Below are 104,775 nucleotides of genomic sequence, written 5' to 3'. Positions count from 1 at the left end.
GTATCTGTAGACCAAAACATTGTGTAGACTGGGCTAGTGTTACTACTGCAGCTAGCTGCCATTTCCCTCTGGAATTTTTAAAATGTTGATGTCAGAGGTAAATAGCGGCCTTCTGCTTTATTCAGTGTTTATGAAATGAGTTTTTATGGTAAATTGACAACTCTGATGTTGGCACAAGGTGGAATGGGCTGCAGGAGTTTGAGCGATGAGACCACAGTAACAAGGCAAGTTACTGACAGAGCTGCTGACAGAGCCGTGAGACTGAGAGAAGGACTGCTGTCGTCCTGTCACTTTCTGGGAGGTTTATACACGCGCACAGACACACACACACACACACACACACACACGCACACAGAAGCAGGTTCAGGCAGGCACAGATGTACACACAGCTGCAGACATACTGACTCATACTCATACTCACTCTTGTACTATGCAGAAATGCGCAGACACCTGTACACACACGCACGCGCACACACACACGCACACGCACGCACGCACGCACACACACACACACACGCACGCACACACGCACACACGCACACACACACACTTGAGACTGTCACGTCGCCTGGATGAGTCTGACAGTCACCAGGGCCACAGGATCACACTCTCATGCTTCTGTGGTGCTCTGACAGCCACTACCAGCCACGGTGTGTGCGTGTGTTCATGTGTGTGTGTATTGCAGTGGAATTACTCAGAGACATGCCTCACTGTCTGTCTATCTGTATAATATCTGTATAATATTTGTCATGTAAATATGCGTCATGTGGAGTGTAATGTTGTTGTCAGAGCGTCGTCACAGTTACTTGGATTCCCGCTCTAAGAAAACTGTGACTGTTTGTTTGAAGGAGCAATTTGTCGCTCACTCATGAGGAACTCCTCTGCTGCCGTAAGTAGGCTGAAGGAATAACACAGCCTAAACAACTATCATCTGACTGTGCAGAGCATGAACTGCCCTCACCTGTCAAATCTACGTTTTCAGACTCTAAACATGGTGATAGTTTTCTCCTTCAGAAATATGACACCTTTGTTTACAGAGGAATTTGGTAAACACGTACTGGTCTATGGAAATGAGTGCAGTGTGAAAAATTCCTGTGTCAAGCTGATGCAAAGCCTGCAGTGTCTTATTTGCAAACTGTGGGTCACAGCAAGTGTGTGATTGCAACCTGTGAGACCATATTTGTTTTGGTGACAGAGCCTCACAGTGTGGTGAAGAGAAAACACATCACACAGGCAGACGGGGAGACTCAGTCTGGCCTTATCTGCCAGGGAAGACAAATAAAACCAAGCAGAGGAGCGTGTGTTCAAAAGTTTGTTTTTAATATTAACTAGAAAAAACAACATATTTGCCCACTTCCTTCACCCGAGTCTACACAAAAATAATTTTACTGTCACCGAATGAGAGGAGGTCTCCCAATGCAGAAAAGTAGTTCACTAGCAAACACGCTCTCTCTAGTCACAGTCTGTGCTGGTAAACAATATTAAAAATGCAGCTGTTAAAAATCAATCACAAGTATAGTAGTCATCAGTGAATGTACAGTAAAATTATACATTTTTGTTTAAAGGCATCATAAAGACGTAGCTACCACATCTGAATACATAAAACAGCAGTGTAGAGATCAAAACACATTATATAAAACTAACAAAACAGCAGCTGAAATCACATAACAGACACACTGTGAGCTAATGTTAGCTTCCCATTACGGTCAGTTCATTTACTGAATTTCAGTGTCATTTTCCACTCAACACGCACTCAACTCTCAATGACACACACAAGGGCAGAACTCACGCTTCATATCAATATTATAAAATTTCCCTCTCCAGACACTGATATAAATAGGACACACAAGGAGATCACACTGCCACCTCATATTAATAGCCTTTACCCTTTACCCAGCAGAGCAAGTCGCCTGTTGGATTTTTTTCTTTTTCCACCATTGTTGATTGAACTCGCAGTGTGAATCAAGCTGTTTTCTCACAGTCTCAGTTTCTTTATTCGTGACCTTTTAAAACTTGTCAGCCGCCGAGAGTGACTTGCGCTTGAATTTCTGGTGTTGATTTCAATGAAGTGTATTAACTGTGTATCGAGCAAGCAGGAATATTGAACAGAGACAGTTGAAGATATTGGTGTAGGGTCAATGAAGATTTTTGTACCGTTAGAAAGATGCTGTTGTTGATAAACATATTTAGTCATAGTCCGTTAATTTGTTAATGAAATTAATACTAGTGTTTCAACGGGAGCGTACAGTGGGCAGCTGCTTGTAACATGTGGAAATGACACTAATGAGATTAGAGATAATGAACCAGAACATTAAAGTTGCTGGACAGAAAACCAAATACAATGAGCTGAAATACATTTTAAAGCTACATCGAGCTGAGAGGAACTGCAGAGTTGGGTGATAATTCTCTGTGGCTTTGTGACTATGAGCAACCCGTTTCACATACAAGTAACGTAATGCATTTCATGTCCGAAACTTTCCCCTCCTGACAGTAAAACAGAGACTTAGGGACTGTTAATTGATATGATGGTCAGGACTTTGCCCTTTTAATCTGCATCCATTAAAGTCTTTCTTAAACCCTGTGGAGAAACAGAAAAGCACCAGTGCAGCAGGTTGTGAATCCAGAGCAGAAGGATCCCCTAATCACCAACCTACCAAAACATCATATTTTCCTCCTCAGTGCTCAGCTGCTTCACTGTACAGTTTAATTGGTGTTTGGCTAAGAAAATGCTAATTCATCAGTCGGGGGGATTAATTAAAAAAAGGAAGAAACTATGCAAAACTATGAAAATCAATTTGTTGAAGTGTTTGCTCTCGACAACTATATGAACTTTGCTCCACGTCACATCCGCTGTGATTCTGTCTGTTTCTTATGACTCACTGTTTATACTGGCTGTGGAGCTATTTTCATATCCACCCTAGTGTTGCGTTCTTCTCTTTTTGAACACAAAGTCTGTCGACTGTCCACATGTAACACAGGAAGTTGTGCTGTAAACTATTTAACAGAAAGATCAAGAATTTGAGTGTGTGTGAACTTTTGCAGTCAAGGTGAAAAACAAAGGCTGGAGGTGAATGTAAAGATGGTGCATGTGGTAGCTGCACAGTCTATCTATATGATAATTGATAGAGACAGTGCAAAACAGATGTGTTGAACATAGATAATATGTAAGAAATATTGCCAGTGTGAGATAACTGTAATCAATAGGGATTTTCACACGCTGACAGGAGCACAGTGTTTGCGAAACACTTGAAGACTCTGTGGTGACATTAATCACAGAGAAAATCACACAGAATCCCCCTGGTTCAGGATGTCTAATAATAAAGAGTGCAGTAGTTTGGAAGTCATGTGTTGCCTTTTACCAAACAAAATGGACACATTTTGTGTTTTTACAATTTGTGTTGGAGTGTGTGCAAGCATGTACTACACCTGTATATAACTGGTAGACTCAAATAAAGCCCTTAAAATGTGTGCGACATAAGTAGTGTGCCCATGCGTGGCCACATCTCCACTTGTAAAAGTCATTACTCTGTTAATGGAAGCAAAGCACTTCATAGCGTCCCAACAAGTCCTCCAACCTGAAAAACCACACAGGTCGTTTTTTTCAACCCTTCGATACGACCCCGAGGAGTGTCTCCTGAAATAACGTACCAGACCTAGGTTGTCATGGTTACAACAATAAATACGCGGACTGCAGCAGTGAGCGGTGTACCTACCTCTGTCGCCATGGTTACTGCAATAACGGGCATGGCTTGGTTAGGCTTAGGCACAAAAATTACTCGGTTAGGTTTAGGAAATGATCGTGATTTGGGTTAAATTAAGTACCTCCTCAACATTAGATAATCTTTGTTGTTATGGTTACAACAATAACAACATGGTTAACTTTGTCCAACAGTCACGGATAATCGAAACAACATAAACTGCTACTTTCATATCAATCGAACACCACTCCTCTGTATCATAGTCCTGTGTTATGTTGACCCACCCACCTACCCCATCCTCCCCCTGACACGACCTTTGTCACTTTATATGCTACACACTTCTCCCTTTGCTCCTGTCATAATTACTACGGACACTGGATGTCACCCAACAACAAAACATAACTATGGGTCATAATCACCTGCTGCACAAAGTATGGGCTTGTTTTTTACAGGAGGACAGTCTCTAGCATCCCTGCCCCTGCTCCAGTTTTGGATCAGTTCAGTCACTGCACTACCCAAACACTCCATCTTAAAAAAAAAAAAAAAAAAATCTAAATCAAAATGGAGAAAAAGCTGCTGGCTGAGAGGAATGAGGGTGATTACTGCTTCCTGGCTCGCTGATCAAAAGTCACGCAGTCTTGTTGTGTCTCCCAATAGAGTCCCCTCTTAACGCTTTGATGTTTTCTACTTGAGAGTAAGACGAGAGAGTGTGGTAGTGATGGTGGCAGAGGAGAGAGAGTACAACCTTGTCCCTTCTTTCTCCACCTGCTTCATCATTAAGACCTGATGAGTGAGAGGAGTACGAGGAGGAGGAGGAGGAGGAGGAAGAGGATGTGGATCTGATTGTCCCGGCTTTAGAAAGAATCCTAAGAAGTGACATCCTGGCCTTCATCAGAGCCTTCACTCATACAAGTTAATAGTGCAGACAGAGACGAAAAACCAAGATGGAGTAAAAGTTCAGATGACTCCATAATCCCTGAGAGACTTGAGCAGCACTGTGTCCTTGACGTCGCTGAAGACCCTGCGGATGTTGCTGGTGTCTGTAGCACAGGTGAAGTGTGGGTAAAGTGTCTTCCACTCGTCCCTCCTGTCACGGTTGATGGCCTGCTGCTCGTACAACTTGCGGATGTAGTTCTTGGCGTCCTCAGGGTCATGCCTCTTGCCTGTTACAGAGGTGAGAAGGAGACGAGGGATGGAAGTGGACAACAAAAAGGCAAAATATGAATTTAGGTCAGCAACTATTTTGAGAAGTAAGTAACTGTTTACATCATTTTCATACAGAATATGGCATGATTCCTCATTCCAGTTTTTTCTTTGTCTTATGTGATAGTAAATCAAAATGTCATTAGATCAGATTAGCAATACTCTGTGAAGGAATTAAGGCACAATAACAATAAAATACAGTCAACATTCAGAAAATGTGTGCATCTCTTACTACACTAATCTTGTGTGATAGTGGCAAGATTATTATCAGTCAAAATCACAAGTAGGAAACTTTTGGAACAGTCACTTTTTGTAAATTTGTTGATTTACTTTGATGCACTGTAAAAGTCTCATTCTGTATTCACGCAGCAAGAGGTAGATCGATTATTCTCAAAAGACAGATCAGAAAAATGCTAAGCTACTAAACAATCTCAGCATCTGAGGTCGTTTCATTAGATAATCAGAAATTACTGTGCATCTTACGAGTGCTAATTGAATGAAAAAGCGATTACAACCAGTTCTCATTAAGTTGGGGCTGGTAATTTTAGTGAGTTTTCCTATTTATTTTCAATTAATACGACCTACTTATTCCTTGGTCCTGATGACCTGTCATGTCATCAGAATGTTATGAAAGCCAAAGCTGAGAAACACTGAAATAATAGTCTGCTTCATCTGGAAGCAGATGGACAACAACATTATGCAAAGGTAATGGGAGACAGAACAGTTTGTCCAATTTATTAGTGCTGCAACTAATAATTATTTACACAATCTTTTATTTTATTTTGTCCATTCTTCTTTTAAATCTATGTAATGCAAAAAATTAAAAAGTCCAAAACCAAAAGATATTTAATGTACAATGAGATTTAACCAGAGCTGCAACCATTAATCGATGAGTGAAGATTATCTTCTGGCTGTGGGAAATCTTAAAGACAAAATAATCTGCAGGTGAATCTAATAGAATAATTGTAAATTAATCTGAAAAAGGCAGCAAATCCTACATTTGAAAAACCAGACGCAGTGATTATTTCCTCAGAAAATTAGTTTTGTATCAATGCACTAATCATTTATTTCACTAATCCCTTCAGCGCTAGTCCAATTTGACAAGTCTAACACTATGTCAATATGGGCTACTTAACATGAGTAGACTTCAAGTGCAGTTACAGCAGCAGTAAGAAGGGCCACACAGTCTCCACACAGGAACACAACAAGCCAGTGGTAGCAGCTGCCCAGAGTTGGCATTAAGGTTAAATTGACATCAAGGAGCTTGACCCTGTATGAGTCATTATTTTACCCTGCTAATACTGATGGTAAAACATGGTAGGTACATTGCAGATGCACGCGCACACACACACACACAAATAATCACTTGCAGTCACTAATTTCTATGCTGCACACACACACACATACACACACTACACATGTGCACCCGGGGGTTTGTGGGGGTTGCAGGGCTTGCGGGAAGCACAGTATCTGTCTGTAGTTGCCATGGGTAACAGAGGGAGAGAGGGTGGAGATGGAGGGTGGTGGGGACTGTTAGGGCGACGCTCAGCCTTTCACACCAGAGAAGCTACAGGCTGCAGCCACATCATTAAGCACACCAAGTACCTGGAAGTGACTCATTTGCAACTCTTTCTGTGCATGTGTGTGTGTGTGTGAGAGTGTGTGAGACAGAGGGGGAGGGGAAGAGAGTAAGAAAGAAAGAGGCAAACTAGAAACAAATAACACAAAAAAACTATAACTATTGCGGACTTTGCAGCAACAGGGGGAACCTTTCTCATTTAGATTCAGGAGATGCTCCATGGCAGAAACCACTTTGCAAATAATTTTTTTGCAATGATATATTATTTCCACCAGGTGTGGTAGGATGTGATGACATAGCTGCATGCTCAAAGCAAATTGGCCAGAGGAATCACAACCCTTTTTGGTCTCTGAAATGATTCTGGACATGTTCTGATGAGAAAACACACCTGCAGACAACTAGCTGCAATTGTGCTTGTTGACAATGGTGAAATCTGCTGCTGACCAGGCTCCGCCCCCAGGCTTACCATTCAATAAATTCAAGCCCTCTCTTTGAGATTTGCCCAAGAGGCATATGAATGTGTGTACTGAATTTCATGGCAACCTATCCAATATTTCTCAAGATATTTCATTGAAAAAACACAATAAGTCACACTCATGGTGGCACTAGAGGAAAAAGTCAAGGGATCACTAAAATCTTTCGGATTCGTCCTCTGGGAACCACGAATATCTAAAGAAAAGTTCATGACAATCAGTCTATAATTTGTTGAGATATTTCAGTCTGAACCAAAGCGATGGATCAGCCCACCAACATTCCCATCCCTAGAGCCATGTTGCTAGCATTGCTAAAATAAAACTGACTTAATGTCAAACGTAATTTCCCAGAGCCCAGAGCGGTGAAATCTTTAAATTGCTTGTTTATTGTGATCAATAATCCAAAACCCAAATGTCTTCAGTTCACAATGAAAGCAGAAAAACATTTGAGAAGCTGGATCCAGAGAATTAATCATTTTTGACAACTAAATCAGAATCAGAAATTTGGGCCTAATCATTACTTAATCAACTGGTTCACTACTAATCTGGTTAATCCAACAAGTATTGATATGTCAGTATAACCTCATTATAAATGAAAACAAACATATGCACGTGTATTCACAGCTTACCTGTGAAGCTGGGGAAGTATCTCTGAAGGTCAGAGGTCTGGATTTTGTCAGCCAGGATGTCAGTTTTGTTGAGGAAGAGGATGATGGAGGTGTTGAGGAACCAAGGGGAATGGATGGTGGTATAGAACAGAGCCAGACTCTCATGCATTCGGTTCTGAGGAACGGAGAGAGGGAGAGAGAGACACAGATATCATACTGCTCTTAGGTTTTGTGTTGTGGTCAATATAGAGGGAGATTTTGTTGTGGGTGAAAGACAGTTTTTAAAGAGATTGACTTTAAGTTGAAGGGAGAAAAGCATGAGATCTCTGTGAAGGCTGGGTGGATTCAGATGGCTGAGGATGATGGCTGAGGAAGCTGTCCTTTCAAAGAGGAGGGGGCAGTTTATGGGAGGTCTGGAGCATGCGGGCTACTGTGGAGGTTAATGAATGTGTTGGCAGACTTAAAAGTGGCTGCAAGAGATAAACGGCTTAGTGACGAGATGGGAGCGAGGAACTGGACAGAAGGCCACAGAGGGCTGTAGAGGCTGAGAGGAGAGAGGGGGGGAGAGGTTTTCTTGAGCAAGAGTGAGACCTGCTGGTGGACGGATGAAATCACCGTAGTTAGGATGAGACACACAAGAGAGAGTGGATGGATGGATAGATACTTTTACTGTTGAGTATTTGTACACTGCAGTATTGGCAGATAAGTAAAGGTCCGATAGATACTAAATCCTCTTCACTTTTAGAAAGAACTTTTCTGTGCGGTTCCATCAACCCATTAGCCATACCGCTGAGCCTCTGAGGGTCGTGGGGGGCTGGAGCCAGTTCCAGCTGACAGTGAGCGAGGGCGGGGTACACCCTGGGCAGTTTCCCCGTCTATCACAGGCATATGGAAACAAACAACCATTCGTGCTCACATTCACACCGATGGGCAATTTACAGCAATTTACAGTCTTTGGACTGTGGGAGAAAGCTGGACTTCCTAGAGAAGACCCACACAGATAGGAGGAGAACATGCAAACTCCACACAGAAAGGCCCCAGCCAAACCGGGGTTCGAAACCAGAACCTTCTTGCTGTAAAGGAAACACTGCAGCACAGTGCCACCCTTTTATGAGATTGTTTGCATTATTTCGTCCACATTCTGCAGTGGTGGACTAAGTGAGGGCAACATTAAAAAAAAAAGCACGTATGTAAACACACACACACACACAAGGCGCTTACTATGCTCTCTCTCTCCTCCAGCATCTGGTCATACTCGCTGAGGGAGGCCAGAAAGATGAGGGAGGTGACGTTTTCAAAGCAGTGAATCCACTTCCGACGCTCTGACTTCTGACCGCCCACGTCCACAATCCTGTCAGAGACCCCAGCAGAGAAAGAAGGAAAATGTCTTTATACTTATTCATTAAGGTAATTGGGTTTTTTTTTCACTATTCAGCTTTGACCTGGAACAATTAAACGTTGACTGCCTTTCTAAACAGTCTCTTAGTATGATTGGATGAGAGGGAAAACATGCTCGCCTCCCTCAAGGATTCAAACGGGCAACCAATCAGGATCGTGGTTCCCATTATACTGTTGAATAATGTATACTGTTCAAATTAATATACATAAAGTATATACAGAGCAGTAGCTAAGTATTTAGACCAACACATTTTCTATTGCTTTAATGCTGTACTTCAGATTTGAAATGAAGCCATGACACGCTATGATTACGACTCTTTTTTTCATGCACAAAACACACTCAAATGAAAGTTGAGGGTCAGAGCTTTAACCTCAAAGTCACCGTTAATGTCTCCACAAAACCATGAAATAGTCTGGTGTGTAAAAAAAAATTGTTAAGTTTAAAATTTAAGTTTGCTACCTTTGTCTCAAAAGCCAGGAGAAGTGCACTACTTAATTAGTATTTACTTGGATTTTTTCAGTAGTAGAAAATGGTTCTCAGTGATTTATGAATTTTGTGGAGAATGAAGGTATGGAAATGTGTTTGTGCAAATTATTCAATTTAGTTTGCATTACCTTTTTGGTGGTAGTGTTTGAAATGCCCACACAGGTTGGAAAGAGTTGTACGCATGACCCAATAATAAAAACGTCTTTGATTGATTGATACACTCATTGATTCGTCTCATCCAGTGTGCTGGGGCACACAACTTAGACAAAGGTCCGGGTGCTAGTGGTCTAGTGCGACATCTAGTGGCAGTGACAATAACTTATAGAGCCTTTAAATTGAGTTTGCAACTCAAGAAAGGTGCAGCATAAATCCATAATGCATGTATAATAAATTGAAAATGTGCCTTCACAGGCTGGTTAAAACAGATCATTGTAACTGACAAACAATAAATACAATAATAAATCAGCACTACATGCAAAGTACGGACAATAATAAACGGACATCATTCCACTGTGAATGATATTTACAAGTTCACCAAAGTTACTGCATTTGGTAATAGCCAAAGGATCTTCTGTAAACATTCCTTGTTGCTGTTGGAACTCTATAGCATCTTCATGAAACTCATCCATTGTCAGTACAGCTCACCTAAAACTGTTTTTGTGAGACATTTTGGGATTGTTAGGGGAACAAAAGAGGGGATGCTTCACTGCTATTGGGCTGTGCTTGAAGTATCTGTTCTCATCCTTTTAGTAACTGTTAGGAAAGAATTGTACAGCCCCAAAAATCACCACAACTAAGCTCCTTTCTCACCTGGCTGTGCTGTGTGATGTCACTGTTAATACAGTTCGTCTCCATAATTCAAGGTAACTTTCCTGATTGGTTGGTAAATTTTAAAGCAATCTTAGTAGATAATTGTATACATGTCCACATGTGGCAAATATCACATATATGAAGAGTGACTGAGGAGTGATGTTATTGAAGCTGAATGCTCATGTGTAAGCTAACATTAACCTGTACAATCAGGTAAAACATATTCTAAAATTGTGTTTTAAATTGGTTCTGCAGAACATGAACACACTTCTGAAGCACTTCTCCCCCAAACTGTTAGCTGGTTTTATATAAATTGTCTCACACACAACAACTCATGATGAATAATGGCTCCTGGACTTTTTGCACCATACCTCTATTACTTGTGGACTGCTGCAATTGCTTTTTCATCCATGCATTACAGTCAACCTACAGACTGCAATATGTGAAGTCAACATCGGCCTTTACTCATACAAACTACTGAACCAAGCATTATAAGCTATCAAGTAATATTTCTCTACTGTGGTTTCTCATGTCTAACATTTCCACCGTAATTTATACTGTTGCTAAAAACTATGTTGCACAAGAGACTCAACAACCTCTTTCTATGCCGTGGCTACAAACTGACCAATCAGAATAAGGGTACAAATCAACAATTCAGAGGGTTCCTACAAATTGACCAATGAGAACATGGCTACAAATCAACCAATAATAATAAGGGTTTTTACAACATGGCTACAGAGCATCTAAAGAAGTTCATTCTTGTGAATATGACATCTCAGTAACACCTTTTACACCTTGAGGGAATTTCTTCAAATTTAGCACTAACATTAACTTGGACTCAAGGATGAACTGATTGGATTTTGTTAAAAGGTCAAGGTCATGGTGACCTCATAAAACCATTTTTTTGGAGGTGGCCTGTAGCAGCCCTCAGTGGTACTGCACTTTAAGACACTTCTGCATTGGCTTCACATTTCAGACATGGAGTCTACATCAGTTTTTACAGTCTATAATCCAGGTGCTTCCACACCCTTACCCTCTCACGCAGCTGCTAATAAGCCTGTTTGTGAAGTAGAGGTGTACCCAGCGCTAATAGCATGTTGCTTTGGTGTGACATGCTTTCACACAGGTAGAAAAACTTTCTTAGTACTGTTTGACCATTTTCCACAGCTCATTGGGAATTCAGAAAAATGTGACAAGCTTGCTCATGACAGGACTGTTTGTGAAATAAAACTAAATATTTCATACATTTGGAGTAGGTATTATACCAATAAATCCTTATGCTATATTTTATTTTGTAATCAAAACATCAAGCTAAATCCTTTTTCTCAGTTTAGTTTGTTTTATTCTGAGCTCTACCTCATGATTTAAGAGTAGGTGTCATTTCATTCGGGAACACAGCGTCCCTTATAAGTGAACTTTGGTCTTTGTCTAAATGGCTCTGTTAGAGCCCCTTCTGGTCTCAGAGAGAAACAATATCAACATGCTCCCTATTGCAGACAAAGCCTTTGCAAGAGTCAATAGCACCTTTTTCACAGTGCAGAGAACAGTGTCACATTAGAGGTTAGTAATCTGAGGATTGGCCACCTTAGTGTGATGGTCCTGATGGTGAAGGAATAGTCGTGTATGCCCGTGGTGGGGAATCGAACTCGCAGCACATCCTGTTCTGTGGGGATGTAGTCTGGGCTGGAGATGCGCTCCAAATTACTCATGTAGCTGCAAGAGTGAAGGGAAGGAGGGAAGAAAAAGAGAGAGTTTTACAGCAGTGCTGAAAAGTGTTTCTTACACTAGATGAGACATCTGGCAAAACATATTGCTTGTATTTACATCACATCCAGCCTTGACCATGTAAAACAAACTGAAGTGACACAAGAAGTATGATGAATTAGTGATGATAAATAAAAACAGTGTTTAAATTACAAGAAGGGAGTGGAACGAGTCCATATCACCCTGTGTATAGACGACGGCTTTATGGCTTGTGTTGATACAAGCTGTCATTAGCTAACGTTGACAGCCCGTCTCTTATCGTGCACACACCATGATGATTGAGCTGCTGGGCAAACACAGAACAGCAATAGAAAAGAGAGAAAACAGAGGAAGGCTGAGCCCAGGCTTTGTTCTCTGACACATCAGATACTCTGACGCTCACACCCACTCTGTGTTAAATCTTTTCATGCTGGTTAAAGAGACCCAGTCTGAGGGTAACTCTGTGGTATTTAATAAGGTTTTCATTATCAGTTTAAAAGATGATTAATGTAGCCAGTCTCACAAGACAGTTCGTCTGTTTTCCTTATACTCTTAGATCAACTGGTGGTTTCTACATGGCTTAGAAATGAGTAATTACTGTGAGGAACTAGCCCCCTCCAGTGGTCTGAGCACAAAACACCAAGCTTAAGTGTTAGGGTAAGACACAACGATGTGGGGTTTGAGCGAGGACAATGAAATGCATTAAAATGTGAGGGGTTGCAAAACCAGTTATTTTCATTATAATTTTATCTGTGGATTCTTTTCTTGAAAAATTGTTTGATCCATAAAATGTCAGAAAATGGTGGAAATGACCATCACACTTTCCCAGAGCCCATGGTGGTGTCTTCAAAACATTTATTTAATCTGACCAACTGTCCTAAATCCTAAATCCAGAGTTCAGTGAAAACCAGCAAATATTCACATTGGGAGAGCTGAAGTTTTTGGCATTTTAACTTAAAAAAAAAGATAATTCGATTATCAAAATAGTTGACAACTGATTCTCTGTCAATCGACTAATCAATGAATCATCTAATGTTTCAGCTCTATGCTGATTTATCTCTAAAATGAGAACCAGTAAGACGATCACAAGCTCAACATCTCGTCTAAACAGATTTTTCCACTTGTGAGTTTTAGTACAAAGGTCAGTTGTGCTTTAGACAAACAATACAACAATATGTCGCCAACTTGTTTGCTTGTGATACATTAGCTGGTAACAAAATTAATACACTTGTGCCAAGCAATATTTTTTAGCTAACTGAAAATTGTGTCCTGATTTTATTATGGATATTTAACTTCTGGAACTATTCAGCAGTTCAACCTTTTTCTCATGTTCAGATTTTTTTTCATGCCTACTGATATGACAGAGGAATGATGACATGTGGTTTTATCCCTTGTGTTATCTAGCCATGCAGATAGCTTTTAAGTAAACAAGCCACGTATCTGTTTTGGAGATTACTGACACCATCCCAATAAAATAATGATTAATAAGACTTTTGTGGTTTGTGGTTCACAAAGGGTTTAGACACCACATTTAAAATTTCGACATCAATACATCTGTCCAGAAACCCTTTCTCTGGATAAATCACAAACTCCACATCAACAACAACTTTTTACCAATGAAATAGTTCCTTTAGAAACAGTTTTCCACAGTAACAGGGACACTTTTACTGGAAAAGAGATGTTTTTTTAGAGGTAAAATAACAAATATTTGCTCTTTCCAACTTCTCCAGTGTAAGGATTTGCTGCTCTTCTTTTGCTTTTCTTTATCTTATATCATTGTAAAGGAAATATCTCTGGGTTTTTACCTTTTGGTTGGAAAAAACAACCAATCTAAAGACATCATCTGGGATCTGGGAAATCTTTTTTTTTAAATAATATTCTGACATTTCATAAACGATTAGTCTATGAATTAATTATGAAAAAATAATTGGGCAGACTGATTGATTAGGAAAGTAAATGTTAGTTGCAACAGTAATACAACTAGAGGTGTAAGTGAGAAAATACAGTATGTATACTATATTCTCTATCTGTCTTGCAAAATATTGTCTCCTTCCTATCACAGATTCCTGTATTGTGATATCATCTTTGGTAACTTGCTCTGAAACCGTTTCATCACAAGATACTCTCAGATTTCCAACCCTAACTCAGAGTGTGTTACAGCGTTTAGATCTTGGACCTCCACTACAACACAGCTACTCACTATTCTGTGGAGTCCAGGAGTTGGTACTCGCAGCGGCGGCTATAACAGACCCGAATGCCTGGGTCTGCCCAGAGGCGGCGAATTGCGTCAACGTAGCCCCGCTCCAGCTGGGTGATTTGCACTGTGTTTATATCCTGCAGCCATTTAGCAAAAATCTGAAAGACAGTGAGAGACCAAGGAGATTAGAAGATTTTATGATATACTGAAACTCAGGTGTGTGTAAAGTTCAACAACATCTCCCGTGCTCAACAACATGCTGTGCGTGTGTGTTTCTGTGCCATTGTGCTTGATTCCTCTTGTTTAACGTGGGTATTAAACTCGATTAATTTACCCTGATGCCTGCACGCCTGTCCTGACATCTGTATTTGTGAGTGAGAGTTTGTGTTCATGTGTAACTAGGCGTGTCCATGTGTGTTTCTGCCGGTGGAGGGTTGTGTGCTCTATGTGCAAGTCTACCTCGTTCTCTTGGTTGGAGTAGGGGATTCTGAGCATTGTCATGGCTCCGGTCATAGCCTTGATGGCCGTGAAGATGTTCTGGTAGATACATTTGGCAAAGGCTTTCCTCTCTTCTTCTGAGAAGCCTCGACCGTGGATGATCCTCATCTGTCGGATGAAGGTGGTTTTTCCACTCTCCCCGGTTCCTGCACCGACAAATGGGGAAAATATGAATTACCAAAAATATTTATTAGTGGTGCCCTTCTATCAATAAGGCAGCTCAGAGGTTAGCAGTACGACATTAAGGTCCTAGTTTGAACCCACATGTTGACTGGGGCCTTTTTACTATTCATATTCTATGTGTGCCTGCAAGGTCTTCCAGGTTCCTCCCTCAGTCTAAAGACATGCAGAGGAGGTGAACTGAAAATGAAAATACATGTAGGCGCATGCCTGTTTATCTTGCCTCCTAGGACACTGGATTGGATATGTGATATATAAGAGATTTATGAATAATCACTGAAAAATATACTGAAACGCTGGAAGTTTTTCCATTGTAGACTCTCTGGAAATTTCACCACAGTTTAGATTCAGAATTTTTCTGGGGCTAAATTGTCTTACATACTACCTACATATCCATATTTAAATGTGCTCTAAAAACTGATCATAAAAAAATCTACTACTAGATTTTACTACTAATTTACTACTCAACTGTTCAGTTGCCCTCAGCTCTACAAAGAATTTTAGTAACTTTCAGCTCATTGTTTTGGTTGTATGTGCAGCCACTTTAATATTTTGTCTCAGCACTCCAATCACCTGTTTTCCGCTGCAGCAGGCAGCTGTTTTACAACATAAAACCTCTGATAAACAGACTGTACGCTAACTGTCCAGCTCTAAACAGCAGACAAACAAAGTTAGCGACTACATTGTGAACATAGTGGAGTATCTAGAAGCTAAAGAGCCAGATGTTTTTGTGTAAGTTGGTGGAGACCAAAACAGTTAAAAGGAGAGTGACTATTGGACGTAAGCCTGTTAAGCCTTACCTTTTTGACAAGCTCATCATACCAACTTTAACTAAAGTGATAATATGTTAATGTCTTCCTCAGTTCCTGCTGCCTTCTTCTTGAATTCTCAGTCACAAAGAAGAGATTTTAAACCAAAAAAAAAAAAAATGTAGGACTGATGTTTCAGAAAATACGTCTAAAACACTGCCACCACTGCTGGTGGTAGAACCCAAGTTGCTAAAAGCAGAATTTCATCAAGACAACACTGAGAGTTATTACACCATCTGTTGCTGCAGTTAAGTGATGAAAAACTAAAAGTCAGTGAAGAAAAACCAGCAAATTACAGAGTAACAAAGGGACTGACAGGACTGACAGATGCTGCATTACTCAAACACATCTTCCATTCGCTGTTCATTTTCAGCCTCAGAGATAAAAGTCGGAGTCGAAGGAAGTGCGTGGTTTGGCCTCATTTCCTTTATTCTATCTATATTTCTTTATGTCATAACAAGATAACTGGTTCTATACTGCTCTTCACACACGTCCTTCAACAACAGGCTGCAGAACCTACAGCACCTCCAGTTGTGATTTGGTTGTTTAAGAGAACTGCCGGTTTTCTGGCTGTGAATCATTCATTCAATTGAAATCTTTTAGGAAACTAAATCTTTGCTTGTTATTCTGCCAAACGCTTTCCTGTAATTTCTCGACACAGCTTTCAAGGAATAGTAACATCTAATCCTCACACCAAAATGTGTTGGAAGGAAATGCTGTATATGTTTTATTGACAGTCCTCTTTCCCGTACACAAACATTTGTTTTCAGTAATCTGACACAGTCATAGAGGAAATAAGACTGGGCAATATTTAAATATTATTGTTTACTGTGTCTCCATAGCATTGAAGGGTGGTAAGCTTCCAGGATCCTGTTGCATTTTGCCTTGTTATTCATTAGTTTTCAGATAACAGACTAAACAAAAAACACACTCATTAATCGTGTGTGCCATTTATCATGTGAAATAGTGCCCCTGCTCTTTTTCAATGAATGTTCCATTTCAAGAAAGTGTATACTTTCCCAAAATGGTCTTTATTTCAGGCGAGGTTGCCCACTTTGTCGATTAAACACTAAAACACTGCAGGAAACCAGGTATACACTGTCATATCAAGACATTGTGGTTCACTGTGCTGTTGAAAAACATAGTTAATTAACCAATTAGTCAATTTAAATAAATCAAATTTGGATAACTGATCAATCAGCATTTATCAGTAAAAATGCCAAATGTTCACTGGTTGCAGCTTTTAAAATTTGCTACTCTTCTTTTTTCTGTTTCATTGTAAATTCTTTGACTTTTGCACTCTTGCTTGGACAAAACAACTTATCAAATTGTGAAAATATTTACAATTTCATCAAACTTGAATATAATAATTTGTTAGCAGCCCAAATTCACAGTTGTAGTCAAAGAGAAACATGGGATCTCCATCTATTATAATCCTAAAAAAAAACAAACAAACAATTTAATTAATTGCATGAACATTAATTTAACCTTTAACCATGTGATTTGAACACTGATAATTGTTAGGATATACATGTTTTTACTTAAAATAGGACTACATGGATATCTTTCCTTTACAATCTCAGCCATGTGAAAAATGCACCCTCTGAGTTAATGACATAAAACTAAAAACAAAAGCAAGTTTTCTCTCTTAAGCTAGACTGAAACTATCAGTTATTTTCCTTATCAGTTAATCTGGTCTTTATTTTCTGAATTAATCATTATTTATTTGGTCTTTAGCGAGTCATAAAATAGTAAATTCTTTATAGATTGTGTAAAATGGCAATAGATTTTCATGATTATTCAACTACTATTACCAGCCATTAATATCCTTGGTATATAAAGTTATTAAACCAGCTGTAAAGTAGGCCTGTTTCTTTGCTGTCCATCTCCACATTGTGTGCCTGTGGTTTTCAGGTATAACCAATCCCAATCTAGACCATACTTTACATACTCACTTGGTGACACATACTTTACATAGTTTTCTCATTTGGCTGCGGGCTACCAAACAGGCCAAGCAATTTTAATTTGTATGAAGGGTGTTCCTTCTTCTCAGATTTCCCTGACATCCAATGTCAATTTGACTTCTTCGATTTGCTTAATCAATGTATAGAGTATTGTTGATTGTCTGTGCTCATGTAGGCCTTATACTGTATGTTGTCATAGATGAGCAAACAGCTGTGTGTGTGTGTGTGTGTGTGTGTGTGTGTGTGTGTGTGTGTGTGTGTGTGTGTGTGTGTGTGTGTGTGATCACTGACCCAGCAGGAGGACTTTAATTTCCCTTCTCTCCTTCTTCTTCTGCTGCTTGAGGATCCTCTGGATCTCTTTGTCCACAGCGATGGTCCTCTTCTCCTCCTCAGACAGACAGCACACACAGGTGCGGTGGCACCACTGCCAGCAGCCGGCCATGGCCAAAACCACTGAATTTAAACCGTGAATGAATAATCAGCTTTAATAAGCCAATAAGGACTGACAATAAATTCGTTGTCAAGCTGCCATGCAGTGTCCATTTGATGCCCATTAGATTTTAGTCGTGATTTATTCTGACACACCGCTTAACCCCCGGAAACTTTTCTCTGTGGCTAAAAACATAATCACCGCCTGTGTCAGTACTTCAGCGTTTAGCTTTAAATGCCGCTCTGCAGTTTTAGAGAGAAGCAGGAGCCCACAGCCCTCAGTATCTTTGAAGCAATCACCTGGTTGAGTGATTTTTTTAATCAGCTCCTGCGGTTGTGCCAACAGACGTTTGTTGGAGAGGAGTTTGAGAGTTACGCCGAGATCTCAGCAGAGCACCTTACCTCCAGTCAGTCTGTCACACTCCCTGAAAACCAGCAGGCACAGACTCTGATTTCCCTCCGCGGTCCATTTCTCACCGTGCGCCCTGTTTACAGCAACTGCGGCCGGAGCGCTGAGACGGCGTCATTAGTCCGCAGCTGAAACACGTCTTTATATAAATGTTTCTTTCAGCAAACAACCAGTGGTTCGGGAGCGTCCACCGCGCCTACAGAGGAATGTGCAGCCTCCGCGGTCCGCTGAAAACACTGTGAGCGGAATGCGCTCCGAGCGACGCCGCGGCAAGAGAGCGGCAAACTGCTGCGGCGGCGCCGGAAGTTAGGTGTGTGTGCGCCTACAAAATAAGAGCATGTTGTTGCTCTTTGACATGGTGCAAATAAAAGTAGGATTTAGATAAAGAAGCGGAGTAAATCGCTGGGTTTGACTAATAATTTTTTTTTAATAAAACCAGTGATATAATGTTGCCTTCTTAATTATATTCACTCATGTAGTGCTCCTAACAATTTTATGATAGCCTTACCTGTACTTAATCGCAAGGCCTATAATACCTGCTAATATGACACCCATTTTCTGCATAATGAGTACTTAATCTTTTTGATAGTTTATGTACATTTTGAATACAACATATACTTTTATGTAAGTAATATTCAAAATGAATTACTTTCTTGTAACAGGGCTTTTTACATTGTGTTAATACTACTTAGGACCCAAGGACTTCCGCTGCAAGATTACTTGTTGAAAAGGAATATACACATGATTTATAGTACAGCTATTTTATTTCATGTCTATCATCCACTGCTATTTTCATAACAAACCAACACTAAAATGTTGGCTAATTGCCCTTTGTACTGTGCAGTATGCCCTTATTTGTTCTATCTAAGATAGATTACAGCTGTGAGCTGCTCATAAAGCTTTTACAAACAATTTTAGACTTTTGTGTTGAATCAAGTGTAGTAAATCTTCCTATCAACACCTGCTGCTTTTGTGACATCACTGACTGTGTTGTGATCAAAGGTGCAACATGTTTAACATGTGCCACAGTATTGTTTTGTCCTATGTTATTTTGTCTTGTATATGATTCATTGTTGATACTGACCACTGGTCAAGTATATTGTTTAAAAGTCAACAAGTTAGTCATGAGTTGTAGCTAATGCTGGTTTCATGCATGATATGAATACACAAGTGCACCTAAACTGAACTGTTGACTGATTGTTGTCAGTTAGTTGCACCATCTGAGACCTGATTTATGTCGTTTTTAATGTTTGACACTTTGTACATGAAAAGTACTGCTTGTTTTTTATAATAACGATATTGGAAATTTGAAAAGTACAATTTCATTATATTTATTGTTGCTGTAACCTTTTAATTGTATTTTTGCACATGTTATTATGTTTTTATCAGTTAGTGCGTCCGTGTATGTGTGCCTGTGTGTATGTAAATACTTATTTTTTTAATGTAAATATTAAAAATAAAGATGGGGAAAAAATACACATACCTGAAAACATGCCACACATTTTTGACTAAGAATGGATACAGTGCTTATGAACTGAATGGAATAGCCAACAACTCATTAAAAGGTCTTAATGTAGCCTACTTATAATTCCTAAAATATATTTATACATTTCTTGGTTAAAACAGAGATTATCTCTCCGAAATAGTCTGGCTTTCATGTAATTTAATTTACTTAATTACTTTCTGTACATGATCAGAAAACAGCATTATTTTGAAAGCCCAATACCGGAAATTGACTTAATATGATGCAGTTTGGTTTCAGTAGAATGAATGAGTGCGCTGCGCTCTGGATAAAGTTTCGGCCGCTGTAGAGGCTCCAGCTTCATGTTTCAGCTGAGCTCAAGCGAAATCACGGACACACAGAAGTTTAACCGGATTATCAGCCTATTTATTAATAGTGAAAAAGACTGTGTTGTGTCCTTAGCCTATATCTGGAATCTTTATTGGTCGATATCAATTCAAAATATTTAACTTTTATCAGGTCATGAAAAATACAACAATAGGCTACTCGAAAAAAATGCGAGCACCGAGTATGAATTACTAAATGTGGTGATAGAAATAGAGATTTTTCAAAGTGCAGTAGGTTACCTGGTGTTGGAGTGTACGACAGGTATTTTTGACACTCCTTCTCCTCGGCTGCTGTTTGGATGTCAGTCTTTTGTCTCAGCCAGCAGAACCGGTTTGTTCAGACTTTCATGGTCTCAGATATTGCGATCACCTGAGCTCTGCATTGCCACAGGAACAAGGTGAGGTGAAAGAGGTGTGTATGTGTGGAGGGGTCTTCTTAGTTACATAGTGCACAAAAGAAGGATAAGTATAAAGGTATAATACAAACCTGTCTGCACTGTGTCATTCCTGCATTTCACATGAAATTTATTTTACAGAGATGATCCTGTAAATTGTCCTGTAAAGTTTTGTTTTTTTTTATATATGAATTTGTGTTTTCTATTGTGTGTGAGCCATACGCACATGTATTCTAAATGCATGCATGCTATATAATGCATAAAAACTTATCATAACAGTAGGCTATTAGTTAGTTGTAGACTTGTTTTTTTTCAGTAACTTGATCACAATACATCCCTTTTGTTCTGTGAAACCAGCATTGCTCTAGAATTGTCTTTAATGAAACTGGTGAAACTGGTTTATAGAAAAAAAAGAAATTCAGAGTGGAAGGGGGGGCACAAGAAAAGTAAAGGAAGAAAGAAACAAGACAAGGTTAAAACACAGACAGAAAGCTGAGTGGGGAATCCTGTATAGTAAATGGGCGTGGACTGACTGTAACAGAAAATCACCTTGCCATATCCTTCCAGTTACAGGGCGTCAGATGTCTGCAGTGTTTGCCCGCTGGCAGAGGTGAAGCCGAATTATTTCAAGATGAATCCTCACAGGCAGCCACAGCGACAGAGAGACCAGCTGGAAAAGGACCGTGAGGAGACTTTGTCCCCTATCGCTGGCTGCTGTGGGAAACAGAGGATGATCAATAATTAATCTGACATCAGCACTCAGACATTGAGACACTGGAGACAATGCAGCGCCGCAGGCTGCTTCCTTTCATGTTAACAAGACTTCAGACAACAAATTAACACACGGTTAATGTAAAAATGTTGTTCTGTTGGAAATAGTTTTGAGTACTATTGTTTGGAGAATGCATGAAGAACCCTAAAATGTCAAGCAGAAAATATAATTAGAAATTTCAAGGGGCAGTTGTAAATTAGTAAATTAGTACATTTTCATTTGAAATCAGACAGTCAGCTTTGGGTCTGCTGAACATGACTTTGTAGAGATGATCATTTTTGATTTTATTATTTAACACTGTATTTAAAAAGTATGTTTTTCTTTGTTAACTGACATGACAGATAGTTGTGACTGAACAGAGCTGTTAGTCACTTCTGTGGGTGGAGGCTTGTGGCACGAGTTTCAGCCCAGGGAGATGTGGGCAGGCAGGTCAGGCTGTAATCTCATGTGTCATGTCTGAAGATTTTCCTGATGATACCAAACATACCAACTATGCCATTGCTGGCATCTGAAGCACTTTGTCCTTTCAGGTTACATTATGTGTATTCGCCATTTCAGCTTCAGGAGATCGAACTTGAACACTACGAGAAACTAACAGCCACTGTAGCCAACTTTAAATTTGAATCTATTTTTTTCTTAAGTCTAATCTTTGACGTGCTGAAGGGGACTTGTGTGCTCTAGATATTTAAATAAGTATATACGGATGGCGATTTGAATGTGGTTTAAGCCTCAAGGCATTCATTTGAATTAAATGACTGATATTTAGTTAAGGAATGTCCTTTTGAAAATAGAAAGAAGCCAAACACAGAGAGCACTTCTTTCAGTAAAAGGCATAAAAACTATCAACACGTCTCCAAAATGGTGTTTTTTTTTTAACCTCACTCTTGCAACTACATCCCATGTCCACAAGATGTCACTTGGCTCAACAACAGTCCCTGCCGGCTCGTTCACGTCGCACACAGTGACAGAGTTGTGATTGTGTTGTGACAACTGAGATGATGAGGGCAGTGAACGCTTGAGAAATTATTTGCCTTTTGCTTTTATCATCATCATCATCATCGTCATCAACCTCCTCCTCATTCTCAGTGCAAAAGCAAAGTGGGGAAACCACTGGTCTCAGCCGATTGAAATATTCATTCACTGCTTGAGCTGTGGGAAGTAAATAAGTGCACAATTTTGCAGTACTCGATTATTTCCATTTTCTGCTACCTCACACTTCTACTTTGCTGCATTTCTTAGGGAAATACTGTATATTTTTCTCTGCTACATTCATTTGCCATCTGTCAGCAGTGGAAGATTATGATTTTATACACAAAATATAATGCAACCTTACAGATTCAACTTCTCAACAGTATATAATATGATCAAATTTAGCTTCATCTTCACCAGCTACAACATTAATATGCTGCTTTATATCAACGCATCAATAGGCCAAATGATAATCCAGGATATTTGAAAAAGGGTGGGGAATGTTGTATTATGAAGTTGCAAACTTTTTTTTATTTTTTGCATCTATTTACTTAGTAAGAAAGCCAAAGTTCCAGCCACCAAGGGAGGCCAGACATTTTGGGATGGAACTGTAACCCCTGGCCATGGGATTGGTTCAATGTAATATGTGATTTAATATAATGTATATAATGACTTTTATACTTACTTTTGCTGCTTAATGCGTATTTTACTGATAATCCTTCTGTACTTTAATTTAAGTAAGGCCTAACATTTTGAATGCAGGAACTTTTTAAGAGTAGTTTTAGATTGTGGTATTTTTTTACTTAAGTAAAGGCTCTGAATCCTTCTTCCACTCTTCTGCTGTATGTGAGTGAAAGCACGGTTGAATCTTATTTTACAAATGTAACAGTTACAGATAACAGTATTTTTTACTTGAATAAAAGATGAATGTATGAGTTACTTTACTCATTTTTAAAAATGGTATTTCCACTTTTTTAATTGAAAAACTTAACATAACGTGTAAGAGACATGTGTATACTCACAAACAGTATGATCAAAACCAGACAAAAGTTGTATGTCCAGCTGATCTTAACTGAGGTTACACAGCTACAGTGCCCAGGTGCTACATGAACAAGGGTCATGACCATCTGTGAAAAAGGGAAACAACTGTTAAATATGTACCATAATGGGTACAAGGTTTATTTGACTTGTTTCTGCATATGTCATGTTTCAAAGTAAATATGAGACTTTCAGTTTTTTTTTTATACCAGCTGTAAAACACACGACACTTTACTTATCCTATCACCCATAGCAAGCAGACACTCCTTGGGTATGTATTGCTAATTTTTTGACAAGAAATGTGTAAAGCTTTGTGTTTTAAGACAGAAATACTCAGTTCTATTACTTGAGTAAAAGTACCAATACTACAATATAAAAATGCTCAATTACAAGTGAATGTCCTTTATTCAAAGTCCTGGAAGTTTTATTAGCTAAAGGCATCTACCCATCCCATGGAAAAATGTTGCTTGTGAGTGATACATATTATTTCTTGATGCAAAAATGTGCAAGTAGCATTTTATTGTATAGTCAGTAAAGGTGGCTGGTTTTAATTACTACTTTATACAGGGTTTGGTATTTAAGTCTATATGTTCCCTCCATATGGTCACGAGATGAATCCGAGGGGTGATGACTGAGGCAGGAATGAATAAGAACTGATTTCTAAGACACAAATTTGTTTTCATTTTGAGGACTTCTCTCTAACCTTTTCTGTTTTTGTGAAATAATACATACAACACTGTGTTGTATTTTATAAGATTATCACACTTTCATTTAAATTAAATATTAATCTGAAAAGTCACCAGTACATCCAGGGGGTCCACTAGGACACAGCTGTCTGAGACGTCAGAGAGGAGCAAGCTTGGGACAGAAAGGTCTCCGGTTTGAATCCCTGCACCAGCAAGAAGAAATGTGGTTGGGGGGGAGTGAATGAACAGCGCTTTCCCCTCCCTCACCATCCATGGCGGAAGTGCCCACTAGCAGGGCACCTAACCATCCAACTGTTACCCACGCCAGTGTGTGTGTCCACTACTCATTGACGTGTTAAATGCAGAGGTCAAAATTCCTGTATCTGTAAACATACTTGAACAAATAAAGAATTGACTAGCTTATTAACTAACTTAATCCTATCAGACAAGTGTAAAAAGTACAATACTTCCCTCTTAAATGTAGTGCATTAGAAGTATAAAGCAACACAAAAAAATGGAAATACTAAAGTAAAGCATAAGTAGCCTACCTCAAAATTGACACAGCCTTTTTTATAAGGACTCACAAGCCAAACAGGTTGGAAACCACCAGTATAAACTTTAACAAGGCTTTTTATCTTATAAGCTTATAATCATCATTTTAATGTAAAAACTTAATCTGAAAAGTAGGGTAACTATTGTAGGCCTTACTAGAACTGTTAGATTTATATGTAGCAGAGTAACAAGCAGGCTGACTACATTTCCTTCTGAAATGTTGTGGTGTAGTAATATAAAGTATCATAAAATGTTAATAACCAAGTACAGGAGGCCACTTTAGCAAAGTGCTTGAGAAAATACACTTAGTTTCTCTCCACTATTCCTTGTTTGCCTAGTTTCATAGTTTGCTAGAGAGCCCCACTGTTGCTGATCAATTGCACCAATCACCAGAAAAAATTCCTTGTATGTGAAAGCATACTTGGCAATAAAACTGATTCTGATTCTGATTCTGATTCTGATTCAGATGTGAGCTGGAGGAAGTCTTGCAGGCAGCAGCACAGACGCAGAGAAACAAGCAGCTGTGGAGACAGTCAGGATGGGCGCACAGTGCGTGGATGTGCGGGTCTTTGACAGGAGATGGGCGTTGCCCGTCCAGTCAAATGTCAGCAGCTTTCGCCGACACGCCTCCAAAATGAAGAATTCCGCTCAAGCAAACTTGGGAGGTTAACCATCCAGGAAAAGTCCCGCCCCAAACGCCCACAAGCTCTGTCTTCATTGGCTCAGCCTCCGTCAATCAACTATATTCCAAGGGACGTCAGCAGTAGCAGCGCCACACCGGGGCTGAGGAGTGGGTGACGAGGAGCGGTCACCACCACCAGGAAAAAATACCAGCAGCCATAAAATGTACGGACTACAAGAGTCCATTTGACTGGTAGTAAAACGTCTTCGTACTTTGAGGGTTTGTTGCCGGCGGGCTCTTTTGGAGAAGTCTAGTTTAATACGATGGAGGTCCTCTGTCAGGCCGAGCTTTCTGGTTTTTAGCCAGTCGGCTGCAAATCCAGGGATGCCTAGTTGAGCTAACCTAGCCAGCTAACAATTAGCCTGTCCATTTAGCTATCCTGGTCACTGGAGCCTCGGTCTGCGAGAGGATACCTGCTCCGAGGACAGTTGTGAAGCGGTAGTTTCAGAGGGGCTGTTACCAGGCTCGCTGTCCGTCGAGGGCTGCAGGCTCCGGGAAAGGCTGCCGGTCAGTGGATGGACAGTTTGACGGGCGCTCGGTGTCACTGCGCGGGCGTACGGTTTTGGTTTCGGGGCGGCTAGGCTTGCGCTCGGCCGGGCAACCAGCGGAGGGATTGTACAAATGTGGCAGTGGCAGCCAGTTGTGTCCCACTGTGTCTGGGACCAAAGTTGGTAGCTTAAAATAAAAAAAAAAACAAACAAAACCGCATTTTCGGTGAGTGTTATTCTCACGCAAGTGTCTAGCTACGCGGGAAAGGGATTGAAAAGTGTTGAAAAATTCACCAATTTGTCACATTAGCTTGGTTGAAACATTAGCTGCGTTTAGCTTATAAACTAATATTAGCTTTCTTGAGAGAACATCAAATAAAATGGTTATTTGCACCTTCGCTAGACATCTAAGATGTTTGCAGACGCGTTGAATTGCAAATTTTCTGTGATCAGCTGTCAGTCCCTGTAGCCCGAGGATTTACACAAGACTTTGACTAAGCTGTCAAATATTTGACACTTGACAGCAGTTTTACCAACAAGAAGGAAGGCCAGATTCTGCAGCAAGCCTATCAAGCTTGGTTATCAGTCTCTGCAAATAACTTGATGTAAAACGGACTGTTGCTCAGTTAGTTTTATTTATTTGATACTTTGTGTGAGGTGTAGCCCGGCGCCCCTTGTCAGACGGGCTTTTCGGCTCATGCGGTGATGACTTTAGACTCCATGATGGCTTGTTGCCTGAGTGAGGAGGCGAAGGAGTCCAAACGAATCAACGCTGAGATCGAGAAACAACTCCGGCGAGACAAGAGAGATGCAAGGAGGGAGCTGAAGCTTCTTCTGCTCGGTAAGCCTGCATGGTTTGTACAGGTCTCACATACTGTTTCAGACTGGCATGACTGGAGACTAGCATCTCATCTGTACCTCTGACACACACACACACACACACACACACACACACAGCAGATAGCGCAAAAGCCAACTTTGATTGTGCTGTATAACCTTCACATGCAAAACCCTGCACCCACAACAGCACAGGACCCATTACTATGATCGCCACAGGATTTGCCTGTGATATGATAAGGTTAAAGATGTGGTTCAGATGATATTTCCAGCCCAAAGGGAGCAAGTAGCGGGCGAGTTAAGAGCAGCCATTGACCCAGGAATTTAAGCAAGCTCTATCTATCTATCTATCTATCTATCTATCTATCTATCTATCTATCTATCTATATCGATATCTATATCTATATATATATATATATATATATATATATATATATGACACACACACACACACACACACACACACACACACACACACTTTCCCATTAAAGTGAATGGGAAAGAGTGTCCAGGCTTTTGACTGATAGTGTATGTGCTGGGTTCCTTCAAAGCTAGCAGAGCTGTCCGTCTTTGGCCACAGAACTTAACAATAGACACTTCTCAAGTAATAATTAGATCACAGTTTGTGTCACTGTTTCAGATGTCCTCTTTTTTCCTCTTTATATCTAATTATAGTTTAAAAGCCCTTTTACATTGACTGTGAGGTTGATGACGAGCTTTGAAATAACTTTGATGATCAGTTATATCATTGGAGATAACAGAGACAGGAGACTGGCTTCACTACCTGTTGACTCTCATTTACTTGCCTATATTTGTGTTGCTTTCATGGTTGTAGGGATTTGACTTATATCAGCCTAGTTTAGTGATAGTTATCCAGCCATCATTTTGCCTTTGCTACAACTCACAATACACAAATAGAAAGTGTTTTTTTATAGATAAGAGAAACATGAATAGACTCTTGCTGCAAATGAAGACTTTTGTTAAAGGTCACAGAAATCTGTGTTGGATCCTCTGAATTTAAAAATGTTATTTGTTGTGAGTAAAAACCATCAGTTTATTCTGAAATATGTAAATTATTAAGTGTGACTTTGGTTAAAAAATGCTTTTTACAACCAGCTGTCAGCAGTTTTCTAAATCGCCTTTCCTTTAGTAGTCTTCCACATAGCTGTAGTTTTATCTGCCTATAAAACATGGCTTAAATGATGAACAAGAGTAGGTTTTTAATTAAGTCTACTACAAGCGAGACAGTGCTCTCTAGGTGTCTGGTATAGAAAAGGCCTCCACTGAGGTGGCCTACTCTGGGAAATAACTTTTCTCCACAGAATAGGCCATGCCATCCACAGTCTAATTTTCATATTTAAGATAGAGAAGCAGAGCCATTGAGCGTTTTGTAAATTTAATATTATAACGACAGAAAATGCTGTTCTTTTGTTTATTGCACAATACTGAGCTCGACTACTTGGTTTAACCACGGGAGAACTGGCAGGGATTCAACATCATGCTATAGGACACTTCAACAACTCTGTGGTTTGTTGTCACAGGTGACTGAATTCACTTCCTGGTTTTAAGCGTGCTCTCACCTCGAGCTGCATCAACCTCCAACACTGTAAGAAGTTGCAGCTTACAAGAAGTAACTTTTCTTGTCTCTGTCTCTAGCGGCGTGTGGTGACTTTTACAGAGCTGAGCAGCCACCCACCTGAACAATGATTCAGCTTTTTACTACACGTCAAAAATATGGACCAGACTAAAACACACCTTTTCATGAGAGTAGTAGTAGCAGGTCTCTCTTCATTCATGGCCTTCTCTGCCTCTTGATTTTGTGCTGCCTGTATTTCCTTTGCTGAAGGTCTCTCTCCTACATCTTGCTGCTATCTGCCTGGTCATCCTCACTTCTCTCTTTCCTGACTGAAGGCCTGGTTGAAAAAAGATTATTTTTCTGAAGTTACAGTAAACATATCAAATGTACAGTATGGAGGGAAAATTTCACTTCTCTGGTAATCTTCAGCACATTTACCGTTAACTGACAACAACAAAGTGACAATTCAGAATCCTACATTTTCCAGCCTCAGTGTTGTTATCCTTTCTTGGCTCATGGTCTGGACTGTAGTTGGGAAGCACAGGGGTGATGCGGGAGCTTGGGTCTCGAGGAGTCGTGGCCTTTATTTACTGACAAACAGCCCAAAGCACACAGACATCGCACTGTACATTCACAGCTACACTGCGAACTACCTGCGTCTACATCCACGCCACTACGTTTTCGTTTTAAAACGTTCTAATGCGAAAACCATCTCTGTCCAGATGAGTGTTTTAGCTCCATATCAAACAATCTGCATCCATCCTACCACACCTGAAAACGCATACATATGTGACTAGGGTTGCACATCTCTCGGTGATAAATGATTCGTTATGCATCTAGATACACAGGTTACGATTCGATTCAAAAATGATATCCTTTTATTACAGACCAATTCGATACGAATTGATTCCATACAGTGTAAGAACGATACGATTCGATTCTATGGTTAATATTTGTTGTAGATATTTTATATAATAAAGAAGCCAAGTTTATGAAAGTGACAGTACAATAGTTTCTTTTTAAATATGTAAAAGACTGGCAAAAAAAAAAAAAAAAAAACAGAACAACAAAATCACATGTCAATGTATTTATTTTTAGACATGGACCAAAAAAAAGTCTGGCTGAATCGTTGGATTGGAACTCCAGAGGTAAAAGTAGCACAGAATAGTAACAACAAACTTTGTTTGAGCTTCCCTTCCTTCTTACAAAACCCAAAAACGGTCCACACCTTGGATTTTTGTTTCCCCGATGTGTTGAAAATCTTTCTTGGTGCATTATCACCTTTGGTCAGGCTGACGCTTTCATTCTCCACCTCCTCCATTTTCCGTGTCGTCCCTTCTTTATCACTCATGCTAATACCAGCTAGGCAGCTACGGCGTTTTGCGGGCAGCCTCAGCTCTCGCGTTGTTTTAGAGACCTGGCGCGTGTGTAATGCCGCCAACCGATTCAAAGTCTCGCGATACCCGATCCATGACTCTATAACCAATTCATCTAGGAATTCATTGATAATTCGTATCGATTGAGGAGGCTGCTACCGATGCAGCCGTATCTCTCACTTGTTGAACCGAATATCCGGTCGCATCGGTTCATCGTTCACAACCCTATATGTGACCATTCAGTTACACTGGGCATGCGCAAGTTGCACAAAATACTTCGAACAAGGAAAGCAAAGGCAGTTGGCAGCGTTAACATGCATGATTTCAATGAACAACAGCTGTTAGCAAAGACAAGGTCAATAACAATTGTAATTCATGTTTTCACTACTGGCCCAGTGAGGGAGCGACTGGGTATGTCTACATCATCGTTTCCAAAGGTGTTCGCTTTTGCCCGTCCATACTACAGTGCAACCCTGGAGTTTTCAAATTAAAACGTGGCCAGCAGCATTTCCAAAACACTCTGTTTTCGAGGCTTGAAAATCCTGGAGTAGTATGGCTGGGAGGTGAAAACGTAGCAAAAGAGATGCGTTTTAAAATGAAAACGTAGTAATGTGGACATAGTCTACCTCTCTGCTCAGGTCAGCAGCCTCACCACACTCTCTCTCACGCCTTCTCTCTCTTCCACCATGCACACAACCTACATACTCAGCTATTCCTGAAAGGAGCTGCTTACTGCAGATCTTGCACAGAGATGATAAATTAGTTTAGTTTTCACACACGTCTGCGCATGCGTATAATGCTGCAATATCATTACTGATCTCAGAACGGTAGAAGCTGAGTCGAGGACATCTTTACAAGCGCACATTGGCTATCACTAGTCACCCGTGAAGGATACCAGGATTATACTCAATACGCAAACCTCCAAGAAAGGCTGCTGAGTTCTCTGCATGACAAGCTTCAGCCTTTGTCACGTGGACACGGTCACGCCCACGAAAATGACAGAAACGATACAACAGCTGGAAGTCAAGCTAGCTTTCAGAGACAACACCCTGCTGCCACCACAGGTTCTAATTGATTTCTATTTTTAGCTTTAACGGGCAATCATTGCTTGCCTTGCTTGTCCTGACAGCGAGGCAAGCAGTGGTTCCCTTGCCACTGCTCTGTTCTCAAACACTTCTTATTTATGGGTTCTACAATTTCTGCCAGAACCTCAGGGGAGCTGTAGTTTTTGAATGCTAATTATTGTTTAGCTTTAGTCTCATTAATATAGCTTGAGAGGTGCAGAAAGTGCTTTAAAAGATTTCAAAATTTATCGTCATGTAGAATATGCAATAAAACTGTTTATATGATGCCAGCCTCTGAGGACGAAGAAAATATTTGTCTTGCTTGTAATTCATAAATGCGTTTCGACAGTGTTAGTTAATGGATAGTTGTTAGCTATCCAGCTAGTAGTGCTGACTGAAATATTGTATTCTAATTTTTCATCGCGATATGAACATGTGCAAAAGTCTGAAACATGATGAATAAGGGGGAAAAAAATTATTGCCATGCATTCACATGGTTTTCAAGGCGCAGCACGAGAGCCAAATGAATCAGAAAAATCTCTCCTCAATGTTCTTTACCGCATTTTGGTGTCCTGTTAGTTGGGTCATAGCTTCTTCTCTCTGACACACACAGAAAACACAGAAGCAGCGGTGGAGACCAGTGAGTTTTACTGGAATTGACGACGGCTATGGTTGTTGCGCTGAAAGTGTAATCGAAAACTTGTGGGTGTCATTTATCACACCACATCTTCAACAAGCTTTAAACACAGAATAGTCAAATTTTCAACTGCTCCCATCAACCGTGGTTTGTTTTATACAACCACAGTGCGCTAGCATAAAGCTTAAGGTGAATTGTTATGAACAGGCTAAAAGGAAAGCTGTCTGTATGTAAGCTGCTAGCTGAATTTGTGTAAACTTGTAGCTACAGGCTCAGACAGGAGCCGCCCCCTCTTTAGCAGCGTTACCTGCAGGCAGCAGCAACAGCAGAGGGGGAGGATGGGGGAGATGACCAATAGTGACCGATGTCTGTGTTCTTCATTTAGCTTCACTTAGTGTTTTCATGATAGGAATATTGTTTAGTTTATTGACATTTTGCATTTGTTTCCAGAGAGATTTTATTGAGTTTATATACAGTAACTTTGCTGCTGTAAACATTATTTTTACTGCTCTAGAAACTAACTTTGTTTATTCTTATCCTGTTCTTTTATACCTTTTAAAAAAACAAGAAGAAGAACCAATACCGGTGTCAATAAAGAACTGGATAAGCTGTACTGTGTCACATGGGCCATGCCTTTTACACCATCAGGTGAATCCCCAGACAGTCGCCACTGCCAGCCACCCTCAGATTACTTGGTGTCTGTTTGGTGGTGACTGTGATGTTAGCTAGCGCAATGGTAGAGGTAGACATAGGAGCTATGTGCACACTTCAGTATTCGTTTATCGCAGGTCATATTGTCATTTGCAATATTGACCAATGTTATTTCACATTGCACATATTCTTCATAACGTGCAGCCCTTCAAGCTAGGCTGTTGTTCTTGTTCTAATTAAACAGCCAAAGTGCATGGGTTATTGTTCGTCTGGAGTTTTTAACAGTTATATAACAGCTTCAGGTGCATTGCCAGTGGAGTGGGACCAACCATGATTTACATGTAGCCTTGGCAAACAAAGACAGATCAGATTTGTTATCAGGCTCAGATACATATGTGTGGCTAAGTGTATCAAATTGTTGATGGAAACCAGTCAACAGATTGGTTTATTAATTGTTTGGTTCATAAAATATCAGAAAATGTTGAAAAATGTAAATCACAATTTCCCATATCCAGTGGTGACATCTTCACAGGTCTGTTTTGTCCGACCAACACTCAAAAACCCAAAGATGTTCAGTTTACTATCATAGGGGGGGGCATTCTTGTTCTGGCTTTAAGTTGGTAGTGGAGGTAGTCACGGAGTCTGATCGTTGTCTGTGTAAAAAGGAGAGCCGGCGTGGTGGGATAGACACTGATGCTGTTTTGTAACACGCCTTTGACTCCAGAACATTGGCACTCTATCTAAAATCGCACACAGGGGCAGCAGAGATGCAAAGAAGCAAAGGTGACAACAGGCGGTCTTATTGGCTGTATAGTGGGATCTCTATTTAAAAAGGAGTAGTCGAAGTGGGTTTTCAGTGTTGCAAACAACCAGTGTCTGAGTCACCAAGACCTCAATTAGTCTTTGTCAGTTTGAGTAGAGTTGACCAGATATATCTAGATGCTAAGCAACAAATGTGACATAACAGACATCAAACTGTCTCTTGGACTCTGTTATTGTTTTGTGAAAGATGACATCTCTGCATCGATGCACTACTTCACCACGTATAGAATTAAAGGTTCCAAGTCTTTTGGCCTTGCTCATGTGTTCATGGTTGGCAACACACAAAAGGCATCTGTTGGTTCAGTTGGTCAACATTGCCCAACATTGATTAGAAATATTAAAGTGTTGGTGGAGAAATGTTGTTGTCCTGATTCGCCTGCTCATAGATGAGATGCTGGGAATGTGTGTGAAAGAGATGGATTTGGAGGACGTCTCTTTTCTGTCCAACCCACATTTTTTGATGAATATGTTAAAGTACTAATAGGAAAAGCCCTTCTTTTTTGTTTAATTTGTGGTGGGAATCAGCTGTCACATTATTTAGGCTTGTATGAAAAGGATGCAAACACTGTCAACAGTGTGAGTTATAGTGCACTCCGGTTGTCTCACTTTATTTGGAACCTATTATGGATCTCTTTGATTCTGTTACAGACCTTCACACATAATGTTACTTTTTTATTATGTTTCTTGCTGCATACGTATCAGGTCTTTAGTCCTTTATCCGCAGTAGTTTGTAACTCCTTAAATTCACTGTTGAATTTTATATTTTTGACACTGATTGGAAAAAAACTGACAAGGTTTTGGTTGTATGCTTACCAATGTTGCTGGTAGATCTGTAACGAAATATATCAGTTTTCAGCCTGATATACTGAAGCTTGGCATTTCTCTGACTCAAGTTTGTTGATTTCGTTGTTCTAAACTGCATAGGAAGCTCAAAAAACGTTTATTTAAATTTAACGGTTATACTGTAGTTGTCTTAAGTTTTATTTGAAGCAGTGTGAAATGCTTCTATGCTACCTATAAGGAGCATTGGTGGTTTTGTTTGATGTTTTGAGAGGTGGCGATTATTTCAGCTGTTTATCAGCAACAGACTGGCTTTCCTCAGTGGTGTGGTTAGCTGGTAGACATGCAGGCAGAGGAAGAGCCAGGGTCAGAGGAGTGCTCTGCCTCCTGCTCTGTAGCTAATGAAAGCCACAAGTAATTAAATGTGTACAGCCGGAGCCCAGGGAGCTGTAGTAACAACACCAGTTTGTGAGCTTTCTTCAGTAAATTGAACCATTTAAAAAAAAAAAAAAATTTGACTGTAACTGTGGCAAATTGCTGATGTTAATTTTTACGTTATTGTTTTCACGAACAGAAATGATCAGATGGACACTAAAGATGTAGGGGATCTGATGATGAGTTAGCTTCCTGTTCAGTAGCAAGGTCAGACTGTTATCAGTAAAACGCTTCCCCTTGATGTTACATTTGACCTGTTCCTATCTCTTTATGACAAAATGTTCTCATATTCTTGTGATTATATTTTTTTCAGGACTCTGACACAACAACTTACAACTTAATATATACACTCACACACACACTATAAATAACACAATAATACACTACACTACTACACTAATAAATACATGTACAATATATATACTATACAATAAGTAACAAGAAACTTCACCAAATAACAACAGGCAAGATTTTTGGTTTGGAACTACCTTGTTCAAATGAGGACAGTATTGGAGATGGAAAAGTTTATGTCTGAAAAGTTTATGTCATGCATTGTGGCAGTGTGCAAACAGTGACCTGCGACAGTGAGGCACTTCTCTATGTGGATATACTGTTGACTGAAGGTTAAGTCAGTCATATGGATGGAAAAACCTGTAAAACGTGTACTAATGCAATGCTGCACAAATGTGACTTTTTTTTTTCTTCTGTTTATATTGTAAAACGTATTTCAAAGCAGGCAAACCAGGAACATTTGACCAGCCTTTTAAACACAAATAAACCGATGAGCAGCAATATTAAAACCAGTTACCTGTTTTAATTTTGTTGTAATGATGTTGTTTAAAATTGTCTTGATTAATGCAATTTACAAGCATTATTAAGGAACACAGAGAGGTGGCAAGTCCAAAACTGTTCATTCAGCATTGTGTATGTTTGAGGACCAGTCTCTGACAAATTAATTATTGTCTCATAATTTTATAACCTCAAAGGTCAAATCTTGTGAGACGATTTAGGAAATGCTGTTAGGCAAACAGGCAATTGTAGTCTCCAGCAGAGTGTTATAGGGTAGGCGTTTGGCCTTGCCTCAGATAAAGACCACCTTTTCCTAATGTCAGAGGAAATACAACCAAAAGAGCAAACATGTCATATCACACAGCAAAAACCACATATTTAGTGAGATATATATATTATTTTTAGCCTTCATCTGTTTTACTTTTTGGCAAATTGTCATAGTACGGACAAATGGCTCAGTCACTATCAGTTAAGGGTGTGTGACCCTTTTTGTGTGTGTTAACTGAAACAACACATCCATTTCCATTAGGCTAATTCTTTACACCATGTTGTAGACTGACATTTTATTCATCATCTAGTTGGTTAACACCTTACAAATGACTCCTTCAATAAACATCATCCTTATGATAAAAAATAATCTTAAAAACTTGTTTGCATACAGTTGCCTATTCATGGGTCCAACTAATCCAAAATAACATTATTCTTCATTTGAAGGAGGTTGATCTTGGTAAATGTAACTCCAATATTCCCTCTCTTTTTGCTGCAAAATGCTCCACTGTATTCACTAGCAATTTGCTTTTTAAATAATTTTTTAATAATACAACACACCTTTCAGAATATTTGGTTCAAGTGGTCATGTGATGTACATTTTTAAGGACGGAGGGTTGATGCACAACTCTGCAGCAACACTACATCTTGCGCAGAGAACCACTCCAGAAAAATGTAAAGCTTGGAGCTTAAATAGGTTGGACTTTGATCTAGTTTTGTCATTCACCTTTTCACGGCTTCCTGGATTCAGTTTCTTCTCATGTGTACTGGCTGTGTGGGCATTAAACACAGCGTTTGTCATGTGAAAGCTCACTATGAGGAACAGCAGACAAAGAGGGGACCTAGCAGCAGTTATGAGCCAGATTCAAATCCACGACATCAGTAGCACATTCTGTACACCCGATCAAGCTGAGCTAGTAGGCAGCACAGGATATTTACCTGAACAGATACAGTATATACACACGCGCACACACACTGAGCACACACTTCATCTGTCAATGTGCACACCGCTCAAACAGGTTGGTAGTTTCTGGGTTAATGAGTGTTTGTTTTTTTGGCAACACCCAAGGATGTCTCATGTATGGAGCCTCCCTACGCCTATTATGGTTTCTCTTAGCGAGTCTTACAGTGAGCCAAGCAGATAAGCCCTGTGTTAGCCATATTTATTTGGATCCCTGTTAGCTGCTGCCAAGGTAACAACAGGCATGGCTGGCTTCTGTAGAAATAACAAAATTTCAGACAATACAGATGAACAACCCACACAGAGAGAGTGAAAATAACCCAAAAGAGATTTTTGAGAGCTTACGTACGTACAGTATCATCATGGGTCATCATTAGGGCTGCCCAATGCTATCCCAGCTATCCTCACAGGCACAATAGCAATGCTGAAGGCAGAGTTGGCAGATGCCTTCCTGTATCCTTACTCCCACAGCTGTATGTCTACCAACAGTGACTGACTCTCAGCCAAGGTTGATAATGCTAATCATCACCCACGTGAGCTTATTTCCCAGAAATCTCAAATTGCTAGACTCACACAGTCTGGCCTGGCTCTCTGGTGTGACCATGCCAACTAACTGCCAGTTATTTTAGCCAGAATCACATTGTTTATAGTGAAATACTTTCTCTTCTGTTCCACTGTGCAGTAAATTGTGTCTAAACAGATCAAACCCTTTCAAGCAATTATCCTGCCTGTACGTCACAGTTATCAGTGGGATACTTAATACATTTTCATTACGCTGCTAATAAATTACGGACAGGACATCTATTTATTTCTTGACCCAATATAACTTGTGTGGCACATTTTCCTGTCAACAGGAAGCATTGCCAGCCATTGGTGGTCCAACATTGCATTTGTTGTGTTGTGTTAATCCAGTGTATTGCTGAAATTATTAGTTGGTTAATAGATAAGTCAATTAAAAGAAAATTAATCAGTGATAATAAAGAAATATTACATAAAAATACCATTTCTTGTTTTCAGCTTCTGAAATTTTAGGATTTGTGGGTTTTCACTGTCATATCAAGCTAAAGTGAATAGTTCAGGTTTTATGATGGTTGGTAAGACAGAATAAATAAAAAAAAACTGTAAAAAAGAATGAATAGACTGTTAAAATAATCAGCTGCCCTAATTCGGTCTCAGTGTAGGGTTGTACCACTGAGTCGTGATAGAAACTTTTAGTAAACTTGTCTTGAAAATGGCTTCGTGGCTGCGTCTGTTTTTTTTTTCTCAAGTTTACATTTGCCTCTTTATGTAGTTTAACATTAGTTCTGACCAGTTATAGATACAGTGCAAACAAAAGTGCAAGTGTGTAGGTATGTCAAGGTCATAAGACACTTGCTTATGTGAATGGTGTATCCCTCTTTCTCACAGGGAACCCAGGATATTGTTCTGTATTTCACTGAAAAGTGTCTAAATTTTTTTATTTTTTATGTTGTTTTTCCTACAATATTTATATCAATGGGTGTTCCATGCTGTGAAACATACTGTGGATGAATGTATAAAAATTCTCCCTGACCTTAAGGAGATGAAAGTAAGGTTTTATTATATATTTTCATTTATTTATTTACTTTTTAGAAATGGAAATGATCTTGAACTAATTTATATGACCTGTTGATAGTGACTATAACATACTTTTGTAGGCAGTCAGAATAGAGCCATCAGTGATCCTAGCTCTGACACTAAAGTAATACTCGTTAGTCCACTTTTTAAGTTTGTGGTTTAACTATACCTGTTATGTTGCCCATGCCAACCATTTTTTTTTTGGAGGTACACGTGCAATCCTAAGCTCCTGTGCCTGGTAGATGAAAAAAAGTTTCACAGTGTGGTATGAAGGCAAGGCAGGTAGGTGTTTGTAGTTCTGCACTGTTTGTCTGGCGGCTCTGTTGGTTGAGCAAACTGATGTTGACACACCCAGAGTTTCGGCAGTTATGTGGCAGTCAGATCTGTGAAAGACTGCCCAGTCCTTCTCATGTCACTGCCTGTCTGGCTTGTTATTACCGACACCTATAGCCCCATTAAAACCTTCTCATATTATATTAATGTGTCGATTCATGTCTGAGGTGTATGCATTTAAAATAATGTTAACATGTAATGTTATGTTAAATAAAAAGTAGACGACTGATACAGTTCTGAAAAGGACTAACTATTGTTGAATTTACCAGTTTAACAGTCACTCTAAGTTTAACTCTGAGACATACTAATGACCTGATCTTAATGACATAGAAATAATTATATCTATAAGCTGTAGAACTTAGTTGAGTCACTGTGTGTATTTGCGTTTGTACATGCGTACATCAAAATCAACCAGGTCTGGATAACTAAAGACAAAAAGCGTCAATGTTCTTTTGCATGTTTACACAGCAACACATCAGTGGTGGGCAAGTTCCCAACTCAAGTCTTGGACTAGGAAGAAGGAAGTGAGGTTGAAGACAGATCACAATTATTTGAGGGTTTGCAAACTGCAAAACCTGTGTCCAGTGGGAGATACTGCTGTTCCAGTACAACAAGCATTTTGATTAAATGGGAACCAAAATAGGCAAAATGATTAAATTGACATCCAAGTCCTTTAGAAGGAAAAGTATGCCAGGAATTTTCTCAAAACTGGAATAGAGATCCTGTGCTTGCTGCCCCCCCCCCCCCTCTGTCTCTTTTCATTCTTTCTCTCATCATAGATCTAGATGTGCTCTTACAGTTCGCTTGCTCCATGCAGACACATTTCAAACATCTAAACGCAGCACTGAGACTCGGATCCTCATCACGCCCACCTATTCCCTCTAGTCTCCCTCTTATTAAGAAGGCATGTGAAAAATGATGGCCCTTCAGACTATCTTTGAAGTGAGTCGATGAAGACGTAGCTGTAAATGTTACAACATGGACAGTTAGTTTGAGGAATGGCCTGGCCCGGTAGATGTTAGTGTTTGTGCCTGGTGCCCACTAGTCCATCCATTTCTTTTCTGTCGACGGGCCAAAAATATGTACCAGATTGACATTATTTTACAGCTGCAAAATGAATTCATTGATTTTAACAAACTTATGCCAGCATTTGCTCAGGTGTGTGATTTTGCTCACCTGATGCAAATTATTGTAAGCAGACAACCCTTTTCTCAGCTGGTGAAAATGGACCGCTAAAAATTAGATGCCTGCAACAACAAACCAGAGCTATGCAATAAATGCATGCTTTGTGATGTTGAAATATCGTACTGGCCAAAAATGTAATATTACCGTATTTTCCGGACTATAAGGCGCACTTAAAAGCCTTTCATTTTCTCAAAAAACGACAGTGTGCCTTATAATCCGGAGCGCCTTATATATGGATTAATTCTGGTTGTGCTTACTGACCTTGAAGCGATTTTGTGTGGTACACAGCGCTCACGGCGCTCTGTCAAAATGTTTTAGTACGACTTTGGTAAACTACAAAGCCGCACCGCTTGCAGCATTACGGCTATCGTAGTCAGGAGCGTCAAATGCCAGTGAGCCTTTTGATTAAATTGTTCTAAGAATGAAGTAGCTATGGGCTCTAAAAGTCTGTACATTTGTTTCCACGACATCTCAAGAACCCCAAAGATTAGGCAGATTAGACAGACAGTGGGTTAGCAATGGCATAGGTGGACAAGGACATTTATGGTATGTTTTGTGCAAGTGTGATGTTTGAATTAAGGAAACCAGCTGTAGTTGAAAGGGTTCTTGAAAACACCATAAAAGCAAAGCACTCTGCAGACTGCAGTGAGGACCTGCTCAGTGTTTTCTGCTTACCTAATTAGACTGAATCAAACATGCAGACAGGTAACAAATTAAAGGAAAGATCTGGGTAAATGAGTACAGACCATAACAAATTCTTATTCTTTCATACAAAGTGTGAGGAGGCACTAAGTGGTCTCATACTCATGAAAATATGAATCATGCTCTGGCCTTCATAGTCACTAGATCTCAACCCAGTCGAACACCCATTTGACGTTTTTGACTTGCATTAGACAGTTAACTATAGCTTTCAAAAAATAATAAATAAATATAAAAAGTAAAAGAGGATAAATAAACAATTTGTTGCCCAGAAATGTTGTGATTTAAAGATAAAAAATAAAATACTACTTCAGAACACTTAGGTAAATGTTTTTGGTTAGTTTCCACCAATGCCTCATATTGATAGAGGTGGTGCTTGCTTGCTATCAGAATAAATGCTATAAACCAGCTGTAGCAATCATGAACCTTGTGTTTGCCCAGCCATTGATGCTCAGTATGGCAAGGTTAACCCCTATAGCTCCCCTGCCAACAGAAACACGTATGGAGCATGGACCTTTTGCGATGCAGAAACTATGACCCAGGAACTAAATCCAGAACTAGGCTCCTCTGGTCAAAATAGAGCTTAGATTCCGAAAAATGTTATTGGAAAAGTTCCTGTGGACGAAACAGGCCTCTAGACAGTCATTCAGTCATTTAGTTCCGTACAGTCAGACAGGCCTTCAGCAAGCCTTTCCCAACACTGAGCTCAAGTGGACATGGCTTCCTGTTTGATGTGCTTGGGGAAGTTTTAAGGAATCATTTACTCAGAGCGCCCCTCTCCCCACTCTGTCACACTTTGCACCTCCTTCCCTTTCCTCCTGTCTTCTCGACTCCCTTTTGTTCTTTCCCTTTCAACGTGGATGCCAAATTCTGCTTCAAGTTATTACTCTTCATGTAAACCGGAGCTGAAATGTCTGCTGTGGCCTCCAGCTGGCCCGACCCAATGAAACGGATCTGTTTCAACTATTTTCTCCTGTTCTTTGTGAGTTAATGGTTATTTAGCAGAATGACTAATACTCTGGTCAGTGCATGATGTGGGCAGAATGACACGGTTCTGCCTCGGTTAACGGTCACGGCTGTGTGATTATTGGGCTTCTCCTCATTTTGCTGTGTTTGGGATTTCAGAATGGCTCAAGGTCTCTGATAAGCCTGTGTTGGTTTCTGTTGCCCTCCTGTTTGTTTCTAATTTATCTGCTTTGTATATGGATGTAGTCTTACATGACTTTTGGCCTTATGTTATATGCATCTTAATAAAGAGATGAGGCCCGTAGGGGAGCATCATTTTCTCTTGCTTTTAAGAAAAAACTGAGATAACTAAGTGTGTTTTAATTTGAGACATGTTGTCCAACGCTGTTTATTACATAATGACATAAACCTTTCTTACTGTGGAGAAACCTGGTTTTCTTTAGGGATTATCTCGAATTATACTCTTCAAATTTGTAACAGAAAGTATTTGTTTCAAAATGGAGTGACGGTATGGAGTTCAATGTGGGAATTTACCAAGCAGTGAGGGTCCAATGAAAAGATGCTATTGTGTTGCATTATGGGGAATGTAGGAGCTAGCGCTTTTGTAAGTTGACTGCATACAGGGACAAAATGTCAGGATTTCTTGGCCTCTGCTTCTACTTCATTTAGTTACTCTTTTTAAAATTTTGTGCTATGACATTTCTCAGCAATATTGTTATGCAATATGTTTTTAATATTGATACACGCTTACATACATGCCATATAAAAATGGAAGGGTTGTGGCTTTAACTTAAGATTTGAGGGCTTTTATGGGAGCAAATAATATCCATGTGTCAACTACGTAATTGTGGAATTAGATGACCACTGATCATTTCCTGTTGAAAATTAAATACTACTGAATTTAGAGCACTGACATATTTTACTTTGAAAACCATCTATCAGAATTTATGTGGTCTGAATTTCCCTCTTTCAAATTATCAGTAGTCAAAGTTAAGCAGTTTTTCAAATTTAAGATAGAAAGTTCAAGTAGTCACTATTCAGAGGAGAATAAGATGCAAAATTCAAATCTTTATTTGTGTAGTTTGCTTCCATAATTTTGTTATTCCCTTTGCCTGAGTGAAGAGTAGTGGCTGAGGCTGTTGTGGGATTAAAAAATGCACGCTAAAGTTGCATGTTTGGCTGGGCTCTGTGGAGACGTACTGAAGCCTATCAGCTGGGCCCATCAGCTGGTGTTTTCTGCCATGTATTTATGAGTCCAGAGCAGGAGTTGCCATGGGAACTAACATTACCCCTCAGGAGTAGCTCCAGTGAATGTACAGTAGCTTGTCCGTGAGAAATGCTTCTGCTGGGTTTTCCAGTTAGGCAGGAGAACAATGAGATCTGTTGAATTAAGCTGATCATGCCTGCAAGACATGGCCCTCTCCACTGGTTGTGTGTGTGCTTGGCAAATTCAAATACACATGAATACACACGCAGGCACGTACACAATTAACCCACAAAACTGATGTATCTGTCCCGTCTCCACTCCCTTTATTTCTCTGCATGACAGTTTTAAACTTACCCTATCTACACTGAAGACTGAGTGAGCAAAAGGAAAGCAGCAAAAATATACTGAGTATTTTTCTTTTCTTTCTTACTCCATCCCTCACATCCCAATAACACCCCTCCCTTCTGTTCAGCTCTTTAGTGAATGAGAAAGTGAACTCTCTAGTGCTGTTTCTTGACAACTTCTATTTATGTCGCTCTCTCAAAGACATACTTTGTCTGAAAGGGAAACTCCAATGTTGTCTGACCTGCTCTTCTCAGTGAAAGATCCTGTCTGGTTAGAGGGCAGGCAGCGCTTGGGGCACTCCTTCACTGTACACTCAACTGCGCTCTTCAGTCAGCAACAGTCAAACTTGACTCTAGTCATCCTTGGAAGACATTTCAGCTACTTTGCCTTGGGAATACCAGCTGTACTTTATAACACAAAGCACATTCCATTATCTAATCATCCACTACAGCTGCTCAGACAGTGTGGCCGTAAACATTATCAGTGTCACTAGTAGGCGAGGCTGAGAGTTGTGGTTTTGAGTGAAATATCTCAATGCCGTGCTAAAATTGCATTTGTTTATTTGTCCAATTCTTTTATACATTGCATGTTAGCATTATCACTGTGAGCATGCTAGCATTACGACATTAGTGTTTTGTAAAATGCACTGCTGTACCTAAGTACAGCCTCACAGACCTGCTAGAATAGCTGTTGACTCTTTGTCTTGTTTCACCTCCCAGCAAGGAGCCTCAGTCATGAGGTGAAGCATTCACAGAGATGTGTTTTATTAAATGTACGTTGATGTTGACAGTTCTGCTTATACTACACATGGACTTGTTCAACAAGGACTAGGGATGTGCGCAATAAGTTGACAATTAAACGTTACTGCCTTTGCTGGTTGGCACCAGAAATATTAGCCAGTTAAACTTATTACTAATATTCTATAAATATACCCCACAGTGGCCCACCACTAGCTGGGACCTGTGGAAGGTGGGACTGATGACACCTGAAAAACCAGCATGGCTTGTCAGAATTTAGATCTAGAAAAAGGAAAATAGGTTATATTAAGGCTGTGTCAGAATAAAGTAAATAAAATAAATGTAGCTTTGACCGGAGCAATGCGTAACCACATTTACTGCAGGCATGTGGAATTAACCTGCAAGGTACGAAGGCTGTTGGTGCTAGCACTGCTAATGTCACACTCTGCCAACCAAAATGACATTGTTTCCCTGCAGATGTTGTGATCTTGCTCGTTCTGAAAAGGTAATACAGCTCACCATGGCAAATGTAAGCGTTTTATGAGTGTTCTTTTACTTTTCGTCCAGTCAACTAGTGTAAATTCTAATTTCTGCTTAATCGACAGGGAAATTTTTCATCAGGTATAATCCGTAATGAGGACACTCAGAGCTATGCTGATGTAGAAACTATGATTTGTGCTTTAGTGTGAACTTGTGTGTTAATTAACCCATCATTTGCATGAAATTGTTCTTTAGGCTGCAGTCTTTTGGTCTGTGGGAGTAATGATGCTCTGCTCATTCTGTCTGGGGAAGAAAAACAGACAAAAACAGGCCATGCAGAATCATCACACATAAAATTTGTCTATCACCTACAAGCATATCTTCCCCATATCAATTTTTTGTACTGATACAGCTGTCACATTGTCGGCAAATTGAGGACATCACTATGGATTCTGTAAACCTGGCATGTGTCATTTTTTATTTTATAAACTATAGAATTATTTGATAAACAGAAAAAAGTATAATAACTAATTTAAGCCCTAGTTTAGATCAGTAGAACAAAGGCAAGTGAAAGGTAGAGAGAGACCAGAGAGTATATGTGCAGCTGAAACTGCAGTGACTCAGACTTGAATGTTGGGAGAAGAGAGATGGAGAGATGAGTGGTAGAGAGCTCGAGTAGGGTTATAGAGGAAGAAAATAGATGGTGAAATGGGGGTGGAAGAGAGGAGGATTGTTGCAGAGAGAGAGAGCTGCACAGTGAAACTAGACGCTGAGTTTGGGTTACCTGCCTTGTCTTCTGAATGTTGCCCTGTGGTTGATGACCACAGTATACAAAACTCTGATGCCTTCATCCTGACTCTGGCTTCTCCTAAGCCTAGAGCGGTGGTTTGCTCACAGAATATGCCCATATAAAGATACAGATCTGTGGAAGCTCTCGTGGAGAAGTTGGTGTGTGTGTGTGAAAGGGATCTGTGGGGCTCGGGGTGTCTCGTTCTCTGCATGTGCAACTTTTCTTCTCAATGACTTGGACTTTCTCTGTGTTTTATGCACATGTGCATATGCATGGTCACTGTGATACAAAATTGGAGGAATGAACTCAGTTTACCCAGCTCTTTGTTGAGCTGAGGTGAGCCATGCAACCCTCAGCTGGTTACTCTGGGCTGCTCCACCTACCTAGACTGTCAGTCGAGCCTCTGTGGTAACCACAGCCAACACAATGCACTGCACATCTCAGGACACTAGAACCAAGATGGCAAGAGACTTTAGTCTATATTCTTATGTAGAGTCACTTACAACTTTCACATTGCTTGATCATCAGAATTACATGTGGAGGCCATTCTGCCTCGAAGTGCTCCAGTATAGAAACAATAAAACAAAACACTTGAGGATACATTAGTTTGTTTGTTTTTTCTTAAGTGTTTGAACTGTTTTCATCATCATCAAATGTCATTTAGCAGTGAGTGAACCAAGGAGCTTACACCATGTGAAAGAATGCCCAGTTCAGCTAAGCAGCCTGTATTGGTAAAACACAGAGACTCGGGTTGGTATTGAGGTCTGGAGCGTTGCCTGGGGGCATGATGGTGCGGATTCCTTCACAGTCTTGTGTATCAGCACCAGGGTGTAGGTGGACAGACAAGGTCAGCCAGTTGAAAAGACAGGCCAGTTTATTACCACAGAAATGAGTTGTATAAAAAGGCTACAATTTGACCAAGTTAGAGTTATGCTTCGTTGACCCTGTTGAGAACAGCTTAGCACACTCAGGTCTTTTTATTTTATTTTGCATAGTTTGCTCTTGGAGCAGCAGCAGATGATTACATGATACATTGGATTGCATTTTTAATTGATTCATTGGGCCATTCAAACAAATGTTCAAATTCATTACATTACTACATTTAGCAGGTTTCACGTTATACTATTTTTCCCATTTTATCTACACACAAGATATATCACCACATCTGATTTTGGTTGTTACTATAGGCGACAAACTTTGTATTTTGTTCCTGGGTCTTGGCAAAAGTGGAAAGAGAACATTTCACACCATCAGCAATGTGGCATACCCAATTCTGACCCCTTTTCAGTTGCTGACTAACCTGGTATGTCTTTGTCTCTTCCTCTCAGGTACTGGAGAGAGTGGCAAGAGCACTTTCATCAAGCAGATGAGAATAATCCATGGGTCAGGCTACACAGATGAAGACAAGAAGGGCTTTACCAAACTGGTGTATCAGAACATCTTCACCTCCATGCAGGCCATGGTCCGCGCAACTGAGACCCTTAAGATCCCGTTCAAGTATGAACAGAACAAGGTGTGTACTGTCAAGCGTTGGAGTGAAAATATTGTTGTGAGATGTGTTATTCAAACAGATGCATACATACTTATCAGACGATAAGTCTGATTCTGCTCATCGATTTGATCCTTTTCTTTTTGTCCATTGTGAGACTGAAGCTGTCATATGCTAAATCGGAGGAGTACTCTTGTACTTTATTTACTCAAGATTAAATGATGGATGGATTAAACAAGTGCCCTCAAAGTAATGTAAGAGCTGTCATGATACACGATCATAAATTGTAGCAGTTAAACTAAACTAACCATTATGCTGTAGGTAGGTTGGATGAATCAGTCATAACTTGCATGTTTCATTTGCATTTCAGCCTTTAGGTGGTCTGGCTTGGATTGTAATTGGTGAGCAGGTTTGGTGTCTTGCTCGTGAACACAAATGACTTCATTCAAGCAGCAGAGGCCACTCTGTGTCTTAGTGTGAATTCTCAGTCAGTCCGTTATGAAATGCTGGGCCATTGGCAGCATGGCCAATAATCACTGTGCTTGACTGCTCAGTCCAACACTTGTGTGTCCAGTTAATCTCATGCAAACCACTTTTGAATAGATCATAAATCTGGCAGTAAAATAAGATGTAAAGTAAATTGAACTGCTCTCCTCCAGTGAACAGTGGCCTCTGATAATTTACCACTATAGCTGAATGAAAAGGACATTTTAAAAGCAGGGATGTACACTTCATTAAATGTAGCACTACAGGGGTCGTGAATGTGGTCACTATATGAAAATGCTGGATTTTGAACATCTCATCATTTAGAAAGAAATCACCTGTCTTACACAAGCAGATATTTTGTATTTATACAGCATCACTTAATTTCATTTAATTTCCCATAAAAAGCTCTCAATCAAAATGCTGTTGTTGAAGGTTTTCTTTTTTGCTTTCTTACATTTTCTCAGAATAATGCTCAGCTGGTGCGCGAGGTGGACGTGGAGAAGGTGTCATCATTCGATCAGCCGTACATTGGCGCGATAAAGATGCTGTGGGCCGACCCTGGCATCCAGGAGGCCTATGATCGCAGGAGGGAGTACCAGCTCTCCGACTCAACCAAATAGTATGTTTACAAATGAATGACTGGTTGTTTACTTTATGTGTAGAAGTGAGGAAGCAGCCTCAAACCTTTCTTAGTAGTTTTCTGACTGTTACACTCAAGTGGAGGAAGGGAAATGAGTTTTAACAGATGGGGAGAGCCAGAGAAAAGGAAAAGTTGGCAGGTTTATAAACCACTAATAATATTATCAGCAAACTGCATGATCCATTTTAGACTTTAATACTTAAAAGGCTGAGGACTGAGAAATAATTCACAGTTATGCATAGGTGTATTTGTGTATTTATTTTTTTTTTTTAGCTGCTTCCGGCTATATGCATATTTATTTTGTAATTGTTTTTGACAGAAAGCAATTGTTTGCTGCGTCTGTACTTAGCATATAAATGTGTATGTGGTCTTGAGGTGGTTTGCCTACATGTACATCTCTGTCATATGTTCCCTCCCCCTCCACAGTTACCTTAGTGATTTAGAACGAATAGCATCACCGGGGTACGTGCCCACTCAGCAGGACGTACTGCGGGTTCGAGTGCCTACCACCGGCATCATTGAATACCCATTTGACCTGGAGAATATTATCTTCAGGTACTGGTGTCAAGTGCTGCTGATGATGTCACTGGTTGGCTAGCTGCTTGACAGTTGGTCAGTCAGTTGGAAAACCGTCGATGCCGCTATCTCCATCTACCCTGTGCTGCACAGCAGGGCTCAGCACTTAAACACATCCCTGATGGCGCACTCTCAAAGACTGGCCTCAAAAACAGGCCTCCTCTCAAGACTCACTAGAAAGGCAGTCATTTTTATTTTCACCCAGACAGTCAAAGTTGGCGTCTTTGTGCTACATCATCTTCTTGAAGTCAAGTTAAAAGTCCCTGCTTCTTTCAAACCTTCACATTAAGCACTCTGAGGGGGAGCAGAGGGTTGTTTTGTCTTCGAGAGTTGCCATCAAGGATAAAGCTAAATTTCTAAGAGAAAATTTGCGGGGTGGTGGTACCAAATGTCACCTAATCCCCTCATAACTCTTGGGAATGTTTTTTTTTTTCTTTTGTTTCATCTGGACTGTTCCACTTGCTTTTGGAGGGGGTGTGCTGTATCTGCTGTTATGCTTCACTTTCTCTTTCCTCCCTATGTCTTTTGTTGTCCTTCCTGTCTCTAGCTATCTAAGTGATCTGGATCGTATTGCTGAATCATCCTATCTACCAACCCAACAAGACGTGCTTAGGGTTCGAATCCCAACCACTGGGATCATAGAATACCCTTTCGACTTGCAAAGCATCATTTTCAGGTAGAAGAAGAACTACACTATTTTTACTAACCCCAGTTTTTCATTCATTTAAAAATCCAAAAGGCCCTCTGAAGTCTGAGTTAACATGTTTATGTGTTTTCTACAACATGTGTTATGCCCCTATTTGTGCATTTAAATCCAGTGTCTGAATATGTCCCCAGTCTATTCCGTTATTTACAGTACATTCAATGTGTAATGTTACAGCAGATTTCACCAAAGCTGAAATGATTGGTCAATAAGTTAATCAACAGAAAATTAAACTATTTTGATATCATTGATTAATTGTTTAAAGTCATAAATCCTAAGATTACAGTTTAATTTGATTTGGCAACATCTATTGTTACCATGATAACCGTAAGTGTGGTTTAGTACTCATGCAGAATACTCCCTGAGCAGCTACTTTGTTAGAAACACAACAGAGGAGTAACTGGTGTCTTCGTTTACAGCACAGCCAAACAAATTTGGTGAGTTAATAAAGAATTTCAACTGCGATCTGATTTCAAGCTGTGCAGAGCACAATTAGTTTTCCCACACATTTGTTACACTATGCTGCTCCTTCTTGTTCTGTTACTTCCTTGCCATTTCTGAAAGATTAATGCTGAAAATTACCATTGTATTATTTTATAGATGCCTGTGCAATTTCTTCACAATAAAAGCCACCCTATTTTTAACCAGTTGTATGCTTTTAATGTGAAGCTGCAACAATAGAATGTTCTGTTTGCATTACCAATAATTTAATACAGCTTTGTTGAAAAGAGAGTGAACAGTGACGTTGTTGTCAAAGAGATAAAATCGCACTGGATTAAATGCATGCATTGCTTTCTATGAATCCCTCATGTGTAGACAAGCAGTCTGAATCCCAAAAAATCTTAACGATTATAACTAAGCATGTGAAAGCTGACCATCTTTGGGTTTTGGACTGCTAGTTGGACTCTCCATTACCTTGAAGAAATTTTTCACTATTTTATGACAATTTAAAGATCAGTCAATCAGGAAAATAATCGGCAGATTAATTGATAATGAAAATGATTTTTAGTTGCAGCCCTAGTTTCTATATGTATTTACATTTTCACCTAACTGCACTCTGTAATTTGGCACAGTAATTGTATATGGATTCTTCATAAAGATCTCCAAGCTTAAAAGGTTGGGAAGAGGCAAACCTAGAAACTGAAATATTCATAAAAGGCAGTATTTGTACATGATAGTCCCATCTTTGCATGTTGCCCAGAGACACAGCCCCTAGGACTTGGCACAGAGGCAGCAGTAGGACCTGCCACCAATACGCAGAGCCCTTCCCTTCTTCCTTCTCTTGCAAAAAAGAGAGAAGATGAGGAGATAGAGATGGACCCAGGGAACAAGAGCGATTACAGAGGAGTGCAAATCAATAGGAAGCCATCATGTCAGCCCCCTCCTACGCTTGGCAAGGCTAGAAATAACTCTGCTTGCAATGACGTTGTGCTGAAGAGGTTCCCAGCTGCCCTGCTGCAGCTAGCCGATAGGCTCTACTCTGCTTGGCTGTGCTGCTGATGGTGAATCACTACGTGCTCTCAATAACATAAATTTTGTGTTAAGATACCAAAAATCTGAACGTGAACTAGAAATGAATGTGAAGTGTCAGGCTTTATGATGAGAAAGACAGAAGAGCATGATAATTGAAGTTTCTTAATTTAGTGATTTATGAGTATGTGTTGTCATATTCTTGTAATTAAACATGGAGCACTCTTGATGCAGGCTGAGAAGCCTCCCAGCCCAATATGTGGATAGCAACAAGCACATGTGGGATTAAACTGCTTCTGCTTGCAGCTGACAGGGCCATAGCCTTCCACAAGGAAGCCTTTCATAGACAAACATCTCCATTAGGCTTGCTTCCTTCTCTTTTAATTGGCTTTTGAAGTCACAGAAAATGTCATTTCACTTGGCTTATCCAGCATAGGAGAGCTTATCGTACTAAGTAGGTCACTCATCCTTGCTAGAGGAAAAAAAGGAGGTCGTCTAATGTGAAGGAGTTTTATTTTAGGCTGGCTCTTCTGGAGGACTCCATTTATCAATGCCCTCCCTCCTTCTGGGAGACTCACTGACTGAGTTCACCTTTCTGATGTGTGATCAAACTTTCACTGTGTAGTTGTAGAATGATATTGAGTATTTGGTTAAATTGTCTGTAGAGCTGAGCCTTAAACTCACATAACAGATGCGTACTTAATTTTTATTTTCTGATGCAGTTTAGTTAGTTTAAATAGATAAAACAATCACATTTTTGCGCTTTCTGCCCCTTTTCCATTCTTATGTAGCAGCATTAGGTCTAAAGTCTAATTCAATATCATTATTTTCCATGTTCATATTTAAGGATAAAACTCTGAGTTGATTCAGGTCTCCTGTCCCAGAATAAAACCTGTATATCATACCTTACAAGCCTTTGTGTTATTTTCTTGAATTCCTCAGTGTTTCTTCCCTCATTTCTTTTATTTTCCATGTTTCCTCCAACCATTCCTTTTGTCCTCCAACCTTTATCTTTTGCTCATCTAATAATCCTTCACATTTAGTACCCTTTTACTGGCAATTCTAAACAGGATAATATTTAGCAGATTTACTTTCTATCTCTTGCATGGACACTCCAGTATCTGCTTTGAGGAGAAGGGAGAGAAGGATGGCATTGTTTGTGCACACACATACACTTCCTTGTTGTTATTCTGGTTTACCTAAGGGAAAGTTTTCTCTGTCCTCTCTGCGATTCACACTGCCAATTCTTGATTCATTTTTCTTCTCTTTTATATTCTCAGTGCAAAATGGGTGTTTGGCTTGAACTACAATAGACTCATTAGATATTATGTTGAAGTGATCTTCTGTATGTCAGACCATGAAATATATTGCCTGGCCACCACAGGAAGCTTAGTGTAACTAAAAAAGAAAAATTCGAGGGAAATTTTGCAGAATGAGTGCCTCTTTGCACTGATTAATTTTATCCTGGAAAATCACACATCTGTCCTGAAGTGACTCAGATCCTTGGATTGTCCTTATCTGAATCACTTCAGAGTTTTATATTTTGTGGCCCTGTTACAAAGATTAGAATAATTTTTATTAATTGTAATGTTTGATTTAGATTTGAGACATTTGTACATGCTATTCTGTGGTTCAAGTTTGTTCTGTTTGACATCCATGGTACTTACAAAGATTTAGCAAAAGTTAAATCTTTGTTAAGGTGATTAAAATGCATGCTTATCTTCCCTTTTAACTACTAAACAGTGAAGATCAAAAGACTCTTGAGTGATAGATTTATTGCTAATTTTTATTTCTTGTCTTTTATGTGATTCTTTACGGCCAACTGTTTGGGCGCACTCCATCTCATCCCATCATGTTCCAATCAGGATGGTGGATGTTGGGGGTCAGAGGTCAGAGAGGAGGAAGTGGATCCACTGCTTTGAGAACGTCACCTCCATCATGTTCCTGGTGGCGCTCAGCGAGTACGACCAGGTCTTGGTGGAGTCAGACAACGAGGTGAGACAGAGGCACATAAATAATAACAATAATTGTTGAGTGCCTAAACAAAATTTGACATTCATACCAAGTTTACGAGTTTAGTTACTTGTAACATAACTTAAAGTCACATTCTCAACCAGTCTGTTGAATATCCCACAGCTGAAACTGGGTGTTCAAACTTAATTTACATTAATTAACATTCACATTTACTAGACAATGAAATGTTCACCTGGAAACGTTCAGTTAAAGCTGAGACCCTGCTCTTAATGACAATAGCAGAGAGAACTGAACGTTCAAAAGTGTGGTTAAGTCTTTTGCCTGCAAGGGTGGAAACACGAATGATCTCTCAAAACATCTACTCAAAGTCCATCACATACAGACAGAAGAGTGTACAGTTTTCGACGGCCTAGCTCGTAGTTAATCCGTCATTGTGCCAGGTGTGTTTTGTATGTTATGTAAGCAACCCTGGATCCCACACTTAACAGTTAACTAAATTACAGGGAAATGGGTTTATGATGAAAAGTAATCATTAGCCAGCTGATTGTTATAGGTGTGTTCTTAAATTCAATCTGAAATGAACAGAGCAGGTTGAGCTCACTCAGACTCACTCACAGCAGATTTAGTGATGTGGGGGCTGCTGGAAAAACTACTGCACAGTAAAAATACTGTCAAAGAAAAAGTCTTGTAGTAAATCATTGTTTATTACATTTGTTTTACATTTCCATCATTATAAAATCAGTCTACAGTTGTGATGTGTTTAAAACAATAATAGTAGTAGGACTGTTCAAATCTTAACGATACCCATCCCTAATGAAAATGCAATTTTACAATTTCAGTCTTCTATTGAACCACTAAATGTTAGTCACTAAAAAAACATTTTTTATTAGAACAGTGGGTCAGGGGAGAAGTATCATTGGTGCTACCCCTGCATACACACAAACACACAGTAATGATTATTGAAGAGTCTCTCACAACAATCAAAATAAAAGTCCTCTGTCTGTTTACTCCACGGATACTTTGTTTGCCCGTGTGGTCAGCTCTGTCTCCTCTGACTGTTCAGATAGAATTATCGCTAATAGAGCTAATGAGATCAGCCCCTGCATGCCCTCTGCTCCTCTCCTGACAACAAACCCTTTCTCTGACCTGCTCCTAACTGGGTTTCGTAAACTAGACCCAGCTGCCAGCTTGACTCACGATAGCTGCTGTACAGTTTGTTAATTACACACATACACCGTACCTCATCTATACTGGGCCTGCTGAGGTGCAGCGCCTTATTGAGCACACAAGGACAGGAATATGTTTAAAAAAAAATTTCAGACTGTCATTTATTTGCTTTTCATGCTTGTGATGTGTATATAGTGACAGGTGGTAGGCAGCACTAGAACATTTTGACACCTTTGTTAAACCCTGTTTCTTCATGGTCGATGGCTGAGACGAGGCCAGGCACTGTTCACAGTCTGCTGAGATTATCCTGTCGCGTTGACAGGCTCAAGACTGAGACTTTGACCACTCGGAGCCTGACGAGATTGTTTTCAAACATCTTTGATTTCATCGGGTCAAGTCTGGCTAGGATCATATAACGATTTGCAAAGACTAAACTGCAGGAGTGATGCAGGCAGGGAGTTTAAATCAGAAAGAGGAAAAAGAGTCGGGATTAACAGCAGTTCTCAGCTCTCAAGTAGTTTACAGTAGCAGGTTTCTGTTTCACTTTTTATGTTTGCTAAACAGTTTTGTTTTGAGGAGCAGTTAACGGGAAAGGTCTCAGGTCATTCTTGTGGTTGTTTTAACAGTCTTGACCGTTTCTCATCTGTTACTACAACACCATGTATTTTCTGTAATGCTGTATTCCAGCTGCCACATCGTGCCATCCAGCTATATCCATTACTAAGCCAAGGTTTGTGTGTCAGACAGGGGCTCTGAACACAACCCTTATTTTATTTTTTTCCCCTATGAAGGCTGAAACAAATTAATGAGCATGTTAGCTTTGCTAACTGGCTATTAATCACAGCTAAGTGATGCTAGCAATTTTAGCAACCATATAATAAGATATGTTATCATATTATAGCAGTTTTAGGTAAATGAACACCCATGAGCAACTGCTCTTTTGTTTTAGTGTGTTTGTCTTTGAAGAGAAGCTGAATGTTGGTTTCATTTGGCTGTGTTTTTATTAACCCTTGGTTGTATGTTTGCTGCTCTCTGATTTGTTGCTTGTTTATTATTAATGAACTTCTAGTATGGCACCAATTCAAAGACCCCCCTACCCCTCCACCCAAAAGAGAAGGTGACCAGATACAGCCCATAGTAAAGTTGTAGTTGAAATGATTCAGGTTCTGCTTGTTATTGCTATTAGCTCTATTTAGCTATGTCTGCAAAGTTTCACATAATACAGATACAGATAGATAACAAACAGAGTCAAGGTTATGCCTGCAACATTTTCGCTTTCATAGACTCTGTGTGTTGAGGCTGCTACTGTAGTGGTAGCCCAATATTCTTTAGAAATAATCATTGAAATCAAATGTGCACCTTGTAATAACTTATGTAATATTAATATTAAGTGTAGTGTCTGTACATGAGGTCAGAAATAATAAAACCCCTGTTTTTATAATTGCATTCACAATGAAGAGTGAAGCAAGCAGGATTTGAAAAGTCTTGTACTCTGAATGTTTCCTAAACTTGTTTTTCTTTTCTTGTCTTTATCTCTGTCCTCGACGACCTGTGACAGAATCGTATGGAGGAGAGTAAAGCCCTGTTCAGGACCATCATCACATATCCCTGGTTCCAAAACTCCTCTGTCATCCTCTTCCTCAACAAGAAGGATCTGCTTGAGGAAAAGATCATGTATTCTCACTTGGTTGACTACTTCCCAGAGTTTGATGGTAAAAGCATTATAAATTTCATGTAGTCTCCTTGTCCCTGAATGGGTGTGTATTTTAGCACCATGCTGTTAGCTCTCCAGAAGTAGTTAAAGGATTATTTAATTATCCATACAGGTGAGAATTTGAGCCAACAGTCAAGCCCTGGCTTAATGCTGTGGCTGTGTATTTTTATTTTTTATTTTTTGGTCCCTAGACAGACTCTATTTTTAAGGCCCACAACCATTATCACTATCGAATTTGCTCATATCTGTCAAAACATTAAAAGTGGTTGTGTCCCAACACTGTGAGCATCAACGTCTGCACAAAAAGGTTGATTTTTTTTTTTCTTTTCTTTTTTCCTTTTCTTTTTTTTCCACTCTCAATCCCTAACTTTACCTATGCAGGCTCCTTTCACTTATATTTTTAATCGTAGAGCAACATCTTCTGGTTAAAATGCTGTACTACAATGCAACATGTCATTCATCCTAAAGTGACTGAACTCAGCAGTTTCAGTCTTTTTGGCTCACGACCCTGTAAAATAAAGGCAATGCCGACTCACCCACCTCATCACAATCATGTCTAGAATCGGCACAAGTCATCCAGAAGTAATTTTTTTCCTTTTAATTGATAAAAGGGTGCTCACATTTTAACTCATACTGACAAATGCTGAAATTACATAATGATAAAATGATGCAAAAGAACAATGAAGGCTCACTGATGCTAATACGATGCCCCATAAAAGCTAAAAATGATTGTCTGTTCTACTCATAGGTCCCCAGCGGGACGCTCAAGCGGGCCGAGAGTTCATCTTGAAGATGTTTGTGGACTTGAACCCAGACAGTGACAAGATCATCTACTCCCATTTCACATGCGCCACCGACACGGAGAACATCCGCTTCGTCTTTGCAGCTGTCAAAGACACCATCCTGCAGCTCAACCTCAAAGAGTACAACCTGGTGTGAAGGAGAAACGGAAAGAAAGAGAGAGAAGAGAGCAAGCAAGCAAGAGACCTGCAGCCCCACACATACACAATGCAGAGTCCATTTGTAGAAACACACACATCTGCATGAAACACACTGCTGCTCAAAGAGATAAGCATTGCTTCATACTTTATCTGACCAATACTACCCATGTTCTGTTTCTTCTGTCCACCTAGCTCCTCAGTTGTTGGTTTGCCCATGTTTTAAAGAATTTGTTTTGTGGTTCTATTAATTGCTCCTCTTGCACAAACACACATGAAAGACACTTAAATATAACACTCCCTCCATTTGTCCCCCTCTATTTGGGGTTTTGGTCTGCTCCAGGGCCCCTTTTGGTCTTCTTTTGGCCCTTGGCGTGACTCACATTTTTTCTTTCTTTCCACTTCTTTATCACCAGTCCTTGTGTGTAAGAGGTGGGTAGAGGGCCTTCTCTGAGTAGAGTAAGCTTTCATGGACAAAGGGCTCTCTCCCCTTCTTGTTATTTAACCCATGCATGCTATACACTACAGAATGAGGGCATGACGGCAGGTTGCAGAACTTGGACTGTGCTCATCTGCAAAGGGTAACTTATGATGGTAGAAATATATTATCAGGCAGTGCTTGCGTGCAGTGAGGTATTTGGTTCCCCAGGGGTCTTGAATTGTGTATTTTTATCTGCTTACCCTACCCCAAAACCAGAGCACAGGAGCTCTGCTGAATGTAAATAAAGTTTCTATGCTGCTCACACAAAGTGAGGGCTACACAGAGACAACTACTCGTTCTCTGTAGACTTTAAATATTCTCAGCTATATTCATTTCTTGGTTAGTATTGTTCTCCAGTTCAAATTGAAGATGATTACACAAAGGAATGCAATGCTTCAGAAAGAGTTACAATATGTATCTTATACAGTTCCCCTCATTTTAAAGCATTAACACACATCATGGAACAAAAAATTAAGAGACAACACTTCAAGTATTTACATACTTTATATCAACTCCACCAAATTCAAACCACATACCTTTGCTGTGTAAATATAATTACGTTGCCAGTATCCTGTTCATCCCTTAAGTGGTTCAGATACTAACAAAACATATTTTGGAACTGGTATTGCCAAAATAAAGTGCTAACTTTCTCTCATGTTGGATCATTCAGATGCTGATGGCATAACAACTCACTTTGTGTGGCATTTCTTTTATGTCGACAGTTGTCTGAATCACACATGTATTGGTACTGTGATTTATTTTCTTTGTTTCCTTCGATGGTGAGAATAATCTTCCTGTGCACAACGTGTGAATGATGATGCCAGATTAGTACAGTGCAATAGTCAGTTGTAAATGAAATAAAGCTTTTGCGCTGCCAGTTAGCTTCAGTCACAAGTTGGTCTTGATCATCCAAATGATTTCTCTCTGTAATCAACTTTATTTTGCCATATTGTTTGGCCAATATTTGATAAACTGTAACCGATAGCAAAAGAGTAATTTGTTCTTTTTGTATGTCTAATTTATCAATCAGATCTACCTATTGTTGACAGTAAATGAGACTTCCTCCCTAGTTTCAGTGCAAATTTTTTCCAACCTAGGAGATGGGAGGCGATTTTATACTGCTGTAAAATATCAAAACTATTTTATGGACAAGTGTTCTATCTTTCTAATGATACTTCATATATTTAGTTGTTGCAGTTCTGTTGAAATGCTTGACAATGGGAGAGACACTGTTTCCATGTCAGGTTTGTGCTTTATGCAAATAGGAAAATGAAAACAGACAAAAACTTAGTTGTTAAATATTTACTGTTCAAGGATGCTTGCGTTTTGTTTTTTTTTGGTTAAGGATATATGTTGGCTATTGGTACCAATCCCATATCGTGTCCTTTGCCTGATAGTTGTTTAAATATTCCATTAAGCATTGATAGATGGCTATTTTTGTCTTCACAATGTAATTCAGGTAAGTTTTCATAACTTTTTCATCACAAGGGCTACTATTAGCAGCTTTGGTAGAAATGAAAGGACTCTATGGATGGCATAGAGCAAGGGGTGAAATTAATTAACAAGGGGGTGGGGGGGGGGGGGTTGTGTTGACATCCTATTGAGGGTGATGGCCGCAGGTTCAGTGAGGGAGGAATGCAGCAGTCCACAGAAGCCTACATGACTTTCCCAAAGGAAGTCTGGTGGCTGTTCACTTTCTTTTTGCCTTTAGAGGAGGAGAATAGCTAATGTCAAAAGAAGTGGGGTTTCCCAAGGTGCAAAAGCACATTTTTAGATTTTTTGCGTTCTAGCTGTCACACCTAAACATCCTTTTGCACTTCTCATGAATTGTGCTCTGATCTTCTTGGCTTTGCAATAATTTCTACTATGTGGTTTTTGCATATTTGGCTTATCTTCTCATTGGTAGTGTTTCCACGATTGACTTTGGCATTGGCTGTGTTGGTGTCAGAACAGAAGGGAGTGCTGAGACATTTTGACCTTTTTTGTGCACATTTAAAAAAAAAAACTGAGTCAGATTAAACATCAAAGATATTATTACCTATCTTTAATTGTTTTCCAAAAGGTGTACACCAAATTTTCTTGTGAATTTTCTATAGAAAATCAGTGTGTTCTTCCTACTTAGCCTTGACTTAAGTTAGATGCACCTTGTGAGGGTAATCTTTGCAACTCTCATGTACGTGTACATTGTGTTGCTAAAGCCATTGTCTTGTACATTTAGACTTTATGTATTCTGAAACGCTTAATGAAGGCGAGACATGTATATTTATGCTAAGTGCCACAGTTTCTATGAGTTGAAAACAGCACTTGAGATGTTTAAAGGCTCTGACAGTCAAAGCAAGTTTAGTCTGGCTGTGATCTTGTTTATTCAGCTTGTATTGGTAAAGGGTTTATCTTTGGTGCTTCAGCCAACATTTAAAAGCCTTTTTCTTGAGCAGTTTGTCCCATTTGTAGAGTGAAGCTTTACACACTCGCTCGTTTAGCAGAGGTTAATTTTGTGGGTGCCACAATTCAGCGCACTTTTCTGGTTGAAATTAAGAGCTTATATATTTTGATAAGTGAATGAATGAACTATCTGACAGACTTTTGCTGAGTTTTGAAAAGAATATTGTACCGCTTCACTGCTGGGATAACATGGTGATGTGTATTTGTGTTTTTAAAATTCTCAGTTTGGCTTTCAGGGAGCACAGTCCATTACCCTGAACTGTCGCTAACCACCTTAAGGGCAGCTGTGTGGCTTCTTAAACTTCATTTTCATATATATGACTTGTTGTCTGGCGAATTGACTGTAATGGGCTGCAGTAAGGACGACAAACAAAATGAAGGGACCTGAGTCAGCATGATGACACACTTTTAAATCTTTGTTGCATCAGATTTCAACATGCTGACGGACTTGTCTGGTTATGACAGCACCAGAACCAACATAGAAAGTCAGATGGCTACACTACCGGTGATTAGAGCTGGGTCAGTTATATAAAATCCTTCCCATTGATTTGTAGTGTATTCGCTTTATCTGCGGAAAATGCAAATTGGAGAAAGTTTGTGCGACAATCTAGTACAAAACATTGTGCCAAGCAAAATCAATCAGCAACAGAGAAGATATAAAAAATTAAACATTTGTAGTAACTTGACCCAGATCTATGGTAAAAGGAAAAAAAAGGATTTAAACTTCTCTTAATCCACTTTTACAGAATGTTTTTGTTTTTCCCAAATGAAGCTTGTGTGTTAAGCCTCAGTATTAATGTATTTATTGAAACTTGCCAAGTGAAGGTACTGAAATGGCCATTTTAATATGTTGGTGGTTATAATAACAAGTGAGTGAATATGCTGTGTGTTTACATGTCCGCCATTCTCCGCTCTCTGCCCCCCCCCCCCCCCCCCCACCCTCCCACCACCACCCCACCCCCTTACTTGATTGGACTGTGTATTCTTTCCCTGGGTCAAAGGCACTGAAACTGCACCACTGCAATGGGCCTGCATTCATGCAACTTAGATGTCCATTCAAGCGCTCGTTGGTACTCTAAGGTGTGTGTGTGTGTGTGTGTGTGTGTGTGTGTGTGTGTGTGTGTGTGTGTATGTGTGTGTGTACACTTTTGATGGCTATTGCTTATGCTTGAGATCCATTCTGGTTAGAGGGATGGACATACAGTGATATTAAAAGCTATCTTTGCATCTTTTTTTTTTTTTTCATTTGTAAGGTTGACACACCTTAACACGTGTATTTAGGACCACTTAAGATGACTTTTTTAAAAGAGTTAAAATAAACTTTGTGTAGTGGTGTACAAATTGAAAGTAATGTATTTTTGTTTGATTTTTTTTTCTTCTTTTTTTAAGTATACCAAATGTAAATTATGTACAATGAGTGTGCCAATCCCCTTTCTTTGTAAAGCCAGACTCTTAACAAGTGCCAATGTTGTGAAAAATCAGAGGGCCTGTGAATTTCATGGTCCAGTTTTTAAAACAAATAAACACTAAGTATGTGATTAATTAACAAAAAAAGGACAATTTTATTCTATATTTAAGATTAATGATGAACTGCTGTTTTTAAGATAAATGTCATTTTAACTGCATGTGTTTGTCAGGTTGGGGAGGGAGTGGGTGGGTGAGATACTGTATTCATGCAACACCCTCGTGAAAAGGGTCCTAATGGTTATTGATTTACAGTATTTTAGCCATATTTCTCTTTTGTATGTTTCATTTCAACCACTGTTGCCTGAACCTCATTCAAACATGAAAATGATTTTCATAGCCTTCTCCTTTAAATGTTTTAAATTGGAATAAAATATGTTCCTATACTCTCTTCTTGCATCCTTGTACATTTCCTTTGGAGTGGACTATTCTTTTCTGACATGTTGTGATTAATGGACCATACCACCTTTTTATGCCCCATACTACAAATCATGGATGCTTTATATTGCTGCCAAAATTCTTCAGAGCATATGGTTCTGTTTTTCCTACCTTTCAATCAGCTGCTGGTTTGCCTTGCTACTACCTCCTACCTTCCTTGTAAGTGAATGTGGACATTGATTACAGGTCATTACTGACATGAAGCAGTTCTCAAATTACAGGGAGAGACGGTATCAGGTTAACATTTAATGAGAAAGAACTTAGATTCTGGAGCAACTTGATTCTCAAAAAAATGTATTATTATTATTATTACTATTGTAAAACAGACTTAAATGCATCAACAGCGGTCTATAAGGGCTATAAATTCAACTAAATAACAGAACTGTAGCTCAGTGAAGACTTGGTGATATTTCTAGGAATTGGTGGGATTTAATGACATAAAGAGGAGTTTAATTCTATGGTTTTACACACATAACGTGTTTGTTTTTTAAGCCTAAGCTGATAACATTTTAATTCTAAACATGTTCATTTGTGACTGGAATCTACCAGAATTTCATACCTGGCAGCACAGAGGAGACTTTGAAAGAAAAAAACATTTGGCCCAGAATATATTAAACTTACTGCAAATATGATGGAATAGACCAATTAATAATCATCAACACTACCAGTGACTCCTTTGATGCCTTTGTCACATTGCCACTTGGTACATTGCTATTACAGAAATATTGATTGCTTTTAATACTCAATGAATAAATTAAATACTCTGTAGGTGGCTTGTCAAAAAATTGGGTGGACAGTACTTACATGCCACTCCTTTTTTTGCAGAACAGCACATATTTTGTTGAAAGGTTGTCACAATCATCTTGATAGAGCTGACCCTAGTCTTTTACAGCCATAAACTCTGAAAAAAAGGGGGGGGGTTTGTATTAGTGGAATTACTTTAGTGTCTTAATTAGGACCTTGCTTTAGTGGGATCAGAGGAGGTCGGGGTAAAGCTGCTCTGAATGCTGGCAGCAGTGCAACAGTGCACCCGTCCTGTGACGCTGAGACAGTGCGGTGACCTGTCCGCAGGAGGCGCTAGCTGCTCAGACATGAGCCGGCTGATGAGCTAGATATGCGGCATATAGATCTGCGCAGCACCGCGGCGCTCACACCGCTCATCTACCCGCCGTGTTTCTGTGTGGGGCGTTCAGCTCGGCAGCGTCGTGCCTACCCACCAGCTCCGGGAATGGACTGACTTTCTGGCTTCACGAACACTGACAACCCAGCTCTGTTTCTCCAGGACCGCACTGTTTCGGGGATAAACGTCCAGAGTCTGGCAACATTTCAGCTCTAAGTTGTTGTTGTTGTTTGTTTTTTTTGACCGTAGGAGCGGCAACCCAGATCATTTGTTGCCGTTGGGATTCATTTTAGACGAACCCGCAGACATTTTGTTATTTCTGAGAATTAGGCTTGTTTTTTTTTTTTTGTTGTTGTTTTTTTCTTCCCCCTCTCTTACTTTCTCATCAGTACAGTCGCAGCTGGTTGAAGAGCGCAAACTGAAAGCTTTGAAGGGCCAGGAGAAGACGAAGGAAGAAACCATTACCCTCCGCCAGCTAGCTTCACCCCAAACGCCGCTGTGTGCGTAACGTTATTAATTTACCCGCGTTTAGCTCGCATCGCTGCCGCTGGTGCGTTGAGGCGGAAAGCTCGCAGCAGCGATGAATCATTTTGACGGACAGCTTTTGAAGAATTAGCTAGCTTAGCCAGAGAGGAAGCAGCACTGATTGTGGTTTCCTGATCACGGTCACTGGGACAGGTACAGCCGAATGGTCTTGCATCACCCAGACGAGACACCGACTCTTTTACCCCGCTAACGGCGGCAAAGTGCACCACTTACATACAGCTTAATTTTTTTATTTATTTTTTTTTTAAGGGGGGGGGGGGGTCGCTAGCTACCGTTAGCTAGTCACCCTGCTAGCGCTGGACAGCTCCTGTTTAAGGCTGGGCTAGCTTTGGACAAAGGACCAACGCAAGGGGAAAAATATAAACACGGGGTACACAATTAATCGTGTTTGGGAAGGAGAGCAACAAACAAGGAACTGACATGATGTTTCCACAATCAAGACACTCAGTAAGTGTTTGTTTTTTTTTTTTTTTAATGTGAAATTTGCTAAGAAATGAGGTGCTTGCTCCAGCTGATTTGCCAAAGCAGGTTAGTTAGGCAGGGAAATTGTGCATGCAACTCGTTTTTTTGACAGCATGTTATAATTCAGACGGAGCCATTAGGAAATGTGGGTTTTTGTTTTTTTTTGGACAGTATGTTGGCAGATGTTGGTTTACAAACGCAGTGTTTAGTTCTGGTAAGTTCCGCGGAAGATGTGACCATGACATTGTGGAGAAGAAAATATTTTTGTTTTGGCTTAACACTGTCCCAACTTTCCCCAGTTGATGGCATTGAAGCCATCCTTATAAATAAACATCTCTAATGAATACCGTCCTATTTCACAACCATCTGATTTTTTTTTACATCCCTGTGTCAGTTTAGTTTCAGTTGACTGAGTTCTCCATAAATGCCAAAACCAGATATTTATAACATATCTCAGAAAGGGAAACAAAATAGAAGAGGTGTCTTTGCCTTCACCCTCCACTCAAAATGCACTGTACACTATTCTGTGCAGGTGGGTGTCTTTATGACTGGAAAAGGCACACATCTCTGTTCCCCTAAATCTCAAGTTTCCATGGTAACAGAAACTCTGTTCAGGGCATGCATTCATCAGTGATGAGGGCTCTCAGCCCATTGGTCAAACATTTATGTTTAGTGACTGGCAGTCAAGGACTCAAATTAAATCATTTAAATTTTTTGGTAGTACCCAGGATTAAAATGACAAGTGAAGTCAGCTCCATCATGTATGGTCCCATTAGAAACTAAAATGTGGTGGCCTTCTTCTATTTAAACCTCCTAGTTTTGGTTGACATTTCACGTTTCTCCTGCAAGGGCAAATATAACAAAGAGGTATTTGTGTTAGCGTGGCATAGGTAAACACAACAGCAAGGAGGCTGTTATGTTGCCAGTGACTGTGCCCTCGGTTTTTCCCTGGCAACATCTTGTCGCCACCACTAGTTCTTTTACTGCTGAAAGGGGAAGAGTTGTTTGCTGAAGCTAGAGCCTGAATGTCTTTTGTGACATGAATGGTTTGCCCTTTGGCAGTCAGTCTGTGTGGCAGCCTGATTGTGCTGTGCCGTGGTGCTGCTGCTGATGTGAGCCAGCTGATGTGCAGGAGCTGGATGTGAGGATTTGGGAACCTCTGGTCACAGCCTGGCTTGTCAGAAGAGGAAAATCCTGTATTAGCGGTGCATCACCCAAGTTTAACTATAGTGCTTTGAAACTGATTATCTAAAAGGACATTTATTGTTTTATTCATTAGGAAAACTCCCAACTGCAAATCCAAAAGCCCACTGCAGTTTTGGTCATGTTCTCCTAATGAATATCCTATATCAAATATCTATCACCAAGTAAAGTCTGATAGTGAAGACTCACTGAATGCAGTGCAATGCGAAGATTGCCCTTATTCGTGTTCTATGGGATGCAAACAGTCAATGCCGGACTGGCTAGTAATGCAAAAAAATTAGGGAGTGGTTGAACTTGCAATTGTGAAAAATAAAGTTTAGTCCTCAGCAGTTGTGGATAATGTATGTGGAGGAGATGATCATTTTTGTTTGTCAGATCCTTCTTTTGTATGTCCCCTGCCTTCAAAATTAGAGATAACAACAAAACGTGCTGGTTGGCATGTCACATAAATAATTAGTAGAAATGCACGTTGCTTATTTACTAATGAACAAGCTATTTGCTAGCTTGTAAGCACTCACCACACTTTGAGTGAAAAGCGATGAAAGCAAGGTTGCATGATTTGTGGCCTTTTGAGAGGAAACATTTACTTAGCTCTTAAAGTGTAGTTGCAATTTCTGAAGTATCCTAAACTAAAGTCACAGAGTGTTGTTCAGTTTTACTCCACTCCTGTCCACCTGCCTGATGATAGGAGGTTATTTTTCTAATCCAATTAAGTGCCCTTATGCTGCTTGATAAGTATTAAGACCCAACACATGATTAAAAATGGGGTTTGGGAATTTAACATGTCTTTTCTCCAGTGCTTCAGCTGGTTGCGTCCCAACTGGTCATTTCCAACCCCACCCCCTACCCCCACCCCCTACCCCCACCCACTCACAAATACACCTGTGTACCCACACCCTACTCTTTGCAATAGCTTTAAGAATAAATACACTATACATACACACACATCTTCCCTCTTCAAATCCTCCTCCTCCTCTGCTGCTGCTGCTGCTGTCACAGGGTCCTGACGATGGGGAGAATGTGTGACACCCATATAGATATGAGTGTCAAAGATAAGGAGCTGGAGGATGAGAGAGTAGCAGCGCTGCCTCATAATGACAGATGATGGATCTCTCAAACCTACTCAGTCACCACTGAATCTGCTTTCGCTTTATTTCCCTTTGTTCGCGCTGTAGCAACATTAGCGTCAGAGTTCCAGACTGGCATTTGAAATGAACAGAAATGTCGCATTTCCACTATGGTTATTAGGGCTGCCCCTTGACCAAAGATTTTCCTAGTTGACTAATAGTTGTTAGTTTAAGCCATCATTGCATGTTTACGATATTAATTTAATTATTTAAACACATATTTTGGGGGGGGGGGGCATCAGAAAATAGTTCCAGGGTTGTGAATGTTATAAATTACACTGTTAACGCTGCTATTTTGTGGAGTAATATGACACAGTAATAATGAGGCTTTTGAATATATTTTTTTATTGGTTGCTGCTGCTCTTTCCAGTGATGGATAGTATGGGATTATGCTATTTTTGAGTTAAACATTTTGTTTTGGTTATATGGGTGCATATTGTATGTTCAAAGGTCATAGTCATGCCTAGTGCAATGCTCACTTTTTTTTTTTTTATAGATTTAGTAGGATTTATTTTTCAATATTGTTATTATATCTGGAATACAGAGATGACAAGGAAGGATGACCAAGCTTTAACAGGGATTCATGTGTCTTCTTTTTCCAGTGGGCACATATTAATCCACCATCGCACATTATGGGCACAGTTCATTGGTTTAAGAGATAAAAGCCTCATTTGATAGTGGCACACTGCCTGACCCAGTTGATAGCATTTGCCATATTGTTTGGGTGTTGATTAATCCTAATGCAGCTTCAACAAAGCTGGCTATGGCGTGAAAGTGGAGCAACAGAAAGGCCTGGTGCCAAAGTCAGAGAGTAGCAAAAGTAATATGGAGGCGAATTCTCTCAAGTCCCCTGAGCTCATGCTCGACTGTAGAGATGGCCACAGGTTGTACACACACACACACACACACACACACACAGATGGACACACACAGACACACTCCCTCCTCCTCCTCCAGCTTGTCTCTCTTTATCATGCGTTTCCTCCCAGATCTGATGTAGTGGTGGGAGGGTCAGGGGCAGAGGGTGCACAGGCATTATTAAGCCCACTTGAATTAACAGAACAGCCCCCAGCCTTTCCTCTAAAGCCTCCAGCTGGGGGGAGCTTAATCCCCATGGTCCCCTGTCTCGCCCATTAAACAAACTCCCCCCCTACCCCTGCTCTGTGGCTCTGTGCTGCAAACACACACACACACACGTGTTCGTGTGTGAGCAACGAGCCTATTTGTGTGTTTGTGGGTGGGGGGGTACAGGACATTAGTGAGTGCACACACACAAACACAGAATAAAGCATGAGTATGTGTATGCGTCTATGTGTATACTCACACTTTTTTCTGTGTCTGTGTGTGTGTGAAAGCAAAAACATACACCTTGGCTCTCCTCTCTGCTGGTAATTATTGCTCTAGTACATGCATAGAAAGGAAAGGATTTTTCCCTTTCACCCATACATCTACCACAAGGACACACACACACACACACACACACACACATTCTTACCAGCCTCAAGGGTCTTATCTGCTTTTTGTATCTGGGGAACAAATTGAATGTGGGGCTTGACACACACAGGCCAGCAGATGTCTGGGTCGTTAAGGTTAGGCCAGCTGATTAGCATGACAAACAGAGCCCCCTCCCCACACCTCCCAAAAACTCCCACCCTGCAGGAGGCCCAGCTTTTGAGTGGTGGAGTTGAGGCCATGGGTCACAGGTGATGTTGATTTTTGTGAAGGGCCACAGTGGATGACTGTCAAAATGCTTTGGGGTTGGTTGAAAAGGAGGGGTGTAGACTGGTGCAGCCCTTCTCTTGTTGAACACACGCACAGACACTGACTTGGACTCCAGAAGATACATATGAATACACATTGAAGTACTCTGACTTATACTGCCTTGACACAGAACTCCATGCACCCCTCTATATGTACTTTGTCTTCACATTTTTGGGGGTTAATTTTATCCCTTTTTTAGATAGCACCAGTAGAGAGATGATAGGAAACAGGGGAGAGAGAAATGCAACAAAGGTCCCCAGCCAAGCTGTGATGTTGCCACCCATCGTCAGCGTCTTAACACCCAAAGCTACATCCACAGTACTACGTTTTCATTTAAATCACATCTCCTGTGCTACGTTTTTGCCAGGCGTCTACACTACTCTGGAGTTTTCGTGCCTCAGAAACAGAGAGTGGTTTGGAAATGCTGCTGGCCCTATTCCAGTTTGAAAACTGCGGAGTTGCATTGTAGTCTGGACAGGCAAAAATGGAAGCGATGACGTAGTCACACCTGGTCGCTCCTTGATTGGGTCTTATCAGTCTCAACTATGCATGGTGAAAGCAATATGAATAATGAATTGAAAGTGTAACTGACCTTGTTGTCTTTGCCAGCAGCTGTTGTGCAGTGGAGTTCTGCATGTTAACACTTCAACTGCCTTTGCTTTCCTCATTAGTAGTATTTTCTGCAACTAATCAGCTGAGCAAAACTGAGAGGAGACGATCTGCTTCCTGTTTGCATTGGCTCGCGCATGCCCAATGTCTGTGAATGGTCATTTATGTATGTGTTTTCAGGTGTGGTAGTATGGATGCAGATCATTTCTGATACAGAGCTGAAATGGTCATCTGGACAGAGATCTTTTTATATTATAAAACAAAACAAAAATGTGGTAGTGTGGATGTAGCCTAAGCCTCAGGTGCCCCAAGTATATCCACTTTTGACTTGTGTTTGACCTGTTACATGAGACTGCAGTTACAGGTCATCAAAAATGTGGTGTAAATTTTAACCAAATTGCCAAATCAGCAAAAGAAAATGTGAATTAATGTGTTTCCATCCACTACTGTTTGAATATTAGGTGTTGGTTCATTAAGATAGTTACACCAACAGTTACACCAAAATTAGCAGTTATAAGTGGGATTTTTAAACCAGAGTAAATCCGCAAAAAAAATGCAATTGACTCCTTTCACAGTGCCAGCCGAGTGTTTGGGAAGGTGACAAACACAACTGTAGGAAGCATTTTCATCACATGCACTCACAAAGCACACACAGACATAGGGAGAAAGAATGAGCTGCTAGCTGCCATACAAACTGGTAAAATGAATCTGTAGCATATCATCCCCGGGTTGGTGCTCTTGTAAGTGTCGGCGCTTCCATGTGAGACGCTTTGATTGGTGATTGTGTGTTTTTGAAAGTCATTTTTGGGCTACACAGCACTCTGCAGGCCCGGGTGCAGTGTAGCCACGGTGTCTCTGGTTTAAAGTGTTAACTCTGAAAGACGTTACAGCACGAAAAGGGGCAAAAATTAGCATGTTCTGATTTGCAGAATTGCCCAAAGAGCCTAATAAAACAAGAGATAATAAAGGGCTGCATACCAACACTATGGCAAAATAACAGTTTTTTAATATTATCTTGCGGCATATTGATATATCACCAAACTTACTACTTACTTACTAAACTTACTGAATAACGGTCGGTATTAGTTCCATGTCCTTCTTAATGCTCATGCATCTCTCTTTTGCCTCCTCCCTCTCTCTTTCACTCACACGTCTTTAGATTAGTCAGGTCAGTTATGTAGACTTAATGTTGTTTAAACTTCACGATATTAAATAAAATCCCGTCTCCAAGCTTTGACCCTAGCTGGGAGGAAAATGGTGTCTCTTTGGTCTGTGGTATTAGTCTATTCAATTGGTCACGTATGGATGAGGTGATCCAGCAGTTTTACAGCATTTCTGCCGAATGGCTTTCTGATAGATTGTTTATAGAGCAAACATGATGAATGTAGCGTGTCAAGAATCTCTGATTTGGATCACATTAACTCTGAGATGCATTATATGACAGCCATATGTCAGCATTTTCAAAAGCTTTCAAATATATTCTCTTAAAAGAGAGCGTTTTTGAGAAGCACCACATTATACAGCTTTAGATGCGTTAGTGAATATAGCTAAAGCTAGACAGACACATATGCACGCACACACACCTTCTGCACCATCCCTTTGAGTTCACAGCGTACACCAGAGCAGCCCCTGGCTTGACGGAAATACTGAATCAAGGCGACAGAAAATATGTCACCACTCTATGAATGATGCAGTCTCCTGCTGGGCCAATCAGTTAGAGAACTTTCGCCTTGTGGTTATTTATTGTGATGGAAAGAAGTAACTGAAGAGAAACCAACATGAGCTGTTCAGAAATGTATAAAGTAAGCGTCATTAAGAGATTATAGGAAAACATAAATAAGAAGTGGCAAAAGCATACGCTAAAAGCAAGGGAATACAGCTTATTGCTGTCATCAGATAAAACATATTATGAAAACTAATTAAGCTGAAAGGTTTTCACAAAAAATCGAAATTATAGTAAATATGTTTGATATTATGATATAATTGTATCAAGCAAGTAGGGTTGATGAAAATTGACAAGCTGAATTATATGTGCACCTCTTTGTCTTCTTGGCCTGCTTTGTCTTACATAAAGTATTGCAGGAAATTCAGCAGAACCATGAATATAAATAAAAACAGATGTCAGCTGAGTCGTACCAGGTTTTTGGCTTTGCTCAAGAGCTACAGATGTGAGTATGTGTATGCGTGTGTTTCTGCAGCATTTACAAGGCGTGCATATCGATGTGGGGGTGGTGTGTAGTATAGGCTGTCATTTTATAAATTCATAAGCAATTGACAGCTTTGTTTGTGTGGGACGGCCTTTTGTTGTCTGTATACATTATTCTCTTTCAGCGTATCTGCAGATTTGCACGTGTGTGTACTTGCATGTGTGTGTACTTGCATGTGTGTATGACTGAAGGATGTTGTGCTTGAAGAAAAAAAAGTCGAATAGTAATGAGTCTGTGCTTGTGTGTGTTTACATGCACATTAACACAAGAAGACGGCAGCTCATCAGGTGGTGTGTGTGTGTGTGTGTTTGTGTGGGAGTGAACGTGGGGGGTGTGTGGAGTGTAGTGGCTGCATCAGTATTCAGCAGTGTGTGGGAGGTGGGAGGGAGGGAGGGAGGGTGGTGGTGGTGGTTTAGGGGGGGTGTGGGGGTACAGCCCTTCCCCAGAGCAGAACGGTGCGGTGCGATGAGCTGGAACAAAGCAGCTCGACGGGGGGGCTGCTTGATTGGCTCAGCCCGGTCAGGGCCCTTAGACCTGCCAAAATGCAAGGCACTGCACCAGTTCAGGGAAGAGTCCAGAGAATTAGCTGCTCTGTTTGTGTGCCTAAGAGCAGTAAGGCCTTGACTGGAATAATGCGTCACCTCATCCCATTCAAGCAAAAATGACGATTCACAGCAACGCCATAAAAACTCCCTCACTCTCCCTGTTTGTCCAGGAGGGCGAAGTTTGTCCACTGAGAGACCGGCCTGCTTTCTGTCCTGTTGTACTCAGAACACATGTTAGCAGGTATTGTCACCACCCTGCTGTGAGGTCGGCACCCTGCTTGTCCCAAATACAACCAGTCCTATCCTTATTAAAAGTGCTTGATATTTGAACAGGTGTCACTCAGGCTAATTAATTTTCTTCAACCTTTGTAGATGTGCAGACCAAAAATAGAACAGTCTTTTAAAAAATGCTTGTGGCTGCATTCATGTGGGCGTTTTGCTATCACAAAGAAGACAAACTATTCTGCCAGGAATGTGTACACGTATTTGGCCAATTCATTGTGTTGCTGGATGACGTAGCATTGCATTGTTTGTCAGATAACCCCGTGTTTTTCAGGCTGGAGCATTGGTGTATGGGTATGCTTGAAATACATTTGTTTGTGTGATGTGCATGTCTGAAAGCTTTTATAGTTGTAGAGATATAGTTGAGCGGCCACTGTCTATGGCGGGATCAAAAGCCTGCTGTCATAGAGAGGGGTGAGAAACAACACTTGTTCAGATATTGGGGTAACTGCACACATCTTTTCTTGAAGACATTTATAGTGTTACACTTGTTTTATTTGTACATACAAACAACGACAAAAGTAGTTGTGTGCAAAATGAAAAAAGGGCATGGGGAGAGAAAATCTAATTCTGTTTACTTTCTTGGAGACTACAATCCTCGCTGCATGAAGTGGACATCCTTGTTTTAGAAAGTTAAGAAAATGTGGGATGCATTCACACCTATTCTGACTTAAGACAGATGTTAGGGGCATCAGAACTATTGATGTCTGAATGGGGCCTAAAACATGTTGAAATTTCATTATATTGTAGCATAATGTAAAGATTACATTGGGACTCATTAGCAGGTAATCAAAATTAAATGACTTGGATTGGAATCAAGGGAAAAAATAGCACTAACTTTTAGAACTTTTAATATGCACACACACAAGAACTTTAGTGCCGTCACCTCAGTTGAGCAAATTAAACAGAAGTTCCCTGGCGTCAGCCGCATGCCGGCACTCCAGCTCTCTGCTTTCATTGTTCACTTATTTGTTGCGAACTTGGGGACCAATCTTCCTCTCCTCCCTCCCTGTCTTCCTTCTTCGCCAGGTGTTGTAAGTAATAACCTTGGTTTTTACAAGCAGGCATCAATCATCTGCACCACCGTACTGGGTGTAATCTTAAAGCCCCCCTTCTGCGAGGCTGGCTTTAATCTCAGCAATGGTCTCCAAACCCACAGCCATGTCGGCCTCACCACTTTCCCCACTCTTGACAAATTGCCCATTTCCCCTGGCTTTGCAATCTCTGCACTCTTTTTCTATGTGTTTGTGTGTGTGTTGTGTTATGGGATGTCAGCCCCCACTTTGTGTCTGCTGTGTTTATGTGTGTGTGTGTGTGCGTGTGTGTGTGTGTGTGTGTGTGTGTGTGTGTGTGTGTGTGTGTGTGTGTTTGTAGGTAGAGTCCACTATATTTTTGTGCATCTGTGTTTGCAGGGCAGTGTGTCTTAAGTGTCATGTTTGTGTGTGTTTGGACTGTGTGCTTGGCTGGCCTTGCATAGGGGGTCAAGATAGTTCTGCAGAGTGGGGAGGGAGGGCGAGCCATGCCAAGCCTATGTTTGCAAGGGCACTTCACTCGACGTGATAAAAGTAGAATAATCCCCTTTAAAGCGTCTTAACGAGGTCAAATCTGTTGGGCTGCAAGGGGGAGGTGTGTGTGTGTGTGTGTGTGTGCGTGTGTGTGTGCGTGCGTGTGTGTGTGTGTGCGTGTGTGTGTGCGTGCGTGCGTGTGTGTGTGTGTGTGTGTGTGTTTATGTGTTTATGTCTGTGTCTGTGGTGTGTGTGTGTGTGTTGTGGGGATAACACTGCAGAAATGGGGGTAAGCCTTGGCTTGGTTCGTGAGAGATAATAATCAAAATCAAATTCCTGGTCCAAACAGGATTAGGCTCTCCCCATGCTCTAAAGCCCCTGTCCAGAGCGGCTGAAGACACAATCCTATTCCTCAGCCTCTCGTCTCACACACACACACACACACACACACACACACACACACACACACACACACACACACCAAACACACACACGTGCTGCGCAGCTAACATAGCAAGGCTTGCTTGGCCCAGACAGAGTTGGCCAGGGTGAGCTTGGATGTGGGCCAGTTAGCCCTGTCCCTCTCTCAGATCACTGGGCACATACGCTTTAGTCCAAACACTAATCCAGGATATTTAGATGGAATTGTTTTGTTGGAGCTATTCTTAGATGGAGGATGTGATCTTGTTTGGTGCTGGTGTATTAGCAAAAGGCTTAAGCCCTCAATGTCTGGCTTGGTGAATCATGTCATGATGGATATTTTTCTAAGAGATTGCCTGCATTTCAAACACGTACTCCATGTTTTCACCGACAGACATAATTATCCCCTTCAACAGTGTGAATTCTGCGTGTAGAAACTTACATTTTAAAGGAAATGGGCTGAAAAAATGGGAACATCTGGAGAATTGATATGAAGCTTTATTGCAGTAAGGCTTCGTATCTAAACACCACTTTCTGTACCTGCTCACCACACTTTTCACAAAAGCATTTATCTAAACCACACACATATTGCACTCACACCTAGCATTAATTTACCGCTACAACTTCTAATCTCGTCACCAAACTCAACTGAAAAAGGCTAATGATTATTTTGCTTTCAACAGACATACCTTTCCCATCTTTTCAGTGATTTAGAAAATGTGTTATCCTTGAATAATAATGTGTCTGCATCTGTCCTCTGCAGTCAAATTGGGCAGTGGCAGTCTGTGATGGACAGAGGAGGTGGATTGCTCAAATGGCATCCTTAGAACTGTTGCTATGGAGCAAAAAAAACAGGCTGGCATTGTAAAATAGGCCAACTGTTCGTCAGTTCTACATTCATTTAAAAGTGGGAGTGAGATAAGATCCAGTCATTAGTGAGTGATTACAATGCCAAGTCTCCATCCCTGCCCCCAACACACACACACACAAACGCTCTCTCACACACGCACACATATGTATACCACACACAAACACACTCCAACTGAGATGTAAACAGTCAGGCAGTGCTCCAGGAAATACAATCCCCACACTGCCATTGCCCTCAGGCAGGATTTATACTGAGGAGGATGTTTTCCAATGTATCCTGCTGTTATTGTGTTTGTGTGTGTCTGTCTGTGTGTGTGTATTGCATTTGTGTGTCTTAATTCTCCACTGGATATATGTACTGTATCCATGTGTTCTTGGTGTGTCTAATCACTGTAGTGTGGTTTTTTTTTTGTGTTTGTGTGTGTGTGAGAGAGAGAAGTCAACCCCCCCACCCCCTCACCCCATAATCTCCATACCTTGCATTGCCTTTGTCGGCTGATCTATGGAGCAGAAACGGACTTAGCCTGATTCTTATTTAAAATAGACATTATGGTTCACAGTAGATTTCACATGGATTGGACCAGATGATGAGGCCAGGAAAAGGAAGGGTATGTATGTGTGTGTGTGGGTGGAGGGTGGGGGGTGACGATGAGTGGGCTTTTGGTTGGTGGGTGGGGGATGGGGGTGGGGCAGCAATTTCCTGAAACGATGAATCCCATTTATTCGCCGAAGACTGTCTCAATTGCCTCACCAGCGCACAAAGCTTTTTAATGCTTTAATTACGTCTCAAAGGAGCAGGGCAGAATCAAATTAGAGATTGTCCTACATTTAGGTGCTGTGCCTGTGTGCGTGCACATGCATGCATGTGTGTGTGTGTGTGTGTGTGTGTGTGTGTGTGTGTGTGTGTGTTTGTGTGTGTGTGTGTACTATGCAAATTTAGCATGTGAGGAAGAGTGTGTGTGGGCCGTCGCATCCTTGTCTATGATTCATGGCAGTGAATATTTGTTCCTCTGGCAGCCAAGCATCATAGCTTATCACACCCTACACACAGATACACACACCTATTCACTGTGTCTCTTTTGCTTCAACACACAGACACACACACACACACACACACACACGTATCTTTCTATGTAACATTCACACTGTCTAGGCTATTCCTCTGTAACACAAACAAAAGCACACACACATGCATACACACACACACACACACACACACACACAGACACACAAACTAGCCAGGCCTCTCTCTTGCACAAACACATTTTCATTCACACAGCGTGTAGGCACCTTTTTTTTGTCACAGCAGATGGCATGTGTCACAATATTACGGCAGTATTTCATTAACATTATGGGCATCCATCTGTTGTGGGCTCTCAGGCCCCCATAGAGCACCGTGTTTTGGTCACTGACAGAGAGAGAGATAATAAACATTGTTAGCTGTGTATATTGCACGGAGCTGGGAGAGGCCCACATAGTCTGGGTGTGTAGTGTTAAAAGTATCAGGGTGGCACTGTGAGAATTGTCCTTCAAACTCCTGTAGTTTGCTTGATGTTGCATCCAGGATTCAGTCTATTTTGTGGTGACCTTGACTAAGAACTGCTGATAGACTATAAAGCTCAATAATTTTTTTTACATCATTAGCAAAGTAAAATACTTAATATGACTGTTCTAAGATTGCCATAGTGGACTTGGATTCTGTCCTTTCTCCTGGGTGTAGGAGTTCTGTGTTTGATGTGTTTTTGATAAGAAACTATGGCTTAAATTATCCTTGTTCCCTTCCCATCCTGTTAGCAGGATTGTAAGCCAGTTTTTACCATAACATCACCTCCAGCCAAAGCTGCAAATTAATGCCAGGCATAGGCCAAATATGGCCACATTTTAGCTGGGCTCAGTAAATACACCCATTTCACTGTAAAGTCCTGATCTCTGTTAGAAATCTATTTGCTGGAAGTTTTCAAGCAACCATTATTCCCATGTTAAAAAAAACACTATATCCCTTGCCCTTTGTGTATAATCTTCTGCCTGAATGAGACTGATGCTGTCGTAATGATTCAGCACATCAGAAGTATTAAACTGAGAGTGTAGGGGACAAAATGTGTGCAGTATAAAAGAAGCCCAAATGATGAACATTATTAATCCACAAGACTGAATTAGGAATCTTCATCACACAGCAAACAACATTTAGAAACATCATCAAAGGTTCGGAGTCATAGAAGGACTGAAAAGCAGCAGGTACACAATGGACAACATGTCTCTGAAAGTAAATAAAGCATGAGAAAACAGTGTAATCCTCTCAAAACAAAAACTACTCAAAATTTCAGTTTTTTCACTGCATATCCAGTTCAAAAATCTAACACAGCTCTGATTTAACCCAAATGACGAACTACAGATATGGTTACACTGAAGAAGTTAACTGTCGACCAAATGTAACTTACCTGACAAATACACGACCTTAGATACACTCCTGATCAAAATCTTAAGACCAGCCAAAAAATTGCAAGAATTTGCATTTTGCACCATTGGGTCTTAAGAAGGTTCTAAGTAGAGCTTCACGATTAAATCATGATTTGGGGTGCATTTTCCTTCAATGGAACAATGGAGCTTCAGGTTGTGCGGGGGCGTCAAACAGCAGCTGGCTATGTGGAGATGTTGCAGCGGGCATCCCTCATGACTGAGGGCCCTCGTCTGTGTGGTAATGACTGGGTTTTTCAACAGGACAAGGCTGCAGTTCACAATGCCCACCTGACAGAGGACTTGTTCCAGGAGAATAACGTCACTCTTTTGGACCATCCTGTGTGTTCCCTTGATCTAAATCCAATTGAGAACATTTGGGGATGGATGGCAAGGGAAGTTTACAAAAGTGGACATCAGTTCCAGACAATGGATGCCCTTCATGAAGCCATCTTCAACACTTGGAGCAACATTCCCACTAGCCTCCTGGAAACACTTGCATCAAGCATGCCTAAATGAATTTTTGAAGTGATCAGCAAGAATGGTGGAGCTACTCATTACTGAGTCCTTTTTTGACACTTTGATTTCTGTTTTGAGGGGGTTTTCGGGTTTTTTTGAGCTATGGTCTTAAACTTTTGATCAGCTGATGAACAGCCTATTTCAGTTAAATTGTTGTTTTCAATAAATTGCCTGCTCAAACTATTTTGTCTCTTGCTCCCATTTCTGCTGTTAGCATTGTGAAGCTCTACTTAGAACCTACTTGAGATCCAATAGTGCAAAATGCAAATTCTTGCAATTTTTCAACTGGTCTTAAGATTTTGATCAGGAGTGTATACAGAGTATAATGTAAATGTAGCATGCCTGTATCAACCAAGTTAACTGTGTCAATCGCAGTGAACTTTGTTTGCCCAATTAGTTAAACTGAGCCACTTGTTTTTTTTGCAGACTGTTAGGTGTGTGTGTGTTTGTGTCTGTGTGATTAACAAAGACAGAGCCAAAAAAAAGCATCTTTACAACATTCACATATGTTTGACTGTATACACAGGGCTATCATCACTCCAGTTATACATAATTATAGTACTGTCACCATTCAGTCACTCTAGGCATCAGTCCTTTAGCCAAACCTGCTGTCAGGCCCTGCCACTCCTCAACAGCATATAAAGGCATGTTACCAAGTAGAATGATGACTACAAGGATCACAATAGTATAACTTAAAAAGAAAGGAGTGAAGGAGTTGAGACTGTTTTATCAGTGATATGGTCCTCAGAAATCTAAGCCATCGCTTAGTTTACAAAAGCTTTTGACACCATGTTTTTTCAAATTCTAATTAGATCAGTTAGAAATATTTCACTTTCACTGCCACCTCCAGAATTGCAAACAGGTAGAACTAGACTCGTACCATGTTGGGGGGTTACTCAGAAGGTTTATTGCCCTGAGTAATAAAAGTCACAATATGCCCCTCCTGGTCTTTGTTTGGTTTTATGATGTTCTCTTTAACATGCTCTCCTTTTCTTGCCCTGCATCCCCTTGTCTTTGTCCTCCTCTGTCTGTCTTCTCTGCCTCCGTCTGTATTCCCTGTGGAACAGGATGCTCCTCCTGCGGCTGTTGACTAAGAGAAACTTTGGTATTTTAAACGTTTGCATACTGCACTACACAGGGAGGAAATCAGATCTAGGGCAGCAACTCTGCCCTCCGGCACAAGGGGCAACCTGTATGCAGACACACACACACACACACACACACAAAAAAAACACACACAAAACTCCACACACACACACACACACACACAGTACTCAGAAACCATGCCAGTGTAGGGAGCAGTTACTGCAGTGTGGCTGCCTGTAGCTAAGTGCCTTGTGTTGACACAGGCTCTGTGTGGCACACACCCACATAGCCGAGCTGTTGTTTGCTGAGTTTGGTCCATGCCATACTGGCTGGAGAGATAATGGAAAACGTTATTTTGCTTTACACTCAGAGCCTCTGTCTCCGAGCAGCAGCTAGGTTCGGGTGGAATGGGGGTTTCTGTGTGTGGCAGCAGCATAATGTCAGCACTTCTCATGACATTTGAAAGTGTAATGGCTGAGGTCACTGTTTTGTGGGACTGTTTTTTTTTTTTTTTTGAATGATCTCCTAAATGCAAGCCTTTGTCTTCCACCTGTAATGTCTCTGAAGTGTAGGTGTTTTTGTACGTGATATAAAATACTTAATTTAATGTCCAAACTGATGCATAACACCATGAGGATATGTCTATACCCTGGGAAGCTATAGCAAGAATTCATCCCCAACCCCTGAGCATGTCAGAGCCGAGCACTGCCTGCTGAGCCACAAAGCAAAAAAATAATTCAGCCTTTGAAGCAAGAGGTCTATTCCTACAACCTGAAGCAATCCTGTTGCTTAGCATATTCTCTGGCCATGGTTCTGTGAATGTGAAGCAGCCTATTTGTAGTTAAAAATGAAGCTGAGCGACATGCCGTAGGGAGCAGGGTACAAAGCGACAGGTCATTCCTAACAGCAGTGGGCTAGCTTCCCGTAAGTGCTGCAATCAGATTTCTGATGGTTTTTTTATGCCTGCTCAATCGTAGTGGGAAAATGTCGATTTTTTTTTTCTCCCCCACCTGACCCATTATGCAGCCTGCTGAGAAATAATGAGATTTTGTCCCTATTTGGGTTTGATGCTTGCTGTGCTCTAACACACAACCAGGCCATCCACCGCTGCCTGGGGAATGTAGTGTGGACAGAATTACAATCAGGGCTAATGGCAACATTCAGGTTAGGTGAAAGAACGATAATGCAGCTGCCTGTACAAGGTCCAAAAGAACATTTAGAGTAGGGCATGGTCCTCTGTGAAACCACTAACCCTGACTAGGCCAGTGATAGGCTACATAGGACCAAAGTGAACATCAGGAAATGCTGTGAGATAAGACTTTACTGTACATAGGTACCACTGACACAACCAACAGAGACCAACCTTATTATTTGATGTGCTGTTTGGCAAATAAGTGATGTAAGCTGCCGTGAACAGACAACTGAATAAGGAGCGTTGCAGATATTATAGTTGATTTCCTTTCACATTTAAGCTGAATCATGGGCAGAGCTGGGGTCGGCACAAGCTGTTGGTGATTTAAAATAGTGCCTAGCGTGTTAAACCACTTTGTAGTTTTCTGGTTTACTACACTGCGTGAGTTGTGTTTATTATGTTGCTGTTTCAGATTTTCATTTCATTTTCCTACATTTTTGGCGGTGTTGTAGCCCCAGATCTGCCAGACACCAGTTGTTTGCTGTAGTCATTCTTGTTGTGATGTGACAAAACATCTGCTTGAACAGTCACATTCAGCAGCACTGCGGGCAGCCGCTCAAAGTACCTGGAACTTGCATTTAGTATTAACTCTGAGCAGAACTGAAATTTAGTTCCAGAAACTCATTCCCAAAAAACTTTTGGAGAGCAACTGAGGAAAAGCAGAGCTACATGACACATTCTATTTTATTAAGTGATGGGAATTGGTGCTATTAGTTAGAAAAAATTAAGTCTTTGTGTGTATTGTGTCTTTTAATCTTGTTTTATCGATGGGATGTGAGCCAACTCACCAACTGTCAGTTCCTGGGGCCACATTTATTAATGTTACATGGGTGATTCTGCAAAATATACAAGGAGACAACAGGTTCGTCCACTGCAGAGAGATATTTCTACACCTATAATACAGAGGAATAATGTCCCTTTTGCTGTTAGGTTACTGCAGGAAATGTTGCAAATAAGTGAGCAGAACTGCTCTATGTATGCATGTAGATGATTTCTCTACATTTGTAGTATATCGATTTGTCAGGTATATTTTAAGTTGCTGGAATAACCGCAGTCTGATTTGGTTGTAGCATGTATCACTATTGAGATATATAGTTTGCTTAACTGTGGTAGACACATTTCACCATATCACCTGCTCTTGCTTCACGCATGCTTTACAACTAGCACACAGACACTGCTTTAGTGATGACGCAATGTGCCAAAGAGAAGGTTGACGTCAAACTGATAATTTAAGAGACATTTTATTTGGAGCTAAATCTTTTAACACATCAAAGAGCTCAACACAGTTCCAACCAAGTTCCCTGTAAAAATATTTATAATGTGTGTTACCATCCTTATTTATACAAGCATGATTTACTCTAGCTTTAGTAAGTAGGTTTACATATTGCCACCCAAACTGAATGTTGGAATAACAATCAGGAATGCTGAAGCAATAACACACCTTGGATCAGTAGTTTGACTCACTCGTGTGTCATCAATCAATTGGCTGTTATGGCTCACAACATAAGCTATTGTTTATAATTGCCGAGCATAATAACTCTTAAGGTTGCCTCAGCACTGTAGAGACGCTGCCAATGCCAAAGTGAGGACAGAGAGAGTCTGGGTTATATCTATTGAAGGTTAAATATGGGAGTGTCAATATCCATTTATGGCTAATTGAGGCTGTGTGTGGTTTAGGTTTGTGTGCAGGCACATAATTTTACAGTGATTGAGATATATAACAGAGCAGCCTATATTTAGGGGTTTAAAAATCTGGCAGAAACAATGGGTACGTGTGTTCCTGCTTTGTGCATGCATGGTTTTAGTCTTGAATATTCACAGGATTTTATGTGTTTGGCCGCTTGTGTGTGGAAACATACTTGGCAACCAATTTCTTAGTAATGCCATTACTCATTGGACTGCGTCAAATTGAAAACTGCTTGATTTTTATGTTCATGTTTTTAATTATTTCTCTCACTCTCTGTTGTTCACCCCTCCCCATCTTTCTGACTCTTTCTCTTTCCACTTGGTCCTTACTTTTTCTTCGCTTGTGTTTTTCTCTTTGGCAGGCTTCATCGCAGCAGCTGAAATTCACAACCTCTGACTCCTGTGACAGGATCAAGGATGAGTTCCAGTTCCTCCAAGCACAATACCACAGGTGCAAACAGAAACATTTGTATGCACAGACACATTAACACAGGCAAACACTGAGTAGAAGCAGTTACATATGGCAGCCTTATAAGCGTACCTCTTTGTAATAAGGAGGATATCTCTAGGCCATACATGTGTCACTTAGTGTTTTTTCCTTTTTTTTTTATCAAGGTGTCACATACAGTTACACTTAAAAACGACTTGTAATTTATCTTTAAATTCCTAGTAATTTCCAATGAAGTTCAGTCAGTAGATTTTCACTTCATTAATTCCTATTAAACTACTATAACATTTGGTCAGTGTGCAGCAGGTCAGATGAACTTGCAGAATTGTATGTCTACAGACAAGCACACAATTCTGCATGTAAGAAGAATAATGTTTGATATAATTAATTAATAATAACTAATATTTACTTCAAATGAAGAAGTAATTCCAAGGAATTACCTCTGGAAATCAAGAGTTGCTTTTTAGCTCAACACAACTAAATAACTAAAAGAACAGTTTGAGAACTGATTCTCAGTTTCCCCTATTTGTGAACCAAATTTCATTAGTTCTTTATTAAAAAAAAAAAAACTTCAAGCAAATTCTTTGGAAATTACAAATAACAGACTGGTAAAATAAAACTTTGCCAAAAAATGTAGCTTGAACTTGAGGAACATCTCAGATGTTGACTGTGATAAAATAAAGATGTCAGCCTTTGTTCGTGTGTTCCTGATCTCTGCCACCACACTGCAGCCTCAAACATCCTTTATTGACTCATACCTAAATCAATCTCGTTGACCCTCGGCTATCGATCTTGCTTTACTGCTTAAATGCCGCTACAGTGCCAGAAGTCTGAGGCACTTCCAAAGTGCTCGGTCCGACCTTAACTGATCTGTTTGATAGCAGTTATAAAGAGGGGGGACGCCACAGGGTCTCCATCTCAGTGAGAGATCCTCTCTTTGTGAGACTGGTGCCTTTGAAGCTCGCCTTCCTTCCTGAGGAGGTTGGTTTGTTCCTCTGTACCTGTACTCCGAGAACCTTCCAGAGGCTTGCCTCTGCCGAGACAAGTGAAGGCAGATGAAAGCCTGGCATATTGTGTGCAAAATCCCGGCTCTGGTCTGATCGCTCTTGTTTGTGGAGGATTCTGAAGCTGCAATAACACCCTGTGTGTCTTTTTCCTCGCCTTTGGTTTTTGTAATTCCCACAACGGTGAGCAGCACCGTTTAACCCTCTTCAGAGAGACGGGGCGCAGTTGAAAGAATACCTTTTTTGTCTGAGCATACAGAACATGCATACAGTGCCTACTGACTCAGGAGGGGGAATGGGATGGGATGGGGGGGGCTTGGGAACCACAGACAGGGCTTTGTAGCACTCTGCTGCTGTGCTGAGCTTGTCTGGTGCTGAAGCCTTTAAAAGGCAAATGTACCGCAGGCGTTCCCTCGGGTATAGTAGCAAGCATTGTAGCTGTCGCTGTCTTCCTCCTCCCACACCCCCTCCTCCTCTCCCACCTCCACTCCCCTCCCCTCGTTCACATGCATAAATAGATCAGGGAATACATAAATCAAAATAAAGATGACAGCAGGAGCGATTTAGAGACGGAAGAATCGGCAATAAAACTCCATCAAAGTGTCGTTTGAGAGTAGCGGTACAGGCCCAGGGGCTGCTGAGCACCAATCAGAGGAGGCACAAAGCCAATCCCAGGTAGGCTGGCAGCAGGGAGGCCTGTCGTCATGACAACCCACCACACAGCCTACGCATGAACACAGGGATAGCAGGAAGGGTTTTATTTAGGAGGGAAGGGGAGCGTTTTGGATAAGTGGAGGCTGCTCATTCACACACAGAAGGAAGGCAGCAGAATAAAATCACCCCTCACCACTAATAAAAAAAGCGTGTCCCATCCCCTGGACAGTTGATCATGTTGGGTAACTGTTGTATGCCATGGCGTGAGCTACCATAACTATCTAATCTGTAAAGTGGACAGACTGTGTTTACATACGGCAAGACATGTCCTTACCTTGGACATCTTTTCTCCACTCCTTCTTTGCAATGTTGAAAGCTGATCTATTTCTAGATCATTTTTATCATTAATTGAAAAAGGTGCTAGCTTTGGTGACTATGTCACATATTGGTTATGCTGCTTGAGGGTAAAATCCTTCAGATGCTTTATGCAGAGGAAGACCTGCTAGTTTGAAATCAGCAAAGAGAAACAGGCAGTTAGTATCAGCTGCAAAAGCTCTATGAATAAACGATAATATGTGAAGACATTACCACATTGGAATATGCACTTCAGAAACGTCACAGCAGCAATATCTTAAAAACAATGATAACACAGCTGTTTTAAGTGTCTTGTGTTTTACTGCACAACTGAATAATTACTGCATTATTTGAGATTGTTTAAAACCTTTTTTTTACTTTAACATACCACAATTAAAGATAATTTCAACTAAGGGTAATTGCACACAAGACCATCATTTGGCCCCAGTTTCAACTCTAGGGACCACTGTGAAGGTAAGTGATCACTAAAAGCAGACAGACTCATTTTGGAAAATTGAAAACATATTGGGATGCTGATATTAGATTATTAACTTTTACATTTAGAAACTGGTTCTGTCTAATAAGTGTAGTGAGTGTCGAGTGCATTTGGGAGCATCATGAGAGCTGAGATAAGATGCAAGGGGAAGTTTCTGCCTAAGAACAAACACACAGATTCTGGGTCATTACATGACTAATTGCTGTGTGCTCCAAAATAAATATTTCAACCAACAGTTTCTAAACTGAGGGGCAGGGTGGCAAGCTTGCCATGCAGCAACGAAGTCCAAAGTTTCAATCTTCACCCTCATCTTCTTTTTATGGAGGTTACGTGTTCTTCTGAGGGATTCCTTCAGGTCCACTTGTAAATTGCTCAGTACATGCTGTATTAGCTTCTAGTCCGGAAAATAGATAAATTATGTCAATGAATGCTAGCGAAGTATTTAGCTAAACTAAAAACCACAAATTTACTGTATCATCAAAACCAAAATGATCCACATATGTAAAACATAAACACAAGCAACAACTCATGCTGAAATTTTATTTTAAATATCAAATAAGAGACATAATTATATATATTTCAGTGTTATAATATGCATCATTAACAAAACTGTAGCTCAGACAGGGATGAACACCAAACCAACACTGAAGTTAACTTCTGCCAACACTGCAGCTGCTGCGATAATTATAGAAGAAGCAAAACACTGTCTGTAAGAATAAGCTCACATTATTGGCTGCTTGCAACACTGTGTTCAGTCTGCCAGTTAAGACTAACAGTGATGAAGATTCAGCCAGCACTGACTGTAATCTCGGTGTCATTCCTGCTGACAGCTGAGGAGAACATCCCAGCATAAACATACACACACCATCGAACAGGTTTCAGGCTTACCCTATATCTGAACCTATCCACCGTGTGCCTGCGCATATCTTTATTTGATCTGAGTCTTATCCAGTCCTCACATCAGATGATGCCTTCTGAGACCGGCATCAGGCTGACTTGTTGATGCGTCATCCTTTGTCCTGTCGCCTCGCATAACATCAGCACTGACATGATTACAGCTAATGGCTGTCGCAGGGACTGGGTCACAGGAAACGCTCCAACACTATATTTAGACTTTTTACTTCACTGCCTCTTCTCTGATTTTAAAAAGCAGACATTTTGGCTAGACACATCTCTGGAGTTCAGAATGAGTTTGACCTCCCCCTGTAAATTGACACCTTGCCAAGCTTGGTGAAAACGGTGCTGCTGACTAGTTAAGGTGAGGACGATGATGGTGGTAATGATGATGATGATGATGATGATGGAGGGTGGTGGTGGTGGTGATAAAGGTGGTAATGGTGACTGAGATGATGACAACAGAAGTGGTGCTGATGATGATGAATGTGGAGGCAGTGATGAGGGTTGAAGTGATGATGAAAGTGATGACACTGCTGTAGGTGAAAGTGGAGGTAATGATGATGAAGAGCGGGGAGAAGTCACCTGGTGTCAGCACTTTAGGAGGAGGACTGTCAAGCTGACTAACAAGGTCTGACTCTGTGCTCATCTCTTCTCCCTCTCTCCCCAGTTTGAAGCTTGAGTGTGACAAATTGGCCAGTGAGAAGTCAGAGATGCAGCGCCATTATATCATGGTGAGTGAAGCTGTGTGTTTGTGTGTGTGTGCATGTGTTGTGCATCAGAAGAGGTGTTTGTGTATTCCTAAATGTTATTTTGTTACCATATGTTTTACCAAAGTAATATTTGATTTCTTGTTTAAATTTCCCTTTGGCTTTTGCAGAGACAGCACTACAGATATTGATGTTTATATGCAAAGAAATTATCTGTTCTTCTTATGTTTTCACCCTCTGTGTTAATTAATTCTCCTTCCTTCCTTCTTCCTTCCCCGTCCATCCTTCCCTTTGCAATGTAGTTGTTTTCTTATCTCTCTTTTCTTCCTGCTCATTTACAAATTTCTCTCATAAAAAGGTCATTCTGATTTATTACAACTCAGATCTTATTTTCATAGCTTAAGCCATCTGATATGTATTCACAAAAACTGTACTCACCAAGATAATTGCTGAGATCTGCCAAACACAAGTCAGACTGAGCAAGAAACACAAGCAGTCAGAGAGTCATATGTGTTTTAAACAAATCCAACTGGTTAACCAATAGCGGTGGGAAATTCACAATTTCAGTTTTGATTCCTGTTGCCACTGTGTGCCAAACCATTCACTCGTGTTTTTAGTTCACTGAATTGCAATATGAAACACAACAGGTAGTTCAATTAACTGGCCTTGTCACTGTCTGATCAAACAGAAAAAGCAGAGAGAAGTGTGTGGGAGTAAGAAGCTTTTTTTCATTTAAAAAGATTAATGAAAATTTGAAAGAATGCCACAGTCATCTACCTGTATGAAAATGATGAAATCAAAGTGTACTGAAGTGTACTCTACTGATTGGAGTCTGTCAGCTGTTTCGTAGAAGCTGATCTACCTGTTCTGCTGCACTGTAACTAACATTATGTCTACAGCAGTGGAGAACATCCTCTGTGCTGCAAGTAGCAGGGAAACCCATCATCACCTACAACAGTTCCAAACCTATTTGGAAGACAAAAATTAGACACCCAGTAAAATTAGAACCCACACTATTTGTTATGAACATCTATCACAGTTTGAAAACATCCCAGTTCAAGTATCTCCTACTGGTTGCTGATTTTTGGGTGCAATTACGCTTGGTTTTATCTGTAAATAAAATTAGCTAATGAGGCCACATTGTTGGCTTGTTTACACCCAGTTTGATTGTTTGACTGTTAGTGTGTTTGCCCTGTTGGATTTGTTTTTAGTGACATTGCAGTGTACAGTTAATTTGGTTGGAACAGTGGTATCATTGCCAATATCATAACCTGCCCAATACAAAATACTGACCCTAATTAAAATAAACTGGAATCGTCCTTTATTATTCACCCCCTTTGTGTTTCTGGAGTTACTGTTGTGTGATTCCTCTCTCCCCAACCCCCGTCATTTCCTCTGTTTCCCCTGTCTCTCTCCACACATACATGTTCACACACACACGCAAACACACACACACACACACACACACGTACACACACACACACACATGTGCTCGCCCGCTCTCTGCTCCACCTCGGGGCTAATCTCATTGTTGCTGGCCGTGGCTGTGTAGCCGTCTGATGTTTTGCCTCTAATTGATCCTCTGACTGGCTTTAATCTCATCTAATCTGTGCTGCCACACTGCTCTCTCCACCATCAGCCAGCCAGCAGACACACACATATGCATACACGCTCACACACTCACTCAGGCATTGTCAGCCTGATAGCAGTCTTTCACACATAAATACACACATATTGACACAGGAGCACAATCATGTCAAAAGAAATGATGGCTCAAATTTTTCAGTTTTAAAAATGTGAAGTTTAAGATGCTCTGGCATTCACATATATATCTTCTTTTGTGTTTCATGTGTTTCATTACTTTTACTTGTCCAGATTAAGGTAAAAGTAGAATTAAGTGTTTACATGGTGTGAAAGAACACCACTTCCTCAATTTAGCAAAATTACAAGACTTCTTTGATGGTTGGGTAAATGTCCACCAGGATGATTGATAGCCTACAGGTTGATATTATCGTCACACAGTAAAGAAAAGGAAAATGTAGCGTTTCCTTTGGTGTTTGGTATTGGTATTGATCAGTTGTTTTCTTCTATAACTGTTAGTTTTTGTGTGTGTTTTTGCTTTTCAATAACACAGCTTTGATTGTAGTTAACCCCATGTCCTAATGTGTGTATCCGCTGAATCAAAACACTGAAAGAAACCAGACAAAACCATTCACATGCAAAGAGAATTTTTAAAGGACAAAGACAAGTGCTGCTCTGTCAATCTGTCTTCTCTGTGCTGCGTAGGATTTAATCCCTCAAATGTTGTAGCACCACCTTGTTATGCATTCGTTATAAGCCTAAACTTTCACATTCCTAGAAGTGACTGACTGCAAATGTGTCAAGCATTACTCAGAAGGAGACTATTACCTACCTTTTTCATCAACCTGCCCTTACCTATAGGCAAACATTACTGGCACAGGAAACATGCAAGAGAAAGCACAAAGCACCCTAAGCAGACCAATCATCCTACTGAGTAGTTATGATTACATTTTTGAGGAGAGGAGGCACAGAAGATAAAGGCTTACATCAAACACAAATATTATATAGGTGGATTGAAAACCACAGATTAGAGCTGCAACAATTTGTTGATTGGTAGAAAAGTAATTGGCTATATAACTGATAATTGATTGATTATTATAGACATTTTTCAGGCAAAATTCCTAAACAGCTGCTGGTTTCAGTTTCTCTAATTGGAGCATGTGTTTTTGAGATCAATGTGTTTCTCTACATTGTATCAAATCATAAACCGAATATCTATCTGGGTTTCAAACAAACAATTTGAATACATCCCCCTCGGGCTGTGGGAAATTGTGGCATTGTAACATTTTTCACTGACATTTTAAACGAGTTGGCAGATTAACTGATAATGAAACTAATTGTTTGTTGCATTCGCACCATAGATAAAAAATAAAAATAAAATGTGGATAAAGTTGAGTCTGTTTGCTGTTGCAGCATGGTTACCACGACAACAAATTGTAAGTCACCTATTAGCTTGTTAGTGAGGCAGCGGAGGCACCACAGATGAAAGTTATTTCTGCAATGTATTTTATGATAAGTCTTTTGAATTCATTTGAACTAAATTACGTGTTTGTTTAAACTTTTTTTTGTTTGTTTTTTTCAAGTGACAGCTCTAATTGGGACTGTGATACCTTGATACAGCAATATAAACCAGTCTTTAGTGTAGTTGTAATCACATTGTGCATGGATGCTCCCTTTACCTTGGGTCATCAAATCATGGATTTGCAAAATATTTTCCTTAAAAGTACTAAAGGATTTTCTTCAGTAAAACTGTCTTCAGACTTGGGTCAAAATGTTGCTTTAAAATTGAACTATGACTGCAATATAGCTCCTCCTTCAATCGCGCAGACACACACAGACAAGCCATGCACGTAGACACACCCACTTTTAATCGCACTTCCACTCCATCAGTGGCAGGCCCAGCCTTGTATCCCCACAACGACCCCCCCGCCACTACTCCTCTAATAACATATCAGGTTGCCCCACTCCCCCGGCCAGCGGCAGCACCTCCATTTCCCCAGCGCTGTAATTACTTTAGGGAGCTTCCGCGTGGGCCCAAGCAGCTATAGAGAAAAAGAGAGTGCGTGCGTGTGTGTGTGTGTGTGTATGTGCGTGCGTGCGTGTGTGTGTGTGTGTGTGCTTTCACATACAAGATAGAAACAGTGTGAGATTGAACAGAAAACAACAATCGTGTGCATGTGAGAGAGAGCGCGAGCGTGTGACAGAGCGGTGTGTGTTTGCATGTATGTGTGTGCACATTTATGTGTGAGAGATCTGTGTGCTGTTTGTTTTCCAGTGACAGAGCCAGTCCCCCTGCAGACAGAGTGGGTGATTAACAGGGTTGACGCCTAGAGGGTGGCCCTCTCATTAACACTGAATACACACACTCAAACGCACACACACACACACAGACACACACACACACACACACACACACACACACAGACACAACAGAGGCTCTTTTTCTACTGTCTCTCCTCTTCTCTCTCAGTTCCTTTGCCTATTTGTGTGTCTTTTCTTTGTATGTGTGCATGCAGACGGATTCGTAAATGGGAATACGTTTGAAGAGTCAAAATCTGGGATCTTGGGAGTCATTAAGATGTCATGTTGGGTAGAGGGACTACTTTGTGTTAAAGGATGAATTTGTTTATTTTCAGCCGGGGCTTTTATTACCTTGATTTTAGCTTTGTGATATATAGTTCTAGTTTGCAGCAAGCACTGCTTACCACTACACATCCAGAAAGGAAGCCTAGGAAATATTATTATTATTATTATTATTATTATTATTATTATTATTATTATTATTATTATTATTATTATTATTATTATTATTATTATTATATTATTATATTGTGAATTATAACATACATTTTGCTATCTCAATTAACAACACTGAGCAAATATAAGAGAGTTTTACTCCAATTTCCCATTACAGTATAATCCATATAATCACCAACACATGGTTTTTCACAGACAGTAAATTATGCATAATAAAGTGTTCGTATGGAGCAGAGGATTTAACAATGACAGGAATTTGATGCCTCTGTTGTTATAACAATGTTTTTCTTTTTGTCTTGTTCTCTATTGCTTTCCAGTACTATGAGATGTCCTATGGGCTCAATATTGAGATGCACAAACAGGTGAGTCCACATTTAATCATTTTAGAAAAAACTCTTCTATTCCCATTACATAACACGGGAAACAGTTGTATGTTCATTGAAGAGCAGATTGCTTGTGAAAAAAATGAAAACTCTAACAGAATCATTTTTTTCTTGTTGGACAGGCTGAACTGATGGAGATATGCATATTTATGCAATCTTCATATGTCAGTCTGTTAATTTTGTTTATGTTGCTGTAGTTGGTAAAGGCTGTTGGTCTGTTGTCTAGTCTGTTGTTGTAGTCCGTACCAGTGTAGACAGTGAAACCTTCCATGACATAAAAAGAAGGTGAATATTTATCTATTAATTTCCATATTTCCCTGAGAAAAAACTGTGTATGCAATTTGTATGCAGCAAGTTAAATATTCAAGGCTAAAGCCTTTGTAAGCAAATGACTGGTTCACAAGATGAAGCTGTAAACAATTTCCACCTGTTAGAGTAGCAAAGTAATCCGAGTTACAGGTGATGGTACATTATTTGAATGTTTTCCAGAGTTTCCCACAGAATTAGTTTCTCTAGCTGACAGGAGGAGGGCTTTCTTATTTTTTAAATAATACTGTAAATACTGTGCTCCACTGCAAATACTTTGATTGCCAAGTACTTTGTGACAGATAAATAACTGAAAAATATACACAGCTCTATTGTGTCAAACAAACTGACACATATTGTGTTTGGATCGATTGCACGTTGTGATTGTCCAGTGAGCCCAGTCTTGGCTCACACACACACACACACACACACACACACACACACACTCTGCACATGTTGACTAAAGAGACAGACTGGTACTGTAAGAACTTAATGGATTTTTTCATGGCCCACCAGCCCACCGATGCAGTGGGATTTCTCCCCTTGCTCCCGATGGCCAGTCCGGCTACGACAGACTGGTCCATTGTCAATGTGTGATAAGATTTTAAAATAGAATATCAATATGTGGCAGTCAATGTCAATATTGTGGCGGGCGGCCACAAATAAATCAATGTATGAGAAACACTGTTTTCTTCAAACACACAAGTCTCCTGGATCATTTACTATGCTGCACATTAGAATTATGATTTGGCCATCAGAAGTATTTCAACTTTTTTTTTTTTTTTTGTGAGGGAAAAAGGCTGTAATACTGTAGTACTACTGTGCCCATGACACTCTTGGTATGAAGAAGCCAAAGAAGAGTCTGTGATTGAAATTTGGTTTTTCACTAAACCTTCTCACCTACTAACAGTGTGCAGGAATTCATTGCTATCTTTTCCATAACTTCTCTTTTGTACCTGCCTACCAGGTATGTTAGACAATATTCACTTTGATGGAGAAACCATTGAGAGCTTTTTAACTTCTGCCCGCTATTAGAGGAGCATCATTTTGTGAATGGATGAATTCTCAAGGACTACCAGTCCTTCATTGCAGTCCATTTATCACAGTTGCTTCTTGTTCATACTGATGATTCAACTGGGAGACTTTCATGGCCATAAAAACCTTGGAGTTGCTCCAGCTGCCAATCATCTAACATCATCTGTGGGAAAAAAAATAGATGGGGAATAAGACTTTTACATCCAGAACCTTGAACATCCAAAGTAACTGCTGACACTTTGTTACTCTGTTCATGCAGACACAGCTGTGCATTCCCAACCCCATTCCTCCACCACACACCTGCAGATCACTGATTGGCAGGTGTGAATTGCAGAGACAATCTCAGTGTTCAGGGACGTCTGAATGATGTCACCTGAGGCTTTGTGTAAATTCAAGGCCAAGGAGTTTAGCTTTTTTGCTAGATCTGTTTTATGTCACTCTATACACAGTATTCCAAACTCTGGTGAGTATGGAAATGTGTAGGAAGGAAGTAAACTTTATAAATTCCATGTCTTCCAAGTGGAGGAGTTGTATATAAATGTCCATTATAGTTTTTACTGCACAGTCAGTTGTAACAATGTGGATGTTGATATTGTTTATAGAATGGTTATATCTATTCTGCAGTCATTTCATTTCTGCAACAGAATTCTGTTTTTATATGCAAAAAAAAAAACAGCTATCATTTTCCCAAATCCAATGAAGACACTGCTGTTAGATGCTGCAGAACGTTTTGAAACAGAAAGGAAAAGGAAGCCTTCACCCAGGCAGGGGAGGGCTGAGAAGTGGATGTTCATACATCAGTTTGTGTGGCTGAAGCTGGGGGAGTAATTTATGCTCAGCCTGTGGGAGGGAGAGAACGATGGGCCTCCGAAGGGCCAGCCCTTATCGGTGACCTCGTCTGGTGCTGCCTGTCCACACACACAAACACACACACTGTCTTATGATTGACGGCACATGCTGACAGCCATATTGGAAGAACCGAGTGTGCTTTGACAAATGGACACACACACACACACACACATATACATACAGAGGATGATTTAAAGACCTTCACAAATATGCACCCACACAAACTCTTAGGTAGGAGGCAAAGTACAGGCACTGTGATACATGCGGGGCAAACACACAAGCGTGGACACACACACACACACACACACACACACACACACACACACACACACATACAGACTGTTACAAGCAAGCAAGCACACATACACATACACACACACACACACACACACGCTGAGCCTTATGTGTGCGATTCATCACGCCCCTTTTCCTTTATCTGACAGGGATGAAATTCACTGTCAGTGTGGTTGTGTGTTTGCAAGTGTGTGTGTGTGTGTGTGTGTGTGTGAGTGAGAGAGAATGTGCCCATCTCTCTTAGTGCATATGCTTATTTCTGTGTGTGTTACTGGCACATGTTCATAAACGGTTGTGTGTTATTGTTCATTTGTGCTCCTGTTATACTGTATGACTCTGTGTGTGTGTGTGTGTGTGTGTGTGTGTGTGTGTGTGTGTGTGTGTCTGCATGCGCACGTGTTCATGCTTTCTTTGTGCACAATGTGAGTGGGTGCGGAGAGTCGCTAGTTCCATTAGAGAGAAATTGAAGGGGATGTGTGGAAACGAGTGTCGAGGAGCATTCATGTCTAGGCCTTTTGTGCAGAGGCAGCCCCCCCCCCGCTCCTCCTCCTCTTCTTTCCACCTCTGTCTCTATTTCCCTCTCTTTCTTTCTCCCTTGCACTCTCACACATTCAATTGCTCCCTCTTGATCACTCTGTCCTACTCAATTCAAAAAAAGCCTCTCCACTCTGTCTGTTCACTCCCTCTCTCTCTGTTCTCTTGTCTCTTCTCTCTCTTTTTTTCTCTCTGTTTTGTCTTGGTGAGGAGAAGCAAGGTTGAGTTGTGGATTGAACTGGGAATATGTTGAATTTAACTGTATTATTGCTGGGTCCTCTTTGTCTTTCTGCTGTTCCTCTTTTCACCATGTTTTTCTTGTTGTACATACATGTCCTGCCTGGCAACATACCCTTGTATCTGTAGACAGGTAACAAATCTGAGGAAAAAATCTGAATAAATGAGTGGAGATACATAACGAAAGCAGTTTCTTCCACACAGGTGCACTGCATGGTACAATTAAGCAGTTAACATCCAACCATGCTCTGTGGCAGGTATAAACCTGCTGAATAGGCCCAAGATGCTGATTTTATATCAAGATGACAAGAGGAAGCCTTTGAAAGAGGGCTCATTGTTGAGGCACGAATGGCAGGACAAAGACTGGCTCAGTGGAGAGTGTTAGGTCTGCGGAAAAGATATCAGTAAATTGTGGTTGACACATTTTATGATGGTGTTGCTCGTGCAATAAGTAAGAAAAAAGAGCAACTCTTCCTCAGCAGACTGAGAATATCAATGCAGGACGTGATCAGACTGTGTCAGCAAGAACAGTCCATTGACAGTTACATAGAGAGGTCATTATAGTAGGGTTGCAGCACATAAACCCCTCATTACGAAGATGAATGCACGTGTCTACAGAGATGTGGAAAGAAGTGATGTGGTCAGATGAGTCGTCCTTCACCATATTCTCGACAAGTAGACAAGTGCATGTGTGGCACAGACCAAGAGAACGGTACAGGCCTGAATGCTTGACCCCAACAGGGAGGGGATAAGGTGGCTCTGTTTTGTTGTGAGGGGAATTTTGCTGGTTTGGGTCCACTACAGAGAAGGGTCACTGCAAATCATTACAAAGTTATTCTGAGTGGTCACCTTCATCCTGTGATGAAGCATTTCTATCCTGATGTGAGTGGTCTCTTCCAGGATGACAGTACCCCCATCAACATAGCATGAGTGGTCACTGAATGATCCAATGAGTATGAAAAGGGTGTGAATCATATGCTATGGCCTTCAGAATCACCAGATCTCAACCAAACTGAACACCTTAGCCAGCGCAGTACACCACCATCATCCATTCTCCAAATGAGGGAATATCTTTTTTTCTCTAGATGTAGGGCACAAAAACACAGTCTACATTTTCATATAAAAAAAAAAAACAGCAAGAGAATACAATCGATAGCATCCTACATAAATACATACACAAAAAAAAAACTCTTAACACATCGTCCCACCATCCCTTTCTGCTCAGTACCTAATATAAAGCAATAAAGGTAGAAAAATAGAAAAAGTAAAAGCAAAAGTAAAAAGTAATAATGGACAGTCAAATACACGAGTATCCACTATGGGCTGTTTCTTAATAATAAGGAACAAGGGACAGCCAAATCTGACTGAAATGTGATTCTCTATTCTTCAGCAATGACCTTACTCTCTGAAGGTGAAGGGTATGGGCCAATTCAGTGAGCCACAGATTAAAAGTGGGAACTTTCTTCTTCCACTAGAATGTCCAAATTCATTTTTTTAGCTGTAATCAGACATTGATGTGGATATTCAGAATATCAGAGAATGATTTTTTTTTTTTTTTTTAAAGTCCAATATCTCCCTATCCCAGGACAGAGAGCGAAGCTGTGGAGAATATTTAGGGAATATCATTTGAACGAATGTTCTCTCCCTCCAGTAGAGGTCAGAGACTTAAAGAATCAAAACCAAGGATCAATGAAGCTGTTCTGGTGGCACATGACAGCCCTAAGAAACTTCATGTTTCCTTTAAATTGTTATCTGACTATATTTTGATTGCATAGTATATAGTGGAGGTGCCTTCATTGTGTCTTTAAAATTATATACATTCTCTTGTGAAGCACTCATCATTACATATACAATACAGTATAGCCAGTTCCTAATGTTCATCTATCCTGTGGGGATTGGTACCTCTAGTTTGAACCATAGACTCTCAACTAAACATGCTTGTCATCACTCGTAGAAAATATATGTAGATGAGTAAAATAATAAAATAATGTCAATTAATCACTGAAATAAGGTCCATTAACTAGTTTTATTTTATTTTAATAACTAATGATTAGTTTAAGCTATTTTTTATTATTTTCCCAGATTCTTAGCCAGAATGATTGGTTGTTTTTCTGTGTCTTACATGTTTGCAAACTGAATATATTTCAGCTTTGGACTCAGACAAATGGAATTTGAAGATGACATTGTGGAGTTCAGGAAAATTTAATGAGCATTTTTCACAATTTTCTGACATTTTATAGACCAGCAAATTTATAGATGGCATTACAAAAGTAAAAGTATTTATTACGCAAAATGACCCCTTTCAAAGTGTTATATTATCATATATATTATGTGATTGGCTTATATGGCTAATGTGTTAACATGTAGAAAGTAATTAATGCTATAGCTTGTCGAGCTGGAGCTGAATTACTTGTTTGGTTTGGGGTTTGGGCTGGTTCAGCTGGAGAGCAGGACAGGCAGCTGATCAGAGAACAAAGCAGGCAGCAAGACAGGTAACAGGACCAGTAACGATGGTTGAGGCTGGGCAGGATGTGTACAGGTCCTTGAGCTGGCAGTTGCAGACAAACCTGTGACCTAGGTGAGGCAGGATACAGGACAGAGAGAGGAACTGAGTAACAGGTTAACAGGAACTAGCAAGGTACAAAAAACACAACAAAACTTCTCAAGGCAAAGCTTGCATAGGTGAATGGATAATCTGGTGAAGAGTGGAGTGAAGAGCAGGTCTTTATATACTGCAGAGTTTTGGTGAGTCGATGAGCTGACAGGGAACAGGTGCACAGGGGGAATGGCCAGAAGGAGCCAGAATGCCATGCCTATAAGACACATAAAGACAGAGCGAAACAAACCAGAAACACAAGGGAGGGGAGTGCACAGCAGAAACACAAGGGGGAAAATGGAGAGGAAAAGCAGGTAGCCTAACAAGTGGAAGTAAATGTACAATGCTTCAACAAAATACCATACAAGTGGAAGTGCTTCAAAATATTTTTTAAGAACAGGACTTGAGTAAAAGGTTTTGTGACTATTGATGCAATAGCTCAAATTGAAATGTAGCTTTGAAATTTGAAAGTAAGGTGAATTTTAGGTTTTGAATCTAGTTTGAGATATTTAGAAGAATCAAGTACTTCTGGCAGGAAGCAGCAGAATAAATAGTAAAGATCATACAAGGACAAAACCAGGACACCCCGAGGCAGTCTGTGAAATGTTAGGTTTGTTTAGGCTGCCTTCCATGCTTCCTTGAAACACATTTTAAATCAACTCAAACACATTTTTGTCTCTGTGTTTGCTTTCCCTTTTGAGCTTACGTTTTCAAATTACAAAAGATAAAGTTTATTTAAATTGGTGAAAAAAAGCAGACATCTCCAGCAGCAATTAATTCAGTCTGCTGCTGATGTTTGATGTATTTGTCCAGTTTCCCAGTCCAGTTTTATATTGTGTATGTTTTGTGTGCATTCATATAATGCTCTTGCCAGTGAATGTGTGCTTCAGTAGCACTTGAGGAAGGGTGGAAAGAAGCAAAGAAAAAATGCAAAGAGGACAAAAGAGAGAAACAAGCATTCAGATAGAAAAAAGCTGAGGGAGAGACACAGAGAGGAAGATGATAAAGAGCACGGATAAAAGAAGAGACAGACGCAGAGTTGGGGGAAAAAAAGATAGACAGCATAAAGGGCACTGAAAAAGAAGAAGAGTCATAGTTAGCATGGAGCGAGTCCCGCAGAGACATTTTAGAGAGACATTTCAGAGATGTCAGGGAGTGTGTATGTGTAATGATGAGCGGATAGGAGTGAAGCGCTTGATGGGGAGCTGTGCTCTGCATGCCTAATGACTGTTAGGAGGGCCCCTCTCTCCTCATCGCGCCACGAATTAGGCTCTAACACAATTACTGCTGCTTTGCATATCTCAGACGGATTGGATGATTACCAACCAAATGTGATAATAGACCTGCATGTGAGAAAGATAGGAAGTGTGCATGACGAGAAAGAGGGAAGGGTGTGTGTGTGTTGGCTTGGATGATTGTTACATTGAGTGTGAGTGCGTGAGCGTGTGAGTGATTGCATGTGCGTCCTAGAGTTTTGAGAAAGAGTATTAGGTACAAGCAACTTAATTAATGAGGTGATAAAGGGATTCTGATATGGCTGATATGTGCAAGTGCAATTGTGTGTGTGTGTGTGTGTGTGTGTGTTTGTGTGTGTGATGCGTGATGCGTGATGCAAGATGTGTGCCCCGGTTTGGGAAGGTCATTGCAGATGTTTCCCATACCAATGAGAGTGTGGTTTGAATCACTGAATGATAATTTACATTTAATGAGGGTTTAAAGGATGAGTCTGGTGATATTCTTTATTTTTCTTATTGTCAACAAATCCCAACAAGACCCAACCAGCAATGATTTTATCCCACTAACAGGTATTGCCGAAGTCCTGATATGATGCGTGCAGCGCAGGAAACAGACCTGCTACATTGGGGGAAAAAAAACAGTATAATATGTTGTGTTCTCTTTTTTTTTTTGAGATTTTCATAACGTTTTTTGAACATATTTGAACATATTTCCTCATAGTTTTGTTCAAATTAACACTGCTGGCACAGTTTGTTTCCACCCCCCTCAGTCCATAAGGGTTTGCAGGGGGTTTAAAAACACATCAATGAGCCACACCACTGCACTGGATTACCTGTTGTTTCATTATAATGAATATGGGAACTTTATTTTATTTTGTAATTCATACGCCTTTCTGCTGCTGTAAATACTCACAAGAGAAATAAATGTGTATTCATCAGCACTGAAAATACTCTGGCTTGAGTAAAGTTTGCTAAAAACTATAACTTCTTAGCTGTTTTAGGAAATTACTTAGCCTTCTGAAAAATGAAACTATATATTGTAACCTGTTAAAGGTTAACATTTTAAGAGGGAATAAATGGGCTTAGGGCTAAGTGCCACAGACAGGGTAGGGGAGACAGACTAAGTCATTGTTGGTTTTGGTCTTTTCATGGGATTTGTTGACAGTAACAAAATTCCAAATCGTTCCCATATTATCCTTCAACTAAATAAGTCTCCTTCCACAGGCTGAGATAGTGAAGAGATTGAACGGGATCTGCGCACAAGTCCTCCCCTACCTGTCTCAGGAGGTAATCGCACGCACGCACACACACACACACACACACACACTCACACACGCTGACACAAAGACGTCACTAACCCCCTGACCCTCCGCCCTATTCCTTACATCCTGGAATGAGATCACCCTCATTCCCGCCTCATTACCTCTCCACCTCCGTGACCCCTCTCCCGGCTTCCTTCCCTCCTCTTCTCTCCTCTCTACTCCTCTCCTCCCGTCATTCATCATCACTCGCTTCCTGTGTTCCCTTTCACCTCACTTTCATGTTATTCCTCCCTCCCCCACCTTGATTTTCTGCCATATTCAGTCTGCCCCCTCCTCCCGGTCTTGTCTTCCCGTCCCCCTCCCTTTTTGACCACGCTTCCACTCCTCTCCTTCCCTCTATCCCTCCCTCCCTTTGCAGCCTCCTCCTTCCCACTCTTCTTTTCCTTTATACATGTGTGTGTTTGTGTGTGTCAGCGTAATAAATGGTTGTGTGATTCAGATAAGCCATGCTGTTATCTGCCCAACAGGGGGTTGACCTCCACCCATTACAGCACACCAGCTGACCATACATTCACTCGTGTCACACAAGGCTTTTGAGAGTGTGTGTGTGTGTTTGTGTGTGTATGACTGGATGATAGCTGAATGGTGGTGATGGAGGGGGGAGGGGATCCACCAGAGAGGGTTGTGGTCTCTGTTGGGACTACTGATATTGATCTAACCTTTCCACCTCTCTCCCCACAAACTCTCCTTCCCTTGTTTCTGCTTCAATTTTATTGTCTCCCCCACTTTCCTCCTCTCATATTCACCCACCCCCCACCCTCACCCGTCGTCTCCAGCACCAGCAGCAGGTCCTGGCGGCCATAGAGAGGGCCAAGCAGGTCACCCCCCCAGAGATGAACTCCATCATAAGGGTACGATGTTCCAGCCTCAGCCTGCCTGGGGGTCTTGTGATGGCTAGAAAAGCACAATTATTGATCATTAAATTAAATTGTATTGTTTTCTTTAATGACATTTATTTATTGGCCAATTGTGAAATGTTTAACATCTATGCTTTAAAATGAGTTCAACAAATTAAGTTTACCCTGCTTCTTTATCTGTAATCATTAATGTACTGGTTAATGAAAGTGTGGGTAAATTTGATAGTTTGATACTCATGTGGTTCTTAAGTATTGCAAAAGTCTTCTTATTATGTCACCACTTGTCTAATTTATGCACTTAAGTAACGCATTGATGACAAAGAACAGACACCGGTGATGAAAGAATCTGTGACACACATGCTTTTCAGTTTTTTAAAAACAAAAAAAAACATGAAACATGTTAGTGTTGAGTGAAAATTTGTAGAACAACAATCCTTTAATAAATACCAACTTTGTGAAACATAACATTTATTTGTTGTTCTCAGTGAGGTTTTGTTTATTTAGATCAGTTCAAAGAAAATTTTTATGGGACTACTCCTCTAGGACTATTACAGTGATTCACTACTCTGATAATAATAATTTTATCTCTATAGCACCTTTCATATGCAAAATGTGGCTCAAACTTCTACTTCCATTAAGCTGAGAGACTTGCAAGGGACAGAAAAAGGAAAATTCAAACTTATTGGAGCTCAGGATGAATTATCCTGTAGTCATTTTACTGGAGGTGTAGAATTAGCCTGGCTATCCACTCCATCAGTTTACTATGGGTCTGGTGTTAGCTAGCCTAGCCACTCCATCATTGTGATTCATCTTTGGCCTGTATTAAGGATTGGATCAGTTTTCCTCAGTACTGCGAGGCACATAGATTTATTCAATTTCTGATCACTATCAATATCTTCTTTTGATAACTGCTAATATCACCATATATTCCTACAGGACGTCGAGCATTTGAGCTCTTTTGTGTTTGTTAATGTAAAGCAGAGCTGCTGACTTTGTAGGTGCAGACTGAGCAAGATTGGGCAGCTAGATGCTGTTTCCGAGAAGTCAGTCAGTATTGTCATAAACATCAGCCCACTGATGTGTCATCGTGTTGTGTGTGAGCACAGTGGGGGGTGATTAAAGTGCAGAGGCCTGGCAGTAACAATATGTCTTTATATTAAAATGAAATACACGTGTTTCCCATGGTAGGTTTTTTAATGTCTATTTTTATATGTTTGATTTTATGTGTGTCCTCTGCTGGATTATGGACATATTTTCATTTTAAATACCATATCAACCCCTCCTTCTACATATGCTTCACCTGTTTCTTGGTGTCTAAGTTGGTTTCTTGGGATTTGAGTTAGGTGTGCTTCAGATTATCCATTTTCTACCAAGCATGCATTTTAGCTATCCATCTGTCCTATTGTGCTTGAGCTATTCGTGCTGTGCCTCAGGCGTTACATATTAAACACAAGTTGTGAAATATATTAGGTCTGTGCATTGCAGATTTTGCATATCCTACAGTGTCAGTGTTTTGCAGTGATTTGTGTGCCATATCCATCCTACTGTGTCTAAGTTGTGTCTGGTTGTCTTCCGTGCAGCAGCAGCTCCAGGCTCACCAGCTGTCTCAGCTCCAGGGGCTGGCCCTGCCCATGACCCCCCTGCCGCTGGGCCTGAGCCAGCCAACCCTCCCCGCTGTCACCACCTCCTCCAGTCTCTTCTCCCTCTCCTCCCTGCTGGCCTCCCAAGCCCAGCTGGCCAAGGAGGAGAAGGCGTCACGTGATGGAGTTGACAGCCACCGCGAGGAGGACGGAGACAAGTCTGATTAGATGATATCCCAATTCAGCTCTGTTTTTATCCAGAGACCTGAATCCCCAGATTTCAAGCCCCCTTGGCCTTCAGCCTCTCCCCTGGTCTCCCTCTTAGCTAACATGGGCTTTAATCCCGTCACCACCATCACCACAGCTCCAGCTACAGATCCCTAACCAACTTCCAGAATTGGGGGGAGATATGGCACCTGCCCCTCATGTCAGACCAGTCCTGATTCTTTCATATTTACCATATCTGGATTGTTTCTTTATCTTCCCTTCTCTCTTATTACCATCGCAGTGTCTTTCTCTCTCGCTCTCGTATCCTGTGTAATTTTCTTTTTGTATATTATTAAGCTTTGTTTTTCTGTTTACTTTTTTTTATCGGGACTACTTTCTATTTCTGTTGCTTCCTGCCATCCTGTCGCTCTGTCTCTCAGTTCTTATTCCTGTTTAGTTTCTGGTTTTTATTTTTCTCCATGCCTCTCTTCCTCTCACTCTCCCCCCACCTCTTGCCTCTGTTCTAAGCAGCACTGACCCGTGAGACTGAATGGACTGTACTGTTGGTGTCAAAACAGGCTAAATGTTAAACAAAGGGATTCGTTGGCAAGCTGTAAAACTTGTCGCACACAACACGGGAGTGCTACAAACTCACTTTCCTAAGATAAGGTCTCACAGAGATCAGTAGTGATAATTTCTTTGTTCTTTTCTTTTGCAGTCCAAATTGCATGCGTTCATTCCAAGGTAGAAGTTGGCTGTGAGTTTAAAAGGTGGATTGTTATGAATCTGAGAAATGTTTAAATAGTGATCTAATGCCTGTGCTAAAGAGACAGAAATATTCCTCTTGTATTGCTTTCTACAGCTGCTGCCATGTCCTAACCAAAAACTGCTGCGTGTAGAGCAGAATTGCTGTAATGAGAAGACACCTCCACACAAACTAGAGATTTTGTGTATAATCCTAAATTTATATGGGGAAAGGAAAAGCACCTTCTTAGAGCAAACTTCATGCTGAGAGCTGTCAGACTAGATAACAAACCCACCTTAGTAAGTAATCCCCCCTGACTTACGATCCTTGCCTGACCCTGCGCGATACGTCAGATAAATCCGCCCAACACCTGAACTGAAAGGTGACATTTTCATCAGAAGTTAAACAGAACTGAGGTAGCAACAAAAAGAACAGAGATACCACTAGACTCATGCTGCCTCCCACCACCTTTTTCTTCTTTAATGTGCACTAATGTTAGAGCAGAGACTGAGAGGAGAGAGTGTGCATGTTGTGTGTTTGACAGCAGAGGGCAGCGTGCGTCTTTGAAGAACCGCCCTCGATGGGTTCATGCCTGAGCAAAACAAGGAGGGGACAATGTCAGAGTACAGGCTGTGTGGGTACAAACTTAATAGACTGGTGATATTAATCTCTGCATGCGGTCAGTCCCAGTCTCTGTCATGATCCACTTCTTGAGGAATGGTGTGTGGTTCATCTTAAGGAGCATATCTGTCCCTGCATCAAGACGGAAACACGGTCCCTCCTCAAATTAAGCCATCTGCTGTATATTTTGATTCACTGTGCACACACAGGTCTGGTACATATTCAGCTACCGCTACATTATACAGGTGATTGAACATCTACATACAGCACAGAGTGGGAAATCTCCATGATCTGCAGCTCTGGTCTCTCTGAGCCCTGCATACCTACACAGGTGTCTTCAATCACTCAGTTACTGTGTCTGATTAGACCTCTCGTCAGGTGGCGGCTGGGTGAATGATGTGATGTCACTAAAATCTGGCTGTGTCTAAAACCTCTCTTCATTTGCTGCCTATGGCTCTGCATGTTCCCTCTGCTTTTTCTTTTTTTTTTTGAGTATCAGGACTCTTTAAACTTTACAGTGCTCTCACAGCGGTTAAAACATGTACCATACTGTATAATCACAATGTCCCCTGCTTGATTTCTGACTGTAACTGCATTTTATTCTCCCCCTCTTTCTTCCCTTATTTCCTATCATTTGTTTAATGGCTATCTTTGAATAAAGGCAAAAATGCCCTAAAAGTGCTAAAAAAAAAAAATCAATAAAAAAGATTTCTCACTATAGAGTAACCTAATGACTGTTTATGGTATAGGGAACAGTGAATGAGGGAGTGTTTTCAGACACAGCGTCTGTGTACTATTATTGGTGATAAATAATGAAAGTTAAATATCACAGTCACGTGATAGTGGGATGGATTTTAGAGATGGGACAGATTCCCCCAGAGGTCATTAGAGAACTTAAGATGGTTGTAGGACTGAAGAGTTGTGTGTGAAGGGTAAAAACACTGTGAATTGACAAACTACTCTTTCCATTACATTTGGATTTAATCAGTTTAAGTGATGGACTCTGGCTGAAATGAGGCATTCATGTTTGTTTGGCTTTCAGGCACATCTGTATTATTAAGGTCAAAGTCAGACATATCAGAGCTCAGACTTCCACAGTTTGCCAAACTGTACCTACAATATGACACGAATGCGGCATAACAGGTGTAACAAAACTACTAGAAGTGTGAGGGAGATGTCATCAAGCACAGTTCGTACTCACCCACAGAGCCCTGGGAAAAGGTCTAATTAGGCAGCGTAAGTGAAACATGTTCCCCTGTTTTCAAATGTTTGGGGTGTTGTGCAAACACATTAATTTCCAGCAGAGGTAATCAAACCTCTGACCTTGACGCTGTCGGTCCACAAAGATGAATCTGGAGGTGAACTGTTTTTGTATGATTGTTGATTTGAACACAGCCTGTGCATGAAGTTATATTTTGTACAAACCCCCCTCACACACAGAGACAGACACAGAAACACACAAACACCCTTTCTTAGCCTCCTCTCTCTGTTTTAATGGCTACACCATGCGAGTGAACAGATATGAAGGGTTTCTTTCAAACAGTCCTATTTTCTTAAAATGATCCCTGGCACAATGATGACGCACATTTTATTGCTGAAGTCACATTAAGACATTTGTTCACAAAATTGCTGATTGCTGTAGAAAGGAAAAAAAAATCTGGAAGAAAAAGTACAAAAATTGAATTTAAAGGAATTTCAAAGTAAAATCCTTCATGTGTCGAAAGGTTTAGATGATCCTCTTTTGCTGACATCGGTGGGATGACTCCTTCAATGATGCCCATTGTTGTGTATGTATGTGAACAAGGTGTGTATAAACAGTTGTACAGGTTTGGCCGTCAGTGATAAACCACAGAGATGAAATGCGTTGCTGTTGTTAGTACAAACGCTAACGTGCTATTCTGCTTGTGAATTAAGCTCGCAGCACATCGTCCTCCCATCTAGCTACATACTGTACTTGTCGTAGTGATATGCAGAGCATGTAGACAAAGCGACACACAAACACACACATCAGTGCATGTCTGCAGGGAAACTGAGATTGATTTCTTTCTAGTGGAGACTTTTTTTTTAAAGAATGTTTGGTCCAAATTTTCTGTGATCAATGCACTTGTTTTTTTTTTTGTTTGGTTTTGTTTGTTTGGTTTTTTCTCTTTGTTTTTAAATATGAATTGATATGAACTAGAACCAGAATTACAAAGCTGACGTTATAAACATACAAATAAAATTCTATGTATTTGTTAAAGTAGTAGGGGGTGCTCACCTCTGTATACAGTTATACATAGAAAGCTTTATGTGTATATGGCTGCATCTTCTCTTGTCTGTCCTGGATGATTCTTGTGCTATTGTGTTACAAAACTGATGTGACACCAGGGGGGAAACTGCAGTACGTTGACCTTTTGCCCTTTGACCCCTTTCCTTGTCTCTGACCCCCACCTCCCTTTCCACCCACCTCATCCTCTTTACTCCCATGCCACATTCCCCCTTCTCAACTTTTAGCCCCCATAGCGTGAAGCATTGTAAGCGTTTTGAGCTTTGTAAAGGTCTTTTTTTAAATACTTATTTTGTGTATAATGTAAAACCTGAAAGTGTGTACTTTGGCAAAAAAAAAAATGTTTTGTGTCTGAAATCATAGCTTCATTTAAACAAATAATTAAAAAAAAACAACAAACATTTACTATAAATAATATGAAATGTTCTGCAGTAAGGAAGGACTTCTGGTGCCTTACAAATAAAGTCAATCAAATCATAAACTTTCCTCCTCTTCCTTGCCTCACTTTGAATGTCTCTCGGTCTTGTGTTTAACATCTTACCTTTTTAGGCAGGCACTGGTTCCAGTTGATCTCATCACTGTAATAAAATCAACTTTGCAGAATCTAAAAACGTGGTTTGGCTGTGTGATCCATCACAGTAAACATTCCTCTGCTTATTTTTTGTTGGAGTTCTGTAGTGGTGGTAATGCAGCTGCCAGGAGAAACAGCGGGTAAACTTATGAACAGTCCAACATCTTAGATTTTAGACTTGGCAAAGTGGGGTACAGTAAGTGATTTCTGGATCTTTG

The 104,775-nt window shown here is 40.5% G+C and overlaps 3 protein-coding genes across 6 annotated transcripts; 2 read left to right on the top strand and 1 right to left on the bottom strand.

The window, feature by feature from the left end:
- Nucleotides 1-1,299: 1,299 nt before the first annotated feature.
- LOC139627073 (guanine nucleotide-binding protein subunit alpha-14-like) lies at nucleotides 1,300-18,708 on the bottom strand. Its single transcript, XM_071487721.1, has 8 exons — nucleotides 18,479-18,708; nucleotides 17,939-18,100; nucleotides 14,656-14,840; nucleotides 14,200-14,354; nucleotides 11,841-11,969; nucleotides 8,783-8,912; nucleotides 7,583-7,736; nucleotides 1,300-4,861 (listed from the first exon to the last, which is right to left on the bottom strand). The coding sequence occupies exons 2-8, from the start codon at nucleotides 18,087-18,089 to the stop codon at nucleotides 4,656-4,658; spliced, it is 1,110 nt and encodes a 369-aa protein (XP_071343822.1). The 5' UTR covers nucleotides 18,090-18,100; nucleotides 18,479-18,708; the 3' UTR covers nucleotides 1,300-4,655.
- A 6,819-nt stretch (nucleotides 18,709-25,527) lies between these two features.
- Nucleotides 25,528-56,980, top strand: LOC139627072 (guanine nucleotide-binding protein G(q) subunit alpha). Of its 3 annotated transcripts, XM_071487718.1 has the most exons (8): nucleotides 26,483-26,756; nucleotides 45,777-45,961; nucleotides 46,888-47,042; nucleotides 47,490-47,618; nucleotides 48,187-48,315; nucleotides 51,678-51,807; nucleotides 54,512-54,665; nucleotides 55,416-55,752. In XM_071487718.1, exons 1-8 carry the CDS (start codon nucleotides 26,621-26,623, stop codon nucleotides 55,604-55,606), a joined length of 1,209 nt encoding a protein of 402 aa, XP_071343819.1. In that variant the 5' UTR covers nucleotides 26,483-26,620; the 3' UTR covers nucleotides 55,607-55,752. The 3 variants fall into 3 exon arrangements, with proteins under 3 accessions (XP_071343820.1, XP_071343821.1, XP_071343819.1); XM_071487719.1 differs by lacking the exon at nucleotides 47,490-47,618 and having other exon boundaries at nucleotides 25,528-26,756; nucleotides 55,416-56,980; XM_071487720.1 differs by lacking the exon at nucleotides 48,187-48,315 and having other exon boundaries at nucleotides 25,530-26,756; nucleotides 55,416-56,980.
- Nucleotides 56,981-61,618: 4,638 nt separating this feature from the next.
- Nucleotides 61,619-104,467, top strand: tle5 (TLE family member 5, transcriptional modulator). 2 transcript variants are annotated; one of them, XM_071487716.1, is made up of 7 exons: nucleotides 61,619-62,543; nucleotides 80,384-80,472; nucleotides 84,542-84,605; nucleotides 89,237-89,281; nucleotides 97,613-97,675; nucleotides 98,487-98,561; nucleotides 100,148-104,467. In XM_071487716.1, exons 1-7 carry the CDS (start codon nucleotides 62,517-62,519, stop codon nucleotides 100,373-100,375), a joined length of 591 nt encoding a protein of 196 aa, XP_071343817.1. In that variant the 5' UTR covers nucleotides 61,619-62,516; the 3' UTR covers nucleotides 100,376-104,467. The 2 variants fall into 2 exon arrangements, with proteins under 2 accessions (XP_071343817.1, XP_071343818.1); XM_071487717.1 differs by having other exon boundaries at nucleotides 62,379-62,543; nucleotides 100,151-100,522.
- Nucleotides 104,468-104,775: the final 308 nt, after the last annotated feature.

Source organism: Trachinotus anak, unplaced genomic scaffold (genome assembly GCF_046630095.1).
Source record: "Trachinotus anak isolate AG129_WGS33_773 ecotype Australia unplaced genomic scaffold, CSIRO_AGI_Tana_v1 ptg000010l, whole genome shotgun sequence".
NCBI classification, from domain to species: domain Eukaryota; kingdom Metazoa; phylum Chordata; class Actinopteri; order Carangiformes; family Carangidae; genus Trachinotus; species Trachinotus anak.
The sequence above is the reverse complement of the archived record's forward strand: the minus strand, read 5'-3'. Positions and strand labels throughout refer to the sequence as shown.

Coding starts and splice junctions, on each gene's coding strand:
- tle5 (XM_071487716.1), top strand. CDS start 62,517: ATGATGTTTCCACAATCAAGACACTCA. Junction 62,544..80,383: donor TTCCACAATCAAGACACTCA/GTAAGTGTTTGT, acceptor TCTCTTTGGCAG/GCTTCATCGCAGCAGCTGAA. Junction 84,606..89,236: donor TGCAGCGCCATTATATCATG/GTGAGTGAAGCT, acceptor ATTGCTTTCCAG/TACTATGAGATGTCCTATGG.
- LOC139627072 (XM_071487718.1), top strand. CDS start 26,621: ATGACTTTAGACTCCATGATGGCTTGTTGCCTGAGTGAGGAGGCGAAG. Junction 45,962..46,887: donor TCAAGTATGAACAGAACAAG/GTGTGTACTGTC, acceptor ACATTTTCTCAG/AATAATGCTCAGCTGGTGCG. Junction 47,619..48,186: donor CTGGAGAATATTATCTTCAG/GTACTGGTGTCA, acceptor TCCTGTCTCTAG/CTATCTAAGTGATCTGGATC.
- LOC139627073 (XM_071487721.1), bottom strand. CDS start 18,089: ATGGCCGGCTGCTGGCAGTGGTGCCACCGCACCTGTGTGTGCTGTCTG. Junction 14,841..17,938: donor AATTAAAGTCCTCCTGCTGG/GTCAGTGATCAC, acceptor TTGTCGGTGCAG/GAACCGGGGAGAGTGGAAAA. Junction 4,862..7,582: donor ATACTTCCCCAGCTTCACAG/GTAAGCTGTGAA, acceptor CCTCTGTAACAG/GCAAGAGGCATGACCCTGAG.